At 40.4% G+C, this 144,179-nt stretch overlaps 2 protein-coding genes across 5 annotated transcripts in view; one reads left to right on the top strand and one right to left on the bottom strand.

Moving 5' to 3' along the window:
* The first annotated feature begins 73,977 nt into the window (after positions 1-73,977).
* Positions 73,978-128,058, top strand: GALNT5 (polypeptide N-acetylgalactosaminyltransferase 5). Of its 3 annotated transcripts, XM_060177908.1 has the most exons (10): positions 73,982-75,789; positions 105,218-105,384; positions 107,476-107,595; positions 113,240-113,375; positions 114,348-114,467; positions 116,702-116,819; positions 117,556-117,879; positions 121,733-121,813; positions 125,384-125,545; positions 127,862-128,058. In XM_060177908.1, exons 1-10 carry the CDS (start codon positions 74,435-74,437, stop codon positions 128,000-128,002), a joined length of 2,724 nt encoding a protein of 907 aa, XP_060033891.1. In that variant the 5' UTR covers positions 73,982-74,434; the 3' UTR covers positions 128,003-128,058. The 3 variants fall into 3 exon arrangements, with proteins under 3 accessions (XP_060033892.1, XP_060033893.1, XP_060033891.1); XM_060177909.1 differs by lacking the exon at positions 121,733-121,813 and having other exon boundaries at positions 73,978-75,789; XM_060177910.1 differs by lacking the exon at positions 116,702-116,819 and having other exon boundaries at positions 73,979-75,789; positions 117,645-117,879.
* Positions 128,059-140,555: 12,497 nt separating this feature from the next.
* Positions 140,556-144,179, bottom strand: part of ERMN (ermin) — a 7,511-nt gene continuing 3,887 nt past the window's right edge. The window contains exon 3 of one of the 2 annotated variants that reach the window (XM_060177911.1): positions 140,556-141,553. In XM_060177911.1, the coding sequence (XP_060033894.1) occupies positions 141,036-141,553 (518 nt within the window). In that variant the 3' untranslated portion in view covers positions 140,556-141,035. The remainder of the gene's footprint in view (positions 141,554-144,179) is intronic. The other variant, XM_007524300.3, reaches the window with a different exon arrangement.

Below are 144,179 nucleotides of genomic sequence, written 5' to 3'. Positions count from 1 at the left end.
AACCAATGCAATGATTGCCACCTCAACATGCTTAACCTCAGACTGTGTCCAGAGACTTCACGTGTGGAATGACAACCCTTCAGCTTCATTACTCGGGTGAGACCTTTCCTTTTATAGTACACTCTAATTTCATCTCAGGTGGTTCACCTTCTAACAAAGTCCCATAACCTAGATATATACCAGTTTCTGTGAGAGAGAGCTTATGTTCACACGTATCCATAAACTACTGCAAAATATATACCTGAAAGCAGAAGTACACTAGAGTTTGCAGTGAGTACCTCCCTAACACTTCCTCTCCACTATTCCAAGCTTTGGGCCCATGATTGCTCAACAGTTTTTTTGGCCTCGTATGTTAACTCTCTTTTCAATCACCAGGTTCCAGATCCCACCAGGATGCTGGCCAAGCTTCCCTGGATTGAAGACCCCACCAATATGTCCTGGAGCTCAGCTTCCCCAGAGACACACCCTACTACGGAAAGAGAGAGGCAGCCTGGGAGTATGGACCAACCAGTCAACGCCCATGTTCAGCGGGGAAGCAATTACAGAAGCCAGACCTTCTACCTCCTGCAACCCTCAATGACCTTGGGTCCATGCTCCGAGAGGGATAGAGAATGGGAAAGCTATCAGGGGAGGGGGTGGTTATGGAGATTGGGTGTTGGGAATTGTGTGGAGTTGTACCCCTCCTACCTTATTGTTTTGTTAATTAATCCTTTCTTAAATAAAAAAAAAAAAAAGAAGAAGGTAATGCTCCCTCCGCAGACCCAGTGGAGGGCAGGGCCCCTCAGTCCCCCCCCCCCAACACAGATCTCCATAGAGGGAGACAGATCAGACACGGAAAGTGAACCTGTAAATAGTCTTGAAACAGCTGTTCAATAATTAAAAGAATAGATTGCTCTTTTAGCTCAATCTCAGACTTGTTCCCTGCCTGAAAAGGCAGAATCTACAAAACCTGCTCTTTCCTCCATCAGGCGCTTGGCCACTCAAAGCCCTCCCTCCCTAAGGAAAGTGTTAAATCAGACTCTGAAACAGCGAAAATTTAAAAGGATCAAGTCACTAATTTTACCTCTCCCCCCCCCCCCACATCTCCCTGGGGCTGCGAGGGTGATTTAGCTTCCCTAAAATTCCTTTAACCTACCTGTAGAAAATGTCCTGTTCATCCAGGCATTGAGGTTTTTTCCATTGCTTAAAATCCATGCCTTAGACAATATCTATCCTTCATGGCATGGCACAAGATTTAAAAACACCCTAAGACTAAAGAAACTTGTTAGAAACTGCACAGCCAGCTTGTTGTGTTGCAACATTCCAGTCCTGAATTGGTGAAAAACAACCTGCCTCTAGCTTCAGAACAAGTTAAACAAGATTGAGTCAAATAGATCTTATCTCACTAGCAACCTATTCTTTAAAGAAAGAAATCAATAAAACAGGACACTCCCTCTAACTTAAAGCTATTAATCACAGAACTAGCACACACTTTTTCTAGTAATTTAATGTTTTGCTCCTTACAGAGTTTCTTTAAAAATCTAAAGTTACCTTAGCCCAGAACAAAGTTCCAAAAATCTTTCTCCATGCCAGCAGCAGCCTCGCTTCCCCTTCTGTCCCACTCAGCTAATAACGTCACAGAGCTTCTGCTCCAGAGATTGGAGAAGACTTCATTCAATCATTCCCCTGGACACTCCCCCTCCTTGGGCAGGGGGAGCTGCTGTGAGCCAGGAATTCAAGCCATTTTTCAAAGGCTAAAGTTTTCTTTTACCAAGACTGTGTGTTTTAAGCTAAATTTGCTTTAAAGATCCTGACTCACAGAGATGGCACAACTTTACCTGACCTTGACAAAGATTTACACTAGACATGGGGCATCCCTCAGCCCTGCTCTCAAGGGGGAGCTGAGCAGATTGCTCATTTGACAAGGCACCTTCTTTACGTAAACGAAGGCCCAGCCTGGGAACCAATTCGCCACCCCACCCTCCACTCCATGTAGAATGGAGTGAACAGGAGGGGGAGCGCTCAGTGTATGGGAACTCCCAATGTAAAGGCAGCTGGCTAGGACAAGTGGAAGGTGCAGATTCAGAGCCTGAAATTTTGTGGACTACCCCTGTTATAGAACGAGGTCACCCAGTTTTGACTATATGGAATGAAAAATGCCATTTAAGTGTTTGATTGATACTGGAACAGACAGAATCATTTTGAGACAGAGGTTCTTCAGTGCCGGGAACTTCTTCCAGGATCATGCCTTCATGGCGTGCAAGGTCTGACAGAAGACTTCTTAACATGAAATTCCTTTGTGTGGGAAGATCCAGACAGGACTACTGGACGCTTTCGTCTTTTGATAACTGATATCAGCACCAACTTATTAGGTAGAGATTTTCTGGAATCTCTAGAGGTGGTAATATGCTCAGACACCTCTGCAGGGCATCACTCTCACTCCCGTGAGACTTTTAAATCTGACTAGCACCCCAAATAGTAACTGCCACTCTTTGTAACAAAACTCACTGCTTGGACTGGCTTTCTAATGAACCAGTCTGGGTAGAGCAGTGGCCCTTGCCAGGGAAAAATTAAACATGGTGTTCCTTGGCCTGATAAAAGATTTAATGTTTGGCAATTCTTGATTTAACAAAATTATTCAGTCTAATATTATTATTTCAAAGAGATGTAAAAGTAAAAGATTATGGGGGTGGGGCAGTGACGCAGTGTGTTAAGTGCATGTGGCGCAGAGCACAAGGACAGGCATAAGGATCCTGGTTCGAGCCCCTGGCTCCCCACCTGCAGGGGAGTCACTTCACAGCCGGTGAAGCATGTCTCTCCCCCTCTCTGTTTTCCCCTCCTCTCTCCATTTCTCTCTGTCCTATCCAACAACAAACATCAAAAATGGCAATGATAATAACCGCAAGGAGGCTATAACAACAAGGGCAACAAAAGGAGGGAAAAATGGCCTCCAGGAGCGGTGGATTCATGGTGCAGGCACCGAGCCCAGCAATAACCCTGGAGGAAAAAAAAAAGTAAAAGATTATTTTAAACATTTAAGCTATAAGGTTTATCTTAGCCTTATAAGTTACATATCAAAATCAAAGTGTGAAATCTATTAATAAAATTTTGTACCCACCCTTGCTCTTAGCCACTCCAAGGGTGTGATAGCTTTGTGATAAGTAAATATCCTAAAAACAAACTAAGTTTTAATATTTTACTTAAATTTTTTAAGTGATTTTAGAATCATGCTAAAGAAATAGTAATCATTTTATCATGTCAACATATTAGGTATTGACTTTCTATAATATACTGGTATATTTTAATAAACAGGTATACCTCCTTGTTTATTAAAAAGAAAAGGCCTTCTAAAATCATATGAAGATACTTAAGCCAATTCTAACCATTGAGTCATCAATTCTAGTGAACTTCTAACTTTGTACAAGTTTTCTTCCTCATAAGTAAATGATTACAGATATAATCTTCACATGAATAACCAACTGCTCATTGGTAAGATTTTAAACTAAAAAAGCTTCCTTTTCATATATTTTATTCATGGGTGTGTGCTGACTCCTAAAATCACTCATATCCTTAATTTTATATACTTCCCTCCTCTTTTACAAGCCTTTTAATTTTTAACTCTTGCCCTGCCATAGTGAGAGCAATTTACTGGCTCCTCCTTTGCAGGTTTAATTAAGCTGTCTGCTATTCAGACTCTCTAGGTTAACCCCTGTGGCTTAAAATTCACCCACTTACTCAATTTTGTTAAAAAACTATATGTTTTTGTCTCAGTTAATACCTTTTCTAAATTCATGTAGACTACAGCTCATACTAAAGAGAGCTCAAAAACTTAAAAGCCAATACAGACTGCTCCTATTTTGCTGTAATAGACATACCTATTCAACATATTTTTGTTCCATTTAGAACATTACTCTCATTCAGTATTCACTGTGCATCAAAACTTTAGGCACAATTAAATAAATAAAAAAGAGGGGGAATCCCCCCAGTATTCAGTTGGCTAAAGTGTTAATGGAGTAACTACCTTATAATAAGTAAGTAACCTTCTTAATATTTACAAAAATTTGAATTGTCCACCTATTATATCTCACTGGCAAAGCCACCCACCCTTCCAGTCACAGAGAATTTTTTTTCAATGCTGGATGTCCATATGTCTGTTTTCCTTTTGATAATTCAGGCAGTTGCCTCACAGCCATTGATTATTATGGTGGATGCCATTACTGGTCTTACAAAATCCACAGAGTCCCTTCTTCTTCTTGTAGTGTTTGCCCACGGAGTCCCTACTATCTGGCATTACAAAAAGGACTCCACACTGATATATAACCCTACCTGAGAATATTTTTCTGGCAAAAGATTTCTCATATTTATCATCCATGACCCCTGGCACCCCAGGAGGGCCACTGGGGTCACTGGAAAATTTTACTATAGTGCTGCTTCTAACTCTCCATCTGCTGTTATTTTCATTTCTCGACAGTCCTTGCCTCTAGAGAAATTCAAATTCAGAATGTGATAACCAAACAAGAACAAGCCCTCTCTAAAGCTCTTGCCTCTCATTCCAGCTATGATATCTCATGGCCTGATTATCTTCAATATGCTGTTTCTCTTGTACACCAATCCGCTGCTTTTCCAAATGCCTCCAATTGCTTATTATGTGCTTCTCTTAATAGACCTCTTCTAGCTGCTACACAGAAGCCATTGTCTCTGACTTCATCCTTACATGTCTATTGACCTCTTCCTTTTCTCCCAATATTCCTCGATGTTCAAGGAACTTTACCTTGAGTTCTAATGTGTATGCACCTCCTTAGTTTGTGTTCTGGTGCAATACCACCCTATATTTTCATGTCAATTCTTCTCTTCCTGGTCCTTGCCTCCTAGTTTCACTTGTTCCACAGATAACCCTCTATGAAGAAGAAGAATTCCATTGGCTGACATCTCACCCGAGGACCAGACATGCGGTGTTTCTCTCCCCGGTCATCGGCATCCAATAAGTCAGTACTTATTGCTTTCCATAGGGATTGGAGCAATTGTCATTTCCACAGACAGTATAACGGTTTTCCTTTTCTTCATGCCCTGGCCAGCAGTTTCTGTTTCTGTCGCAAACATCAACAAGGCACTTGATGTCTTGTGAACTTTTATTCAGATTCTATAATTCAAATTCTTCATTTTGGTGCACCTGTTTTTATTAAAATATGTTAAAATACCAGCTGGGCCAGTCAACTGCAGCAGAACTGAGGCACAATACTTATTTATTTTCATCTTCTGATAAACTTAGGAGAGAAGAGTCAGCTGGACTTGGGTCAGTCCATGACTGCTATGAAAGTGTGACAACTCTTTTAAGTCTTTCTTTTTTCATCTGCTTGTAATTTTCATTATTACGGCTATGCCCTAAACAACTCAGAGAAACTTCCTTACTGAAAAAGAATGTAGATAATAATTTAATAAAGGACAAGATTCTTTGACATCAACCCCTATCTCTTTGGAGATGTGAACTTTTGCAATTTGTGCTTCCCTAAAAAGAGTCACATCAATGTTCCTCGAATAAACAAGTACCAGTTTCTCAGTTGAGGGGTCAAAAACACAAAGGCAACAGTGTCTTCTGTAACACTGGCACAGAAGCTTTAGGCTTGAAAAGAAACTCCTACTTCTTGATCCTCCTCTCCACATCTCTGCCAAGCTCTCTGGAAGTCTGAGTCTTGACCCCCTGCCCACACATTACCTCATGCATATGCTGGTTCTGGAGGAAGGCTTTTTTCAAGCTCTTTCCTTCATTCTGAATGATGCATGTGCTCAGATTTGAACTCACTGAGAGAATGACCCAATGGCTCAGAAACACGGTATGGTGTCAAGGAACTGTGCTTTTTCAGGGATATGCTTCCAAAGCTGGCTGTTCATGCCCCTAAATCAGATCCCACTATTGAGCAAGTGCAGGGTATGGTGGAAGCCCCTCACTGAGGCCTTTGCTCAGATCCACACTCACGATAAGCTCATCAGCTCTCAGGCCAAAACAAGGGAATAGAGTTTTGCTGACAGCAGTATATTGAGTCTATATTAGAAAAGGTAGTGGAAAGTTGTTTTATTATTTTTTAAGTAAAAAATGCTGAAGGAAAGCATAGGAATTTTGTTGCTATCATTTAAGGTTTCATCTCCCTGAATTGACTTTTTGTAGCTAGTAAGAGAGAGCAACAGGGAAACAGATAGGAAGAGACAGCACAGCACCTAAACTCTCCACAGTGTCATAGCAACTCCAAAGATTGTGCCTGGGGTTCAACTGGAGTCAAGCACATAAAAGAGCAGATGCACTAACCATAGGAAGTTATTTTAATTATTCTCCTGCAAGACCTGGTGTATTGTACCAAAGAAAAGACTCTGGGGAGAGAGGGAGAGCACAGGGTGAAACGGACTGGACATGGGTTATTGCACCAAGGCAAAGGACTCTGGAAATGGAGGGAGAGCACAAGGTGAAACATGGACTGGACATGGGTTATTGCACCAAAGGAGAGGGAGGCAGGAGGAAGAAGGAAGAAAACTTTGGGGACCTATTGCATAACATTGTATGCACATGCTAATGACTTCACTGTTAAGCATTAAAACCCTCAATTATAAAAGAAAAAAGTAAGTCATATTGGGAAACCAGTTTCACAGGCCATAACAGGGTTCAAATTAAATTCCTACAGGAAATAGTTGATAGTGGAAACAAACAAGAGAAGAGTGCCCATGGGGATGGGCAGGCATTGGTGTGCCTCCATTCAGGGAAGGCTGATCCAACTCAGCTGCAGTGAGTTCTGTGTGAGCATATGAAATCACAGATGCCACAACTCCCTTCAATGGAAACCTACAATCTTAGGGTGAATAGTTACACTTTCCATTGTTGGCACCTAGTTCAGACAAATGAAAATTCTATAAAACACATCCATACTAGAAATGGCCTGCACTGCAGAGTTTTCAACCTTTGATCTACATCTTTGTTTTTCATTATTTCACTTGAAAGTGATTTGGACAGGGGAGACAGCATAGTGGTTATGCAAAGAGACTTTGATGCCTGAGGTACCAATGGTCTGAGGTTCAATCCCCAGCACCACCAGAAGCTGGAGTTTTACAGTGCTCTGGTAAAGGATAAAATAACATAGAATAACAATAAAAAATAACTGGGGGTGGTGAAATAGTTCATTCAGATAGTGTGCTGCTTTACCAGATGTGCAGCCCAGGCTGGAGTATGGTCCCCACCGCACTAAGGAAGCTTTGGCGTTGTGTTCTAACCTTTTCCAGTTTAGAAATAAAGAAATCAAATAAATAGAAATAAACCTTCAAACTATTACAGAAAAATAAAATGGGGTTCAGATTCTACAAAATGTCAGTAAAACTCTATCAAAACTCTACCATTTGAGGAAGATGGGCCCTGCAATGAGTGCTGCCTAGAATGTTCCTGCTATGACCACAGAATATGAGCTCAGACCAGAGGGGTGCAGAAGTTACACAGGATTCTGTGCTGACTATGGGCCCCAGATCCGATTGATGAGTTTTGCAGTTAATGATATTGATATAGTTTTCCCTTATTTGGGAACTACTTTCTGCCCAGATACCAATTTCTAGTCCTTTTTCAAACTCTAACACCATCTCCTGCATGTTAGCTGTTGGGCTCAGGCAAAAATTAGTAAAGTCATGGGCCTCTTGGAATGTGCCTAAAAGAGACTTCCAACATGAAGACCTCAAATCTCATCTGTTATAGTCTTACCTTTAGAGTACTGATTATTAAATGATTTGTCCTGCTTTATATCTTAATGTTTTTTCAACCACCAAGTTGCAGATGCTACCATGACATCAAACTGACTTCCCTGGGCAGACAACCTCACCAATATGTCCTGGAGCCTCACCTTCCCAGAGCCCTGCCCCACTAGGGAAAGATAGAAACAGGCTGGGGGTGTGGATCCACCTGCCAACACATGTCCAGCAGAGAAGCAATTACAGAAGCCAGAACTCCCACTTTCTGCATCCCATAATGATCTTGGTCCATGCTCCCAGAGCTATAATGAATAGGGGAGTGTCCAATGGAGGCGATGGGATGCAGAACTCTGGTGGTGGTAATTGTGTTGAATTGTACCACTCTTATCTCTGTCTTGTCGATTATTATTAGATCAATTTAAACAAAGCCAACCAAAGGACAAAAATAAATTTATATTATGGAACAGGGAATGAGTATAAACTTTTAAAATCAGATATTTAGGAGTTAAATTTTTTAGTTCATCTACTAGTTATGAGAAATAGGATATTGCCAATAATCTCCAGATTTTAGTTCATAAATTGGTGATAGCAATATTTACCTCATGTATTTTTGGTAAGAAACTCATGTACAAGTCACATGATTTACATCACCTTTTAGTTCTCAGATCACTGTGAAGTATTCCTATTAGTCCAGCTTTCATGATTATTTCAATAATAAACCTATACAGGAGATTAAGAAAACCAATATTAGCTAAGATGTGTTGAGCCCTTTCCTAATAACAAACACAGTTCTCGGTCTAATAATTTTTATCATCAAGGCAAAATAGCTTCTATTTTTAACTCCATGTTGCAAATAAGAAAAAAGATTGATGGCTGATGAACATATTCAAGACCATACCACCAATAAAGGGTCAGGTGGGGGCCAGGCAGCCCTGGAGCAGTCTTCCTTCCTGCAGCGTCTGAAGTCTTCCCCTTCTGCACTAAAGTCAAAAGTCCACTGTATTCAAATCAATCTTTGGATTGTCTCCAAGTTATAAAGGTCTTGGAACTGGAAAAGACATTTCAAGAAAGAGAAAATGTACTTCCTATGACCTTAAAGGGACACCCCCCAAAATTCAGTTTAATGTTTTGTTTTTCAACTAAAAAGGAAAATTCAGATTTATTCTCTAAAGTATATGACAAGCTCTGGTAGCCTCTGGAAGTCGAATGCTTGTTGTTGTTGTAGGGACAGAAATGTAGAGGAAGATGAGTATTGGGTTCTGAACTCCAACTCCATAAGGACCAGAAAAGAGAAGAGGAAAAGATGAAGGACATTCAGAAGTAGTAAAGGCTGTAGGTGCGACTTAGAAAGGAAAAGAAGGCAGGAACATAGGGAAAAATGGGCAGATATGTATAAATATAGATAGATAGTTGTAGCAGTAGAACTACTGGGAGAACTACAGCAGCTTCCAACGGAGGGAATGGGGGACACAGAACTCTGGTGGCAGGAACAGTGCAGAGTTACATCCCTACTACTTTATAATCTTGTAAATCAATGTTACACCAGTAATTAAAAATTATATATTAAAAAGGGAGATACCAGAGCACCAAAGCTTCCTTGATGCAGTGGCACCAGGCTCAAATCTGTGTTTCATACATGGCAAAGCAGTACACTACCCAAGTGAGCTATCTCACTGCCCATCTCTTCTTTCTCTGTTAGTATTTTCTTTTCTTTTTTTTTTTTAATTTTTATTTATAAAAAGGAAACACTGACAAAAACCATAGGATAAGAGGGGTACAAATCCACACAGTTCCTACTACCAGAACTCCATATCTCATCCCCTCCTCTGATAGCTTTCCTATTCTTTATTCTTCTGGGAGTATGGAACCAGGGTCATTATGGGGTACAGAAAGTGGAAGGTCTGGCTTCTGTAATTGCTTCCCTGCTGAACATGGGTGTGGACAGGTTGATCCATACTCCCAGTCTGCCTCTCTCTTTCCCTAGTGGGGGAGGGCTCTGGGGAAGCGGGGCTCCAGGACACATTGGTGGGTTTATCTGTCCAGGAAAGTCTGGTTGGCATCATGGTAGCATCTGGAACCTGGTGGCTAAAAAAAGAGTTACCATATAAATCCAAAAAAATTGTTAAATAATCATGAACCTAAAGGCTGGAATAGTGCATATGAAGATTTTGGGTCTCCATTTTGAAGATAGTTAGTAGGCCTATTTTATATTTATATTCTGAAGCGCCTGTGACGATACTAGGGTTTTTTTCCCCTGACCCTGAAATATGATATGCAGGTGGATCCAAGTTATTGTTTGGGGATATGATTTCATGGCTGCAAAAAGTACCAGAAAGCTGGATCAGGGAAGAGAGTAGCTCCCAAATATGGGAAATGTGTAAAAATATCGTTCATTGACTGTAAACCCCATTGATTTGATGTGATCTGGGGCCCATAGTCAGCATAGGGGCCTATGTGACTTCTGCATCCCTGTTTTGCCTCTGACTGCTGTTGACTGGAAATAAGGCTGTTGGGGTCAGCTGACACAGAGAACCAGGTTCCCTTGTAACTGCAAGGAAAGCCAGGCTCCAGCTAAGACTGACACGTGAGACAGCAGAACAAGTCAAAGACAATGAGGGGTTTTCATGACATTTTTGAAGCCTTTAAATGCTATTGAATTGCTTGCTGTTTAGGTTTGGGTTAATATACATTGTGATAGGTGATTTTTTTTTTTTACTATAGTGAAAAACTATTCTGATAAGCTATCATTTTCTCATGCTATATGACTCACAAACATGCACATGTTTTAAATGATGCACTGTATTTGTCCTTTCTATGAATTCTGCTTGTGAGATCCCATTCCTATAGTTCAGTTATCACCTACTTTCTTTTTTTTTTTTTTGGTTTTTCACATTTCTTCTATTTATTTACTTATTTAATTTTGTCTTATTAGTGATTGAATAATGATTGACAAGGTTGTGAGATGAGAGGGGTACAATTCCATACAGTTCCCACCAGCAGAGCTCTGTATCTCACTTCCTCTACTGGAAACTTCCCTGTTCTCTATCCTTCTGGGAGCACACCACCTACTCCCTGTGGTCATTTGCAGCTGATGTATTTATAAGGAGACCACATAACCTTCTACAAAGATAAGCTACTATATTTTTCAGCCTTAGCAATTGAGTTTCTCTGCTTTCACATGGATATGCCTAGAATTTTCACTGATACCCTCCATTTTCTACAAGTGAAAAATATTTATGATAATTCACAAGTTTATAAGATCAGAAACCCTATTTGTAAATATTTGTCAAAAGCCATTAACATTTTCTTTCATTCCATGGCAATCAGAAACCAGGTATAATTTCTTAGTCATATGCAAAGTAAAATAAAGAGATTATAAATCAGGCATTGTAATAAAAACTATCTTAAATATTTAGTGGTTCTAGTATGAGTAGAACAAATGAATTATCTGTGGAGTTTTCTTTTTTTTTCAATTGTTGTTGTTGTTGCTGTTGTTGTTGGATAGGAAGAGAGAAATAGAGAGAGGAGGGGAAGACAGACACTTGCAGACCTGCTTCAGCACTTATAAAGCAACCCCCCTGCAAGTGGGGAACTGGGGGCTCAAACTGGAATCCATGTGCCAGTCCTAGCACTTTGTACTATGTGTGCTAAACCCACTGCACTACTGCCCACCTACCCCTGACTTTTCTTTAAATGACCTTTCAGCAGTGATTCCATATATCACATTCTGTATCTATTTTCTAGAATCCTCAAAGATTTCTTGGCATAATTAAGTCACTTCCAAACAATTAGCTATATCATTTAAAATACCAGCTGGCAATGATTCACTGTAAAGCATTAACCTCCTCAATGAAAAAGGAAGAAGGAAGGAAGGAAAGAAGGAAGGAAGGAAGGAAGGAAGGGAGGGAGGGAGGGAGGGAGGAAGGAAGGAAGGAAAGGAAGGAAGGAAGGAAGGAAGGAAGGAAGGAAGGAAGGAAGGAAGGAAGGAAGGAAAAAAGAAAGGAAAACTTTAAACATCAAACTTCTCCCCCCAATCTTGGAAAGCATAGAAGAAACCTAGAGCACATTTCTTGAACATTTCCCTGTCTGTGTGAGTCATTAACAGAAGCACCCTGTTTGTATCACTAATAAGAAGTCATAGAGACACTATCTCTGTGATCCCAGGACTCAAGAGAAGTCAGGTGCAGATTGACCCTATAGACCATCTCCTCCAGTATTCCAGAATCTTGGCGGCTGGTGTCTAAGAACATACAATACAGGTGAAACCACAAATACGTTTAATACAAACTAATGGATTGTACTGATTTTTGACACTCAAATATGAGTCCCACCCAGTCAGAGTGTTTAATCTTTCATTTCCTGACATACTTTCTTTCACCCACTGAGAGTGTTAGGTCTGATTATAAATAAAAGGCAACAAAGTACCTTGAAGCTGGAGAAACAGAATATCTGACTTTCTTGCCTGAGATTCCCAGTTTGATACTACGCACTGCATGTACATAGAATCATGCTCTCAACTCTCTCTCTCTCTCTCTTCCCTTCACTCTGCCTCATTGAAGTTCTTTTTCATATCTCATAAACAGAATAAATTTTTTAAAAATGTTAATAATTTTGATGGTGCCAAGTTGGCACGAATTTGGGTTACTTACCCTTAAGCTTTGCTCTCTATCTGCCAGGCTTCCTACATAGCATTGCACTACATCAATACTTTTAATACACACCTCAGAAAGAAACCTTTTTACACAAATGATTACATCCATTTTTCATAAAAGTTTATAACATTTATTTCTTCAAAATATATAACATGCAGGTGGACTATCAAAGAGTATGACAAAGTTGCCGAAGTCCCTTCCATAGTGAAATAAACCCTACCCAAGTAGACATGAATAATCACTAATACTGACATTTGTCAATTTATGAAACACCATACATCTCTCCACAACACCCAGGAAATAGATGTCAGAGTAATGACATCACTTCCCCAAATCTCAGCTCTTATGCAGGGAGTGAAGATCCTCATGTCTGTGGCCCCCACGGTCACTTCATCTTAAGCTCCCAAGGAACTCTACAACAGCTCCTCTCTCAGCACCTTATAAAGCATCACACATTTGCATTTTCCTCCTTATAGGTGTTGCTCCAGCAAAAGTAGAAATTGCAGCTCCTGGTCATGACTTTTCATGAAGGGGACAGGTTTTAGCAGGAGCCTTACAGAATGCAGAGATGGGGCGGCCATCTCTAAACCTAGCAGGGTGCTGGTGATCCCTACACATTCCCTCTTTCTCCTCATTTTCACCACATCACCAGAGATCAGATTTTGAGCACTAATGTGTAGGCATTCTACATTACAACTGTGTAGTTCTCTTGTTCTTCTATGGTGGGAGTTGTGCAAGGTTGTGCCCCTCTTGTGTTATGGTTTTGTCAGTGTTTCCTTTTTTTTAAGTTTTTTTTAAATATTTATTTTATTTATTTATTCCCTTTTGTTGCCCTTGTTGTTTTATTGTTGTAGTTATTATTGTTGTTGTCGTCGTTGTTGGATAGGACAGAGAGAAACGGAGAGAGGAGGGGAAGACAGAGAGGAGGAGAGAAAGATAGACACCTGCAGACCTGCTTCACCGCCTGTGAAGCGACTCCCCTGCAGGTGGGGAGCCGGGGTTCGAACCGGGATCCTTATGCCGGTCCTTGTGCTTTGCGCCACCTGCGCTTAACCCGCTGCGCTACAGCCCGACTCCCCAGTGTTTCCTTTTTATAAATAAAAAAATTTTTAAAAAGGCAACAGGAATCTTCCTTTTCCTCTATAGAGCCTACATTTCTCCCAATCCTGAAACCTCTGGGGTGGGGCTCACTGCCCTGTATGCTCACTGCCCTGACTCTCTCAAGTCATACCAAATGATATTGCATCCACCGATTCCAACTTAATCAATGCAAGGAGTACCATCTCAGCATGCGTCACCTCAGACTGTGTACAGAGACATCAGGCATGGAATGTCAACCCTTCACCCTCATTACTCAGGTGAGACCTTTCCTTTCATGGTATTCTCTAATTCCATTCCAGGAGGTTCACTTCCTAAAAGTCCCAAAACCTACATATAGGCCAGTTCCCGTTAAATAGAGCATATGTTCGCATGTATCCATAAATTAGGGCAAAATATATACCTGAAAGCAAAAATACACAATAGTCTGTAGAGAGTCAGTATAAAGTTCATAATGAAATAATGTCCACTTAGATACCCTCCTCACCTACTTCCGATTACAGTTCTCTCACTTACTCCAAAGCTAGCCTTATCAAAGCAAGGACTGCAAAAGCTAATAAGGGCAAGAGACTGGCATACTTTAAGGATCACTCTTTAGTCACTATCAGGCCATTCTATCAGCTGGGCCCTAATCAGGGAATCCTGAGACTTAATGGGCCTAGAACTCGAATAAATCCCTCTCTCCATTGTTACCAGTCATCTCTATCAGGAACAACAAAATAGACCTCTTTGTGGGCCCCCATAGGAACTTGCCCTCAACTTGGATCAATAATGGTAGAGAATGTTCCATCCTCCAAAGAGAGGATGGACAACATATGCTATGCTACAACTTAGGAAGATGGGTCAATACTGGGGCAGTTTGGAATGTTCCTACTCAGGACCACAGAATGTGAGCTCAGATCTATAGGAATGCAGAAGTCACACAGGCTCCTAAGCTAATTATGGGCTCCAGATCACATCAAATTGATGGGGTTTACAGTCAACAATATTTATACCCCTTTCCCATATTAGGGAGCTACTCTTTTCCCTGATCCAGCTTTCTGGTCCTTTTTCTAACCATGATATCATCTCCCCAGACAATAACTTGGATCCACCGGCATATCAGATTTCTGGCTCAGGAAAAAACAAAATAAAAACAAAACACTAGTATAGTTCAGGCCCTTTTAAATATAACTAAAATATGCCTACTAGCTGTCTACAAAATGGAAGACCCCTCCCCCAACACTTCATCTGCAGTATTCCAGCCTTTAGGTTCATGATTGTTCAATAATTTCTTTGGCTGTATGTTAACTCTCTTTTCAGCCACTAGGTTCCAGATGCTAGCAGGATGCGACCAGACTTCCCTGGACAGACAACCTCACCAATGTGCCTTGGAGTTCCACTTCCCCGGAGCCCTTCCCCACTATGGAAAGAGAGGTGCTGGGAGTATGGATCAACCTGTCAACACCCATGTTCAGCAGAGGAGAAATTATAGAAACCAGAGCTTCAACCTTCTGCATCCCACAATGATCTTGGGTCCTTTTTACTCCCAGAGGGTTAAAGAATAGGAAAGCTATCAGGGGATGGGATGGGATATGGCGGTCTGGTGGTGGGAATTGTGCAAAATTTTACCCCTCTTATCCTATGGTTTTGTCAATGTTTCCTTTTAATAAATAAAAAAATTAAAAAATCAATAAGGGCAACAAAAGGGAAAATAAATAAATATAAAAAATTAAAAGGTTGGTGTTTATAAATAAATATATTAAATTCCATTTTCATTTCCAGACATAGCTGTACAGTTTGTGCAAAAGTGAAGCCTGCAATCACAATAATATGTAGTTCTTCGTATATTGCCTGGCTCAAACTTCTGATGACTGTCCCTTCACTCACTGAGTCTCATATCGGGATGGTTAGGCAAGCTTTTATCCAGCTACAGGTTGCCATAGAACTGAAGTTGGCTACCACTGCAGAGCTCACAGGTATCACAGAAGCTATGAGTGATAACACTAGCAGAGAATCCACGTCAGAAGCACTGTTTGTTCACCACAGTGGAGTGTTCCAACTCACCTGGGCAGCTTGGGCAAAATGCTGGTTTTAAGTCACACCCCCCTTAGCCTGATTCCTGATCTGGGGTAGGGCCAGCTCCATCTCCATGATTCTATGAAGAGCAGGACTTCAGGGAGGCCATCTGCTTGGCAGAGGAAGCTGAGGGCTTTGCCATGAGGCTATGTTTGCAAAGCAATCTCTCTCTTTTTAACTTGGTGTGTATGTGACAGAGCAAGATCGATATTAAAGCTTCCTAAAAATATACTTCTTCACACTTTATGTAGGAATGGCTATATCAGAAAGATATGTATTTTCAAACGGGGCAGCTGATGTAGACCAGGGTCCTTTTTCACTAAGGCTGATGCAGCCCAGACAGCAGCTATTAAGGGACACACTGAGGAGCCTTGTTTGTTCTCTTCCACCCCCTCCATAGCCACTGAGTGGGGAAGCCAGTCCTGGCATCTTTCTTATCAGGTACTTTGGAAAAAATAATGATACTATAGTTGTTTTCAGGGAGTTCTTCTCATGGGATTTTTTTATTAGTCAGGAAAAGCAGGCAGTAACAAACAGATACTTGAGGATCTAAGAGATAGGTCAGCTGTGGGCACGTGAGTGAGGCTGCTGTTGGAGTCCCAGCACCACAAGGGTGCAATGACTCTGGGGAAAATTCCACAGACAGCACTGTGGAAATTCCACAGAGCATCTGCCTCTGTCTCTGTCTCTCTCTCTCTATCTCTTTCTCCCTAGTACAAACCAAACATAAATAGAAATATAAAGTACAATAAAAGATTTTTTTTTATACTTAAGTAGCATGATCATAGGAAGCCACATTCCTTAGTGGGTCAGCTCTTTAATGTGTGTGTTTGTGAGAGAGATACATATTTTTCTTAGGTCATAGCCCTAAGAGTTCAAATTACTAGAGCTAGAGACAAACTATATATACCACCTTAAACTTCAAAATGTCAAACGCTAACGTTGTGAGTGTTTTGAGGAAAATATGTGTGTATGTGTGTATGTGTGTGTGTGTGTGTGTGTGTACACATACAAGTATAAGTGTAAATAAATTGTGGATAACTATCAAATCTAATATGTATCTCTTTTTCCTCTGAAACCAGCATCCTTTGCAGCATAAGAAGCCAAGGTCCCAAGAAATTAAACAAATTGTTTAGAATGTATGGATGCTTGCAAACTGAAGCAGCCCCATTTCTAGATGTTTATACAGCCAACAAGTATATAAATACATGTCAGTACATGCATTATGGCTTTTGATATTTACACAGCCAACAAACATACAAATACCTGTCAGTACATGTATGGTGACTTTTTCTACATAAGAAGATGCACTATTCATTTAGATAGCTGAGAAGAGATAAAACGACTTGATACTAATGCCAGGACAACGTCATTGAAAGCCCTGTAGTGATTTTTAAACAAATGGTTCCTGTAGCAGAAACAATAGTTGAACTAACAGGACTAAAATTAATTTAATTTCTTTGGAATTGAAATATTAAATGAGCGTATTCTTTCCCATTTGCTTTCCAAATCGTGTTATAAAATACCCAAGGACCTCACAGCAAATATCTCCCTGGACCCCTAAGTGTGCTCATCAATCGAGGGGAATTAATCATATGTGAATCTAGTCTTTATTAAGATCTATTTAATATCTAGGAAAGGGCCTGTTATCACTGGGTGTCTCTCCACAACCTTCCTTTGTGCAAACTCAGACTCAGTTTATCAACACTAGAAATTCACTTAATATGGTTGTGTATTCTATATATATTTTTCCAAAGTTGATGTGAGTCATTATAGCATATCTCCTTAACCATATGTGCTAGTGCTAAGGACAGACAGTTATTTTAATATTCCTGGCCTAGAGTCCTTCCCACAACAAACACATTTGATGCTCATACATGGTCTCCTTCTTGTCGACAGTCACGCCTTTCAGAATGGCACGGTGCCCACTCAACATATGGACTGCAAGCTTTTCTCACTGGGGCACAGTTGCCAAAGAAAGATGGGTTAAGCTGGGCACCCTGTGTGGCAATGCAGGTGACAGCTCTCCTGTCCTCCATCAAATCCCTGTACCTCCTCCAGCCTCATGCAACTAGCTACCCTTTCCTCTTCAGTAAGAGGAGAGCACAAAGGTCTGTAACTGTGTCCCTTCAGACTTCACACAGCTTCTGCTTAGTGCCTTAGATCCTGCTACCTTTATTCAAAGTGCATAAATCTATCCTCTGCCAAAAAACACACTAAAACTTAAAAATCATTTGGAAGCCTGAGGTTGTAAGAAGAGTTGATTGCCAGCAAAAAGCACTACATCTCTGTGTTTATGCATGTACACATGCATGCAGACATGAGGGAAGGAGAGGAAGGAGGACAGGGTGGGTGGGGAGGGGAGAGAGATTGGAAAAGAGGGAAAGGGAAGAGGGAGAAGGAAGGAGGAGGATAGGGAGGGGAGAGAGGGAGAAGAGAGAATAAGAGAAAAAGGGAAGGAGAGAGAAAAGGGAGGGAGAGGTAGAGAGGGAGAACAAAAAGAGGGAGAGAGAAAGAAGGTGAGAGAGGGAAGAAGGAGAGGGTAAGGGAGAAGGAGGAGAGGGAGATGGGATGGGTGGTTGTGCACCTGGTTGAGATCACATGTTATAGTGTAAAAGGACATAGGTCTGTCCCCCCTAGTCCACACCTGCAGGAGGAAAGCTTTGTAAGAAGTGAAGCAGTGTTGCAGGTGTCTCTCTCTTTCAGTCTCTATCACCCCCTTTCCTCTCAATTTCTGGATGTCTCTGTCAAATAACTAAAAAATAAAGTGTTGGGACCATGTGTAAGCCTGATGGAGCTTAGGGAGAACCACCCCCATCCTTGCATGGAGGTCTGAGAAGATAACCTCTTGGTAAGTCTCTCTCAACCAAGGTGAGCATAAGGGGGGAAGCTCAGACTTGGTTCTTTCCTTCTTGACTCTCAAGCCCACAGTAACTCCAGTACTTCCCTCCATTAACTGCAGGCCACATGGCCACAGATTCACTTATTCAAAGTCACCTTCTTATCACAGAAGAACACACCTTATCACACACTTCATCACACACCTCAGACCTCAGACAAGAGAAATTCCAAACTATATGGCCTTTTGATATCCATCTTCTTTCTGTCTCACCCTACAGGTTTAACCCCTATGCTTCTCTCAAAAACCTTTGGATAATTAAGTTGCTTGTGTCATGGAGAATAACTGTCTTGTATCTCATCAATTCCTGTCATACCAGCCCCCTACCTTAGGGGCATGCTGACAGTTAAGAGCCCTGTAATTTCTGTCATATCTCAACAACAATTAACTTCATTGCTTTTCTATTTAATTCATGTCCACTTTGCTAATAAACGGACTCTAGGATTCTGGGATTCTAGGACTCAGATTCTAGGCATGCTAAGAGTCCCCTGGTGTCTTTTACTTCGTGTCACCCCTGTCGTGAGCGAGAAAGAACCAGCCCGTTACCTTTCCCCTGGAGACCACCCCACCGGAGAGGGAGAGAAATACCCCAAAAATAAAGATAATAAAAAACATTTTTAAAGAGGGGCAGGGAGAGGGAGACACACACACACACACACACACAGAGAGAGAGAGAGAGAGAGATACAGAGAGAGAGGGGCAATTCTCATTTTGCACATAGAATAGAACATAACTGGGCTGCCAAAGCAGCACTAGGCACTGAAGAAAGAACTGAGTATATTGTTCAAAGATTGAGCAGACAGAGCTATCATCCATCCAGTGAGTTACTTCTTCCTTAGCCACACTGCATCTTGTTTGGCTCTAGCTTTTATTTTAAAATTTCAAAATCAATTTTTATGTGTCCAAATGAGTTTGTTTTGGCAAAGATGGAAAAGTCTCAAGTTTCTCCCAAACTGAAACTTTCCCTTCATGCCTTGTGATTTCTGTCACTGTACAGGAAGCCCAAATAAAGAAAGGGATTTCAGCAGACTTCTGAGTCCAGAGTCCACAAGCCTTTCTCTCTCTCTCTCTCTCTCTCTCTCTCTCTCTCTCTCTTCTTGTCACATCATTTTGCCAAACAGGTCCATCTGAACTTCAAGGCAATAGAATTGAATCTGGTTTCATGAATTATGGAATTATTAATTCCTGCTCTGTACCATGTAATTTCCCCCCTACCAGGGCTTCACCACTATGGGCAGAGTTTTTCAGGTAGAAAGTAGCTCACTTAGATCGTGAGATATTTTCTAGGAGTATGGCCCAAGTTCCAAGCAAGACTCTACCTCACTGAAAGAAGTCTTGTGCTGTGTGCCTTTCATTCTCTCTGTCTTTCTGTTTCTAGCTAAGAGTCCAAGGGAAAGGAGTTGGCACAGAAGAAAAGAGAGGAAGATGCCTCAGCACTGAGGCTTCCTCTACTGTGGTAAGAATCAGCCTGGAGACTGGGCAGGGAACATGACAAAGAAGCCAAAGCAGGTGGGAGACCTTGCCAGCCCACCATGCCACCCACTACCTTGGCAGCCCACCCGACAACTCAAGAATTCTTCTACAGCCAGGCCACACTCTTAGCACTCATCATTATCCCCGTTTCTTCAGAGATGTGTCCAATCAGATCCCTAATTTCTGTAGAGCAGTTAACAATGTTATAATAACAATAATAATAATATCTCTAACACTGATGAAACTGTTACTGTGCACTATTCAAAAATCTTATCCATGTTGGGTCAGCTACGGTGTCACAAGCTAGTCCCTGTCATAAAGCATAGTTTATAAATGAGATGAAGAGAACACTAAGAAGTTCACTGATTTATCCAAGGTCACAACTAGTAATCTCTGATGCCAGAGTTCAGAGGAAGGTAATACTGCTCTGGAATTATCACTGTTCACTACTGCTTTGAATGTTGTAAGTGATTCCAATAGACAGGCTTAAGCGACTATTTAGTCTTCTGACATGTTTATATATATAAACATGTCATATCTTCTGACATATATATATATGTATATATATATATATATATATATATATATATATATATATATATATATAATAGAGACAGAGAGAAATTGAGAGGAAAAGGGGAAGATAGAGGGGGACAGAGAGATGCCTTCAGCCCTGCTTCACCACTCATGCTTTCCTCTTGCAGGTGGGGACCAGGGGATTGAACCCAGGTCCTTGTGCACTGTAATGTGTGCGTTTAACCAGGTACTCCACAGCCTGGCCCTTAAAGCCAGGCTTTTACATTGCTCTTCCTCTCATCATAGTCTCCTTCAAGTTTGTATTTACAAAAAATAAAGTCTAGAATATCATCTGAATCTTCAATAGATTCCAAGTGTATCCTGACCTCTGTTGAGCCCTTCAAAGGAAAATTTCAATTTAGCCACATATGTTCACATATGTTTACTGTTTCACATGGTTACTATCACATGCTGCATTGTTTCCCAGAACTCAAAGTCTTGTCCCTGCTATTTTTTTTTTTTTTTGCCCTTGCAAAGTCCACCCTTCAAGTCCTCTGGCTTCACTGCTATGTTAATAACTCCTCTGATCACTTCAGCCCAAATGAAGAGCTCTTCATCCAAATGATGAAGTATTTTCCAAAGTACCACTTGCCCATAGTACTCAGCCTTATCATTCCCACACAGGTAGTCTATATTGGTGAACACAGACCAGATGCTCCATCAAGCTTCCCAATTCACTTGACTTAGGAGATGATGTTGCAGCATGTTGTATTAGAGATCAGATGGATTTTTTTTTTTTTTGCCTCCAGGGTTATTGCTGGGACTCAGTGCCTGCATTACAAATCCACTGCTCCTAGAGGCCATTTTTCCCATGTTGTTGCCATTGTTCTTACCCATGTTGTTGTCATTATTATTATTATCGTCATTGCCATTATTGTTGCTGTATAGGACAGAGAGAAATCGAGAGAAGAGGGGAAGACAGAAGGGGAAAGACAGACGGACACCTGAAGACCTGCTTCACCATCTGTGAAGAGACTCTATTGCAGGTGGGGAGCTGGGGACTTGAAACGGAATCCTTATGCTGGTCCTTGCACTTTGTGCCATGTGCACTTAATCTGCTGTGCTACTGCCCGATGCCCAAGATGGATTTTGTTTTATATATTCATGGAATATACAATAGTTTATTTGTTAAGTAGTCTCTTTTCAACGAGTCTTCAATAATTTACTATTATTATTATTATTATTATTATTATTGATGGTGCTGGTGGTGGTAGTATTATGTTTTTGTCATTACTGGGGCTTCACCACTCCAAACTGACTTTTTCAGATAAAGACAGAGAGAGAGCAGGAGTTTGGGAGAGATCCCCACAGCTGCACATTGTTCCTCCATGTGCTGGGGGCCAAATCGAAGCTGGGTCACAGGTAAGGCAGACCAGTGCATTTCAAGGGAAGCTGTCCTGTGAGCCCCAAGAATTTCTTTAAAAATTCTTCTTTGCTAATATTGTCTTCTGTATCTCCTGTGCATGAGACTTCAAGAGTGGAGACTGCATACTGCCCGAATTACAGTGTTTTCCATGATTACCTTACACAAAGGTCGCCTTCCAGACAGTAGCAACTATTTGCATCACTGAAAGGTCAGTGTCAGTGTGAAGATAAAGAATTCCATCTCAATAATAGACCTCTCAAAGATGAATTCCTCCCAAACACCATGGCTTACAAAAGAAGAAGAGTTGTTTCAATTGCTCAGTAGTTTGGTGACTTGTGCCAGAAAATGGAAGTTGATTATTGAATTCATCTCCTCTTTAACATTATCTAGAAGCTACCATTTACATGGACAAAGACATTACCCAAAATGTACACTGACATTGTCTTTAGATGTCAGGATTGTGTGTGATAAATTTGGTTTTTAACAGTCAGATAAATAAACCTAGCAGTTTATTTAATCTTACAAGAACAAATCTAAGTTAGTGGGATCAGCTGACTGGCTATTTTGCAGTCTTAACAGGAGTTCAGAAAGTGAACTAGGTAAATGCACATTTCTCTCTCAGCCCTTGGATTCAGTTAACCAGGATGCCTCACTCTATCTGCCTCTGGTGATGGCAGCTACTTTGTTCTCATCCTCCCTCCCAGAGCCTGGATCATTTCCAAGTATAAAATGGGATAACATATGCAGCCTGCAAGAAGGGCATAAGAAACACCAGAAGGATGCACTCAAGCAAACTTCAAGCTGTGTGATGCTGGGAAACAATCGCAGGCGACACACCAACTTGGCATAATACCATCAGAGAAAGAGGTGGCTCTTCCTGACAAAAGCCCAGCACTGGCAAAGAGGTAAAGAAGGCCATCAAGAGAGAAGCAGTGCAGTCAGCAGCCCCTGCTGCCAGAGAAGCCTAGTCTCTAGAGACACCAGTGAGAGGGCTAACAATTCTCCTTTCTATTTATCTGCACTCAGGTGTCTGAAATACTGTCCCAACACAGACTCTTTGATGGCAACCCCATATTCATTCTAACTAAAAGGATCCATTTATACCTTTTTTTAAATTGATTTAATAATGATTGAGAAGACCATAGGATAAGAGTGGTATAGTTCCACACAGTTCCCACCACCAGAGTTCCTGTTCCCTGTCATTGGAAGTTTTCCTGTTCTTTATCCCTCTGGGAGTATGGACCCAGGATCATTATGCAGAGCAGAAGGTGGAAGGTCTATCTTCTGTAATTACTTCTTCACTAGATATGGGCATTGACAGGTGGATCCCTCACCCAAACCTGTTTCTATCTTTCCCTAGTGGGGCAGGGCTCTGGAGAGGTGGGGTTCCAGGACACATTGGTGAGGTCGTCTGCCCAGGGAAGTCAGGTTGGTGTCATAGCAACATCTGCAACTTGGTGGCTGAAAAGCATTAATATATAATTCAGAAAAAAATGTTTAATAATCAGGAACCTAAAGGTAAGACTATAACAGATGAGATTTGAAGTAGTCATGTTGTAAAAAGTTAGGAATTCTATGTTAGGTATATTCCAAGTGGCCCATGGCTTTAGAAATTTTTGCCTGAGCCCAGCAGCTAACATGCAGGTGGGCTAAAGGTATTGTCTGGGGAGATGTCGTCAGATTTGAGAACAGGACTAGAAAGCTGGATCAGGGCAGAACAGCAGAGGCAAGGACTATAAGGTAAGAGGAACTGGAGACAGTGTCAGTGACCCAGTAGATGATGGTGGAGGAAGACTTCAGCTGGTGGTGGCAGTGGTGTGCAGACACTTATCATGAGATAAGAAATTGTATCTAGGGGTGGCAGTGGTGTACTGGGTTAAGTGCACATAGTACTAAGCGCAAGGACCCCAGCAAGGATCCGGGTTCCAGTCCCTAGTCCCCAATTGCAGGTTGTCACGTCACAAGTGGTGAAGCAGGTCTGCAGGTATCTGTCTTTCTCTCCCCCCTCTAAATTTCTCTCATTCCTATCCAAAAAATTGAAAAAAAATAGCTACAGCAGCAGGGGATTCATAGTGTAGGCACCGAGCCTCATCAAAAACCCTGGAGGCAAAAAAAAAAAAGAAAGAAAGAAAGAAAGAAAGACAGAAAGAGAGAGAAAGGAAGAAACTGTATCCATGTGACAGCAATATTATAAATATTTATTACTCTAATAAAATTATTTGGAAAAAGAAATGCTACTCAAAGATGAATTTTTAAAATTTCTTTTAACTTTATTTGTTTATTTATTTATTTAATAGAGACAGAGAGAAATGAAGAGGGAAGGGTGAAAAAATGGGAGAGAGACAGAGAGACACCTGCGGCCCTGCTTCAACACTCGTGAAGCTTTCCCCCTGCAGGTGGGAACCAGGGGTTTGAACCTGGGTCCTTGTGCACGGTCATGTGATCATTTAACCAAGTGCATCACCACCTGGCCCCCTCAAAGATGAATTTGTTCCAAAGAAATTCACCCCATCGACAATTCCTGCTTACCTAGGGAGAGTTTCTGGCTCTGTCTCATGCTTGTCACTACTTCATGATCTATGGGCCACCATGTTATATTATACATAATAAGGCATTGTATTCCCAGGTATGTAGTAGACTTCTTCAGAGTGGAGACAATGTTTTTCTTCACTTTTGTATCCAAATGACCATTATGGTGATCCCTGTGAAGAAGATACTGCAGAAGTTTTGCTGGATAAAAAAATGGAATTTCTAGGAATACAGAAGGCTCTGCTTGTAGCCAGGACCACCCACTCCAGTGCCTCTGAACCACTTATGAAGCACCAGCTAACAGCACAGCACGGTCTGATCAGTCTTAAGGGGAAGGAGCTACAGAAGACCACAGAACCTCCAGAGTTTAGGTCTAGCCTCTTAACTTTTTTACTGGACTTCCCACCCCATCTCCCCTCCCCCTTTGGGGGGGGTGTGAGGGAGTGTATTATTTCCTATGTCAATGTATCATTAGCCCTTTTTTCTAATGAATTTTCTTGACACATGAATGATACCTGTACTCACTGACTATTCTTATGTTTGATTACTTTCTTCCTAATACAATAAAAACATGGAAGACCAAAATGGGTTGTAAATTATCTGATAAGAACATTACTTCATTTTCTCACTATCCATTTAAGAAATCTTTACTATGCCCCTCCTATCCCAGACACATAAGAAATAGTGAATTAGAAACACATGATATTCCATTATAGAGGTGATATTTTAGGAGGATACAGAAAATAATAGGAAAACTTAGAAATTATTTATAATAACGAGTACAATAAAGGAAGTTAAATTGGAATCTTATGAGAAGATTTTGATTTACAATATGACAATCCAAGTGGCCTTGCTGAAAATACCTTAGTTAAATGAAAACCTATGGAGTGAAGAAGAAGGCATTAAAAAAAATGAAATGAAATGAAATAAAAGCAGGCCAAGTCACATTACAGAGAAAGCACATATGCAAAAGTCTTGAGGCAGGGAAGAATTTGACATACTTTTGGTCTGTACACAGTTCTCAGCATATGGAAAAATAATAAATAAACTAACAATGATTCAATTGAAAAGACTCAATAAAAGGAAAATTTACTAATTTATAATGCTCAATGAACTGAGAAATTATTTGTGTATTTGAGATAATTCCCAAATTTTCTTCTTCTTCTTTTTTTTTTTTTTTCCTAAACCAGAACACTGTTCAGCTCTGGCTCATGGTGATGCAGGGGATTGAACCTGGGACTTTGAAGCCTCAGTCATGAGAGTCTTTTTCATAACCATCATGCTATCTACCCCCACTCCCAAACTTTCTTTATTATAAGAAGTAAAATTTAAAAATTTCATTTTCAAAGTAATCAAGTACCAGAAAAAGACACATGTTATCTTAATGTTTCATGTCCCCCGGGGAACCTAAGCCAGAGTTTGTGTTCAGCAAACTTTCACAAGGAGCTTATCTTACAAGGAAAAACAAACAAACAAAAAACGGTCTCCCCTGCCCCTTACCTGCCCATTTTCTCCTCAGACTGACAGGAGATACAGATGCCATCTGATAGAAGTTGGGTAACTAAAGAATGATAAAATGTACATTAAAATGTTGTTTTTCAGAAGTTGGGCAGTAGCACAGTGGGTTAAGAGCAGGTGGCTCAAAGCGCAGTGACCTGCGTAAGCACCCCGGTTCCAGCCCCTGGCTCCCTACCTGCACAGGAGTCGCTTCACAGGCTGTGAAGCAGGTCTGCAGGTGACTATCTTTCACTCCCCCTCCCTGTCTTCTCCTCCTCTCTCCATTTCTCTCTGTCCTATCCAACAAATACAACACCAATAATAACAACAATAATAACTACAATAATAAAACAACAATGGCAACAAAAGGGAATAAATAAGTAAATAAAACATATATTAAAAAATGTTGTTTTTCTATTGCTAGACATTGAGACTAGATTGTAACTCCAGAAATCACAGCCAGAGGAGAAACAGGAGGAAGGATGCTGTGTTAGGGCACAGGGTGTGTTTATCTCAGGTTGGTCTCTGGCCTGATTCTGCAGAATTGAATAAATGTCTCACCGTTCACCTTTCTTCAAGTTTCTTGAGCCTGTTCTTGGGGTGGACAGGTTAATTTATTTATAACATTATCAACTCAATAAAATCTAAATGTTGAGTTGCCCAGGTAAATGCTACAGCCAATGTCAGAATTAATATATTTGCTTAGAAGTGAGAATTCCTCCAGGCTCAGTCAGACCAAGGGAAAGTACAGCTTTTTCTTTCCAAAAGGACCAACTTCTGAACCACTTCTCAGCATGGCTCAACACATGATACTCATTCCAGCTGGTGAGCTTTTCCATATTCCCAAAGAGCTCCCTTCCCTCTTTCTCAATTCTATTAACCCCATGCTCTTCTTTCAATGCCTCTATTTGAGATCTTAAGTCATAAATCTATAGCCCGCCATTCCTTTTTTATATCCAGGGCAAATGTTCTCTGTAGATTTACAGGGAGGTCAGAGTCTGACAGTTTCGACTTTGCCTATCTGATGCCCAAATTATAGCAGAGGAACTTTGTCACTCCTTTCCTATCCCTTCTGTTCTTTTAAGGTCTTGTCTCTGAATTCCACATGCATAGTTCAGGAAAACAATAAACTTTATCTTGTAAATATTTTAATAAAACTTTCTTTTTCCTATGAAAAGTGGAATAGAAAAGAGAAAGATTAGGGGCCAGGTGGTGGTGCACCTGGTTAAGTGCACACATTATAGTGCACAAGAACCCAGGTTCAAGACCCTGGTCCCCACCTACAGGGGGAAAGCTTCACGAGTGGTGAAGCAGGGCTGCAGGTCACTCTCCTTCTCTATCTCCCCCTCACCTCTCAATTTTTCTGTCTCTATCCAGTAATAAATAATAAAAATATTTTTTAAAAGAGAAAGATTAAAGACTACTAAGAAGAAAATAACTTAGCATCATCTTGTAAATAAGTGTGCTTTCTCTGGGGGAAAGTATAACCATTTTCATCAAATTCAGATGAATTGCCTATATTTGCAAATCTTAAAAACCAATATGTACATATAAAAATAGCTTTTTACATAACTGTTTGCAATGAGTTTGCGAATTACATATGGGCATATAAGTGCCCAAGATATACTAGGCAGTGTTAAGAAAGAGTTGGTCATTCAGCATTTGCTTACATGTCAGTATATTTTGTGTCAATTAAAATATCCAGATGTACCAACTAGAAAACCAGACATGCATCCCCTTTCTTCATTGTATATTTTTTAAAGAAAGGCTATTTAGAGAAAAATACTTTTGGATATATGTGATTTACATCAAAGACTATAATAACTCTGACACATATCAAGATTATTAATTTATTTTAGAATGACATGTGTACATGATTTTTAAAGTATTTTCATATGCAGAAATGTAAGTTGATCCTTCACTTGAGGAATTATAAATACCACAAGCTCTAAAGTAATTTTCAGAGGACTGAGACTTGTGGGCCTTTTCGCTGTTGTTACATTTGTCATGGGTTTGCTCCCTGAGTCATAGGGAGATGACTTACTTCTTAAAGTCTCATTCTTCCCAGTCATCATAGTTAACCCACTGTACCATATTACTTTTAGTTCTCCTCAGAGATGATTTTAATGTGAGGTCAGTTTTCTATTACTACCCAAGAATTCTACTGACGATAAGTTCCTTATCAAGAGATACAAACTGTCTTCATCATTGTCTTAAGAATTTATAAATAGAATCTGAGTAAATTGTCAAATCATGCCATGTATATTTTATGGACATACCCATGGTGTAGCAGCAATTCCATTGATATTCTCTGTTAAAATAAGGTGCCACTTTGACAAAGGTTAGGCAAGAATCCCCGAGTATTTTACAAGATAACAAATTCAGTTTAGAAGGAAAATCTTTTTTTTCATATTTATAGTTGCCCTCCTGCACTATTTGTTTCCTAGATTTTGTATACATGGCACAAAACAAAGTTAACTATACTACTACTTGATAGTATACTCAGTACTAGTTTGGACTAGCATTTTATTTTCAACAACCACAGTTTTACAGAATGACTACTACTTCATAAACCATGTTTATAGTGTGTGATGATCTGCGTAGTATAGCTGTATGTCCATGTAAACTACAAGCTCACCAGATCATCAGTTCACTATAATGCCTAGGACTAACATCAGTCTGGAGGTCAATAGTACTGTCACGTGATGTTTAAATACTCATTAAGCACATCAGTAAAGACTGAAGTGTAGGGCTGGTGGTGGTGAACCTGGTTGAGCACATTTTATAATGAGCAAGGACTTGAGTTCAAGCCCCAGGTCTCCACCTGTGGGGGGAAACTTCACGAGTGGTGAAGCAGGGCTGCAGGTGTCTCTGTCTCTCCATCTCTTTCTCTCCCCATTCCCCTTAATTTATGGCTATCTCCATTCAATAGAAAAATAAAGATAAAAATAAAATAAAAAGACCTAAGTGTAGAAAAGCTCACTGGGTAAGGATAATGTCTACTGCAGTCACTGTTGGCACACATGAAGTAGAATTATAACGTCAAGCTGTAGGGTCAGTAACAGAGAGGATAATGGGTAAAAGACAATCTCTTTAAAGAGCACAAGGTATATTTAAACCTTTGCAGACAAAAAAGGGAAGGTACCAAGGATACATGCACAAACACCTTATTGAACCTGCCTCTTAGGAGCCACAGATTTCCAGTGAATACCTTAATGTGGATTTTGATGAGGAATGAGAAAGCAAGGCAAATAGCCAATAGCTAGGGGCTGGGTGGTGGTGCACCTGACTGAGTGCCCCTGTTACAATGCACAAGGACCTTGGTCCCCGCCTGCAGGGCGAGAGCTTCCTGAGTGGTGCTGCAGGGCTGCTGGTGCCTCTCTGTCTCTCTTTTCTATCTTCCCCTTTCTCTCAATTTCTCTGTGTCCTATCCAATAAATTAAAAAAGAAAGAAAGAAAAAGGAGAGAGATGATAAGTATGGAGGAGAGTTGCTTGGGTTACAAGGCCTGTAGTTACTCAGGATGAGGGAGGAAAACTTACACTGGCACCGTGGCGGGGGTATGAGAACCATTTGTCACAAGCTGACCATGGGTATTAAGAACTGAAAGGCCCTGTAAATTGATCCCATTTTAGATCTTTTGAGTAAATAAATTGAGCAGTGGTAAAAATACTTATTGATTAAGCTACAAATGTGATATTAAGTAGTTCTGAAGCTGCACTGAAATGAAAATTTCAGGACTAGGAAGAACAGAAAAGTTTTAGAAGTTGCAGAAGACAAGCTATCTTTTGATGCACAAGATATTTAGGAAATGACGTAGGAGTGAGGGTTGATGGGGTGGGGCTGGCAGCATTACTGCTTAAGCACACATGCTGCCATGTGCAAGGACCTGGATTTAAGCCCCTAGTCAACACCCATAGGAAGGGGAAAAGCTCCACAAGTGGTGAAGCATGGCTGCAACTCTCTCACTCTCTCTCTCTGTCTCTCTCTCTCTCTCTCTCTCTCTGTGTGTGTGTGTGTGTGTGTGTGTGTGTGTGTCTCCCTATCTCCTCCTCCCTTCTCAATTTTTTTTCTATCTTATCAAATAAAAACAGAACTCAAGGGAAGCTTTGTGAAATAGCTCACTTGGACAGTGCAATGCTTTGTGATGTGTGGTTCAGGTTTGAATCTCCATTGCACTGGGGAGGTTTGGGTGTTGTCTCTTTTATTCTTCCTCTGTCTTTCTATCTCTCTGTTTTGAAAGATCAAGAGAGGTTGGAAGAGAGAGAGAGAGAGAGGAAGAGAGAGAGAGAGACGGAAAGAGTGAAGGGAGGAAAAAAGGAAGAAAGGGAGAAAGGAGAGAAGAAGGGATGGATGGAAGGAGGGAGGAAGGGAAAAAAAAGACCATCAGAAGAGATGAAGTCCTAGTGTAGACACTGAACCCCAGCAACAACTCTACTGGTAATAAAAGATAAAATTTTAAATTTAAAACAGGAGACAACCTAATAACTAAATATTTTCTGCCAGCCTAGATTCTACACAGGCTTTGGAGTTCTGTGGCCAATAAGCCCTGCTTGAAACTATCTTACCCACGTTCCTGTTATCTGAGTATTATGATAAATATCAGAGTATTTGAAAAGGAGATAGAAATAACAATGTCAAAAATCTAAAATGGGTCAGTGGGTGGGATGGGACACAGTATTTTGGTGGTGGGAATAGTGTTTATGTACACTCCTAGTAAAGTATAATCATATAAATCACTAGTTAATTAATATGAGGGGGAAATTAATTGTATGTCTCAAAGTTTTTAAAACACAGAGTCTTTTTAATATTTAGGCTGTGTATTTGATATGCAGACTCTCTCAAAAGACTAGACCAAGTAGATCAGAAGCAACCAGTGGCACAACTATGTACAAGATATTGGATACTATACAGAAAACCCTAACATAACGACTTTTCAAAGTTAACCCAATTACCAAATAATGTGATGGTAACATTAACTATCCATTGTCTTTTTGAACCCTAAGACAGCAGAAATCTCACATCTCCACTATAGAACCTGTATTTCCCCCAGTCCTGGAACCTTAGGATAGGGCCCACTTTCCTGCATGCCTCTCCTAATCCATATCAAATAATATCACATCTGCCAATCACAACCTAATCAACTCAACGATTGCCACGTCAACATGCTTCAGCTCAGTGTTCAGAGACTTCAGGTGTGGAATGAAAAGCCTTCAGCTTCATTACTCAGGTGAAACCTTTCCTTTCATAGTATTCTCTAATTCCATCCCAGGTGGATCACTGTCTTTTTTTTTTTTTACTTTTTTTTTTAATTGGGGAATTAATGTTTTACATTCAACACTAAGTACAATAGTTTGTACATGCATAACATTCCCCAGTTTCCCATATAACAATATAACCCACACTAGGTCCTCTAAATCCTTCTAGGACCTGTATTCTCCCCACCCACCCACCCCACAGTCTTTTACTTTGGTGTGATATGCCAATTCCATTTCAGGTTCTACTTCTGTTTTCTTTTCTGATCTTGTTTTTCAACTCTGCCTGAGAGTGAGATCATCCCATATTCATCCTTCTGTTTCTGACTTATTTCGCTCAACACGATTTTTTCAAGGTCCATCCAAGATCGGCTGAAAATGGTGAAGTCACCATTTTTCACAGCTGAGTAGTATTCCATTTTGTATATAGACCACAGCTTGCTCAGCCACTCATCTGTTGTTGGACACCTGGGTTGCTTCCAGGTTTCAGCTATTACAAATTGTGCTGTCAAGAACATATGTGTTCACAGATCTTTTTGGATGGATATGTTGGGTTCCTTAGGATATATCTCCAGGAGAGGAATTGCAGGATCATAGGATAGGTCCATTTCTAGCCTTCTGAGAGCTCCAGACTGTTCTCCACAGAAGTTGGACAATGTACATTGCCACCAGCAGTGTAGGAGGGTTCCTTTGACCCCACACCCTCTCCAGCATTAGCTGCTATTACCTTTTCTGATGTATGACATTCTCACAGGTGTGAAGTGGTATCTCGTTTGGTCTTGAATTGCATTTCTCTGACAATCAGAGACTTGGAGCATTTTTTCATGTGTTTCTTGGCCTTTTGGATCTCTTCTGTTTTCGGGTCTCTCTGGTTGGGGTGATCTCCAGGGGAAAGTTAACAGACTGTTTCTTTCTTGCTCACGACAGGGGTGACATGAAGTAAAAGACACCAGGGAGCTCCTCAGCGTGTAACTCAGAACTCAGAACTCATTTATTAGCAAGGTGGACATGAGTTAAATAGAAAAACAATGAAGGGAATTATTGTTGAAATATGTCAGAAATTACAGGCTTCTTAATGGTCGGCATGCCCCTAAGGTAGGGGGCTGATATGACAGGAATTGATGAGATACAAGACAGTTATTCTCCATGACACAAGCAACTTAATTATCCAAAGGTATCTGAGATAAGCATAGGGGTTAAACCCATAGGGTGAGACAGAGAGAAGATGGATATCAAAAAGCCATATAGTTTGGAATTTCTTTTGTCTGGGGTCTGAGGTGTGTGATGAAGTGTGTGATAAGGTGTGTTCTTCTGTGATAAGAAGGTGACTTTGAATAAGTGAATCTGTGGCCATGTGGCCTGCAATTAATGGAGGGAAGTACTGGGGTTTCTGTGGGCCTGAGAGTCAAGAAGGAAAGAACCAAGTCTGAGTTTCGCCCCTTATGCTCACCTTGGTTGAGAGAGACTTACCAAGAGATTATCTTCTCAGACCTCCATGCAAGGATGGGGGTGGTTCTCCCTAAGCTCTATCAGACTTATACATAGTCCCAACATTATGTGGTGAATATTCTGTCCATGTCCTCGCCCCATTTTTGGATGGGGTTGTTTGTCGTTTTGTTGTTGAGTTTGGTAAGCGCTTTATATATGTTGGTTATTAAACTCTTGTCTGATGTATGGCATGTAAAGATCTTCTGCCATTCTGTGAGGGGTCTCTGGTTTGGGTAGTGGTTTCTTTTGCTGTGAAGAAGCTTTTTAATTTGATGTAGTCCCATAGGTTTATACTTGCCTTAGTCTTCTTTGTAATTGGATTAGTTTCATTGAAGATGTCTTTAAAATTTATGCGGAAAAGAATTCTGCCAATATTTCCTTCTAAGTATCTGATAGTTTGTGGTCTAACATCCAAGTCCTTGATCCACTTGGAATTTACTTTTGTATTTGGTGAAATACAGTGGTTCAGTTTCATTCTTCTGCATGTTTCAACCCATTGTTTCCAACACCATTTGTTGAAGAGACACTGCTTTCCCCATTTAATAGTCTGAGAGCTCCTTTGTCAAAGATTAGATGTCCATAGGTGTGGGGGCTCACTTCTGGGCTCTCAATTCTATTCCACTGGTCAGTGTGTCTATTCATGTTCCAGTACCAAGCAGTTTTAATGACAATGGCCCTATAACACAGTTTGAGATCTGGGAGTGTAATGCCTCCGGTTCTGTTCTTTTATTCTCAAGATTGTTTTGGCAATTCTAGGTCTTTTCTGGTTCCAGATAAACATTTGTAGCATTTTTTCTATTCTCCTAAAAAATGTGCTTGGGATCTTGATGGGGATAGCATTAAATTTGTAGATGGCTCTGGGTAGTATATTCATTTTGATGATGTTAATTCTACCAACCCATGAACATGGAATATCTTTCCACTTCTTTGTGTCTTTTTCCATTTCCTTGAGTAGTGACTCATAATTTTCAGTATACAAGTCTTTCATTTCTTTGGGTAGGTTTACTCCTAGATATTGTATTGTTTTAGTTGCTATAGTAAAAGGAATTGATTTCTGGATTTCAATTTCTTCTAGCTTAGTGTTTGCATAGAGGAATGCCACTGACTTTTGAATGTTAATTTTGTAGCCTGACACCTTACTGTATTGCCTAATGATTTCCAAAAGCTTCTTGCTGGATTCCTTAGGTTTTTCCATGTATACTATCATGTCATCTGCAAATAAGGAGAGTTTGACTTCTTCTCTTCCAATCTGTATCCCTTTAATTCCTTGGTCCTGCCTGATTGCTATGGCAAGAACTTCCAACACTATGTTGAATAGTAATGGTGAGAGTGGGCATCCTTGTCTAGTACCTCTTCTGAGTGGAAATGCTTCCAGTTTTTCACCATTGAGTATGATGTTGGCTGTAGGTTTGCTATATATATTCTCCACTATCTTCAGGAATTTTCTATCTATTCCCATTATTTGTAGTGTTTTGATCATAAAGGGATGTTGTATTTGTCAAAGGCTTTCTCTGCATCTATTGATATGACCATGTGGTTTTTGGTCTTGCTTTTGTTGATTTGGTGGATCACATTGATTGATTTACATATATTAAACCAACCTTGCATGCCTTGGATAAGCCCCACTTGGTCATGATGAGCAATCTTTTTAATATATTGCTGTATCTGGTTGGCTAGAATTTTGTTCAGTATTTTCGCATCTATGTTCACCAGAGATATTGGTCTGTAGTTTTCTTTTTTGGTTGCATCCCTGTCTGCTTTTGGTATCAGAGTGATGTTAGCTTCATAGAAGCTGGCAGGGAGTATTCCAGTGTCTTCAATATTCTGGAAGACTTTTAAAAGTAGAGGTATTAATCTTCTTTGAAGGTTTTGTAGAATTCATTTGTAAAACCATCTGGTTCAGGACTTTTATTTTGGGGGAGATTTTTGATAACTGTTTCAATTTCATTGGCTTTCATAGGCCTGTTCATGTTATCCACTTCCTCTTTACTTAGTTTTGTAAGTTGGTAGGTATCTAGGAAATCGTCCATTTCTTCCAGGTTCTCTAGCTTGGTGGCATATGGTTGTTCATAGAAGCCTCGCATGATATGTTGAATTTCTGCGGTGTCTGTTGTGATATCTCTTCTTTCATTTACTATCCAATTTATTTGGGTCTTTTACCTTTTTTGTTTTGTGAGTCTGGCTAAAAGTTTGTCGATTTTGTTCACTCTTTCAAAGAACCAACATTTATTTTCGGTGAACTTTTTTATGGTTTTTCTTATTCTCAATGTTATTGATTTCTGCCCTAACTTTAGTGATTTCTGTCCTTCTGGTTGCTTTAGGGTTCCTTTGTTCTTCTTCTTCTAGGTCTTTAAGATGTGCAATCAGGCTGTTTATTTGTGCTTTTTCTTGTTTCCTTATGTGTGCTTGTATTGCTATGAACTTCCCTCTCAGTACTGCCTTAGCTGTGTCCCAAATATTTTGATAGCTTGTGTCTTCATTTTCATTGAAGTCTAGAAACATTTTGATTTCTTCCTTGATTTCCTCTTTGATCCAGAGGTTGTTAAGAAGTGTACTGTTGAGCTTCCACATTTTGGGACTATTATCAATCTTTTGTTGATTGTTAATTGTTAGTTTAATTCCATTGTGGTCTGAGAAGATGCGTGGGATGATTTCAATGCTCTTGAATTTGCTGATGCTGTCTTTGTGGCCTAATATATGGTCTATCCTTGAGAATGACCCATGTGGATTTGAGTAAAATGTGTATTCCAGTTTCTTGAGATAAATGACTCTGAAAATGTTCAATAGTTCTAGTATATCTATCTCTTCATTTAGCTCCCTTAGGTCTTTATTGGTTTTCTGCCTGATCTGTCAAGTTGAGAGAGTGGGGTGTTGAAGTCCCCTACTATGACTGTGTTGGTGTTAATATATTGCTGTAGCTCTTTCAGTAGACGTTTGATGTATTTAGATGGCTTCTCATTGGGTGCATAGATGTTAATAATTGTTAAGTCCTCTTGATTGTCTGATCCTCTGAGCATTAAGTAATGTCCATGCCTATCTTTTTTAATCTTATCTATTTTAAATTCTATCGTGTCAGATATGAGAATAGATGTTCCTGCCCTTTTTTGTGGGCCATTGGCTTGTATGATAGTTTTCCATCCTTTCACTTTAAGTCTGTGTTTGTCTTGTTGAGTTAGGTGGGTTTCCTGTAGAAAGCGTATTGTTGGGTTGCATTTTCTGATCCATCTTCCTGCTCTTTGTCTTTTAATGGGTGAATTCAGGCCATTAACATTTATTGATATCAAAGGTTGAAGATATTTTAATGCCATTCTGTAGAGTTTTAGAGTGTTCTGATATATGTCCTATTTATGATGGTCTGACTGTTTATAGAAGACCTTTCAGAACTTCTTTCAGGGTAGGCTTGGTGATAGTTGATTCCTGCAACTGTTGCTTGTCTGAGAAGGCTTTTATGCCTCCATCTAATCTGAATGACATTCTAGCAGGATATAGTATTTTTGGTTGAAAGCCTTTCTCATTGAGCAGTCCATAGATATCTTTCCATTCTCTTCTGCCCTGTAGTGTTTGTGTGGAGAAGTCTGCTGCTAATCTTATGGGTTTTCCTTTGTAGGTGACTCTTTGTTTTTCTCTTGCAGCCTTCAGGATCCTTTCTTTATCCTTATTCCTTTCCATTCTAAGTATGATATGTCTTGTTGTCTTTAGGTCTGGGTTAATTCTGTTTGGGACCCTCTGGGCTTCTTGAATCTTTATGTCTTTGATGTTGTCTAGACTAGAGAAGTTTTCAGCTATTATGGCCTGAAGAATGCTTTCTTGCTCTCCCTCTCTTTCTTCCTCTGGTAAGCCAATAATCTGTATATTGTTTCTTTTGAAGTCATCCCATAGGTCTCTGTTGTTGTTTTCAGCATCTCTTAATCTCTTTTTCAGATCTCTTAATTCTTTTTTAGTTGTCTCTAATTCGTCCTCGATCTTGCTAATTCTGTCTTCAGCCTCATTTATTCTATTCTCTCTGCCTTCTACTGTTTTCTGGAGTTCATGTATTTTGTTTCCCTGTTCTGATACTGTTATAGCTTGTTCAGCTAGTTGTGTTCTTAGCTCAGCTATTTCAGCTTTCAGCTCTCTAATAACTCTGAGATAGTGATTTCTTCCAGAGTTTCATTTGTTTTCCTGTATTTCTTATTACAATTCTTTCAAACTCTTTACTCACTCCTGTGATTATTTCCTTAGCTAATATTTGGATGTTGAATTCGTTATTTTGTGCTTCACCCTTTGGGGGTCTTTTAGCTGTACTGTTGTCCTGGTTAGTTTCTCCAATATTTCTTCTTGTTGGTTTACCCATTTTATATATTATGTTATGAGTTCTCTCTCTTAGTACTTTTGAAATTACTGATCACTATTTCCTGGATTGACTTATGTCTAAGTAAGGTAAAGGGTTCACAGTGGTGGAAGTTAACAGTTGTTGTAATAGTATTTTAATCCCTGAGTTGGAGCTCAGTGATTTACAATCCTCTTTTTTAATTTTTTCCCTTCTCTGTAGGCTATGAGAGCCTGAGGGTTTCTAACTATAAGTAGGCTTCTTAACTTAATCACTGAGTCCTGACCAAGAGATAAGGCAGGGTGTGAGAGAGATAGTCCGGTGGTTAAGCAAAGAGACTTTCACAGCCCCACAGCTATGCCACTGAGGTATAGGTCTTCTCCTGAATTTCCTGGTTAGATCTCTGTCCCCAGGTATTCCCTCCCTGCCTCTGCTGTATATTCTGAGGGCAGTAGCAATGGAGACTCAGGGTTGCACTTGGTGAGTCTCTGGGGAGTCCTCTCCTCCCTTCAGCTGTCCCCTTGTTGGTGGAACAGACTGGAGGTGGTGTCTCAATTGATAGACCCTCGGACTTTTACCACTTAATCTCTCCCTAGGCTCCTCTCTGTCATCAGCCACGTGTGTTTGCACTCACCAGTGATTTGATGGGTTCCTGTAGTCATTCTAGTCCTGTCTTGTTTCAGTCCCAGGTGGTCTCCTTTGGTATTCCTAGTTCAGTGGATCACTTTATAACAAAGCCCCAAAACCTATATATAGACCATGTTCTGTGAGATAGAGCATATGTTCACATGTACCCATAAACTAGTGCAAAATATATACCTGAAAGCAGAAGTACACTAGAGTTTGCAGTGAGTACCCCCCCAACACTTCCTCTCCACTATTCCAACCTTTGCGTCATGATTGCTCAGCAATTTGTTTAGCTTTGTATGTTAACTCTCTTTTCAGCCACCAGGTTCCAGATGCCATCAGGATGCTGGCCAGGCTTCCCTGGACTGAAGACCCCACCAATATGTCCTGGAGCTCCGCTTCCCCAGAGACCCACCCTACTAGGGAAAGAGAGAGGCAGACTGGAAGTATGGACTGACCAGTCAAAGTCCATGTTCAGCAGGGAAGCAATTACAGAAGCCAGACCTTCTACCTTCTGCAACCCACAAGGACCCTGGGTCCATGCTCCCAGAGGGATAGAGAATGGGAAAGCTATCAGGGGAGGGGATGGGATATGGAGATTGGGTGGTGAGAATTGTGTGGAGTTGTACTCCTCCTACCCTATGGTTTTGTTAATTTATCCCTTCTTAAATAAAAAATAAATTTAAAAAAATCTAAAACGTGAATGTGGTTCAGTTTTTAGAAAACAGCAGATGTGAAATTTATTATTTCTTTAGCTTTCTCCAAGTTGCTAAGGTTTTGTTTCCTTATTTGTTTATCTTTGTCAGTCTTTCTCTCTCAGTACCCCTCCACTCCCTCCCAGAGGATTTATGGTTTCCAGTACAGTTGTTGGCACATGAGTACAGCTGAAATTTCTTAAACTTGGAGGGGTTATGGGTGAGTCAGTCCACACATTTCTTCTCCTGCCCTGCCCCAACCCCCAACTCCCAACCCCCACCCACACACACACACACACCCCTGCCTTTGCTTTACTGAGTTTACCTATGAGCACTGACACCCCAGAAGACATTTGCTGTGAGCCCTGGTGTTTTACATCTCCTTCAGCTGTCGTTCCAGCTCAGTTTATCATCATCATCAATAAAGCCTTGAGGCAGCTTGCCTGCTGTAAGTACTTATCTGATCACAGAGGAAAAGAGACTTTTGGAACATGACTAGGTGGCCTGTCTTGTCTTCTATTTGCCTGGGGAACTGTGAGAATTTGTGATCCCCATTGCTAGAGATTTCTGGTCTTTCTGAAGCACAATTAAAATGATCAGCAAGCTTCAAATTCAGCAATGAAATACATGATTCTCTTAATGACAAAGCCAACTTAATTGGGTGTGGACTGAAATGAAATACTGCTCAGAGCTTCCATCCCTCACTATAGTTGAACCCCAAAAAGTGTAAGTTATTATTTTTTTATCTTTTAGTGCAGTGCACAGGCAGGGAGACAGAATGCTATTACTTCAGCTCTGGATTTCCTAGCAGAGATTACTTGAAAACATAACCAACAATCTTTACCAGTCAAACATTCTTGTTTAGTCCTGTACTTGTATGCAAATCAGATGCACATTATTTCATACTCATGTTTAAAAAAAAAGGATTTACTTTAAAATATGGTGGTGTCCTACTTTCAATTTAGTCAGATCCTGCTTTTAGTTTCCTTTTCTGATCATCTCTCTCAACTTCTGTTGATAAGTGGGATCATCCCATACTCATCTTTATCTTTCTGACTTAGCTCACTTAACATAATTCCTTCTAGCTCTGACCAAGATGAAAGTAGGGCACCAAAGTAAAAACCCTGTGGTGAGGGGGAGGGTGGACATGCAGTTTCCTGGGCTGGCGAGGGGGGGGTGGGGGGTGGGGGTGGGGGTGGTTGGGTGGGATGGGACACAATCTTTTGGTGATGGGAATGGTGTTTATGTACACACCTATTAAATTGTAGTCATATAAATCACTAAATAAAATAAAATATGGTGGTGTTGTATTTACCATTTCTTTTTTCATTTTTACTAAGGCATTTTAAGCTTGCAGTTCTTTTGTTTCTTTTTTTTCTTTAGCATTTTTCCTTTATTGAGGGATTAATGTTTTACAGTCACCAGTAAATACAATAGTTTGTACACGCATAACATTTCTCAGTCTTCTACAGAATAATGCAACCCCCACTAGGTCCTCTGTCATCAGTTCTTTTATTTCATTCCATGTGACCTTCCCTGGAAAGGACCACAAATATTTCTTAAGTCTAGTCATTGGGTTTACATTAACAATATTAAATATTAATATGTCACCAGATTCTAGGTCCAGTCTGCACATTTCATACTAACTTAAAGATTTCACTACATTTGTATCTAATTCTGATTATGTTCCAGTGTTCACTGGGCTAGAACATTTTCTTAACTGCCTGATGTAAAACCAAATGCTCACCCAGCCTTTTTCTAAAAGTTATTAAAACCTAGCACAGCAGAAGCCTTGTTCCCTTGACCTCAGGGAAACTGAATTGAGGAGCTGTTGCTACTGTGTATTGAAGGTGTAGACTCACTGCAGTAGGTGCAGCGCCAAGCTCTGTCGTGACAGCCCTCTGTATCCCTGCAGAGCAAGGATGGCAAGTATCCCACCGGAGAATTAATCAGCAGACCCTCCGGACGCATCAGAATAGTAAGTTATTATTCACTGACAAACTTTACCAGTTGTTACAAGAAATTGTTGTGCCAATGGTCAAAATTCAACGTATTAAAGTTCCCTGTATATAACATTGTATATTGGACTTGAAAGATGACCCAGTCAGGTGGCAAACAGTCTAGGTCATGATTTTCTACCTGTAGGCAGCTCCAGAACACAAGATCAAGAGTCAGGTGGATGTTCACCCTGTAGAATGAACATGTTACCTTGGGCAAGGGTCCCAGTTCAAATCCCAGCCTCCACCTACAGAGAAGAAGCTTCACTATAGGTGAAATGGAGCAGAGCTGCAGGGTCTCTTCTCTATCTCATCCCCTCCATCTCTCTCTGTCTCTTGCCCTTCCTCAAAAAAAAAAAAAGAATTAACATGGAAGATCAACTTCTTATCATTTAGTCACATCCTCAACAAAATAAGCAATTTCTCAAGTTACCTGTCCTTTTGACATTGAGCAAAAATATATACCTTATATATTGGATTATAACCTCCTTTAGAACTAAAGGGTTGATAATTGGTTGATTTATCCAAGGTAGATATATTTGGGAAGTGCTGCCTGAAAAATTTTCTTTCTCTGTGTCTTAAATTTGATAATGAATACAATTAGACCTTCTTATGCAGTAGACCCTTATGGGTTATGAAAACACAAAGTAATATGCCTGGCTGAAAGAGGAAAGAAAAATAAATTACAATTATAATATAGACTTTTATTTTAGAAAAATATATTAAAGTACAATTAAGTCTGGTGTCTCGTAGCCCAGAATCACCCTCGAGTCTCGGGGATATTAGACACTATATCAGATGTAAGTCACTTTCATTTGTTTTTTTTTTGTTTGTTTGTTTGTTCTTAAAGAGTGTGTTTTCTCTGTTTGGAGTATCAGTTCAACAAATTGTGCCAGTAGTCAGGGCTTATTAATCAGCAGTCAGAATCACTACTATGCTCTCCCACTTCCATATCAGATCACCTAGGAGTCCTAGTCTCTTGATCAAGAAGGCTCAGTATACTCCATTGAATTTTTCATGGTGCTTTGAGTGAAAGATACATAGATGCTCATTTATAATAATGTACACCTGAAATTTATATAATGTTTTAACATAACGTGACTGAAATTAAAGGAGAAGAAATTATAATGTAGTACACACCACAAAATAGCAGAGATGTCTTTCATTTTGACAAGATGTGAAATGGTTCTGAAAGACTTGGAAGGAAAAAAAAGCATGTGAGTCTGGATTGTCTTTACCCTGTAATGTATGTCAAATAATCTTTTGTTCCCTCAGGTAACTGGGCTTGGATGTGCCTATGGGTTACTAATAGATCAGTAAATTAGTAGTCTATATACTTCTAAATCTTACATGTATGCTCTTTCTCTCCTGTTCCTTCCTTCCTTTCTCTCTCTCTCTCTCTCTCTCTCTTTCTCTCTCTCTCTTTCTTTTCTTTCTTTCTTCAGAGCCATGTTCAGCTCTGTCCTGTGGTGGTGCTGAGGACTGGCCTGGGACTTTGGAGCCTCAGGCATAGATTGTTTTGCAGTTATGCAAGCCCAAGTCCCTTTGTCACAGACTGCAGTACTCTGCTCTGCTCAACCATCCCATAAGAATAAATAATAAGAAATAATGTATCAAGAGCTTGATAGTCACAAGGAAGAATAAAATACTTAGGTCAAATTTGTAGCTATGTTTTCTCTCCAAATTGAGTCACAAGTGAAATTCTTGTGCTACATGGTAACCACATGATTTGACACAACTTTAATAAAGAGCAACTAAAAATTTTATCTCAACTTTCTTTCCTTTGGAGCCGGGAAATCGTTTTGGGGGTAATTAGCATAATGGTTCTGCAAAGATTCTGATTGATGCCTGAGGCTCCAAAATCCATGGTTCAAGCACCTCCCAATACCATGAGCTACTTAGTAGTAGTGGCTGAAAGGTGACAAAAGGTCAGCCAAGATAGTTCTGGAGACTTGGAGATTTCAACTAGCTGCTTAGGACAGGAACCTACTTACAGCTGAGTCCTGCCTGAGTGACACTTTGCTGACTCCCATGTGAATGAGCCAATTCAGATCCTCCTGTATCTGTCCTTGGTTTCATTCCAGTTCAGCCATGGGCTCACTCACAAGCAATGACTGAAAGAAATTGAGGGTTGTTAAGAAGTTATCATTTCAGTAAAAAAAAAAAAAATTCTTATTTAATATGCATAAAAGAAGGGCCAGGTAGTGGTGCTCAGTTGAGTACACTTGTTGCCAATGACCCGGGTTCAAGTTTCTGGTTCCCACCTGCAGGGGAGAAGCTTCACTAATGGTGAAGCAAGGCTGCGGGCCTCTCTCTCTCCCCCCCCCCCCCAGAGCATTGATTACCTCTCATGAGATGGTGCAGAACATTGAATCTGGGACTTCAGAACCTCACGCTTGAGAGTCTCTTCGCATAACCATTATGCTATTTGCACCCCACCCCACAGGTGTCTCCCTTTCTCTCTCCCTCTCTACACTCTGCTTCCTTCTCAATTAAAAAGTATCTTATCAAATAAAAGAATGAAAAATGAAAGTAATTGTATCGAAAATAAGTCTTTAAAAAAAACATATAAAAGAATGACTTAACTATTGTGAGTAAGCACTGCATTTCCAGAGACAGGATGTATGTTGATTATTGGAGTGATTTTTCTCATTTATGAACCCAAATAGCAAATGTATTTTGAGATACACAGCCCTGCCAAAAATGACTTATCTCTACAGATTAAAAACACCTTTTCATTTTCACCTTCCTATTAATATTTCCTGCTCAAGGGGGTAGTGAGTATTTTTTTGTTTATTTATTTCTTTTTTTAATCATAACAAGTGCTTTGAAGCCTAATAATTCTTATAAAAATCGAAGTCTTTGGTCAAGCATTTTAAAGTAAATTTTGCTTTCTTGGTTGTCATACAGAGTGCAAAAGCACCATCTTGTGGCTATTTGGGAAAAGTGCCTCAGCTCCCATCTGAATCACAAAAACTCTCACACACTCTTAATGAAACATTTGTTACTTTGATTTTGAGCCCTTGGAAACTTTCTCTGAGGCAGATGGTTCACTGACTTAATACAATGTAGAACAGAATATGACTTTAATATCCTCGTTTACAGATCGGGTTCAATATTATAATTCCAGGACATAGTAACCATACAATACAAATTTTCATTGGTCAGTTTTGAAACAAAAGTAGATTTAGCCTTAGTAGACTACATAACATTTCATCTTTGTGTTTCGTTAATGAAATTTTGCCTAAGGATCATTTTAAAATAGAAGTGTAGATGGTTGTTTATTGACGCTGAGGAATTATTCTGATGCAGTCTCCACCCCCAGGTTTTACCACGCCCCGCAAAATCCTAGCAGTGCCCCCTTCAACCAATCCTGGCCCCACACATCACCCCTGGTTGTCACCCAATAAAAGCCCCCTCACCCCCCCCCCCCCCCGCTCTCTCTGGGCTCTCGGCTCCTCCTCTCTCTCTCTCATCTCCTTCGGCTCTCTCTCAGATCTCTCTCCCTTCTCTCGCCCCGTGGTCAGGTAGCGGGGACGGCCATTGTGGGCTGACTCCACGTGGCTTGAGCCACCCCCCAATCCTATAATAAAGATTTGTGTACCCCACTTGCTCTGGACTTCCTCTCTCTTCTCCACTGTGCAGCCCGACACCTGACCACTACAACATCTGGTGCCCATCATTCGGCACCCATGCCCCTCTGGGTGGCCTGGCCTCAGGTCCCCGAAAGCCACCCAGACACAGGTAAGTGGCATCTGCCTACCTCTGTGGCCCCGCATTTCCCTCCACCATGGGAAATTTTTCGTTTTATGAGGAGGTGTCCCAGTCATTATCTCCTCCTCTCCTGGGACAGATTCGCGCTCTCAGAGATGGTTTAATTTTCGCTACACCGTGGGTTCTCATAGCTATAATTGCGACTTACAAGATATGTACAACGTGGTCTGCCTTGAGGATACGCGACCTTGAGGCGGAGATACATGAGTTAAATCATATGTGCTTAAGATTTAAACGCCCTAAGCGATCAGCAGTTATACCCAAAGCTCCTGTTCCCACCGATACACACCCCTGTTCGGAGGCTCCTCCTTTGACCCCACCCCCAGCTGATCCTGTTGGCCAGGTTCTGGTATCCGGCTCTCTAAGCCCACCTTCTGTCTGCCTGGTTCTGGTATCCGGCTCTCTAAGCCCGCCTTCTGTTGACCCCGTGGTTCCAGTCCCTGCTTCCCTAAATCCTCCCCCTGCTGATACGCCATCATTAAGAGACCTACTGGCTGAGATACGAGAGTTAAAGGATATTTTTTCAGCATTTAAGGACCTTAAACTATGTGCAGTCTGCCCCGAGAGCTCTGTCTCTGTAGATACGTGTTCAGTTTCCCCTGAGGCCACTATAGCAGTTTCCACAGCACCTTCCACTTCTGTAGCTCCCTCTCCTGCGCCATCAAACCAAATCCACACCTTTATGGTAAACGTGGCCCCCTCTAAACAAAACCCTCAGCTGTGGCAGCCATACACCTCTAAAGAGGTCGGACAACTCAGACAAGTGGTCAGGGAGGACAGATTCACGCGCCATGGACTAAGTCCATTTTAAGGAGTTTTTACCAACACCTTAACACCCCCCAGGACTGGAAAGACCTGGCTTGTGCTGCACTCCCAGACTCCCTCTACCTACAGTGGACAGCATGCTTCCGCGATGAATGCTCTAGACAATTGCAGGAAAATAGTAACAAACAGGTAGAATGGAATTTTGATGCTTTGTTTGGAGCAGGAGCTTATGAATCTGGAGCTCAGCAGGCAGAAGCCAGGTTTCCAACCGGTTATTTTGAACAGGTACGCATCTGCGCAACACAAGAATGGGAAAGGGTGACCCCACCCAATGTAGATTCGTCAGTTCCCATTAACTCTCTTCACCAAGGCACTGATGAATCACTAGCGAGCTTCATCTCAAGGGTGAAGACAAGCTTAGAGAGAAAGGTTTATAATCCTGACGTCCACTTACTACTCCTGCACTCTATTGTCTGTATAATGAAAAACTTTAAGGCCCTTATGAATATATGGGACAAGGCAGATTTAACAGCCTCCTGAAAAATTGTAGGACTATTGGCCATACCCTGGGGTAGCACCACCCATTCAAATCTATCAGCAGGGCTGGCGTTATTAATAGACAGAACAGAGAAGGCAAAATGTTTACAATCTTGCGGATGCAAGGGAATAGAGAAAAAACTATCTTGTATATCAATAGCTATGATTGGAATTCCTGTGGGAATTGCAGAAGCAAGAGGCAAACCCCTTTGGGGGCAGCCACAGACCTGCATGGTTTTATTTACCACACGGAGATATTGAAGGAGGCGCCATTTTCCCGAGCGCTTTTTAATCACAAAGACAGGAGTATTCCATGGGCTTCGAGAATGACGAATGTGTCCCAAGGACAATTGCTCTCGGATGAGCTCTTTTAAAATTTCTAGCTTATCCCTAGGTAAAGGCCACTGTTCCACCCAGACAGGCTCATTAGAAAGCCAGCTTAAGTGGGGTGTTTGGCTACGAACAGTGGCATTTAGTATTGGGGGTACTGATTAGATCTGGTCTCTCTCCTACCCTTTCCCTGAATGTCTTCTGTTATAACTGGCCAGTTGTGTTTTGTGAGTGAGCGTGTTGAATGACAAAAAAAATTTTTTTTGCATGACCCATCTGTTCGGAGTACTTTAAAAGGTAATTGGCTTTATATAAAAATGCTGGACGCAGCCAAAGTTTCTGGAGACATCCAGAAACATTCCAAAATTTTTGTTTTTCTTCCTCTTTTGAATTTTATATATACTTTTTGGTATATATGTAAGTGTTTAGTCTTAAACTGTGTGACTAATGACAGATATAAATTTGTTTTTAAAATGTTTTTATAACAAAAGTTCTTTTTCCTCCAGTGTGTTATAACTAATGTTTATGGGCATGTCTCAAGTTTGGTAACACTCAAAAGTGTAACCCTACAGCTACATTAATACCAGACAAGGTAAAAATTAATTTGCCAAGGTAACTAACTATTTAAGGTAAAAGTCTAAATGTTTAACGTGACTATACATTCCCAAAACTAAAATATATAAATTTTATATACAGGACACATGTGGAGGGCCCCCAAAGGTGCCCTGTAAACTATCTTGTGGAAATTAATCCACAACAGATCTGGCATCAATCTGGCACTGTAAACGTTAAAATCCTTGTCACGAAAATGCGTTAACTCTCTAAGCAACTTGAGTCTGTTTAAATTACATATTTTAGCTAAAATTGGTCTCAAGATCCTGCAGTAGAGACTGCTACAGGAGGTCACATTAGAAGACCTTTAAATAAAATCATAAAGAGATTTAAACCAATTATAATCGAGGTATCAACTATAACAAACCTATAACTTGTTACAAGTTCAAATTAACCACAAGAAGCAGATTGTTTGTGTTTCTTTCACAGGAATCCCGGAAAAACCATCTGAACCCCTGCATACCCAGACGTCACCCACTAGATGGCACGACTACAGTGGCACACCTCCCGAAACCCTAGATGTCACTTAACGCGATCTGAAGAACCTGATACACAGACTCCAAGGACAGAACTTTCTTAATGCCTGCTTGCCGTTCCTGCTTCTGATTTGCCTGTCACGTGTTGGCCGTTCCAGCTGGCTATCTACAGAAAAGCAGAATTCCAGCGGCTGACCTCCCTCATGCAGCATCTCATCCCCTGCCAATTCTTCCCCTAGCCATCTACTTTGGACTGAGACTTGTATCGGACTTTCTGGCATACCCTATAGACATTTTACACAATTTTAAAGCAGCTTATTTCCTTTCACACTGCTGGTTTTTCATAGACTGATCCTGAGTAGTTCATAGACTTTACAGACTGTTGCCTTGAGGACTATACAATTCCAAATAGCCCCTCTGTTTGGTGGGTCATGCCCTCCCGCCTCCCCCTCATTATGTACCCTTGCCCCTCCCCCCCAAGCAGAGAACGTTCCTTTACACACCAATCCTTCCCTTCACTTCACACTGGCTTTTACTACTCCCATACTTGTCCCTTCCTGTTTTGTTATATCATTTAGGTTTATGCCCAAAAGGTTTCTGCTCCATGATAGTCTTTTACAGACTTTGAACCATCTTATGCTATTACTAGATAGAAAGATAGAAAAGATGTAGAGATATTGTGAAGAAATGTTTGAGCCGGCTGTGCTTAAACCTATGAAATGAGTCCCTCCAGGTAAGTCACTCTCTCTAAAGAGGGGTTGAGCACAGGAGGACACATAAATCTCACAAGGTTGGCAGCCATTTAAGCCTTCCCTCCTCCACAGAAAGTCCTACATCTTCCCACCTGAGCACAGCACTCTTTAATAACATTTAAGCCTGCTCCATTCCATTTTTCTTTACTATGTCCATTTAGATATAAAGGGAAAGGAGGAGATGATGCTGAGGAATTATTCTGATGCTGTCTCAACCCCCAGGTTTTACCACGCCCCGCGAAATCCTAGCAGTGCCCCCTTCAACCAATCCTGGCCCCACACGTCACCCCTGGTTGTCACCCAATAAAAGCACCCTCACCCCCCTCGCTCTCTCTGGGCTCTTGGCTCTCCCCCCCCTCTCGGCTTCTTTGGCTCTCTCTCAGATCTCTCTCCCTTCTCTCGCCCCGTGGTCATGTAGTGGGGATGGCCATTGTCGCCTGACTCCACGTGGCCTGAGCCACCCCCCCATCCTATAATAAAGATTTGTGTACCCCACTCTTCTCTCTTGTCCACTGTGCAGCCCGACACCTGACCACAACAACAACAGTTTATACAGCAGGAGGTAGCAATTTTTCTCAAAGAATTAATAAAATGATATATTTAGAGCTATACCATTTGCATTTGAACGTTTTCATTCATGGGGTAATAGGCAAGAAGATGAATAAGAATGACTCAGACATCAGTAGACAAACTGAAAAAGTGGAATCCACAGTACTTAGCCACTATGTAGCTTGCTTTCTTTCTTTCCCCCCCCACATAACGGCTCAACTTCCTCTAGGTGCTCTGCAATCATGTTCCAGGAACTGAGCACTCTCTTCTACCCCAGAGTCCTTTACTTTGGTACATTACACCAAACCCAGTCCAAGTTCTGCTTCATGTTTTCTTATTTTTCAATTTCTTCTTTTTTTATTTTTTAATGGTGGTTTGATAGTGATTGACAAACTTGTGTCATAAGAAGAGTACAATTCATACAATTCCCACCACCAACACGACTTATCCCATCCCCTCCATTGGAAGGTTTCTTATTCTTTATCCCTCTGGGTGTATGAACCAAAGATCTTTATGGGGTGCAGAAGGTGGGAGTTCTGGCTTCTGTAATTGCTTCTCCACTGGACATGGGTGTTGGCAGGTGGATCCATACTCCCAACATGTTTCTCTCTTTTCCTAATGAGACAGGGCTCTAGGGAGGTGGGGTTCTAGGACACATTGTTGAGGTCTTCTGCCCAGGGAAGTCAGGTTGGCTTTATGGCAGTATTTTTTAACTTCTGTATATGAGTGAGATCATCCTATATTCATACTTCTGTTTCTGACTTATCTCATTTCACATGATTTCTTCAAGCTCCATCCAAGATAAGGTGAAGAAGGTGAATTCACTGTTTTTGATAGTTGAATTGTATTTCATTGTATATATAGTCCACAAATTACTCTGTTGTTGGACACATGGGTTGCTTACAGATTTTGTCTATTACAAATTGTGTTGCTATGAAGAATACTTTCTATGTGTGACATTCTCACAGGAGTGAAGTGGTATCTCATTGTTGTCTTTATTTGCATTTCTTTGACAATCAATGACTACGATCATTTTTTCATATGTTTTTTTGCCTTTTGGATATCTTCTGTGGTGAATATTCTGTTCATATTCTCTCCCCGTTTTTGGATGGAGTCATTTGTTTTCTCATTGCTAAGTTTGGTGAACTTTGTATATTTTGGCTATTTGCCTCTTGTCTGATATACAGCATGTAAAGATCTCCCTCCCATTCTGTAAGGGGTCTTTGGGTGGTGGTTTCTTTTGCTGTGCAGAAGCTTTTTGATTTGGTGTAGTCACATTGTTTTATTTTTGTTTTAGTCTTTCTTGTAATTGGATTTGTATCATTGAAAATGCCTTTAAAATTTAGATGTAAAATATCCTGCCAATAGTTTCCTCAAAGTATATGATAGTTTCTGATCAAACATCCTAGCCCTTGATTCATTTGGAGGCTACTCTTCTGTTTGGGGTGGAATATAGTGGTTCAGTTTCATTCTTCTGCAAGTTTCAACCCAATTTTTCCAACACTATTTCTTGAAAGACTCTCCTTCCCCGATTTAATAGTCTGGGCACCTTTGTCAAAGATTAAATGACCATAGGTGTGAGGTACTATGTAGCTTTCTCACAGCAGCACTGAATACTATCTGTGTCTTTATATCAGTGCATTTCTGCTTGTGGATTCTTAACTAAACTTAGCATTGTCTTTATTTTATTTATTTATTTTTTAATTTAATTTAATTTAATTTTTGCCTCCAGGGTTATTACTGGGGCTTGGTGCCGGCACTATGAATCCACTACTCCTGGCAGCCACTTTTTTCCATTTTATTGGATAGAACAGAGACATTGAGAGATAGAGAAGGGGACAGAGAGACATCTGCAGACCTACTTCAGGGCAATAAATCAATAAAGTGAACCTGAAGTGGAAAAAAGAAACATTTACAAAAGTAAAAAAAAAAAACTTCAGGTTTTTTTTCAAGTTTGTTTTTCATTAGTCAAGTAAATGCCATTAATCTAGAGCTCCAGTGCTTGAATTTTCATCATCTGAAATCAGATTATTATTTTGAGTTTTGTTTTGGTAAGCAAATCAGTGCAACTGGGGCTGTAGACTTGTATTGTCTCTGTTTTCTTTTCTTGGGGTGAAGCTGACTTCCTGGACTGTGTGCTTAGCCTCACACATGCATTTGTTTCCTATGTGCCACTGCATGGCGTGCCCAGCACTGTGCTGTCCACTCCCTGCTCCCTCAGCCAGTCTTCCAGTCTTGGCACTAAATCAGAATCTTGGTATTTGTTTGGTTTTGTTTGACTTTTCTTCCTTATTTTGTCTCTATTCCTGATATCAGTGAGACCATTTGGGTTGGCCCTCCTCTTTCTGATTGGTTTCTCTTGGCACAAACACCTGTAGATCTGTTCCATGTTGGAACAGATGTTGAGTTCCCAGCTGGAGATTTGCATGTGAAAAATCTAAGGTGCAGGGGCCAGACAGTGGTACACCCAGTTAAACAGACATAGTACTACATGCAAGGACCCAAGCAAGGATCTAGGTTTGAGCCCCTGCCTCCCCACCAGCAGGGGGAAGCTACAGAATCAGTGAAGTAGGTCTGCTGGTGTTTATCTTTCTCTCTCCCTCTCTACCTCCCCCTCCTCTTTCTATTTCTCTCTGTCCTATCCAATAAAATGGAAAGTGCGTTTCCAGGAGCTGTGGATTCACAATGCTAGCACTAAGCCCCAGAGATAACACTGGCAGCAAAACAAACACACAAATAAAAACAATCTCCATGCATTCATCTGCTCTAGCTGTGATCCTTCTCAACTTACTGTATCACAGCAATGAAAACAGCTACGCACAGAGATGCTTAAATTAGTGGTTTTGTGTTTTTCAAACAGATATATCCAAAGAGGTATTAAAATAGTTATCCTTCTAAAAGTATTAGCATATAAATTAGTAATTAATTTCAGCACCATAAACTTCATAGGCACTCCAAGTACGACAAGTCATCAATAAAATAAAAATATCAGGCATAATGTACCCAATATAGCTTGTTATTCTTTCCTACAGTTACTATAATCAAACATCAGTTATAAAATATGCTTCAAAGGGGGCCAAGCAGTGGTGCACTTGGTTAAGCTCACACGTTGCAGTGTGCAAGGACCTGGGTTCAAGCCCCTGGTCCCCACCTGCAGGGGGAAAACTTGATGAATGGTAAAGCAGGGCTGCAGGTGTCTCTCTGTCTCTCTCCCTTTCTATCTACCCCTCCCCTCTCAAATTTTATCTGTCTCTTTCCAGTAATAATAAATTAAAAAGATGCTAGAAAATACTAGAAAAAAACTGCTGCTAATAAGAGTGGTTCTTTTCACCTACCTAATCACAGAGCTGTTACCACAAAAGTTTCCCAGCATTCCCCAGTATCCAATTTCATGGGACTCCTGCATATGTGATAATGTCTGCACTCTAGTGCATATGTGCTTTCAGCTGCTAAAGTTGGTCAGGGTACTGGTTGAGTACACATGTCACAGTGCACAAGGACCCAGGTTCAAGACACTGATCCCCACCTGCATGGGTAAAACTTCACAGGTGATGAAGTAGGGCTGCAAGTGTCTCTTTGACTTTCCTTCGCTATCTCCCCCTTCCCTCTCAATTTTTGGCTGTCTCAGCCAATAAATACATAAAGATAATGAATTTGTTTAAATCCTCATCAGCCATTTTTTCATAATTAATAATCCTTTTAAATTAAATTAAATTTATTTACTATTGGATAGAGACAGAGAGAAATTGACAGGGGAGATAGAGAGGGAGACAGACAGAGATACACCTGCAGCCCTGCTCTACCATTTATGAAGCTTCCTTCCTGCAGGTGGGAATCGAGGGTTTGAATCTGGGTCCTTGCACACTGTGATGCTAAGCTTCCCTTATAAAAAAAAAAGTCATCAACACTGAAAATTCATCTACAAAGCAACCCAGTTAACATCAAATTTCATATGACAGGTGAAAAGCTTTTCCCTAAAAATAAACAGCCAGGTCAATATGTCTTTCATCACTCCTTAAAATAATGTTTCAATTTATATACAATTAGTCAAGCAAAATAAGTCCATTTTGGAAATAAGTAAATGTATTTTTTTTTCTTTATTACTATGGGCTAGGTAAATAGGTCATAGCTATGGCATTGGTTGCATGTAAGATAGAATTAATGTTAGGCTTCTCAAGGTACTGGTGAGAAATTCAAATGTTCCTAGAATCAAATAAAAAGGAAAACACTAGCTATCTAAATATTTGGGACACTGCTAAAGCTGTCCTTAGAGGGAAACTCATCAAGCACACATTAGACAAGAAAAAGCTCAAGTAAACAACCTGACTGCATGCCTTAAAAACAAGGGCAACAAAAGGGAATAAGTAAATATTTTTAAAAAGGATAAACTATTATGGGGGTGGGCAGTGGTGCCCCTGGTTAAGCTTACAAAGTGTACAGGTTGGAGCCACTTTCCCCACATGTGGAGGGGACTCTTCATGAGCAGTGGAGCAGGTCTGCAGGTGTCTGTCTTTCTCTCTTCCTGTCTCCCTCTCCCCTCTCAATCTCTCTCTGTCTTATCAAATAAAAATTAGGGAAAAAATGGCCATCAGGAACAGTGGATTCTCAGTGCTGGCACTGAGCCTCAGTGATCACCAGGTGTCAGAGAAAAAAGAGAGAGAGAAACATATTAATTTTAATTGTCAATAACTGGTTCCATTTATCTATCTACCTATCTATATGTATATATAGATGTATATATGTATATGTATATATATATATATATTTTTAAATCAGAGCACTGCTCAGCTCTTGCTTATTGGTGGTTGGTGGTGTAGGGAAATGAACCCGGGACTTTGGATCCTCAGGCATGAGAGTCTCTTTGCATAACCATTATGCTATCTACCTCTGGTTCCATCATTATAAAACAACTTTTAAGTAAAAGAAATCCTCTATAACCTTGGAAAGTTCAAAGGTCATTGACACAATGTTTATAAAGGTAGTATCAATAAAACATTATCTTTCCTCTCTTATTTTTCCAAGTCCAAGGATGGTAATGAAATCTGAGATGAGAACTTCAAGTCACTGATATCAGCTGTTCTGTACTCCTAGATCAAATAGTTTACAAACTAGCCTGAGCAGGATATGTAACAATCTCATACTAAGTCTTCACAGGGAAACAGTAGCTAAGTCATTGATAGACAGTACAAATTTTGTTCCCATTCAGACTTTTGGGAGTCTATACATGATGATCAAAATTATTTTAATATGTTGAAAAAGTATATGAGCATTTTTAGGGAGACAATTTACACACCGTATGAACAGCCTACTCATTCACTTCTGCTGTAAAGTACAAAAACATATCTTGAAAAAAAACATTACTAAGAGACGTGATAGATAATAAATCATTCCAAACCTATCATCAACCTCAGCCTCAGTACCTGTAAATTATGTAACTGCCTCCCTGAATTTGAAAATGTCTATCAAAGTATCCAGGACACCGCGTCTTACCCAATATAAAAACTGTATTCAAGTCTCTTTCTATTGAGCTTGGCTGTTTATGAAAGCTCTGGGTGCTGATGTCAAGTGCAAATCTATGACTGACCAAAGATAAAAAACTGAAAAATTGATTTTCCTCTACTCTTATGACCAGGATGAAAGGATATTTCTTGAGTAAATGTGCGCCCAAAAAAAAAAAAGTGGCTTTGAAAAACAAGTAAGCGAATCTTCCTCAATAGCATGATAATCTTCTAATTTTTATGCAAATAAAAGCACTTGATTTTTGCAAATGATTTCAGAACAATTTTCATGGGAACTGAGGAAAAGCAATATGGAAAATATATCACTGCCTCTTCAATTTCTAGGTTCATAACACCCAAAATACTAAAAAAAAAATGTCTGTTGAATTACTACTATAGTCTAAATATGACCTAGCAGGCTCTCCTCAGTTGTTTCAAAGCTGCACTCTCTTCAGAGACCAAGGCTTCCCACCCACAGTTAATTTGGTGTCACAACAAAAGCATCCTCAGGTATCATGACATAGCCAAGACATCTCATGTAGCTGCAGTAGATGTAGCCAGCAGAACTATCAGTAAGTATACCACACTCCTTATAAAGGGGGGAAAGATGCACCTGACTGTTGAGATGCATAGATCTATTCAGAAATGTTCAAAATCTGTTTTTTATTTCATAGTGAATGGTAAGAGGGAAATGATTTATGTAATAAAATGCTGTTTTAATTTGAATTGAGTAAAAAAGTGGTTGAGGATCTTAATAAATCACAAATGGGTATATTATAATATCGCTATTCTACACTAAAATGTGTCCTCTGACTCAGTCATCTCAAGACTTACCATGAGGGAAGAACTTAACGACTACTCTTACTAAAAGTCTGTTTCCAAGTAGGATATATGGGGCCTTTTTAGAGAAGCCTTTTGCATAACCATTAGGCTGTCTTTCCAGCCCCAAGAAAGCCTACAAAAGAAGAAAGACACAGCCCTAAACTCATTGAAGGTGAGGCTGCAGAAATGGGAATCCAACCTTCAGGTCATCTCTAGCTTAGTGCACTGAAAGTGTTTTATGTCGTTTATTCCACAAGGAGAGTGAAGGTTTGTTTATTTATTTGATTTGCTTTTAGACTGACAGACAGACACACACACACACACACACACAGCATGACACGGGGAGAGAGAGAGAGAGAGAGAAAGAGAGAGAGAGAGAGAGAGAACAATGGAGGAGATCATAGTGCCCAACCTTCCTTTATTGTGGTGAGCAGAGCTCTGGTTGAATGAATATGCCAAAGCAGCACTTGATTTCACAGCCCAAAGACACAGAAGAATCACTGAGAAGGCATCGCAAAAGTCAAATCATAGGCATTACCTCACATTATGTCTTGACTGGAGACTCAGCTAGTCTTGTTTGTTTCCAGCTCACTTATTCCTACTCCTCATTCAATGTGTAGAGTTTTACTTGTCCTTCCCTGTCTAAAACAGTTAAATCAAAAATATTAAGCACAGCTCAAAGATGCATCTAGTATTGTTTTTTCAGGTATTTCTTCAACTTACTATCTTATTTATTATTTTTATTTTCCCTTTTGATGTCCTTGTTGTTTATCATTGTTGTTATTATTGGTGTCATTGTTGGATAGGACAGAGAGAAATGGAGAGAGGAGGATAAGACAGAGAGGGGGAGAGAAAAATAGACACCTGCTGACCTGCTTCACCGCCTGTGAAGCGACTCCCTTGCAGGTGGGGAGCTGGGGACTCGAACTGGGATCCTTGAGCCGGTCCTTGTGCTTTGCGCCATCTGTACTTAAACCGCTGTGCTACGCCTGACTTCCCGACTTACTATTTTTTATAAAGATAAATATATATTGATAAAGTCAAGCTTGGAGTAAGGATTCAAGGGATATAGAAAGAAACCTAAATAGCACAGAAAAATAATATAAAAAATTGGAAATGATGTGAATACACACACACACAGACATAGACATGACATGCTCCACACATGAACATGATACACTCACATATGAACATGGACACAACCACATACAAGAACATGGACACATAGGCTTATACACTGACCTTCAAGGAAGAGAGACATACATCACACAGTGAGTAAGGTTACCCACAGGGGCTGCATGTTGGAGTCTTTCCCACAGACAGAACATTCCGGGACACAGCCCCAAACCTGATCGGGCTCCTCTTATTGGTGTTTCGTACTCTTACCAAAGAGGAAGCAAAAGTTCAGAGCAGGTTAGCCAGGTGTGAAGAACTCAGCTGTCTATAGGCTCTACCTAACTCCTCTCACAACTGGACCTCATTGCACAGTATTACATCGTCAGTCCTACATACTTGTCCACCTAGCTAGCATGGTCATAGATCAGCAAGGCATGGTTATCACCGGACGGTGTGGTGGGTGTATTGCACCAAGGTAAAAGATGCTGGGGCAAAGGGGAGGGTTCAGGTCCTGGAACATGATGGTGGAGGGGTTAAATTGTTATATGTAAAACTGAGAAATGTTGTGAGTGAGGCAGTAATGCATCGGGTTAAGCGCAGGTGGCTCAAAGCGCAAGGACTGGAGAAAAGACACCGGTTCCAATCTCTGGCTCCCCACCTGCAGGGAGGTCGCTTCACAGGCAGTGAAGCAGGTCTGCAGGTGTCTATCTTTCTCTCCCCGTTTCTGTCTTCCCCTCCTCTCTTCATTTTTCTCTATCCTATCCAACAAGAGCAACAAAAGGAAATAAATAGATATTAATTTTTTTAATTGAGAAATGTTATGCATGTACGAACTACTATATTTTAGTGTCGACTATAAGTCATAAATCCCCCCAATAAAGAGAGAAAAAAGAAATAATCCCCCTCCCCAATAAAAAAATGCATGATCAGACTCTTGTCTGTGAGGCTATTTTCTGTACTCTCTTTTCTGTGACAAAGAACCTGCACTGACTTGCTCCAGGCCACAGTGATGAGGGCGGGCTTTACCTGTCATGTCCTTCCAACTGCACATGCAGCTGCAGGTGCAAAGCCTTTATCTGCATAATGATTTTTGTTCCCTCTTTTCTTGTTCCCAACAGTTAAGCTGCAAATGATTCTGTAAATCAGTCTGTCTTCCCTTGAATATACTTATTTTTCTGTGCTTAAATACCATCTACCGTGCAATGAGTATTCTATGATTTACTACATTTGTCCAGTTTGAATATCCCCTAATTCAAAAATACAATAAATACTGAGAAATAATATTTCTTCAAATAAAAGTAGAAAAATTCCACTTCAGTCTAGGATTCACTGAAATTCACTTGTTGAGTAAATGACTTCATTAACTGTATTCACATTGTTTTTCCTTTTTTAAGTAAAAAAATTAAAGTCATCATTTATTTATATCCTATATTTTACCTTAAGAAACTGTTGTTCTTCTCTATGTGTGTTTCTTTCTTTCCTTGCTTTTTTCTTTTATTTTTTAATAGAAACGAGAAAGTGAGGGGTATATAAAGGGGGAGAGAAAAAGACATACCACCAGCACATCTTCACCACTAGGACTTTCCTCCTAGCAGATGGGACCAAGGACTTGAATCTGGGTCCTTGCACAAGACCACATATGCACTCTGTAGGGCATTATTACCAGCTGGCCCTGCAATATTCAATGTTAAATCAAATAACTACAATATGATTTCACTTTATATAGTTTAATTAACAACCAAAATAACCTTGAGATTATCATTAAGTCAGGTAAAATAATTTTCTTTTTAATATTTTATCTTTTATTTGGATGAGAGAGAGAGAGAGAAAGAGAGAGAGAGAGATACAAACAGAAAGACACAGAGATAGAGAGACCAGAGCCCTGCTAAGCTCTGCATAATGATGGTGCTGGGGATTGAACCTGACACTTCAGAGCCTCAGACACGAAAACATTTTGCAGAACCATTATGCTGTCTCCCCAGCCCTGAGATAATTTTCTTAATTGGATAGTTTTCAAAAGTAGTACTGTTAGAAGGACTTACTTCAGTTATGTCGGAAAAATACACACTGAACAGTTGGTTTTCCTAATTCTAAGTTTATCAGATTTTGCCATTTGTATTCAAGATGATACACTTGGATATTTAAAGACTGTTGAAAAATGACAATTCCTTACAAATTCCTCACGAACAAAATGTTGAATGTGGATGTTCTCTACCTCATTCTCACAAGTGAGTATTTTTGAATTGGTGGCCTCAGGAAAAGATCCTAGCCTGCAGAGCTTGATTCTTGACATATGAAGCCTTAAAGAACAAACCAGCTATGCAGGACACCCTCTTCAAAACTGTTCCAGGTATGTTTCCTTATTTTCATGAAAATCTCTCCCCCTTCCTCTAAAGTAAGCTGTTATTTTGTATGGTTGTCAATATGTTCTAGTTTCTCTTCTGCTCAGTACTTCTTCTTCTTCTTTTTTTTTTTTTAGTGATTTAATAATGATTAACAAGATTGTGGGATAATAGGCATACAGTGTACACTTCCACACAGTTCCCACCACCAGAGTTCTGTGTCCCATCCCCTCCATTGGAAGCTTCCCTATTCATTTCCCTCTGGAATTATGGACAAAAACTCTTTAGAAGGTGGGAGTTCTGGCTTCTGTGATCGTTTCCTTGATGAACATGGGTGTTGCCAGATGGATCCATACTCCCAGCCTGTTTTTATCTTTCTTAGGTGAGGCAAGGCTCTAGAAAGGTGAAGTAAGGTCTTAACAGTGTGCCAGTCTCTCTTCAGGAGTAACCCAGGTCATATTTTATTTGCAGGGGTTTATAATGTACTCCTGGGTTCACAACTTTATTTCTGATGAAGTCCCAAAGTCTACTCTCTGGACACATTGAGGTTTACTCTATTGTATAGTATTTTGGCTATTAGCCTTTTATCTGATGTGTGGCATGTAAAGATCTTCTCCCAATCTGTAAATAATTTTTAGTTTGGGTAGAAGTTCCTTTTGCCTTGTAGAAGCTTTTCAGTTTGATATAGTCCCATGGGTTTATTTTATGTGTTTATTTTCCTTCTGATTGGACTGGAATCATTGATGATGCCCAGAAAATTTAGATGGAAAAAAGTCCTGCCAATATTTTCTTCTAAATATTTGATGGTTTCTGATCAAATATCCAAGTCCTTGATTTATTTGGAGGTTATTTTTATCTGTGGTGACATGTAGTGGTTTAGTTTCATTCTTCTGCATGTTTCAACCCAACTTTCTCTTCATTATTTGTTGAAGAGATATTTTACCTTTCTCCATTTAATAGTTTGGGCCCTTTCATGTCAGAAATTAGATGTCCATAGGTGTGGGGGCTTATTTCTAGGCTCTCAGTTCCATTCCACTGGTCAGTGTGTCTCTTTTTGTTCCAGTACCAGGCAGTTTTGATTACAGTGGCCCTATAATGTACTTTGAAATCAGAAAGCATGCTGCCTCCAATTTTGTTCTTTCTTTTTTTTTTTAAGATAGTCTTGGAAATTTAGGTATATCCTGGCTCCAGAAATACTTTTGTAGCCTTTTCTTTTTAAATTATTTTTAAATTGGTGGGATCATGAGGGCAATTTCATTAAATAATGCTCTGTGTAGAATAGTCATTGTGACTATGTTAATTCTCCCAAACCATGAACATGGGATATCCTCTCTCTCTCTCTCTCTCTCTCTCTCTCTCTCACTATATATATATATATATATATATAATTTTTCTATTGCCTTGAACACTGACTCATAATTTTCAGTATATGAGTCTTTAATTTCCTTTGTTAGGTTTATTTCATGATATTTTATTGTTTTTGCTGCTATAGTATGTGGGATTGATTTCTGGATTTCTTCTTCTTACTTAGTGTTTGCATAGAGGAATGTCACTGACTTTTGTATATTAACCTTATAGCCTGACATCTTACTATATTGCCTGATAATTTCCAAAAACTTCCTGCTAGATTGTTTTAGGTTTTTCTATGTATACTGTCATATCATCTGCAAATAGGGAGAGTTTGACTTCTCTTCCAATCTGTATGCCTATAATTCTTTGCTCCTGCCTGATTGCTATGGCAAGAACTTCCAACACTATGTTGAATAGTAATGGTGATAGTGGGCAGCCCTCTCTAGTACCTGATCTAAGGGGTAATTATTCCAGTTTTTCACCATTGAGTATGATGTTGGCTGTAGGCTTCCTATATATAGACTCAACTAGATTTACGAATTTTCCATTTATTTCCATTTTTATAGTGTTTTTTTTTTATGAAAGGATGTAGGATTTTGTCAAAAGCTTTCTATGCATCTATTGATATAATCATGTGTTTTTTTATTGATGTGGTGGATCACATTTATTGATTTATGTATATTAAACTAACACTCAACAATGAACAGAAAATTAGAAAAAGCACCAAAATATGGAAACTCAACAGTGTACTTTTGACAGCTACTAGGTCAAAGAGGAAATTAAAGAAGAAATTAAAATGTCCCTAAAATAAAATGAAAATGAATACAGAAGCTATCAAATATCTGAGACACAAAAGAAGGAAATTCATAGTCATACAAGCAGCCATTAGAAAAAAAATGGGGCCTGGTGATGGTGCACCTGGTTGAGCACTATGTTAAAATGCACAAGGACCCATGTTTGAGCCTCTGGTCTCCAACTGGGGTGGGGGAGCTTTGCAAGTGGTGAAGCAGGGCTTCAGGTGTCTCTCTTTCTTTCTTTCTTTCTATTTCCTTCTCACCTCTCCATTTGTGACTATCTCTGTCCAATAAATAAACAAAGATTAGAAAAAAATTTAAAAAACACAAACAAATACATAGGCTTACGGGCTTCAAAGAGCAAATAAAATTTAACACAAGCAAGATGAATGAAATTATTAAAATTAGGAAAGAAATAAATAACATCAGAAAAAGTTTGATGTGCTTAAGTTCTGCTTCTTTGAAAGGGTAAACAAAATTGACATATCCTTGACCAGAAGTGTACACACACACCTCAAATAAATAGGATTAAAAATGAAAGAGGAGATAATATAACAGACACCACAGAAATCCAAAGTATCATGTGAGGCTTCTCTGAACAGTAATTTGCCACTAGCTAGAGGAGCTGGAAGATATGAAAAACCTCTTTGAATCATATAACCATTCAAAATTGAACCAAGAGGAACAAGAAAATATGAACAGGTCAATCACAGTCAAAGAAATTGACTTTTATAATATCTTTTATTTTAATTTTACTTATTTATTACTGTAAAGAGATAGCCAGATTGAGATGGAAGGGGGTGGAGAGAGAGAGAGAGAGAGAGAGAGAGAGAGAGAAGCCCTGCTTCACCACTTGCAAATCTTTCCCTGCAGGTGGGGACTGGGTGCTTGAACCCTGCCAGGTCCTTGAGCAATGAGACATGTATGTTCAACCAGGTGTGCCACTACCAGACCCCAAGAGATTTTTTTTTTCTTAAAGAATATCTCCTGTAGTTATATTCTTGTATTTACCATCTGTCTACTGAACTTATAGTAGTTTATCAGACAATTAAAATGTACTTTTTTTCCCCCCTGAGTTTCTAGAAGTCAGCTTTGAAAATGTTTCAAAGTCAATGGAAAATAATTCCTACCAAAACTGACCATTAATGGAAGTTAACGGTGTGCTGTGTTTACTAGTCACCTCTTTTCTTGCTGCCCTTTTCAGTAATTATGTTGGCATGGGGTGAGGGGGTGAGTGCAGCCCTGCTATAGACTTTGAAGGAAGCTTGAATGGGCTGGAGTCAACTGTGGCATGGATGCCCTCTGACAATGTCTGGCAGGATACGTGGGGCAAAAAAATAACTTATCAATAGTCCTCTCTCAATCTGAGTCTTTTGTAAATAAATAACTATATATTACAAAGGAAAATGAAAAACAAGAATGTTTGCATCTGTTAAGAACCACCTACATCTTTTACCTCCCCTACTGCTCTAGGTGACGCAGATTGAGAATAACTTGCATATGTCAGTGGGCAGCGGGGGTTGGAGTTGGGTTCATAGCACGAATCCCTTTGGCAAGGAGGCATTTTAGTGGGTTGAATTACAGCCTTCTGATAAACAACATTTGGGCTCACTGCAGGGAGGGTTTGGAAAGAGAAACTGTTCAAGAGGCGATGCAGACACTTGGGAAAGATGCAGTGAAAAAAAAGACATTGCAAAACAAAATCCCGTTTACCTGTGGATGACTTGCAAGCATGACATTTGAGCTACCTTAGAAGAGGTTACATAGATATTGTATCCATGTTAAAAAAGAACAACAACAACAAACAAAAAAAAGCCCTCTTCCTGCAAATAATTTAGTTAATTAATTTATTTATTTAGACTGCTACTCAAATGGTTCTCACTATGCTTGCAGGATTCTGCTTTGAAAAGGCTACAAAACACAGAATTCAGAGAAAATTGAAATCATTTCAAAAAACTGAAATCATTTCACTGCCAATTAGGCACCAGGTTGAGCACACACATTACGAAGTGCAAAGACCTAGTTTTAAGGCCACTGTCCTTGCCTGCAGTGGAAAGCTTCACTAGTGGTGTAGGTGTCCTTCTCTCTCCCTCTCTCTCTCCCCTTTTCTTTCTCATTTTTTTTGACCTATCAGATAAAAAGAAAGGAAAAATTTGCCATCAGGAGTGGGTGGATTTCATATTCAAGCACCAAATCTCAGCAACAACCCTGGTGGCAACAAATAAACACATAAAGATATGGTCTTACAGATTTTACCAAATTATAGCTAATTCCCCCTCAGCATCTGTCTTTAAAACATAGGTAAATTAAAACATATCTTTGAATTTTATTTCAGCAACACAGTGTGTAGCATACATGCTTCTGTTTTCAAATGACTTCTTACTTAGTAGCATTCTTAAGATTTCTAATAGCTTATTTATTGATATCTCTGAATGTTTTGTGTTTGTAATTGTACAATAATGACAATTCTACTTCTTCCTTTTCTAATTCATATAATTCTTTTTTCTTGACTTACTTCCTTGATCAAAATAATGTTGAAAAAACAACTTTGTAAAGAAGTGGTGGTTATTTTCTCTTCCTTGTATCTAAAGAAAAACTTTGACATTCTCCACTAAGAACCCCATTTCTGTATTTTTGTAGATACCTTTTACCAAATTAATTTAATTCTGCCCATAAATTTATGTGACTTTTTATCATAGATAAGAATTTATTTTTGTTTGCTTGTTTTATTTTCCAGAGCCCTACTCATCTTTGGCTGATGGTGGTGCTGGGGACTGAACCTGGGACCTTGGAGCCTAAAGCTTGAAAGTTCTTTCACAGAACCATTGTGCTGTCTCCCCAGCACAAGGTTTCATTCTGTCACGTGAGCATTTACTGCATCATTTGAAATGGTCTTCTGATTGTTCTCTTCTTGCTAATTTGTGAAATGCAGTGGTATTTAAATAACAAAACGATTTTTATTTTATTTTGTAAAATAAAGCTAATTTGATTTTTTTTTATTACACTAAAGTTAATCCTGGGACAAGATACCTACACAATTAATCCACTGCTCCTGTTAGTGGGGAGAGAGGGAGAGAGGTAGAGAGACTCCTATAGCACTGCTCAGGAAGTTTCCTCCCTCAGGTAGGGCCAGGGGCTTGAACACAGTTTCTTGTGCCTTGTAACACAATGCTTTATCAAGTGTGCCACCGCCCAGTCTCTAGTCTGGTCTTTAATCTATGCCTTAGTAAAACCAACCTAGGAAAGGTCTGAAGTGTTATTATCAAGGTTATACTTGTGCATACAAGAAGGTTAATTGTTCCTCTTATTATTTGGTAGAATTGTTCCTCTTATTATCTGGTAAAAGTTGATATACATTTTAAAATTTAAAACTGATAAACTTTATCAAAGATGGCAGGTGGGTTGGAGTAATCTTTGTGGCAGATGGGGTTTGGTTGCTTGTTGGAATTTATCTTTTTAATTCAGTATTCACTGTTTTTAATAGTCAAAGATGATTCATAAGTTTTCACGGCCATTCTGGGAAGCTTTATATTTTTTAGGTCCTATCAATATTCAAATGTATGACTAAGTGGTTAGTTATCAAATCCATTTTTGATATTGTTAAATCTGAAGGTCTGGGAGCCTGAGAGCCCTGGTGTAGGATGATGAGAAAAGGCTTAAATTAGGGTTAAGAGTTTTGCAGACACTTGTCATGGGTGGTAAGAAACTGAACCTGTGTCAACACCTTCTGCCCAGTGAAGTGATACAAATTTCACATTATGAAAATAAAAATTGGGGGTGGGCAGTCATGGTGCACCTTGTCGAGCATACAATACATTCTACAATGCACAAAGACCCAGGTTCAAGCTCTGGTCCCCATCTGCAGGGGGGAAGCATTGCAAATCGTGAAGCAGGGCGACAGATATCTCTCTGTCTCTCTCCCTTTCTACCTCCCCCTTTCTCTCAATTTCTGGTTGTCTCTATCCAATACATACATAAAGATAATACAAATAAAAATTAAAACAAAGAAAAGAAAAATTAAATGTTATTATTTTCACTAATATATTGGCTGTGAATTCTTAAATTTTTCTGGATCATTTTTTCCAAACACTTACCTATTTTATTAGTGTTTATAAAAGCTAACTTTTAACTTTGTTGATCTCTATTTTGTGCTTATATTTTGTATATTATTTCCTGCTTTCATTTTATTATTTGCAGACTTTTACTGTCATTACTCCAAAAAGGAATAACTTAAGATCTTTTCATATTTCAGTCACTACCAGATTACTAAAATGACTTGAAAGGAAAAAAAAATAGCTGGGGAGATGGCTTGGTGGGGAGAACACAGCCTGTGGCAATAAACCTCCTGAGATAAATATTTTCCTCCTATCATAGTTTCTCAACAAAAAAATGACTCCCTCTGCATGCCTTGGATCTAGTAAGCATGGAGGGAAAATGAAAAAAAAAAGGTACAAAGAAGTAAAGGTAATGTAAACAAATGGAGGTGGGAGGTCAGGCGGTAGCGCAGCAAGTTAAGTGCACATGGCACAAAGCTCAAGGGTCAGTGTAAAGATCCTGGTTCATGCCCCTGGCTCCCCACCTGCAGGGGAGTCACTCCACAGGTGGTAGAGCTGGTCTGCAGGTCTCTATCTTTCCCTCCCCCCTCCTCTCTCAATTTCTCTCTGTCCTATCCAACAATAACATCAGTGGCAACAATAGCAACAGCAAGGGCAACAAAAAATGGAAAAAAATGGCCTCCAGGAGCAGTGGATTGGAGTGCAGGTACCCAGCCCCAGTGATAACCCTAGAGGCAAAAAAAAAAAAAAAAAAACCCAAGTGGAGGTGGGCAGGCAGCACCAAAACAGTTGAGTTAGCACACTGCTTTGCCATGCTCCAGGCCCAGCTTTGAACCTGACACCAGCTCTATTGAAGGAAACTTCCATGCTGTGGCTGGTCTCTCTCCCTCTCCCTCTCCCTCTCCCTCTCCCTCTCCCTCTCCCTCTCCCTCTCTCTTTCTCTCTCTACTCCTCCTCCTCCTTTCCTTCTGTCTCTCTGTGTCTATCAAGACAGAAAGAAGAGAAAAAGAGAGAAAGAAGGAAGAAAGGAAGGGAGGAAGAAAGGATAAAAGATGAAACATAAAACAGAAACTTGTTATCTGTTATGCTCAGGACCTGTTGAAAAAAAAGCTAGCTGCTAATAAGTTATTGAATACATAAAAATGTTTAGGAATTAAAAACAATTATGTGACATGACTTGTCCTAATCTTTGATTCTATATTTGAGTAAACAAATTGCCTTCCAGGCTGTGGTGTACACCCTCAGCAAAGAGCAGAATGCCCTGCACTCTGGTAACAGATGGCTCTGCAGCCTCTCTGCCACATGGCTTTGTCAAGAGCAAGCAAATCATTATCTACTTTTAGAAGGCATCCATGTGTCTTTTGTATAGTACTAATTGTTAGAAAGTTGTTCTCATTTAGAACAGAAATATGCTACACCTCGGCCTCCTTTCTACCCCCTGGAACCATATGGAATGAGTTAAATCATTCTTCCATGTGATATCCCTCCAAAATTCTAAAGCAGTTATATTACTTCCTAGTTTTCCACTCAATATAAACATAGGCAGAACTTATTATATGCCCCCCTTAAACAGCAGGGTCCCTGAAAGGTTGATCAACATATTCCCCAGTCCTGGGTCAAACCTTCCTCCTGGGGCTCCAAGTCAACACATCTGGTGTCTACTTATTTTCCTGCACTCTGTGAACTCTGTATGTACATATGCACATGGATATGCACACACAAACACAAGCCACACATGTGGTTTGCGTGTTTGTGTATAAACATACAGACACACATGTGTGCACATGTAGAAGATACACAGTGCATATCTTTCTCTTTCAAATGTTCTCTTTCTCATATGGCCTCACTCAAGTCCCGAAATGTGGGAAATGTCTGGCTGCTTTCAGCTTTACTTCATTCCTCAGAACCGCATCTTAGCACAGTCAAGAGTAAATGCTTAGACTCACCCATCTCCTGTGTGTGTGGTCTTGTTAGTGATTTAATCATCAACTCACAAAGCTAAGAAAGTGACCCAGACCCTGTAAGTTCAAAGATTTAAGTAACTCTTATAATGTCTGATAAGGAAAACAGGGCTCTGATTCTATCAACCAGCAAGTTTGGTTCACTTCTTTTTTCTCTCTTAATTTAGTTTCCAGTTGGATATTGCTTCTACCATTTTTATTCCCCAATTCATCACTTGGTATTTTTTTCTTCTTTTTTTTTTTTTTTAGAGAATAGAGGGGGGTAAATCTTCTTTGATATCCAGAGAAATGTCCAAAGGGCTCTGAGTTCAAATTTCTTTCATTTCTCTCATTGTGATTTGAATTTCACAGTTCAGCACTTCTGCAAGACCCATGTGGAAGGGTCGTTTTCAGGTTATGATAACATAATTGAATCCAAAATCATTGCCGTCATTTCATCCCACACAAGGTTGTTTTGAACTTTCTCCTGGGGGCAGAAACTGAGATGGAGGTGTTGGGGTGAGGGATATTTGAAACAGCATCATCTATGTCTTTATGGAAGGCTTTGATCTCATCCTTCCCAGCACATGAGAAGTGCCCTCATGTGCCATGCCTTTCTTAGAGCTTGCAGTCTGCCTGTTCCCAAACATGCCTTGATAATCTCTCCTCTTCCTCTTCTCTTTGCTAACATGCTGATCACAAAGGGAACAGCATGCTTCACAGGAAGGGAAGAGGTGGAGGAGAGAGGTGGAGGAGATGCTTCAGCACATGGAATGTTCAAGAGGCAACAGCTGGAAGTTGGACAAGCAGAGCTTTTGGGGACTGGGGCAGAGGACTTGGGTACTAAGCAATCATATCACTTCACCTAACAATCTTTCTCTGGTCTAGCCACCCCCCCCCCCCAGAGAATACCCCAGGTTTCTGCTCTCCTAACCAAGGTTTTACATGAGTCATTGAAAAATAAGTGAGTGACATCAGACAGCAGCTGAAGTCATCTCCTTACTGATGAGGCAACAAAGGAAGGGGATTCTATATTATCAATAGTAACAGAATTATAAGCAGTAAAGTCACCAACACACCTGTAAAGTCAACCTTACACACACCTCTTTCTACTAGTATTATTTATAAAAGCCCCAGTACTAACTTCCAGCTCTAACCTGTCAAATGACAAAGAGAAAGAGAGACCAGAGCACTGTACCACACTTTAAGGCCCAGTCATTTGGTTTTTACAGGAAATATTCCATGACATCTGGATTACTTTTAAATATCTCTAGATGCCATCTTTCTGCATGTGAAAAAAGACAATCAATATTATATATTTGTACACAATATATTGCCAAATACAATAAAATCAAACACAGTTGTAATGAAGCCTACTTCCTCATATGTGAGATAAAGAACAATAAACCTGCTTTAGAATTATGCTGTTGAGTTTATTATATTTTTACTTCTTTTATTAACATAGAAAACATCAAGAAACTATCTCATGTATTTGTACTATCAGTTGTCCTGTAGTAGTACATTCTTTTTAAAATAAATTTTATAATTCTAATGAACATATCTGATTTTTCTAACCAAAATAGATCAATTTGTAGAATACTTTAAGGTAACTGGGTTATCAGTACAAGATTTGATTTTTAAAAACCTAGAAGATAAAAAAGCAACAATGAATATTTATTACTCAGCGTTATCTTCCAAATTATAGCAGAAACATTTATAAATATTTTCTTGGTATACCTGATTAGATGTGATTGCCAATAAACAATTGCCAATAAACAATTAATCACCAGAACTAACATTTGCATTCAGTACAGATTCACACACACTATATTAAGATCTTTTTACTTAATTACCCATTTTAAATGTAAGCAAAAGAGATAGATAGATGATAGGTAGATGATAGATAGATAGACAGATAGATAGTTGATAGGTAAGTATATAGATGACAGATAGATGATAGATACATAGATAGATGTTAGATAGATGAGAGAGAGAGAGAGAGAGAGAGAGAGAGAGAAAGAGAAATGAGAATACCATGTTACTGCTTAAGGTAGAACCTGGCCACATGTACCCTGTAATCTAACAGTGAGCTCTTTCCTCTAGTCTGAACACTATTTTATTTCCATATTTCTTTCTTTGTTTTATTGTAATTAAGGATTCACTGCTTTGAGTTTTTTTTTATGGGGGGGCATCAAGCTTCCCCCAGTTCTGTGGGAATCGGGGGTTCAGACCTGATTTGCTTCCACTGCAAAGCATGCATCTCACTGGCCCTCTGAACATTATTGCAAAATACTTTTTGCAGTGCATTAATGCTTTCATAGATACAGACCTAAAATATGGTCAATACAGTCTGCTTTGTGAGCTAAGGAAATGCAAGAGTTCAGCAGGCAGACTGGTGATGCTATGACAGATTCTGAAGCTTCTGAGCAGGTGGGCCTGAGTTCACTCCCAGTCCTGCGTGTTCAGGCTGCTGCTCTGGACCTTAGAGCTCTGCTTTATCTCCTGGTCTCATGAATGAAATCAAATGAAGCTGTGATGAAATGACAGAAGAAGGCCTGGGTGGTGTTGCATCCAGTTGAATTCACATGCTACAATATTCAAGGACGCAGATTCAAGCCCCTACTCCCCACATGCAGAGGGGAAGGCTTCAGGAGAGGTGAAGCAGAGTTGCAGGCCTAACTCTCTCTCTCTCTCTCTCTCTCTCTCTCTCTCTCTCTATCTTTCCACACCCTACCACCCTTCCCCCAAGTCTATCTCTACCTCTATTCAATCAACAATTTAAAATAAATATTTAAAATGCATTTAAATCTTAATAAGTAAGATAAATTTTAAAACTATTTTTAAAAAAGGATGGTTCTCCACCCTGTTCTACACATATTTTGTCTGTGGTCTTAACATCACATGTGTCTGGAGAAGAAAGGGAAAAGACGAGAGGAGGATAAGAACCCCCAAACTCTTCCTGTAGATTTGAGCTGACAGTGTTGCTTGTAACTAACTTGTCATCCCCCTGGAGTCTGATACACTTATCCAGGATGGAGTCAAGGAAAAAGGTAAAAGGTACAGTTTAGAGGAGCTCTTTCTTGTGTGATATCAACATGCATGTCTATCATCATCATCATTGTTATTATTTTTATTATTATTATTATGTCTATTAATGGTCAGCTCCATGTTTAATCTGGGTCCACTTCTCCTTATATAGGTGACATAGGCATTGTTCCCACCCCTCTCTTCTGTACGCTTCATGTCTTACTCTAAATTATCCAGCAGGTAGAAGACTAATCCTTAGGACCAGAAGACTAAACTGGAAGTAACAAGTACCTTTACCTTGGCAAGGAAAATCAGAACTCTTCAGTTTTTGTAACATCTTTCTCTCTGTTTGTGACTAATTTGTATTTTTGATTAGTAATGGCAAGCCCAAAGGAAAGAAGTAAATCATTGTTCTTGACCAAATGAACATGAATGTTCAAGGTGACTTTTAGCACTTTAGAATATGTGAAGTATAAAGACAGAACAAATGCTGACTTCTCTAGCAAGAGTTTGAGGAACTCCAGTTCCCATTTATGGTGAGAATGAAGTTAGACAAGACTTAAATCTTATAAGTAAAGTGTTTTCCAAGCCTTCTGTGTTTATGTTTAAAGCAATGTTATAAGGAAAGCTATCTCTGATACTAAAAAAAAAAAAAAAAAAGAAAAAAAGGGAAAGAAAAGAAAAGAGAAGAAAAGAAAAAGGAGAGGAATGTTGCTCATACTTTATTTCAGAATGTGGACTCAAAATAGTTTCCTTCTTTTATGTTGCTAGTTTGTTCAGTGGAGTTTTAAAACCATTAGGGGCAAAAACAATGTTGCCTTCTGTGTGTCTGGGGCAGATTCATCTCTTAGTGAAGAACTGATTATTGACTGTAGTACTAATAAAATTAATAAGAGCAATAACAACAAACCTCTGATCCAATTGATTAAAATCATTTTAGCTATCCATCTTTCATTTGACTTTGGAGAACTGCTATGCTGTCTCCCTCATGAGCTATATAGCCTATCAGAATAAGATAGGCAACAATCCTAAGCACAGTGATTATGATTTATAGGAAAGAGTCAACAGGATAGAATGTTATGCCATTGTCTCTAACCTTCACACAGACCTGATGAGACATATTTGCATTTTCCAGTGAACACACCAGGCTAACTAGCTTGCAAGGTCACACAGACAGGGAGCTGAGTCAGTGCCTACCCTGAAATGCAGGGTGTGGTTTCTCCTCTACCTTGGTTTGCCTTGTATATGTGCCTGCCTGTCTGTGTCTGCCAATAGAATACAATTCACAAAGACCAGAACTGTATTCTTTTTGTTTGCTCCACTGCTCTAGGTCAGTTTTCAAGTCTAAAGTGAGGGAGAGATATCATAGTCCTGAAATCCCCTCCAGTGCTATAGCGTCCCCGAGCTGAACACCAAGGTCTCTTCCCTGGGTTAAGCACTGGACAAAGCCAGCAGATTCCCAGGTTAGTTATCTGGACAGTTCCAAGGATTGTGTCCTTTTATTTAACTTAAAATACCTCAGTATGAAACACAAAGAAGCCATGAAATATATTCAACAAACACGGGAAGAATGAAAGAGTCAAGGCAGGGAGAAGTGGAGAAAATGGATGAAATACTGAAGCAAACATTAATGCAAATATCGCAAATCAGAGAGTAAGCAGACACTGAGTAGAAAAGAATCTGAGAGGCAGGAGAAACATTATCATAGCTCTGTTTGTCTGGGCTTTCTTCCTTGTGTCAAAGCAAACTGGAAGTGCAAGTGCTCCAGAAGGCCGAGCCTGAATGTGAGGAATTCATGGTGTCTCCTTCCTCCTTTCCAATGTCTTCGATAGCCTAAGTTTATCTCAGAGCAGAGACACCAATTCTCTCAATCTTTCTCTCTCTTTAAGAAATTTTTATTATTTGTTATTAGATAGAGACAAAGAGACCTGCAGCCCTGCTTCACCACTCATGAAGCTTTCCCCTGCAGTTGGTAACTGGGGGCTTGAACCTGGGTCCTTGTGCACTGTAATGAGTGCACTTAGCCAGGTGCGCCACAACCCGGCCCTCCAACACACCTGCTCTCTAGCACTAAAGTCCTAGGTGTTGTCATGGTATGTAGATCACTCTGAGAACAGTGTTCCTAAAAAGAGGTTCTCATACTTCATCAACAATGTTTACAACAAATGATATTAAAAATAGAGTTTGTTTCATTTTTTTCTAGGAATATGCAGTTTTTTTAGACTTTGTTCTGTCTAGGAAGGAATTTCACAAAAAATATAGGCAGTGTGAGAATACAAAAATGTGAAGGGTTTTGTTCTCAGCCATGACAAGGCATTTGAGATGCCTAGGGTATATTCTTTTTATTAGAGATTTCATAACTTTTGCCTGAGCCCAATAGCTAACATGGAGGTGGGCTAAAGGTTTTTTCAGGGAAGATGGTATCAGAGTTGGCCTAGGCTACTTCTTAAGAACATAAGCTCATGTCAAACAGAATTTTAGGATAACAGGGGTACAAATCCACATAGTTCCACATCCTCCATCAGAAACTTCCCTAATATATATATATATATACATATATATGTATATATATATATATCACCATAAGGCAAAACCATAGAGTAAGAGGGGTACAACTCCACACAGTTCCCACCACCAGAACTCTGTATCCCATCCCATCTACTGATAGCTTTCCTGTTCTTTAACCCTATGAGAGTATGGACCCAGGGTCATTATGGGATGCAGAAGGTGGAGGGTCTGACTTCTGTAATTGCTTCCCCACTGAACATGGGCATTGACAGGTCTATCCATATTCCCAGCCTGACTCTCTCTTTTCCTAGTGGGGCATGGTTCTGGGGAATCAGAGCTCCAGGATACATTGGTGGAGTTGTCTGTCCAGGGACAGACAGTCTAGTTGGCATCATGCTAACATCTGGAACCTGGTGGCTGAAAAGAAAGTTAACATACAAAGCCAAACAAATTGTTGACCAATAATGAACCTAAAGGATGGAATAGTGCAGATGAAGAGTTGAAGGGAGTCTCTGTTTTGTAAATAGCTAGTAGGCATATTTTAGTTATATTCCAAATGGCCTGTTGCTATACGAGTTTTTTTTTTCTTTCTTTCTTTCTCTCTTTTTTTTTCTTCCCCTGAGCCTGAAATCTGATATGCAGGTGGATCCAATTTATTGTCTGGGTAGATGATGTTATGGCTGGAAAAAGGACCAGAAAGCTGGATCAGGGAAGAGAGTAGCTCCCAAATATGGGACTGTAAACCCCATCGATTTGATGTGATCTGGGGCCCATAATCAGCTTAGGAGCCTATGTGACCTCTACATCCCTTTAGATCTGAGCTCACATTCTGTGGTCATGAGTAGGAACATTCCAGGCTGCCACAATATCAGGACCCATCTTCCTCAGGAGTAGCATAGAGTATGTTATCCAGCCTCCTTTCAGAGGATGGGATATTCTCTATCATTGTTGATCCAAGTTGAGGACAAGATCTTATGGGAGCCCACAAAGGAGTCTATTCTGTTGTTCCTGATAGAGATGACCAGTAACAATGGAGAGAGGGATTTATTCGAGGTCTAGGTTCAGGATTCCCTGAGTAGGGCCCCAGCTGATGGGGTGGCCTGATAGTGACTAAAGAGTCAGCCTTAAAGTATGTCAGTCTCTTGCCCTTATTCAGCTTTTGATAAGGTTAGCTTTGGAGTGAGTGAGGGAAGTGTAATAGGAAGTAGGTGAGGAAGGTATCTAAGTCTAAGTAGACACTATTTCACTATGAACTTTATACTGACTCACAGCACATTATTGTGTACTTATGCTTTTAGGTATATATTTTTCAGGTATATATTTTGCCTTAGTTTATGGATACATGTGAACATAAGCTCTGTCTCATGGGACCTGGTCTATATCTAGGTTTTGGGACTTTGTTAAGAAGTGAACCACCTGGAATCGAATTAGAGCTATTCATTATCCCTCTGGGATTATGGACCCACATTCTTTGTGAGGTGCAGAAGGTGCGAGGGCTGGTGTCTGTAATTGCTTCTCTGTGGGACATGGGCATTGCCAAGTGGACCCATCCCCTCAGCCTGTTTCTATCTTTTTCTAGTGGGGCAGGCCTCTGGGGAAGGAAGGGGAGGTTCCAGGACACATTGGTGAGGTCGTCTGCCCATGGAAGTCAGGATAGTGTCATGGTAGGATCTGCAACTTTGTGGCTGAAAGGTGGTAAGATATAAAACAGAACAAATTGTCTAATAATCAGAAACCTAGAGGTAGGAATAAAGCAGATGGAACTAAGGGTCTCTGTGTGGGAAGAGGCTAAGAAGTCTATTTGAGGTATGTCCCAAGGAGCCCATGACTTTAGTAATTTTTGCCTGAGCCCAAGAGTTAACATACATGCTAACATGCTGGTGGGCTAAAAGTTTTGTCTGGGAAGTTGGTGCCGGAGCTTAAAGTCATGATCTCATGCCAAAGTTCCCATCTCTACTATGCCGTCTCCCTCATCGTGGCCCAGGGACTTGGAGGGAAGCCTTCAGAGTGAGCACTGATACCCTGGTCTATCAGTGTCATACAGGGTCTCACCCAAGTCCCCACATAATATTCACAGCACTATTGTTTAGAATTCAGCTCTAACACTGAGAGAAGTGGTAAGAACTTTTTTTATGGCTGTATGAAAAATCAGTCAGTGTTTTTTGAAAGGAATAAATCTGAGGATATTACATGAAAAAGAGAGAGAAAGAATCAACTTCTGAAGAACTCCTTTTAAGGAAGCTTCTGAGCCATTCAACAGCATTGGTGTTGAGATGAAGCCAGAGGTGGTCTTGAAACTGTGCCCCTCTGAAAGGGGAAACCTTCAGGTCAGCTCCATGCAGATCATCCAGAGACCTGGAAAGCATAGGGTTAAAGAGCAGGAGTGAGGTAGGTGGGGTCACAGACCAGGAAAAAAATGTCCTCTGAGTGAGGTAGCTTTCTTTCCTTCTAATTGCCTTTAAAACACACATGCTCTGGCCCAATGCAGAAGGTGGGAGCTGATGAAGTTCTCTGGGTAACAACTTGCAAATGTTTTCCTTATGAGGTGCGGTGTTGAGTTACAGCCCGGAGCAGAGAACTGGGAGGAGAAGAGAAGCCACAAGCCCAGCCTGCCCACCCCACTCCCCCACAGACACCTTGTGTGGGCTTCTAGAAGGTGAATTTGGGCTCAGAGGGATCGGTGGAGCTGGGGGTGGGGCTGGACCACTGCCCCCAGGGTGGGTGACAGGAGTCCAGCACACAGCAGGATTAAGCCGGCTGGAGGAGAAGGCACTGATGCTCCTGAAATGCCACGCAGGCAGAGGCTGACAGGCAGCTGGAGCTGAGCTCCCCTTGACTGCTATTTCCTGTTGTGTCGAACAGGCTGGGTGCTCTCTGGCAAAGTTGACTCTGCCCTTCCTGATACTTCAGCCCCTCTATTCTAAAGGTAAGCAAGCTTGGATGCAGGGCAGACTGCGAGGAAGCCCTCTGTACCATGAACAAGATCCGAAAGTTTTTCCGAGGAAGTGGGCGCTTCCTGATGTTTATATTTGTAGCTTCTGTCATCTGGCTGCTCTTTGACATGGCAGCTCTCCGCCTCTCATTCAGAGATATCAACAAGGAGGACATCTTAAGGAGGGGATGGAAGGGACTCAGAGCTGGGCCAGACCACAGCATCAAGGACATGAAACCCCCCATGAAGAGATCCGGGAAGGTCCTGTGGGCCCAGGAGAACTGGAGAAAGACTGAAGGTGCTGATTTGGACAAATTCCAGAAGAAGAATAAAATCCACAAGATCCCAGAAAGGGGCAAGGCTGCACATCTGCAGGATTCTGCACCTCAGCAGATCCCCCCCATGACTCTTATTAGGGAAGAGAAAGAAGGACGACACATGGGAACTGAGCCCTCCTCTCACACCATGACACCAAGGCACAGGCCAGCCCTGCAGATTCAGGAAACTCTGTCTGTAGCAACAAGAGGGATGCCATTTGTCAAAATCCCCGCATCCACTGGATCTAGAGCTATACGTCAGGAAGGCCTAAAGAGTCCCGGTCTCAACAGGGATACTTCAAAACAGGCATTGGGAAGGGACCTGGATGAAGCCACTAGTTTTCCTGCTGACAAGCCTACCAGACCACTGGTGTCAGCATCTAGAGAAGCCTTAAATGATACTGAGAGCCAGAGCAAAATGTTGAATGCAAAGGAAAATGAAGTCCATAGGAACCTTCCCTTCTCCCAGGTCATAGGAAATTCAGTTCAGGTAAAGAAGCAGTCTGATGGCACCCCACTGGAAGACTTTCCAGCGAAGGAGCAGGGAACCCAAGTAGGTGGTGGGCAGGAACTCAGTTTCTCTGACAGTCATGTTGTTGTTATAACCAAAGAAGAGGAAAAGACAAGCACCAAAGAAGTCCCTGCTACTGAAAGCAAAGCTTTGTTTTCTCTAGTGCTGGATGAAGATCAAAGAAAACAGATTCCCAGGAACAGGAATGATACTCATTTCTCTCTTCTTGCTCTGCAGAGAGCAGCAGTGTCTCAGATCAACCAGACCCTCTCTGGGGCACCAGAGCCAGCCAGAGCCAAGTTAACTGCCAAGTTCCAGTCTGTACAACACAGCCAACATAAAGTAAAAATCCCTCAGCCAGAAGACCCTGGGATGCACCGTGTGCTACAAATTGATGTGACAGTTTCTCCAAGGGACCCCAAAGCTCCTGGCCAGTTTGGACGCCCTGTTGTTGTTCCCCTTGGAAAAGAGAAGGAGGCAGAAAGGAGATGGAAAGAAGGCAACTTCAATGTCTACCTTAGTGACTTGATCCCCGTGGACAGGGCCATTGAAGACACAAGACCTGCTGGGTAAGTCATTTCTCTTTATTTTCTCCAACCCCAACCCCCATATTTTCACTCCTACACAGAGATTTATTTATAGGTCATTTTTGCCAACTAGAGAAATTAAAAAAAAAATTGAATCACTAGACACAGTCCAAATATTCTACCATCCAGATAGAAAAGAAAGAATGGTATCAGCACAACACTCTGGCATCATTATGTGTTTTTTCTCCCCTAAGAAATACTTGACCCTCATCTCTGTCCACCCACATTCCTCTTCCTTCACTTTAGTGACAGTCCATTAAAATGATTAGATGAATGTGACTCATAATAAGGACATTATAAATGGTAGAGTCAAGGTGTAATTCCATTAAAACAGTGACAAACTGAATCTCCAATGTTGGGACTTTGCATTACTAGTGAGTTTGCCAGGAATATATTTGGTAAGGGACCTCAGAAATGGAACATCCTATGCCTCCCAGGAGCCATATCTCAGCTAGCAGAATTCCACCTAATCAGGAGTAATGACACCATAATAGCAAGTCAAGAACTGGCTTTAATCTCTAAACCCTAATGTTCTTTATAGGTAGAGAAGGAAGATATTTCAGAAGATCTATTAAGCAGAAATATCATTGAAAAAGTCTATTAACTAACAAACACCTGTACATATAAGAGGCTAGGGCCACTTATATTTTTTAAAGTTCATAATTCAAAAAACGCCAACATATACAGCCCACATAGGTAAACTTCATGAGGAAAGGAAAGCAGACAGATACCGGGAAGGAAACAGCAGGTATTCTGGGTTCAGGTCTCAGGTCAACAGATGGAGGTGTGCAGAAGTAGTGTTATTCCCCCAAGGCAGTGTAGCTTAAAGTTGTCCGATGACCATTAACAAATCAGTCTTCAAAAATGTTAAGTCTCTCCCCAGTGGTTACCATGGGTGGGGTGGGGGGCCACAAGACTTTGGTGGTTGGGGTGGTGTGCAGTTATAACCCTATTACTTTATAACCTTGTGAATAACTGATGAAAATTAAAACAAAGAAAAGAATTAAATCCCTTCAATTGCATCACTAGATGGTGAATTAGACCACAAATGTTTGTTCTAATTCAAATACAGCTGTGGAAGCAGTGCAAATAGCTCCACTGCAAGAAAGCAGAATTAAAAAAAAATTATTTATAAAAAGGAAACATTGACTAAAACATAGGATAAGAGGGATACAACTCCACACAATTCCCACCACCAGAACTCTGTATACCTTCCCCTCCCCTGATAACTTACCTATTCTTTAACCCTCTGGGAGTATGGACCCAACGTCATTGTGGGATGTAGAAGGTAGAAGGTCTGGCTTCTGTAATTGCTTCCCCTCTGAACATGGGTGTTGACAGGTCGATGCATACTCCCAGCCTGTCTCTCTCTTTCTCTAGTGGGGAAGGGCTCTGGGGAATCAGAGCTTCAGGACACATTGGTGGGGTTGTCTGTCCAAGGAAGTATGGTCAGCATCATGCTAGCATCTGGAACCTGGTGGCTGAAAGAGTTAATATATAAAGCCAAACAAATTGTTGACCAATCATGAACCTAAATGCTGGAATAGTGCAGATGAAAAGTTGGAGGGTTCTCCAACTTTGTATATAGCTAGTAGGCATATTTGAGTTATATTCAAAGGGCCTGTGGCTATAAGAGTTTTTTTTTTCTTTTTTTCCCCCTGAGCCTGAAATCTGATATACCAGTGGATCTAAGTTATTGGGGAGATGATGTCATGGTTAGAAAAAGGGATGTGGAGATCGGGTTATGGGAATTGTGCAGAAATCTACCCCTCTTATTCTATGGTTTTGTTAATGTCTTCTTACTTAAATAAATTTTTAAAAAGTAAATAAAATTAAATAAATAAATAAAATATTCAAACACTACTGACAAAGAAAATAAGCCAAGATCAGTTAAAACTTTATACTAGACTCCATTAGTGTGCCATGACCCCCAAATTCAACATAGGATCAAGTTATCAGTTAAATGTAGGGACAAAGGAGGAACTCTTAAGTGTGCAAGAACTCCTGCAGGGGAACTCCTTCACAAGTGGTGAAACAGCATTGCAGGTCTCTCTATATATTTCTCTATCTCTATCTCCCCCTTATCTCAATTTCTGGCTGTCTCTATCCAATAAATAAAGATAATTAACAAAAAAAAAAAAGAGAGAGAGAGAGAGAAGAAAAAGAAAAAGGATCAGAAAGCTAGATCAGGGAAGAGAGTATCTCCCTAATATGGGAAAGGGGTATAAACATTGTAGACTATAAACCCCATCAATTTGATGTGATCTGGGACCCATAATCAGCTTAATAGGCTATATGACTTCTGTATCCCTCTAGATCTAAGCTCACATTCTGTGGTCATGAGTAGGAACATTTCAGGCTGCTCCAATATCAGGACCCATTTTCCTAAGGTGTGGCATGGAATATGTTATCCATCCTCCAAAGGGAGGATGGAACATTCTCTACCATTGCTGATCCAAGTTGAGGGCAAGTTCCTATGGGCCCCACAAAGGGGTCTATTGTGTTGTCCCTGATAGAAGTGACCAGTAACAATGGAGAGAGGGATTTATTCGAGGTCTAGGCCCATCGTGTCTGTTTGGGAATCTCAGGATTATTCCATGACTAGGGCCTCAGGGTGTCCTGATAGTGACTGAAGAGTCAGCCTTAAATTATACCAGTCTCTTGCCCTTATTTAGTTTTTGCAGTCCTTCCTTTGATAAGGTTAACTTTGGAGTGAGTGAGGGAAGCATAATAGGAAGCAGGTGAGGAAGGTATCTAAGTCTAAGTAGGCACTATTTCATTATGAACTTTATACTGACTCACTATAGACTATTGTGTATTTTTGCTTTCAGGTATATATTTTGCCCTAGTTTATGGATACATGTGAACATATGCTCTGTCTCATGGGACCTGGTCTATATCTAAGTTTTGGAACTAACTTTGTTATTAAGTGAACCTCCTGGGATGGAATTAGAGAATACTATGAAAGGAAAGTTCTCGACTGAGTAATGAGGCTGAAGTGTTTACATTCCATGCCTGATATCTCTGGACACAGTCTGAAATGAAGCACGCTGAGATGGTACTTGTTGAGTTGATTAGGTTGGAATCAGCAGATGCAATATCATTTGGTATGAACTGAGTGAAGCTTGCAGGAAAGTGAGCCCCACCCTAGACGTTCCAGGACTGGGGGAAATATAGGCTTTAAAAAGGAAGCGGGAGGTTTCTGCTGTCTTAGCGTTTAAGAAGTCAATAGATAGTTATTGCTATAATCACATTATTTTATTTAGCAATTGTGTTAACTTTGAAATATTCCTTTGTTAGGACTTGCATACACAACATCACCATAGTTTATGTCCTTTGAGATTATTTGTACTTAGCTGTGCCATGGAAAGCAGAATTTTTATGCCTGAGACTCAGGGTTCAGTTCTCATTGCTGCATTTATTGAGTGGTACTCTAGAGATTTATGTGGAACTGTCTTTATCTAATATAAACTAAATAAATTAAATCTTTTATTTAAAAAAAGTACTTCAGATATAGTTGGGTACCATGATAAGTGAGCACATACTGTAGCTATGTGTTTCCTCTTCTTTGATCTAACTGCTCCATTTCTGTCTCTATGTTATTTTTTTAAATATTTATTTATTTTCAATTGAACAGAGACAGAGAGAAATTGAGAGGTCAGGAGGTGATAGAGAAAGAGACAGAGAGATGCCCTGCTTTACCACTCATGAAGCTTCCCCACTGCAGGTGGGGACCAGGGACTTGAACCCAGGTCTTGTGTGCTGTAGTGCATGCACTTATCCAGGTACACCATGTCCTGGCCCCCATTTATGTCTTTATATTCAATTCCTGAGCCAATAAGTCTTGGTCCGGAACTTGAACTTAGGTGATTCCAGATTCAGACTCAGTACAAATAATAGCTAAACAATGGCTTTGTTTGGAATCATAGGGCTGAGTCATAGGGCATGTGGCCAGGTGGCCTCCCTCTTATCTCACAGCCCACCTTGGCTAAATAAAGGAGCTTTCTCTTCAGGGCTTTACCAACAGATGGAGAGGAGAGTTTACAGCCCTTTTCAGCTACTCTTCCATGAAAGAAGGTTGGTGTTTGTCTTTTTTTTTTTTTAGCTAAACATGCTTTCTTTTCTTTGATTATAAATATGTGAAGCCTCCCATATTCATATCAAAGAAGGCTGTGAGAAATGACAAATGAAAAAAAAAATTTGAATCATCAATCTGCCATGATTTGGCGTGAAGTTTCCTTACTTTGATTTTATTTATTTTCAGCCTTGCTCAAAAATATAGATGACATAAGAATAGTATACAGCAAGACCTTTTAGGAAGCAAATTTGAAAAGTCAGAATAAGGAGACATTGTTAGAGACTACAAGAGCTACAAGAGGAAAGCATCTGAAGTGTGCATGAGAGAAGGGGCAAGGGAAGGAAGATAAAGGAAGATGGGAGGGAGGAACTGACCTTAAAATTAACTACATTAACAACTTAAAAGTAACTACATTAACAACTCACTAGAATCTTTACATCTTAATGGCTCTAGGAATTGTCTCTTTGTTTATTTTCCCCAAGTCCACTATTATAGAATAACACATTAAATGGCAGCCATTTAATACAGAATGAACAAGAAAACAGAGATGAAGGTCTTAGATCTGCCAATGTGTTCATTCAAATTCAGTTAAGTTCTATAAAGAGAATGACTGGCTCCCAGTTGATTAGTATCTTCTGGGTGGTTTGACTGCTCTCCCAATAGGTGACTGGCACTGAGAGGAAAGGAACAAGTGTCCCAGCATGGCTGTATTGACTCCAGTGTGCACATCCGAATCTCTTTGTCCGGGCTGCTCTTAGCTGTTTCCTACTGAGTCCTAAAGAATCATTTCTTAGAGATGGAGACACAGTCATGCCCTTCCTGTCTTCAGAGTCTATCTCAGGCCTTCTCAGTACCTCCTCTTATAAAATTAAATTCTGTGTAGCTTTGACTTTCTGCCTGTGACATCCACACTCTCAGTGTAGATGCTCAGAGTAAGAAAAGGCAGCTTTATCACATGCTTCATTCTACTCTTTCTGCCACTCTGCCTCTCTCTCTCTCTCTCTCTCTCTCTCTCTCTCCCTCCCTCCCTCTCTCCTTCCCTCCCTCCCTCCCTTTCACTTTCTTCACCTCATCTTGGATGGAGCTTGAAGGAATCATAGATCAGCCCAAAAGAGAAGGATGAATATGGGATGATCCCACTTATAGACAGAAGTTGAAAAATAAGAACAGAAGGGAAAATACAAAACATAACTTGGACTGGAGTTGGTAGTTTGCACCAAAGTAAAGAGCTCTGGGGTGGGGTGGGGATATGGGGGGCAGTGTTCAGAGCATGGAACATGATGACAGAGTAGGACCTGGGTGGGGGTGAGAGTGTTATGTGGAAAACTGAGAAATGTTACACATGTACCAACTACTGTATTTTATGTTGACTATAATCCATTAATCCCCCTCCCAATAAAGAAAAAAAGTTATCTTCATTACATAGTTAATATTTAAGTATTTATTTTGAGTCAAGACCTTATGTCTTATGTAGGCATGATTTCACCAATTGTGCGTGTGTGTGTGTGTGTGCGTGTGCGTGTGCGTGTGTGTGTGTGTGTGTATCATATTCATATAACAAGGCAGAGAAAGAGACACCACAGCACCAGAATGTCCCATAGTACCATAGTTTTCCCATGTGAACCCATTAACAACTCACTAGAATGTTCTTTTGAAAAGAAGTCGTGTGCATGGCAAAGAAAGCACCATAATCAGTGAGCTATGTCTTTGTTTCCTCACTACACTCTCTAAACATGTTCATTCACACTTACTGGTGTTTTTATTTATTGATTTATTTTCCTCATTTTCCACATCCTCCTCCTCCTCCTTCTTCAATAGGACAGAGAGGAATTGAGAGAAGAATCATCCCCAGGGCAGCTGGGGAGTGGGGGCTCCAACCCCGGTCCTTGCGGCAGGTAATATGTGCATTTAGATATTGATTTATACTTAGAGCTCCCCATCATTGCCTCCTTGCTGGATCCTTACCTGTGTTTCCCTCATATCTTGACCTAACTTCACTCCAACTCCAGCTGTGTCTTGCCTCCATGCATTCTAAAATGGAACTGTGAACATGGCCTCTCAAACCTGATGATCCTTAAGGCCTCTTTGTGTCTGGAACTCCCCTTATGCACGTTTCACTAACTAGAATCCCAAGGATCTGTTTTATCCTCTCAAATTATAGGCTTCTGAAAGAAAGAAAAAGTCTGTCTTTAAGCTGATGCTCGCATTTATCGTAGCCCTGAGCACAGTGCTGGAGACTGCGGAGATTCCAGTGAGCACAGTGTGGTTTCAAAACTATGTTTCTTAGAAACATTTTTTTAAATTGATCCCATTTTTAAAAATAGATGAAAATGGCTCTTCACATGAAGCTTTCAGTGAGTTGTTTTTCTTTTTGTTAAATAAAGTAACGGTGATCTCTTGGTAGTTTTCTTTTTGAATATGTGTAATATGTGAGCACTCTGTTAAAGGTCAAGGCACCCTGTACTAACACTGTGATCTATTGGTTCATTCCTGTTTATCATTTTGTTCTCTCTTTTGACTATCATTTTATATTTCCCTGTTTGATACTTTCTTTATAAAAACCAATCTTGCACTTCTTGCTCTTAACGAAAATTTGTTTCATTCAGCAATAATCAATGCATACCTATCTAGGTTTTGCTCAGACTTGACCCTAAGTACTAAAAATGCCAGATAGTTCTTAGATAATCATCTTTTTTTCAGAAAATATACCTAAAATAAAGTTCAAAAAATGAGATTACTTTAAGAATGAACATCCTGAATCAACATTTAGGTAAACAAGTAACCAAAAGAGGTTTCGCTGAAACACTGAATTTTTAAGTCAAATAGGGATTGGCACACGGTTTATGCTGTGTCAACATGATGCCACTTTATTGCTGACTTTTGTATTTTGCTTTACCTATGGGACATTGAAAAGTCCCTCCATAAATCAGTGAAAACACCTCTTTATTTTCTTAGCCTGAGCTAGGACTGCCAACCGGTGATGTTTTTTTCTCCCTGCAAAGTCCTGTAAAGGGACTTTTCTTGGGCACTTGTGGAAAGCAAAGACAGCACCAGGCATTTGCCACAAGTTGGTCTAAGTTACTGAGGGTAACAGAAACCTCTCCAGGGCCTTCATACCCAAGACCCCAAAGCCTCTAGTGAGGGCACAGCCTTTAACTGATGAATTACCAGGAAGAGAAGGAGCAGCAACAGATAAGAGGGAGAAAATAAACTAACCACATATTCTTCCAAGTACATCAGAATAAGAGGAAAGAAAAGCCTTAAGTGAGATAAATATATTTTAAAATATTTTTATATAGAATAAACATTCTAGCTGTGACTGCTCTTTAGATTAGAGATAATTAGAGAGTACTGCCTAGAATTGACTGGAGAAGACAGAGACCTCAGGAGAACATAGGTGTGTAGTGGGGTTAAAAATATCCTGAGAGGGGGCCAGGCCATAATGCAGTGGGTTAAGCACAAAGCTCAAGGAGTGGCGTAAGGATCCTGGTTCAAGCCCCCAGCTCCCCACCTGCAGGGAGGTCGTTTCACAGGCAGTGAAGCAAGTCTTCAGGTGTCTATCTTTCTCTCCCCTTCTCTGTCTTTCCCTTCTTTCTCTGTTTCTCTGTCCTATCCAACAACAACAGCAATAACAACAACAATAACAACAATAGTGATAAACAAGGTCAACAAAAGAGGGAAAATGGCCTCCAGGATCAGTGGATTTGTACTGCAGGCACTAAGTCCCAGAAATAATCCTGGAGGCTCTACTGTCCCTCCTTGATCAACCTCTCAGTAGAGAGAGAGACTAACAGGATTGACACACCTCTCAGGCTCAAACCCTTCCAAGCTCAACCACATCCTCACAATTTCCCAACATCTCCCTCTTACTTAATGGCCATATATAAATGAGTCAATGTCTGTAAAAGGCTCCATCTCTATCAGGGGAATAGCAGTGTAGGGGTGAACAGAAACCTGTTGGGAAGAAACCTGAATGATAGCGTGTAAGTGTCTTCATAAAGAACTAGCACAAGACAGGGAGGGCTAATTAAGAGTAGCAAGGGACAGAGTGAGATTGAAGAGAGGTCTGGTAGGCAGAGAGGAGGGCTGCCTGATGGGTGGAGGAGTGGGGGCCTGATAAGCCGAGGGGTGAGAGGGGTGATCTGGCATTGCAAAGTCCTGAGACAGCTGGCAGAAAGGTCCGTGGACTGCTACACTCAGTCCTCAAGAAGTCCAGTAGTGTAAAGGGAGTGTCCAAAGGTGTACCAGCAAGTCTGATAGAAGCGTCAGTCCAATGTCAATGACCAGGGAAAAAATGCCACACATCTATCTTGATGGGGAGGGCAGCCACTGGAACTTTTCTTCTCTGTAGAGAGTGAGTTGGAACCGCCAAAATATGACAGGCGAAGCAGAAGCAGGAAGAGCAGACAGCAATGGGTGAGAGAAAGGCAGTAGAAAAGTCTTGTCCTTTGGAGCTCATGAATCAGGTTCTCCAGATCATGTCAAGTCACATCATGGGTTTCAGGGGGGTAGCTGTAGTTGTGGGCGATGTCAAAGGACAGGGGTCCAAGATGGATTTCTGGGGATTCCATATGAGCAGATGCTTCATCATATGAAGGCTTGCCATAGCTGTAGTCAATTACTTGTAAAGAAAAAACTTGTAACAAATTAGAAGTTTACTATAATTGATAACTCAATGATTATAACTGGTTTAGGTATCTTTATAATTTTGTTTAAATGTCATCTTATGTGACCTCATGTAGCAGTTTCTGTACAGCAGAATTTTCAGACCAAATTTAGGTAAAATATATATAGATTTTTAACTATTTTTTACATTGGACTTTTAAACAAACTCAGGTTACTTAGAGAGTTAACACATGTTAGTGACAATGTTTTTATTTTTTTTGAACATTTACAATGTCAGATTGATGCCAGATTTGCTGTGCATTAATTTCCACAAGATTAGTTTACAGGGCATTTTGGGTGGCCCTCCAAAAATGTCCTGTATACAGAATTTGTATTTTAACTTTGGAGATGATGAATTGTCACATTGAATATTTAGACTTTTACCTTAAATACTCAGTTACTTTAGTGAATTGATTTTATCTTTCCTGGTAAGAATGTAGCTTCAAAGTTACACTTTTAACCATTAAGTTAATGTTTATCAAACTTGAAACACACACATAAAACATGTAGTTTATAACACACAGGAGGAGAAAAATTTTTGTTATGAAGACATATCATTTCAAACATGAATTTAGATCTTTACTGTTTAGTTGAACCATCTTTACTCACACAGTTTAAGACTAAACGTTTCATATTTATATCAAGACTAAAAAGAAATCAATAAGAGGAAAAAACAATTTTTAGACTGTTTCTGGATGTCTCCAGAAACCATGGCTGTATCCATCATTTTTATATAAAGTCAATTAAGTTTCAGAGTACTCTGAGCAAAATGGGTCCTACAAATATTTTTGGTCACTCAACTCACTCAATTTTTTTTTTCAACTCACTCACTCACAAAACACAACTGGCCATAAGACATAGCATAAGACATTGGGGGGGGGGGGGGCTCTGTTAATCAGATTTTTCAGATTCTGCCATGTCATATTATGGATCCTGGGATGCGTCCTGCAGCCAGTCCTCTTGCAGTGTTTCTTGTTCCTCAGGGATATCAACGCCATCATGTGGGTATTGCTGGACATGGTGGGCAGGAACCCAGACAGGTTTGGAGTAATTCTGTGGAAAAACACATGCGAACCCCCTCCCCATGGTCAATAGGGGGTCAGGCCCTTTCCAAATTTTGTTGAGTGGGTCTTTCCATTTGACCTTAATAGCTGGGAGGGTGGGTGGTGTTTGCCAATGAAGAATAATAGGAGGTTGGTCTGAGTTTTTGTAAATATTAAAGAGATTTAATGTAGTTAAGGCTTTTGCCAGCTGGATATCGGAGGAGTACGTTTTCCCCTTTTTCTTTATTTAATTGAGCCTTAAGGGTTTGATGAGCCCTCTCTACAATGCCTTGTCCCTGTGGATTATAGGGAATGCCTGTAGTATGAGTAATGTTCCAGAGGGAACAAAAATCTTTAAATTGCTTGCTGGTAAAAGCAGTCTCATTGTCAGTTTTAAGTTGAAAAGGTACATCCATTACAACAAAACAGGAGAGCATATGGCTTATAAGCTTTTTTGAGCTTTCTCCCGTCTGAGCTGTAGCCCACATAAACTTAGAGAGGTATCAATTGAGACAAACACATATTTTTGTTTGCCAAAGTTGGGTATGTGGGTGACATCAATTTTCCAAAGAGCCTTTTAAGCCTCGGGGGTTAACCCCAAGAGTTTGAATAGCAGATGTTTTGATTAGACTTGGACAGGAGGAAAGTGTAGCAAGAATACGTTTTAACTGTGCCAGAGGAATATCAGGAAATCTAGCTTGAAGTCCTTTAAGATTAACATGGGTTAGGGAATAAAAGTCAGCAGGATTAGAGACAGAGGCTAGGAGAATTCCTGTGGAGGCGAGGAGGTCAGCCCCAAACCTACATGGCTTTATTAACCTCATAGAGATCTTGGAGGAGGCGCACCTTTCCTGAGCGCTTTTTAATCACAAAGACAGGAATATTCCATGGGCTCTGGGAATGATGAATGTGTCCCAAGGACAACTGCTCTCAGATGAGCTCTTTTAAAATTTCTAGCTTATCCCTTGGCAAAGGCCACTGTTCCACCCAGACAGGCTCCTTAGAAAGTCAGTCTAAGCAGGGAGTTCTGTTACCAACAGTGGCAGTTAGCATTGGAGGTGCTGGTCAGGTCTAGTAGTCTCACAGGAGTGAGTGTGGTGCCCTGCAGATTCCAGCAAGTCTCTTGCCCAGTAAATTGGTACTTATATCAGCTATTAAAGGACGAAAGCATCTGGTAGTCCCTTCTGGATCTTCCTACACAAGCGAATCTCGTGAGAAATGCTTGAGTCAACCCTCCAACATGATGTAAATGTGGCCCTGGGAGGAGTTCCCAACTCTGGGGAACCTCTGCTTGTCTTAAGATTGTCTTGTCTGCCCCTGTGTCAATCAAACACTTAAAGGGAATATTACCAATCCTTACCATCATAGTTGGTAAGGATAGACCCCTTTCTAAAAGAGGGGTGGTCCACAAAATCTCAGGCTCTGAATCTGAGCCATTCACTTGCTCCAGCTGGTTATTACTATGCTGGAAGTTCCCACATGCCATGCACTCCTCCTTCCACTTACCCTCTGCTATTGTTACTGGTGGGCGGAGCAATGGGTTGGGTCCCAAGCTGGGCTTTTGTTTATGGAATAAGGGCGTGGCACCAAGCGAGCGATCTGCTTCACTCCCTCTTGAAGGTGGGGCTAAGTGATGCCCCACACCTAGTTTAAATCCCTGTTTACATTTGGCAGCGGCATGCCATTCCTATGGAACCTTGACCAACAATCTCTCCTCCAGTGAACCACTTTCTGGCATCTTGGACAAGGCATTCGGGGTCTCTCATCCCTGAATGGAGGCGGGGTTGCAGTTTATTTTCTGGACATCGGTTACGCCAATGTCCTTGGTGACTGTGCTGAAAGCAAGCCCCTTTTCACTTATGTAGGGTAGCTGCATAGGCCTGCATAATAGGTGCCCGACAGGAGCTTGATCTAAGATACTGTGTAGCTAAAATACAGCTATCTGGGTGTTCGTTTTTAAGACTGAGACATGCCTGTTGGAAATCCGGAAGTATACCATCCTAGACATTGGATTGCAGGAGGAGAAAATGGGTGTCAGGATTATAAATCTTTCTTTCCAAACTCGACTGAACCCTGGCAATGAATTTAGCCAGGGATTCATCCGGTTCTTGGTGAAGAGAGAGAATGGGGGCTGAGGCCACTCCCATGGGTGGTGTTAACCTCTCCCATGCTTGTAATGCTCAGAGGCAAACCTGATCAAAATACCCGGGTGGAAACTTGGCCTCTGCCTGTTGAATTCCTATTTCCAAATGACCCATTCCAAAAAATGCATCAAAATTCCCCTCTGGCTGATTTTGACTATTTTTCCATGATTGCTGTAAACATTCATCATGAAAAAATGCCTCCCATTGCAGAAAGAAGGGGCCTGGGAGTGTAGCATGAGTTATGTCCCTCCAATCTTGCAGGATATTAAGGTTCTGGAGCAGGCCTTGTAAAATGGACCTGGTCCATGAAGCATGAAGTACATCCTCCATAATAGCCTGACAAAGTTATATGAGCTCTGTGGATATCAGACCTGAGGTTTTTGTCTATTGGGGGCAATATTGACCAGGAATGTGTGGAGTTGCTCTGTTAGCTGTGTAGCAGCGGGGGGGGGGGGGGGGGGAGGAGTCACAGAAGTGGAAGCCGCTGGATAAGTGGTGGTTGAAGAAGCAGCTGTGGAGGCTGCAGGAGAATCCGGACATATGTCTGCCAAAATGAGAGCCTCAGGGCAAGATTCAGAGGGCTTAGTGTGGGTCAGGATCAGGACAGGCTTTGCTTCCTCTTGTAAGCATTTATGGTGCTGGGTAAGTGCTATGACCATTTCCTTTAATTCTTGGACCTCAGCCTCAAGGTCCCTTAGCCTTTTCGGAGGTTACCCTATATATCCCCTAAAAGCTGTGACCATGGTGAAAAGGATCCAAGGTGTGGCCCTGAGAAAAATGTCCCAGAGATATAAAAACTGTATAAATAAAAAAGAGTAAAGGATTTGGAAAAGATTGCCCATGGCAGAGAGGTTTCAGGAAAATAATAAGAAAGAAAAGAGAAAAAAAAAAGAATCACAGTGCCTTAACATGAGGTTGCAGATAGCCAAGCACATATACATATCTGGGGCGTCTTCTCGTAAGTCTGTTGGTTTTGTGTGAAGCTGAGGGGTTCAGGTCCCTGTTCAGGTGCCAGATGCTGGGATAGCCTGAAGGTACTTCTTCCAAAGCAAGTGCTCTCTGGGTTGGAGAGAACTAGACTGGAGCCAACCTAGGCTGCTGCATGGGAGAGGCATCAGGAACATGTGCCAGGTTAGTGTCACAGGAGAGAGACTTTGGGACTCTCGGAGCCAGGAAGGCAATCCAATGTTTAATCAGAAGAGCATCTGTATTTATACTCACCAAGAAGGAAATAGTAGGGTGGAAAACAGGATGTGACATAGAGAGGGTGGAGCTAAAAGAGAGTGCAAACTAGTGGTGGAAAATAGTGTGTGATTAGGAGAGGGGCCGGAGCAAAAAGAGAGTTCAAACCAGTGGGATTAAACCAGTGCCCTGCAGGCAGGGTGGTTCTCAGGTAAAACAGTGATTATGTAAATAGACCACAGCGTTAAGCAGGGTGAGCTGGCATACTGCCCAACAGCCGTTCTCTCCACCATAGTTCTGTGTCCTCACTCTCTGTGTTGAAACTGCAGTAGTTCTCCCAAGGTCACAGGTAAGGCTAGTTCTATAACTCTCTACCTCTGTCTATATCTGTATGTCTGTATCTCTATATATTTCTTCCCCCACCCACGGTGTTTTCAATGTTTTTGCCTTTACTTCCTTTCTAAGTCACCCTTATACTTATTACTACTTCCCAGTGTCTTCTTTCTCAGATAAGTGAAATTGTGTCTGGCTTTCTCTAGTGTTTTCCAGATTCAGTTCCCTTTCTGTAATGATATAAAAACAAGATTCCTGGTGACAAAGGCTTTGGGTCTTGATGAAATTGAGCTGCAGAGCCCTCTGGTCATCTTTTCTACCATTACTCCTCTGGGAGTATGGGCCAAAATTCTTCATGGAGAGCAGAAGGTGAAAGTTCTGGCTTCTGTAATTGCTTCTCCACTGGACACGGGTGTTGGCAAGTGGATCTACACCCCCAACCTGTTTCTGTCTTGCCCTAGTGGGGCAAGACTCTGAGGAGGGGAGGGTCCAGAACACAGGTTGTCTGAGGTTGTCTGCCCAGGGAAGTCAGGATGGAACCATAGAGGTATCTGTAATTGGTGGATAAAATGCAGTAAGATAGGAAACAGAATAAATGTTTAATAAATAGGAATTGTAAAGTAGGAGTATAGCAGATGAAAGTAGTGAACTTAGGGTGGAAGGAGCCTAATAAGTCTATTCAGGGAATATTCCTAGGAGCCCATGTCTTAATAATCTTTACTTGACTTGATAACTAACATAGGAGTGGACTAGAAATATTATCTGGAAAGATGGTATCAGAGTTGAGATTAGAACTAGGAAGCAGAATTAGGGCAGAGAGTTGCTCAAAAGTTTGAGGAAGATATACAAATGCAATTAACTGATAGCCACAATAATCTAACCCAGAGCCCATATCTATTCATATTTAGCAGAGGAGCCTGTACAGCCTCTGAGTCCCTGTCAATCTGAGCTCACAGTCCATGATCACAGCTGGGAACATTCTAGGCTGCACTCATTTCAGGACCTGTCTTCCTCAAGTGGCAGAGCAGGCTGACCCAGCCTCCCTTCAGAGAGTGGGGCCAACCCTCCCATTGCTGCTCTACAGTGAGGGCAAGGTCCTGGAGAGGCCCACAGGAGGGTTATGATGATGTTCCTGATGGAAGTGACCAGAGATGGTGGAGAGAGGTATCTGTTAGAGGTATAGCTCCATAATATCTCTGTGGGAGTCCAAGGATTTCCTGACTAGGATCCCAGACATTAGGTGTCCTGGTAGTGACCCAAAAGGCCATTGTTAAGTGAGCCAGTCTCTTCAGGCAGACTTTTTCAGATAGAATTAGAAAGACAAAGAGAGAGAAGAAACATCCCACAGCGTCACTGCAGCTTGCTCCAGTGTTTTGAGCCCACCTGAAACCTGGGTGATGCACATGGTAAGGCAAACACACTATCCAGGTGAGCTACTTACTGACCTTTCAGTAAAGCCTGTGAATTGTGTGTGTACGTGTATGTAGATGTGTGTGCATGTGTGTTTACATGTGTGCATGTGTTTACATGTGTAGGCTCACTTGCATTCATATACATTCATTGTGTCATTGTGTGTTAGGACACATTGTGTACTTTCACTAAAAAGTTGATAAAAAGCAGGAAACAAAAACCAAAAATTTGTCTAAAAGTTTAAAGTGGGATCATAATAAAGAAAAAAGATGATCACAGAAGTTTTGGAGACTTTTACTTATGACATCCACCCACAAACAGGAGAATAGTGAGGAGGAATATGACCATAGGGCCAAAAACACAAAAGATATTATGGCAACAAGAGAAACTCTAAGAGAAAACTAGCTAGACACTGTCTAGTTACCTAGTTAATCTACAACTGAGAAATGTTAATGCCAAGCAGAGACTTTTTCTAATACATAATAGTAGAGGCCTAGAGATACTTCTGAGAGAGATTAGTGAGTGCAGAAATGTAATGTTTTTCTACCTCCTTTTTCTTTCCTTAAATGCATTTATTTTCTTTTTTTTCTTTTTAATGTTAAATATGTATTTATTTCTTGGATACAGACAGAGAAATTGAGAAGGGAAGAGGAGACAGAGAGGGAGAGATAGAGACAGATAGATAGATAGAGATAAGAGAGAGAGAGAAAGAGAGAGAGAGACCTGCATTCCTGCTTCACCACTTGCAAAACCTTCCTTCTGCAGGTGGGGACCAGGGTCTTGAACCTGGGTCCTTGTTCCTTATAACATTTGAGCTGAGCCAGGTGTGCCACTGTCTGGCTTCTGTTTCCTTTTTCAAATATCCAGTCTGGGGCCTATATTAACTTTCAGTCTAACTTATCCAATTATTATTTATTTGTTTTTATGTAGAGGCAGAGATACACAGAAACAGAGATAGAGAGTAAAAAAGACCATAGCAATGGGGGCTGGGTTCCAGCCTGGGACAGTGCATGGCACTGCACCATCCAAGTGAACTATTTTATCAGCCTATTACTGTATCAAATTCCTGCCAAAATAATTCCAGGATACCCTTGTCCCAGAAAATAACTTCCTGTTGGAATAGTCTAAGCTGTCCCACTTAGAACAAAGCCTTTTGAAAAGGAAACATTTTCAGTAAGGATCAGAAAAGTTGGAGAAAATAGCAATATTTTACTTTTTTAAATATTATTTACTTATATTTAGTTTAATGAAAGACAAATACAGAAAGACCAGAGCTCAGCTTTGGCTAGTGGTGGTGCTGGAGATTGAATCTGGGAGCTTGAAGTCTCAGGTATAAAAATCTTTTGCAGAACCATTATGCTGTCTCCCCAACCTAAAAACAGCAATGTTTTCAAACTCTTTTTTATATACTTTCAAAATTAAGGGAACTGTTTAGAATCTCCTCTATATTAAAAAAGTGATTTTGGGTCGGGGACAAAGAACAATGGTCATACAGAAGACTTCCAAGTCTGATACTCACTCCAGGGTGGCCACGTGAGCTCCCAGTTAGTTATCCTGCCCATTTTAGATTTCTCTGTAAAGTCGTGGAAGGGCCAGTGTGAAAGCCTACACAATTAAGCCACAGAGAGTACAGTTTAGTCTGATGTTTCTTAGGGGTTTTCTGACCTAGAGGAAAGGAGTTGTGGTGGACAGGTAGGATAAAACTGCATAGTTACCAGATGAAGTCTTGAAAAGTAGTCTAGTCCATTCCCTTATGTGGCAGAAAATCCTTGAGTATAAAAGTGACACCCTCAAAGTTCCACCATATAGGAGAGACAAATATCCACCCAAGATGCCCTAGCATAACCCAGAACTATTTCTGCCACTTCATACCACCTCCTGTTCTTCCCCCTCCATCCCACTATCATTATGACAGCTGCCTGCTCAAAATAGACTACAGTTGAGGTGGTGAATATTGCTGCTGGGAGTTTCTATTTCTAAGCCTGCATCCAAGAGCTTTAGATGGATATATGGTTGCCTCTAGCTGGCCAAGCCCTGTGGAATAGAGAGTATGACTGGCCTAAATTAGTAAGCAGGTGATTCTGACTGAATTTCAGGGATAGTCTACCAAAGAAAAAACAACCCATAAAAGCAGAAATTTCAGCAGGTACAGTCTCTCATCAGTGAAAAGTGAGAAGTGCCAATAATTCTAAGATCTCAGAGAAAAGAATTTCCCTTCAGACAGAACTCTGCAGCTAGATGCTCAATTCTTCTTCTGATCTTCCTGAAGATATCAGTGATAGGGGTACAGGAAGCCCCTACAGGCCTACTCAAAGACCTTAGCTGAACTGCAAATAGACCTTAAGAGGAATATTCTGCTCAAAACCAAGAAAACCGAGACTTGACCCATGTAGTCCATTTTGACTGTCTTGGAATAAAATGAAAAATTCATAAACATGAAAGAATGTTATCATTCTCCTAGTCTTCTGAGTTGACACTTCCTTTCATTGATGGGCTCCATTCAAATCAGCTTAGTGGCTGAGCTTCCAGCTCATACAGCAAAGGTGAAACACTACTTACCGAGTCTCTTGATAAATGAGGAGCCTTGATAGACTTGAACTAACGCACTGCCTGGGAAAAGGGCAGAGTGTCCTTTTGCACTAATCCAAGGTGTGAACTTTTTTTTAACAGTGAATCCTACAAAATAATTTTATATTAATTAGCTTATCAGATCATACTCTGTTATGATGATACTGTAATCCTCATATTTGAAATGAAGACATTAAAGTCCCAGAAAATTATATTATTTACTCATGGATATACACATCATTAAGAGACAAAATGATTTAAAAAGGAAATGACTTGTCACCCTTCTCACACCCCGAGTCTTTCCTGACATAGAAGTGGATAATTCCTGTGGGTGTGGGAAGCCCCAAGTATGGGTCTGCATCTGATTTTAGTACTTGGATTGCCCACAATAATCGAGTCTAGATCTCTCAAACAAGATAGTTTTGCTGGTGATGTTTTGCCAACAAGGTTATCAATGGGACTTAGTGCCTGTGTGACAGCAAGAGTCCAAGAGATATGGGGATTAAGAGAAAAGAGACAATTTCAGCATTATTTTCTCACTCATGGAGTTTACTCTCTGCAATTGGGGCTTGGGAACTGGAACCCAGGTTCTCAAGGGTGACATTCTACTGAGAATGTCACTGCTTGCTCCCCCATTGGTCTATAACATTCTAAATATATAATTTTTGTAATAAAAAGATATAGACAGATTAAAATATGACTGTTTAACCTTGAAGACATCATAAAACCAGGGCTAGAAGGCAGTTTACCTGGTATAGCCCTTGCCTCTCTGTGCACAAGGCCCACTGAGAGCACCGTGGATAGTACCAGCAGAATTCCATTCACAGGGGAGTACAGCATCTCCCTGGTATCTCTCTTCTTGGTGTCTGTTCCTCCTTTTTGCATCTTTCTCTCTCCCTTTCTCTTCCTCTACCCCAAAGAAATTAATACTAAAGTATGTTCCCAAGAGGCCTTTTAGCAGAGGTAGTATGCACTATATATGCATGAGATCCTGAAGCTGTATAAACTGTATTACAGGGGCCAGGCAGTGGGGCAGTTGGTAAAACACACAAGTTAACATGTGCAAGGATGCAAGTTCAAGCCCTCAGTCTCCACTTGCAAGAGGGGTGGGGGTTCACAAGCAATGGAGTGAGCTTCAGGTGATTCTCCCTCTCTCTTACATCTTACCTTGCTTCTCTATACCTCTGTTATAATTAAAAATAAAAATACATAATTTTTTTCAGATATATATATATATATATATCTTTCATTTAAATTAAATTTGACTTTGCTTGTAACAGCAGGAAACAATATTCACAAAGGGCAAAGCAGAAGAGAGGAGATTTGTTTCTGTTGAGTCAGTATAACACAAATTGAACTACTTTTTACAACCTATAGAAACTATCAGTACATAAGAAAGGGGAAGAATGATGGTAAAAACCTAGTTAATCTGATCCACTGTAAGTGAATATAGCAAGCACACTGTTTTTCTAGACACTGGAAACATGTCTAACCTGTTTAGTGAGAAAGCACACCAGGTTCTGACTAGAATTCAGGCTAGAATGAATTAAGCTCCTAGTCACCCAAGAAAACAATTCTGAAAGTTTGTCTGAAGCTTCTACCTGTGCTTCCTCGCCACTCCTCAGCATCCTTTAATGATGTCAGTATATTCTGTAAAAGATGATTTTCCCTACCTGCAGGGGAAAGGGGGCACAGAAGATCACAGGAGAGCAGTAAAGCCATAAGAGCAGTAAAGCCATACTTCAGAGGGTTCTCATCAATAACAGCACCATCAGCACCCTTATCCACACCAGCACCCTCAACACCCTCATCTATACCAGCACCCTCTACACACCACTCACTTTCTATGTATTTGCTCTGAGGGTTCCAGTACTTTGTAGCCTGCAACACCCAGCCTTTCAGACACTTGAAGAGAACATAATACTTAAATTTAGACCAAAATGTTGACATTTTAAAATTTAGCAAAGTACCTGATGTCCCTCAGAAACCTTCCTCTGCCAGCCGACTAGTACTTACCCATTGTGATAGTGTTTCCTCTGTCAATCTATCACTCTTTCCAATTTCTCGAAAGACTTTTTGCAGAGTGAGCTATGAGTTCTTTCAGCTTCTCATCCACATGTATATAAACTCATCTATTCACATTTATTACTCTTTTCTATGTCAAAGGCAAATGCAGGATGTAAACTTTTGAACCAAGAATTATTGCATTTTATTTGACTCATCCATTTAATAAATTTGTTTTGATGGAGCATGTATAATTTTGTTGCCTTTGGGTTATTTTTGGAGGGGGGGGTAGAGAAAGAGAGAGAGAGAGAGAGACAGAGAGAGAGAGACCACAATACCATAGCATCCACCATTACCATGTCACATGCCATGTGGTTCTAGGGTTCCCAGCTAGCTGCAGGCATGGCCAGGCATACACAGACATAGTGAACTCTCTGGCTCCCATTTAAAACATTTTTTATTATATGCAATCATACTGAAAGTTGTGACACTGTAGTATTCAAAGTAGATTTGTCCTACTCTCTGGAAATACTGGGTCTGGAAGATAAGAGAATCACATCAAATTCATGCAATAACTTAAGCACAGATGACTGTGCTTATTATTATTTTTTGGGTTAACTCAATTTTAGCAGAGTAGTCAAAGAAGACTTTTCTGTAGAAGCAATACTTTAGCTAAGATTGAAATGAACAGAAAAATCCAGTCAAAAGCTACTTAAGAAGACCGTGTGTCAGTGCTAAGCCACCTCAAGCTTGATTAATTCATGGACAGAGACCTTGTTGCTCCACCAGATACTCTAAGAATCATATATCATTTCAAGTTTCAACTCTTTTGTACCTTACTTGAGATCCATAAATATGATTCTTTCCATTCTTATTCAAAAGAGAGAAAGAGGAAACTGGAAGGACATTTGCCCCGGTGGAGTAGTGACAGTACAGGAAGTTAAAGGAACAAAAGTGGAAGGAGTCTAATATTTTCCAGGGAATTAAAAGGCAAATGCTGTCCTTAAAGATCTAGTCAGAATGTGTGAAGTGATAAAAGGAACCTGCGAGGTGCTAAAAAGATGGGAAGGGGTCAAAGCATACTGGATCCTTAAATGTTATAAGGTAAAAAAAAAAAAAAGTGCTTTGCTTTGCTTTGTTTTGATGTATGAGAATCTCACAAATAATTTGAAACAGAAAGGTAGGTTTGGTGAAGAGTAGAAACAGAAAGTCCAAATCAGGATGCTCTAACAATCCCAGGAACATGATTCTGAGGCTAAGGACTAGGAAGGATGACTGAGTAGGCACATTGAAGTTGGTGCTAAATACATTTTGGTAATAAATTGGATAGTATTTGAGATCGTTTTTTATTGGTGGTCATGGAGGAGGTAGATAAACCTAGGTTAATGTCAATGTTTTCTTCAGTGAGCTAGGTAATGATGCCATTGATTGAGAGGGACTGGTTGAGTCAGAAGGAGTAAAGTCAAGATTCTTACCGTATATAGTTGTGTTGAAGCTACCTGACACAAGCATACAGGTGTGGTGAAGCTACCTGACACAGGCATACAGGTGTGTTGAAGCTACCTGACACAGGCACACAGGTGTGTTGAAGCTACCTGACACAGACATACAGGTATGTTAAAGCTACCTGAGAGCAGATCGCTTTCTCTCCTCTCCTCTCCCGGATCAACTAGGAATACCAAAGGAGACCACCTGGGACCGAAACAAGACAGAACTAGAATGACCACAGGAATCCACTAAATCACTGGTGAGTACAATCAAGTGTGGCTGGTGACAGAGAGGAGTGTAAGGATAGATTAAGTGACTGGTAACAGTCCAGCAGTTTATCAGTTGAGACACCTCCAGTCTCCTCCACCAACAAGGGGACAGCTGAAGGGAGGAGAGGACTCCCCAGAGACTCACCAAGTGCAACTCTGAGTCTCCATTGCTACTACCCTCAGAATCTGGAGCAGCAACAGGGAGGCACACCAGGGGACAGAGATCTAACCAGGAAACTCAGGAGAAGACATAGCTGGCATAGCTGAGGGGCTGTGAAAGTCTCTTTGCATAACCACTGGATTATCTCTGCCACACCCTGCTTTGTCTCTTGGTCAGGAGTCAGTGATTAAGCTGAACCCTATTGATAGTTTAAAAGCCCTCAGGCTCCCATAGCCTACAGGGAAGGGAAAAAAAGAGGCTTTTAAACCACTGAGCTCCAACTCAGGGATTAAAATACTATTGAAACAACTCTTAACTTCCACCACTGTAAACCCTTTAATTAACTTACTTAGACACAAGTCTATACAGGCAATAGCAATCAGTAATTTGAAAAGACTGATAAAGGGAACTCATAACATAATATATAAAATGGTTAAAGCAACAAGAAGAAATATTGGAGAATCGAACCAGGACAAGATTCCAACTAAAAGTCCTCCAGAGGGTGAAGCACAAAATAACGAGTTCAACATCCAAACATTAGGTAAGGAAATAATAACAGGAGTGAGTAAAGAATTTGAAAAAATTACAATCAGAAATACAGGAACAACAAATGAGACTATGGAAGAAAATACAAATTATCTCATGGTTATTAGAGTGCTGAAAGCTGAAATCACTGAGCTAAGAATGCAACTAGCTGAGCAAGCTAAAACAGTATCAGAACAAGGAAACAAAATACATGAACTCCAGAAAACAGTAGAGGGCAGAGAGAATAGAATCAATGAGGCTGAAGACAAAATTAGCAAGGTTGAGGATTAATCAGAGACAACTATAAAAGAATTAAGAGATCTCAAAAAGAGATTAATAGATGCTGAAAACAACAACAGAATCCTATGGGATGACTTCAAAAGAAACAATATATGCATTATTGGCATACCAGAGGAAGAAAGAGAAGGAGAGGAGAAAGCATTTTCCAGGCCATAATAGCTGAAAACTTCTCTAGTCTAGACAACATCAAAGACATAAAGATTCAAGAAGCCCAGAGGGTCCCAAACAGAATTAACCCAGACCTAAAGACAACAAGACATATCATACTTAGAATGGAAAGGAATAAGGATAATGAAAGGATCCTGAAGGCTGCAAGAGAAAAACAAAGAGTCACCTACAAAGGAAAACCCATAAGATTAGCAGCAGACTTCTGCATACAAACACTACAGGCCAGAAAAGAATGGCAAGATATCTATCGAGTGCTCAATGAGAAAGGCTTTCAACCAAGAACACTATATCCTGCCAGACTGTCATTCAGACTAGATGGAGGCATCAAAACCTTCTCAGACAAGCAACAGGTGAAGGAATCAACTATCACCAAGCCTGCCCTGAAAGAAGTTCTGAAAGGTCTCCTATAAACAATTAGACCACCACAAATAGGATATATATCAAGACACTCTAAAACTTTACAAGAATGGCGTTAAAATATCTTTAATCTTTGACATCATTAAATGTCAATGGCCTGAATTCACCTATTAAAAGACACAGAGTAGGTAGATGGATCAGGAAACACAACCCAACAATATGCTGTCTACAGGAAACCCACCTGACTCAACAAGACAAACACAGACTTAAATTGAAAGGATGGAAAACTATCATACAAGCCAATGGCCCACAAAAAAGGGCAAGAATAGCTATTCACATATCTGACACGATAGACTTTAAAATAGATAAGATTAAAAAATATAGGAATGGACACTACTTAACGCTCAGAGGATAAGTCGATCAAGAGGACTTACCAATTATTAACATCTATGCACCCAATGAGAAGCCATCAAAATACATCAAACATCTACTGAAAGAGCTACAGCAATATATTAACAGCAACACAGTCATAGGAGGGGACTTCAACACCCCACTCTTTCAACTTGACAGATCATCCAGGCAGAAAATCAATAAAGACATAAGGGAGCTAAGTGAAGAGATAGATAAACTATAACTATTGGACATTTTCAGAGTGATTCATCCTAAGAAACTGGAATACACATTTTACTCAAATCCACATGGGTCATTCTCAAGGATAGACCATTTATTAGGCCACAAAGACAGCATCAGCCAACTCAAGAGCATTGAAACCATCCCAAGCATCTTCTCAGACCACAGTGGAATTAAACTAACACTTAACAATCAACAAAAGAATAGTAACAGTCCCGGGAGTCGGGCTGTAGCGCAGCTGGTTCAGCACAGGTGGCGCAAAGCACAAGGACCGGCATAAGGATCCCGGTTCGAATCCCGGCTCCCCACCTGCAGGGAAGTCGCTTCACAGGCGATGAAGCAGGTCTGCATGTGTCTATCTTTCTCTCCTCCTCTCTGTCTTCCCCTCCCTCTCTCCATTTCTCTCTGTCCTATCCAACAACGACAACAACATTAATAACTACAACAATAAAACAACAAGGACAACAAAAGGGAATAAATAAATAAAATAAATATTAGAAAAAAAAGAATAGTAACAGTCCCAAAATGTGGAAGCTCAACAGTACACTTCTTAAGAACTTCTGGGTCAAAGAGGAAATCAAGGAAGAAATCAAAATGTTTCAAGACTTCAATGAAAATGAAGACACAAGCGATCAAAATATTTGGGACACAGCTGAAGCAGTCCTAAGAGGGAAGTTCATAGCTATACAAGCACACATTAGGAAACAAGAAAAAGCACAGATAAACAGCCTGATTGCACATCTTAAAGACCTAGAAGAAGAAGAACAAAGGAACCCTAAAGCAACCAGAAGGACAGAAATCACTAAAGTTAGGGCAGAAATCAATAACATTGAGAATAAGAAAACCATACAAAAGATCAACGAAAGTAAATGTTGGTTCTTTGAAAGAGTGAACAAAATAGACAAACTTTTAGCCAGACTCACAAAACAAAAAAGGGAGAAGACCCAAATAAATAGGATAGTAAATGAAAGAGGAGATATCACAACAGACACCGCAGAAATTCAACATATCATGCGAGGTTTCTTTGAACAACTATATGCCACCAAGCTAGAGAACCTGGAAGGAATGGACAATTTCCTAGATACCTACCAACTTCCAAGACTAAGTAAAGAGGAAGTGGATAACATGAACAGGCCCATCACAGCTAATGAAATTAAAACAGTTATCAAAAATCTTCCCCAAAATAAAAGTCCTGGACCAGATGGTTTTAGAAATGAATTCTACAAAACTTTCAAAGAGGAACTAATACCTCTACTTTTAAAAGTCTTCCAGAATATTGAAGACACTGGAATACTCCCTGCCAGCTTCTATGAAGCCAACATCACTCTTATACCAAAAGCAGACAGGGACACAACCAAAAAAGAAAACTACAGACCAATATCTCTGATGAACATAGATGCCAAAATATTGAACAAAATTCTAGCCAACCGGATACAGCAGTATATCAAAAAGATTGTTCATCATGACCAAGTGGGGTTTATCCCAGGCATGCAAGGTTGGTTTAATAAACATAAATCAATCAACATGATCCATCACATCAATAAAAGCAAGACCAAAAAACCACATGGTCATATCAATAGATGCAGAGAAAGCCTTTGACAAAATACAACATCCCTTTATGATCAAAACACTAAAAAAAATGGGAATAGATGGAAAATTCCTGAAGATAGTGGAGTCTATATATAGCAAACCTACAGCCAACATCATACTCAATGTTGAAAAACTGGAAGCATTTCCACTCAGATGAGGTACTAGACAGTGATGCCCACTATCACCATTACTATTCAACATAGTGTTGGAAGTTCTTGCCATAGCAATCAGGCAGGACCAAGGAATTAAAGGGATACAGATTGGAAGAGAAGAAGTCAAACTCTCCCTATTTGCAGATGACATGATAGTATACATGGAAAAACCTAAGGAATCCAGCAAGAAGCTTTTGGAAATCATTAGGCAATACAGTAAGGTGTCAGGCTACAAAATTAACATTCAAAAGTCAGTGGCATTCCTCTATGCAAACACTAAGTTAGAAGAAATTGAAATTCAGAAATCAATTCTTTTTACTATAGCAACTAAAACAATACAATATCTAGGCGTAAATCTAACCAAAGAAGTGAAAAACTTGTATACTGAAAATTATGAGTCACTACTCAAAGAAATTGAAAAAGACACAACGAAGTGGAAAGATATTCCATGTTCATGGGTTGGAAGAATTAACATCATCAAAATGAATATATTACCCAGAGCCATCTACAAAGTTAATGCTATCCCCATCAAGATCCCAAGCACATGTTTTAGGAGAATAGAAAAAATGCTACAAATGTTTATCTGGAACCAGAAAAGACCTAGAATTGCCAAAACAATCTTGAGAAAAAAGAACAGAACCAGAGGCATCACATTCCCAGATTTCAAACTTTATTATAGGGCCATTGTCATCAAAACTGCTTGTTACTGGAACATGAATAGACACACTGACCAGTGGAATAGAATTGAGAGCCCAGAAATGAGGCCCCACACCTATGGACACCTAATCTTTGACAAAGGTGCCCAGACTATTAAATGGGGAAAACAGAGTCTCTTCAACAAATGGTGTTGGAAACAATGGGTTGAAACATGCAGAAGAATGAAACTGAATCACTGTATTTCACCAAATACAAAAGTAAATTCCAGGTGGATCAAGGATTTGGATGTTACACCAGAAACTATCAGATACTTAGAGGAAAATATTGGCAGAATTCTTTTCTGCATAAATTTTAAAGACATTTTCAATGAAACAAATCCAATTACAAAGAAGACTAAGGCAAGTATAAACCTATGGGACTACATCAAATTAAAAAGCTTCTTCACAGAAAAAGAAACCACTACCCAAACCAAGAGACCCCTCACAGATTGGGAGAAGATCTTTACATGCTATACATCAGATAAGAGTTTAATAACCAACATATATAAAGAGCTTGCCAGATTCAACAACAAGACAACAAATAACCCCATCCAAAAATGGGAGGAGGACTTGGACAGAATATTCACCACAGAAGAGATTCAAAAGGCCGAGAAACACATGAAAAAATGCTCCAAGTCTCTGATTGTCAGAGAAATGCAAATAAAGACAACAATGAGATATCACTTCACTCCTGTGAGAATGTCATACATCAGAAAAGGTAACAGTAGCAAATGCTGGAGAGGGTGTAGGGTCAAAGGAACCCTCCTACAATGCTGGTGGGAATGTCAATTGGTCCAACCTCTGTGGAGAACAGTCTGGAGAACTCTCAGAAGGCTAGAAATGGACCTACCCTATGACCCTGCAATTCCTCTCCTGGGGATATATCCTAAGGAACCGAACACATCTATCCAAAAAGATCTGTGTACACATATGTTCTTGACAGCACAATTTGTAATAGCCAAAACCTGGAAGCAACCCAGGTGTCCAACAACAGATGAGTGGCTGAGCAAGTTGTGGTCTATATACAAAATGGAATACTACTCAGCTGTGAAAAATAGTGACTTCACCATTTTCAGCCGATCTTGGAAGGACCTTGAAAAATTCATGTTATGTGACATAAGTCAGAAAAAGAAGTAAAAGACTCTGGGGTGGGAGTGGGTGGGTGGGGAGAATACAGGTCCATGAAGGATGATAAATGACATAGTTGGGGTTGTACTGTTAAATGGGAAACTGGGGAATGTTATGCATGTACAAACTATTGTATTTACTGTTGAATGTAAAACATTAATTCCCCAATAAAGAAATTAAAAAAACAATCTCAAAGTTGTTGTTCTCAAAGAATCTGCAAAATAAAATTTGGTATAATACCAAAAAAAAAAAAAAATTCTAAAGGCAGAAAATAGTTTCCCATTGTAATTTTGAAGTCCATTTTTTATAATAAAGTTTAAGATTTGTTCATCAGAAAAAAAAAAGCTACCTGACACAGGCATACAGGAATGTTGAAGCTACCTGACACAGGCATACAGGTATATTGAAGCTACCTGACTCAGGCATAAAGGTATGCTGAAACTAACTGAAACAGACATACAGGTGTGTTGAAGCTACCTGACACAGGCACACAATGTGTTGAAGCTCCCTGAGACAGACAGAGAAGACATTAAGCGGTTAGTTAGTTAGTTAGTTAGTTAGTTAGTTAGTTAGTTAGTTAGATGAACCTGGTATTTATATCCAGAAGAAATATCTTACCTGGTTATAACTTGAAAATATGTCATATTTAATGTTGAGGGCATGAGTTAGATTATAGTGACATAGTTCATAGAAGATAACAAAGACCAGAACTCAAACCTGAGATTCATCTACTTAAAGATCAAGAAATAGCAAATACCAGGAGACATAAGTTGTAAAATCAGTGAACGATGCATTAGAACCAGGAGAGTGCAGCATTTTATGAGAAGAAATGTGTGTGTGTGTGTGTGTGTATGTGTGTGTGAATAATAATATAACGAGGCATCATTAAAAGAGGAAAGAAATATATGTCAGCTGAGTCAACAGCCTTAGAAAGATTAATCAGAGCAAGGAGAGAAAATTTTCTCCCCAGCAATTCTCTCATGATTTCTATCAGCTCTGAACTCTTATTATACTTTCCCAGAAGTTATTGAATATGATTCTACCCCTTCCAACTCGAGAGAGCAAACTGAGATGAGAAATTTTCCCTGTATTCCACCTACCCAATGATGTCTTTCTTTTCCAGATTTCTTCTTTAAAAGTCTACCAAATATGTTTCAGTACCCAAATAACCTTTTATTCTAGATTTTCCATACTCTGTCCTCTCTGGGAAATTTCAATATCATCCCTTTGTTGGTAACCCACAGCTATAAGAGTGAATCAATCCTCACACAAGAGATTTTTTTGCCATCTGAAAAGAATTCTAGAGTTTAAGCTTGTTTGGTAACACAATTGTCCTTCGATTGTTGGTAATGGTGCACTCAACAACTGGGATCTGTGACTTGGTGTTTAAACTGAAATTCTGCAGAGTGGATGCTGCATTTATTTATGATTATCATGATTTAGTTGTTACATTCCTAACACTAGTAGAGTTGGAAGGATGGCAAATAATCTTTGTGAGGTCCTCGTGGGAAATATGCAGTGAAGGCTGACACAGGAAATGGAGGACTCTCACCTTCAACACAAACACACTGGATGCCATAGACCACCACCACCAAGAACAGTGACAACCCACCTGGACACCAAGTCCCACTGGAGCTTGTTCTCAGTGCTGGGCCTGGAAATTATTTCATTGCACTACTCTGTAGCAAAATCTCCACAGGAAAGCCCTAGACATACAAGTTCAAGAGCTTAATTATTGGGTGTAGATGATGTCTTCATCTATCCACATGCAGAGTGGGACAGAGGATGTTTCCTTTGGAGTTTGGCAGCTCTGTTGGGAGGAGGAACACAAACTGCTCAGTGATGGGGAATTCATTAGAATGTTTTCTGGTGGCATGTGATCTAATCAGTGATCGCCACCTATGAGTAAATTTCTGTGCCAGACATGCCATGTGCATCCTCACTAAGCAGTAAATTTCTGCTCAGTCAAACAGAACATGACACCCTGATTTCATTTCTTAGATGAGGAACTAGAGGCACAGAGAAACTGGGCCCATAATCAATGGGGGAATACATGAGAAATATTGGTGGTGGGAAGCAAACAGCATCTAGCTGCCTACTGCCAAGCCCACCACCTTTCCACTACAGAATGATGACTCAAGGAAGTTGTCATGTTTGGATGACCATTCCTTTCATAGCAGTTATTGCTGCTGATACTCTGCTTGGATTGCATTTATACCTTTCCTGAAGAAATAGATGAAAAATGAATAAATAAATAAAAATTAAAAAAGAAATCATAGATGATCATATGTTATTATGTACATATTGATTATATCATGTGCAATCACATATATAGATTATACTATATATATAATCCTATGTGGAGACAGAGAGTCTCAGACATTGCAGACTGAAGATGGATGAATGGGGAGGCAGCTACCTAGGCTGTGTGAGTCGACTCCTGTGTGCAGAGTCATATATCATGGCTATATGAGCTATGGGTCTCACTGCGTCCTCTGAGCTCTGCTGTGTCCCTGTGCAGGTGTGAGGAGCAACTGGTTCATGATAGCCTCCCGACCACCAGTGTCATCATGTGCTTTGTGGATGAGGTGTGGTCCACTCTGCTGAGGTCTGTGCACAGTGTCCTCAACCGCTCTCCTCCAAACCTCATCAAAGAGATCCTTCTGGTAGATGACTTCAGTACCAAAGGTGAGAATCCTATTCCTGGTGAATCCAGCTTGCTGTGAGGCAACAGCAGTTTAGACGCCTAACAAAATACAAGATACTTTGTGCGATAGAAATAGTTAGCAATGTCAGATCACTGTTTGATGTGGTGCCTTGAAAGTACAACTCTGAACATCTCTGGATATAAAATGTTATATCTGGGAGGCAGATGGTGGTGCATCTGGTTGAGGTTACAATGGGCAAGGACCTGGGTTCGAGGCCCCAGTTTCCACCTATAAGAGGAAAGCTTTGAGGGTGGTGAAGTAGGGCTGCAGCTCTCTTTCTGCCTCTGTCTCTCTCTGTCTCTCTCTCTCTCTCTCTCTCAATTTGTGGTTGCCTCTACCCAATCAATAAATACAGATAATAAAAAATAAAATGTTATATCTATCATTCAGGATTCTATTCAGTTAGCTGCCTCACCTGGACATCTTTGCATGGAAATGTGACCATCTAACTGCAGGTCCCTGGGACTGGCATCTTGAAGTCACAGAGACTAGAGGATATTTTCTACAATTACACAAATACCTTTTTATATAATCTAATAAGCAAATACCCTAGAGCTTATATAATACCTCTCCTACTAGTAATAACCAGAAATGGAGTGAGAATCTGTGAGAGAAACAGAAGTGTCTGGCTTCTTCAAGAGCATATGTGTCAGTTAAGCGCAAAGATGAATGAGGTTGCAGCCCAAGTCAGAATCAGACTCCAGCAGGGCCTTTACATGTGTTCTTCCTTTGCTTAGGAACTGCTCTCCTTTTGCTGCTAAAGGTCTCATGTGTGAGGGGTCTGATGTGCACTAGAGGCCTCAAGGGATGGAGACCAGGATTCAGTTGAACCATGTGGAAAATGATGGCAAAGAGCTGAGGATGAAAACACACATCAGACAAACATCCCTGAGGACGTGAAGTCATTTCCTCAGCACCAGCATGCACACTGAAGTCCAGAAGGCCAATCTAATGAAAACTTTTAGCAAGTCTATGAAAGAAAACATACACAGAGACTAGACCTAGTTGATTAGCATGGGGGCAATTCTTCATGAATAGCAGAGCTAGATTTTATGGAGCCCGACTCTTATATGGTTTTCAGGTTATTATTAAGAAAAAGGACACAAAAGTTAGTTGAAAAGTGAGCAGCAGGAATAACTCTAGAACCCACTCCTATTTAGGATACCTATCGATAATGTCTTCTCTTCTTTTTCTTTTTTATGAATTTATTTATAATTATATAGAGACAGAGAGAAATTAAGAGGGGAAGGAGAAGGAGAGAGAGACAGAGAGACACCTGCAGCCCTGTTTCACCACTCTTGAAAATTTCACCTGGCAGGGGCTTGAACCTGGGTTCCTGCACACTGTTACCTGAGTGCTTAATCAGGTTCACCACCACTTGGCCCCTTCATTCCTTTTCTGATAGTGATGGTAGAGGAAAGGGAGACAACTGCAGTCCAGCTCTATTGCTCACGGAATGGAAGGTGGGGCAGTCCAGCTCTGTTGCTCATGGAAAGGAAAGTAGGGCCAAGCACTTGAACCCAGGTGCTATCACCTGGTAAGGTGTGCTCTCTACCATGTGAACCACCACAGAGGCCCCCTACCTGTAGTTCAATCACAAATAAATGATCAGCAAAACAAATAAGTATAGCCCTTAGCCCTTGGCTCCCACAAACTCTATACTCTTCCTACAGCTGGATCCTAAAGACCACCCAATAAGGGGGAAGGTAGTGGAACTGGATGGAATCAGTTTGTATCTTCACTGACTTGGATTTGCAATTTTTTCTCTTTGCACACAATGACAGATGCCTCCCCCCATCTTAACTGTGTTCCTTATGGGAGGAGGAAGGTTTCACAGCAACCTGAGTGTTGGTACTTCCAAAGTCAGTTTGTCCCTCCTGATAGCTGGGAGTATGGAACCCATATACTCAAATATCCATTCATGAAAATGGTGTCAGAAAAACAATCATGGTAAAAGTAATAAAATTGTAGATGTCATAGTTCATGAAATGTTCAGTTGGGTGGTACTGGTTCTGTCATTATCTGGAGCCAAGGAATTTAAGCTTTCTTGTGTGTCCCTGCTCTGATACAGACTACTTAAAAGATAAACTGGACAAATACATGGCTCAGTTCCCCAAAGTTCGGATTCTCCGCCTCAGAGAGAGACACGGCTTAATAAGAGCCAGGCTGGCAGGAGCAGAGCAAGCAACAGGTAAGGAGTGACTTTTCTTTGTTTTTTGTGATCACATTTCTGGTCTATTATAATTTTTCAAGTCTATATAGAGAAGGCATACACATATATATTCCTAGTTAGTCCCATAATTTTGAAGCCATCTGCAACAAATTTTTCATGACAGACACATATTTATTGGTGCACATTTCTCTTGCCTAAGTCTTTTAAAAGCAATTCATGGATAATTTTGATGACCACAGCAGGCATCTCTGAAGAAGATATCCTCTCTTCAATGAGCATGTTCACGTCTAAATGGTATCTAATATTTTCTCTTTTCCAATGACCTAATTACTCCTAAAATTTTTGTACAGCTGCTCACTTCCTTTTAAGTGAGATATAACTAAACTGGGTTTGGTTTTCTGGCCTCCTTGGCCTCTCAGCTTAGATTAGTCAACTCCATATGCTTTGATTACATATAACTGGTTCTTTAAAAAGGCTGAGCCATTTGTTTTGTAAATGGAGAGTGTTCTGCAAATGGAGTAATGACACTCATGCCTGAGAGTATTCCTTTGCACTCAAACAAAACATGTCATTCCATGCTATTAGCAGCCCTTTTTCAGGAGCATCTGGCAACAGGTAGGCTAGAACCTTAGTTGGGGCTGGGGCCAAGTGAAAGGGAAATGCAGATATGGGGCCCTATCTTGCTGCTGCTAAGAAATGAGGAAATTGGCTCAGACCTGGTTGGTTTTCTTGTAAGTCTAGAAGGGAACATAGGGCCTTCTCAACACTTTTCCTTAACCACTGGGAGAATGGGGAAGGATGAAGAGTGGTGAAAGGAGATATTCTCTCTCTCTTAGTTTTTTAAATTTTTTACTAGTGATTTAATTAGGATTAATTATATATATATATATTTAATTTTTTATTTAAGAAAGGATTAATGAACAAAAACATAAGGTAGGAGGGGTACAACTCCACACAATTCCCAACACCCAATCCCCATAACCCACCCCCTCCCATGATAGCTTTTCCATTCTCTAGCCCTCTGGGAGCATGGACCCAGGGTTGTTGAGGGTTGCAGAAGGTAGAAGGTCTGGTTTCTGTAATTGCTTCCCCGCTGAACATGGGCATTGACTGGTCGGTCCATACTCCCAGTCTGCCTCTCTCTTTCCCTAGTAAGGTGTGTCTCTGGGGAAGCTGAGCTCCAGGACACATTGGTGGGGTCTTCAATCCAGGGAAGCCTGGCCAGCATCCTGGTGGCATCTGGAACCTGGTGATTGAAAAGAGAGTTAACATATGAAGCCAAACAATTTGTTGAGCAATCATGGATCCCAAGCTTGGAATAGTGGAGAGGAAGTGTTAGGGAGGTACTCACTGCAAACTCTAGTGTACTTCTGCTTTCAGGTATATATTTTGCAGTAGTTTATTGATACGTGTGCACATAAGCTCTCTCTCACAGAAACTGGTGTATATCTAGGTTATGGGACTTTGTTAGAAAGTGAACTACCTGAGATGAAATTAGAGTGTACTATAAAAGGAAAGGTCTCACCCGAGTAATGAAGCTGAAGGGTTGTCATTCCACTCGTGAAGTCTCTGGATACAGTCTGAGGTGAAGCATGTTGAGGTGGCAATCGTTGCGTTGGTTAGGTTGTGATCGGCGGATGCAATATTATTTGGTTTGGATTGGGAGATGCATACGGGAAAGTGGGCCCTATCCAAAGGTTCCAGGACTAGGGGAAGTAGGGGCTCTATAGTGGAGATGTGAGGTTCCTGCTGTCTTAGGGTTCAAAAAGACAATCGATAGTTAATATTATCATCACATTATTTGTTAATTGGGTTAACTTTGAAAAGTCCCTTTGTTATGGTTTTCTGTACAGTATCCAGTATCTTGTATATAGCTGTGCTATTGGATGCGGATTAATTATATTTTAAGATAACAGAGTTACAACTCCACACAGTTTTCACCACCAGAGTTCCGTGTCTCATCCCTCCATTGGATGCTTCCCCATTTTTATCCCTCTGGGAGTATGGACCCAGGGTCATTATGGTTTGCAATGGGTGGGAGTTCTGGCTTTCGTAATTGCTTCTCCACTGGACATGGGTGTTGGCAAGTGGATCCACACCCTCAGCCTGTTTCTATCTTTCCCTAGTAGGGCAGGGCTCTGGCAAGGTGAAGTTCCAGGACACATTGGTGAAGTCATCTGCCCAGGAAAGTAAGGGCTTCATCATGGTAGCATCTGCAGCTTGGTAGTTAAAAGGGAATAAGATACAAAACCGGACAAATTGTTCAACAAACAGGAAGACAAAGGCAGGATTGGAGCAGATGAAATTAGGGGTCTTTGGATGGAAGAAGCCACAAAGTCTATTTTAGGTATGTTCCAAGGGGACCATGATTTTACTAATTTTTGCCTGAGTCTCACAGCTAACATGCAGGTGTACTAAAAGTATTGTCTAGGAAGATGGTGTTAGAGTTGAGAATAGGCCTAGAATGCTGGATTAGGGCAGAGAAAATATCCCAAACATGAAGAAAGTATATAAATACCATTGACCCTTAACAGAAAAGAGACTCTTGCATACTCCACACTACTTGCAACACAGGATATTGCATGGGCCATGCTTATGAACTCTACATACCTAGAGGACTCCTGTAAGCTTTCCCTTAATAGGTAGGAGGACTGTTATAGGAACAGCTTTAAGAGATAATGACCTTGCATTCTCAAGCAAAGGATAGTCCCCTACAAATTTGAACCCCAGCATGGTCAGGGGGTCTGAGCTATCTACAAGAGTAGAGGATTGGACTGAGAAAGGAGATGAGGGGGTATTCAGGTAAGGGACTTCTTGTCTAATGTAGCCTGGTTTTGTCTAAGGAGACTGCCCCAGAGAAGTCCTCACCAAGCTCTTGGCAAAGGTTGGTCTGTTTACCTTCAAGCAAAAATGCCATGGTTGACCAGGAAATCAGCATATAGTGAACTGACCTTAATTTAAAGGTAGTTAATAATTTTTAATAGGTAGAAAGCTATCATTTAGCTATTTGTTTCTATTTTGTTCTTTACCTGTGACTATCATCTTTTATTTAAATCTTTCCATATTCAAAGCTCTGTCTCTACCTGACTTTTTTTAAGATAACACAGACAAGTGAATGAACTATTATCAAATACTGTGCTATTGCATAGCTATGAAACTTTGGAATACACTACCTAAATCCCTTATTCTTCGCTTTTCTTATCTCTTAAATGAGAAACAAAATCAGACCCCTGCTTCAGGTTTGTTGAAAGGATGAATGACACAACCATGTAGAATGCTTAGAACACAATCTTCCATAGAGTGAGGTCTTAGTGGATGATAGCTGATATTATCATTGTAGGTTTGTAAAGAGCTTCAGGAGCTGTTGGGTACTGGAGTGACCATTAAAGTAGTAAGCCAAGATGAAAGCAGCAGGTAATCTTTAACTATTTACAGCAGTAGAAAACTTAAGAAACGGAGCAGACCCAGGTGCTGGCTTCTTCATTGTGGTTCCTCCCTCCCCTCCCCAATGGAATATTACTGGGCTGGTGGCTCAGAGTGCTTGTAAGGACCTCTCATTGGATAAGGAGCCCAGAATAAAAGATTCTTCCTCTTTCATGATAAAGAGGTCAAGGTGGAAAAGAAGATAGTGACTAATGGGGGAAACACTATAAAACTTACCCCCCTCACTCAAAAGGAGGCCATATTCTTGGCCTTCAAAGACCTCCTAGTGCAGGACTCTGGGGTAGGAAGACCACTGAGGGTATGAGCAGACTCTGTGGAGAGGGGCACAGGGTCTGAGTCCTGGACATATATTCCCTTCAGAAACAGTAGTGCTGGCTGAGCATGGCCCTGAGTGGGAAGCTAACTTTCTCTCTACAGGCTAAAGCCATTGTGTTTTCCTGTGGTCAGACATGAGGAAGAATAGGTAGCATTTGGGTCAGGGACCAATGCGTTCACATGATGATTAGCTGCTCACATGCATGTGCTTGTGTGCACAGGAAGGCATTCATGCATAATCAACTTTGTATGAAGTCACCTGGTGCAGTGTAGCTGCTACTGAGCTGTTCACTGGGGATGCAGTGCTATTTCATAGACATGACAGAAAGAGGGCGAGGGAGATAGCATAATGGGAGATAGCATAATAATCCCTTAGCATACTAAGGGATTCTCCTGCCTGAGGTTCCAGAGTCCCAGGTTCAATCCCTGGCAACACCATAAGCCGAAGCTGAGCAGTGCTCTGGTAAACAAAAAAAATAAATAAATAAAAAAGGCATTCTGAATAAAACATTCTGACCTCTAAATTTATCTTTTTATTCCCTATAACCATCTTTCTTCTGGTCTGGTAGAATCCGCAAAACATAATGTTTACCATTTAGTCGTACAGTTCTGTTAGTGTGAATCATATTCATATCATAGTGAAACCAATCTCCAGAACTTCCTCACCTTAGGAAACTCAAATCCAAGACCCACTAATCAACTCCCCATGCCCCTGCCTCTGCTGTAACCCTTTCAACACCATCCCTGTACTTCTGGCTCCTATACTTCAGTTCTTCCTACTTCTATAATGTGTGGTATTTTTCCTAAAGCAAATGTTGTCCTGTTAAATTCCTCCAGGTCTCCAGTACAACACAGTTCCAGGCCTTCACTTCCAGAGCTGATGAGATCCACCTTTGTTTTGTAACCAAAGAAAAGGACTCTGAGGTCGGGGTGGGGGGTTCAGGTCCTAGAGCATCATGGTTGGGCAGGACCTAGGCTAGGGGTGAGAGTGTTTTGCAGAAAACTGAGAAATTTTACACATGTACCAAAAACTGTATTTATAGGGCCGGTTGGTGTCACACCTGGTTGAGTGCACATGATACAGTGCACAAGGACCCTAGTTCAAGCCCCCAGTCCCCACTTGCAGGGGGAAAGTTTTGCCAGTGGTGGTTTTGCCAGATGTCTCTCTGTCTCTTTATTACCACTTCCTTCTTGATCTATGACTGTCTCTATCCAATAAATAAATAATCAAAAAAATTATTAACTGTAAAATATTAATTCCCTAATCAAAAAAGTGACATAAGCAACTATCTTTTTTTTATTATTGTTTTAACAATGACTGACAAGTCCACTGAATAAGAGGGTACAATTCCCACCATCAGAGCTCCATGTCCCACCCCTCCATTGGAAGCTTCCCTATTCTTTATCCCTCTGGGAGTATGGACCAAAATTCTGGGAGTATGGGGAACAGAAGGTGGAAGTTCTGGCTTCTGTAATTGCTTCTCTCTGCTGGACATGGGTGTTGGCAGGTGGATCTACATCCACAGCCTGTCTCTATCTTTCCCTGTACAGGCAGGGCTCTGGGGAGGGGAGTTTCCAGGACATATTGGTAAGATCGGCTGCTCAGGGAAGTCAGGATGGTGTCATGGTAGCAATACCAATTCTTTTAGAGTTTGGTTATACGTTCTGACTGAATTTCCAAGCATGGATTAATTTTGCTCCAAAGAACTAGAAACAAAATTTCTTTTAGTGTAAACTAAGATTACAGAGAAAAGAAAAAGAGTGAGGGAAGGTTGCTGCCTCTCAAACCACCTCTCTGAAGGAATCCTGAGGCCCCTCCACTTGAAGCATACACAGTCAGCATGCCCCTTTGTCAGTGTTCTTATTTTTCTCTTTGCTCTCTGTTGACTTTTGTTCTCTCTAGGTGACGTGCTGACCTTCTTAGACTCTCATGTGGAATGCAACATCGGTTGGTTGGAACCTCTTTTGGAAAGAGTTTATTTAAGTAAAAATAAAGTGGCCTGCCCAGTAATCGAAGTCATCAGTGACAAGGACATGAGGTAAAGTTGTCATATTACACAATGACACATCTAAAGTAATTATTGAACCATTATCAGCAAAAAAAAAATACTGATGATGTTTTTTAATTTTTTTTATTTATTTTCCCTTTTGTTGCCCTTGTTGTCTTTTTATTGTTGTTGCAGTTATTATTGTTGTTGTTATTGATGTCATCATTGTTAGATAGGACAGAGAGAAATGGAGAGAGGGGAAGACAGAGAAGGGGAGAGAAAGATAGACACCTGCAGAACTGCTTCACTGCCTGTGAAGCTACTCCCCTGCAGGTGGGGAGCCGGGGGCTCGAACAGGGATCCTTACTCTGGTCCTTGTGCTTGCTTTGTGCCACATGCACTTAACCTGCTGCACTACCGCCCAACTCCCACTGATGATGTTTTTTTGTTTGTTTTTTTCAAATTTAGTAAACATAGTAGTCCAATAGTCGATTCACTGAAATAAATGGAAAATATGCCTGGGACCTGGGGATCAGAACAGATCAATTTAATGAGTCTTTTTTTTTTTTTTTTTTTTTTTTGCCATCACAAATCCTAAACCCTTGATACTGGGAAGTCTGAATAGTTGGTGTGAAATTATTTGCTCTTTATGTTGGGCTAAGCCTGCAAACATTTAATCTTCATTGTGTTGAGTTCTGTCTTGGAAGAAATTCATATATTTCCAATGACTTTTCCTTAAAAGTTATGAAGACATTGCATATGCTCCTATATGGTTTCTTCTTTAAAAAAAAAAAAAAAACTACCTGAACATTATTAAACAAAAATTATATGCTAGCGCAAGCAAGCTGGTCCATTACTCACTGAGAGTTTTTCTTGGAATGTCATTTGTATCTTTCTGATATTCCAAAAACATCTGACTAAGCCCCTGTTTCATTCATATGAATAAGTCATGGCCTTCAGTGGGGAAGTGCAGAGACTTGTGCACAATCTCAGACAGGACTTCTGCTTCTCTCCCTGGATTAGCTACATGACTGTGGACAACTTTCAAAGAGGCATCTTTGTATGGCCCATGAACTTCGCTTGGAGAACAATTCCTCCAGATGTTGTTGCCAAGAATAGAATTAAAGAAACTGATATAATAAGGTAAGTGTGAAGTAGGAGACGAGGAAGTAACCTTTCTGTTTTGTTTTGTTTTGTTTTGCTTTGTTTTATTGGGAGGATTAATGGTTTACAGCAAATACAGCTGTTGGCATGTGTGCACAACTTGCCAGTTTTCTGCAAAGCACTGTCCCACCCTCAGCCCAGGTCCTCCTCCACCATCAGGCACCAGGTATTGAAAACACCCTGCCCCCCCACCCCCTTTACTTGATGTAGTGCACCAAACCCAGCCGGAGTTCCGCATTGTTTTTGGAAAGTACTTCCACAAATAAGTCTGCTTTTTCATCAAACAGCACACTGAGAGGTGTCTAGATACACCAAGTGGGCTGAGTGTGCCTGAGAAATTCATGGCCCAACGGCAAAGCTCACATTCTGAATGGTCAGTTCTGAGCACAGAGAAATCCGCCAACACACCCTCTTCTCTGGGCTTTGCAACCTAAAAGGTGGCCCCATGTGTGTCAGTTTTGTGCCCTTTGAGTTTTTTTGAGAATTAAGTTATCCCCCCCCCAAATTCACAGCTAGTGGAACATGGAGTTAAGATTTAAATTCAGATCTGCCTGAATTGAATATTTTTTTCCTAATACTACACCTGAAGAGACACTTGGCTTTTTTACAGATTTTTATTGTGAAGTTTAACCTAGTGATTGAGCTCAGACTGTATTTGACATAATGTTATGGAGAAGAGGACTGATTTGGAGCCTTCTGGAAAGGGTGTCTGGGACACAGGCAGAATGTGCATGTGCAGAATTTGGAATTTCTGGAAATTGTGTGGTGCACAGTGGGGAGAGGTGTGTGGAGTCTTTTACCCTGACCTTGTTGCATAGTCCACACAAGGAGGCTTTCCACACAAGCTATTTCTGGGAGGTTTCCTGAGGACCCCCGTAGAACATGCTCACTGCCTGTCTAGATGCTAGCACAGAGTTTCTCTAATCCACAGTCGACAGAAGTGTGGACTCCTGCATCAGACTTGGTGTTTAAGTAGCAACCTCTTAACCTGCTTTCATAATCAGACCAGGTGATCAGTAGACAGGGCTTTCAGCAGAGTCTGTGCTTTAGGAAGCTGCCAGGCGGCTGTATCTGCAGTTGCAGCTGCCCAGCAGAGTAGAAGAACATAGACTCATACTGGATGCCTGGCATGGACCCTGTATACCAGATGGCAGGTAGTTCATTACCTTGTGTGCCTTGTGGATTCTTCTTTCTTTCCTCTCCTTCCCTCCCTGAACTTCCTTTTGAAAAATTTTTTATCATAGTTATTTATTGGATAGAAACAGAAATCCAGAGGAAAGGGGGAGATAGAGAGGAGATACCTGAAACCCTGCTCCACCACTTATGAAGCTTTCCCCCTGCAGGTGGGATCAGGGGCTTGAACCCAGGTCCTTGTGCACCATAGTATGTGTGCTCAACAAGGTGCACCACTACCCAGTCCTTCCTCCCTTCTTCCTCCCTTCCTTCCTCCTTTTCTTCTTCCCCTTTTTAAAAACTTATTTTCATAAAGAATAAGAATAATAAAGGGAGAGAGGGAAAGGAGTCACAGCAACTGATGCAGTGGAGGTCAGCCTTGAACCCAGGTTACACTCGTGGCAAAGAAATGCCGGTGTGAATGATTTTGCCAAGGTGCACCTTCTTAAACATATGCAATGACAGGACTTTGGTGAGATCTGATATACACACTGCACATTCTGCTGACAACATTGCCTGATATACCCTTAGCACAAAGTAAGTGGTATCAAAGAAAGACTCGAAAGTAAAAGACAAAAGAAGCTTTCTGTATCCCATCTTTGCTGACCTTGAATATGTCATCAGGTGGCTGGCAGGATAGCTCACCTGGAGAACCCACCTGCTCTGCCATGGACAAAACCCCAAGCCTAGCTTTGATCCCAGCCTCCACCACCCTGGAGGTAGCTCAGTGCTGTGGTGTCTTTCTCCCTTGCACTGTTTCTCCATCTCTGTCATTCTCTTTCAATCTGAAAAAGCTGGTCAGAGTAGTAAAGCACTGTGATGACAAAAGAAAGAAAAAAATCCTGCTGAGATGAGCTAATGAATCATCACCTAAGTGCTATCTGTCTCTGCCTCCTTGTCCAGACCTGCCCACCTTGGGCAGACGTGTCTGAGATACCCACCAAACCATTGCAGTTGTGCAAGGGGGTCACTCTCAACATCAAACTCGCATGAAGCACAGGTAGTTGCTCTTTTAAAATAAAATATCTGCTTCCCTCTAGATGTCCTGTAATGGCGGGTGGATTGTTTTCTATAGACAAAAATTACTTTTTTGAACTTGGAACATATGACCATGGGCTTGACGTTTGGGGCGGAGAAAACATGGAACTCTCATTCAAGGTATAACCAAGTGTTTCTCCTATTCTCTGTACAGTTAAGATTTTGTTATCTTTCAATGCCTTTAACTTGCCAGTGGTAAATCAATAAAACTACTATCTAATAAATAACCCTGGTAACAATATAAAAACAAAGAAAATAAAGAAAAAAATTAAAAGAAAGGAGAGGAGAGGAGAGGGGAGGGGAGGGGAGGGGAGGGGAGGGGAGGGGAGGGGAGGGGAGGGGAGGGGAGGGGAGGGGAGGGGAGGGAGAAGATGCTTGAGAAGCCTCAGCTCTCTGGGTGGGGAATGGGGGCTTGAACCTGGCCCGTGAGCATGGAGACATGCTAGCTCAGCCATGTGTGCCACAGACTGCTGAGACTTTTTAATTTTTTTTTAATTTTCCCTTTTGTTCCCTTGTTGCTTTATTGTTGGTGTAGTTGTTGTTGTTGATGTTGTCGTTGTTGGATAGGACAGAGAGAAATGGAGAGAGGAGGGAAAGACAGAGGGGGGAGAGAAAGACAGCCACCTACAGACCTGCTTCACAACTTGTGAAGCGACCCCCCTGCATGTGGCGAACCAGGGCTCCAACTGGGATCCTTATGCCCGCCCTTGTGCTTCTTGCCACCTGCACTTTATGAGCTGCACTACCGCCTGACCCCAAGACTTCTAAAGGGGGAAGAGACTGCCACCAGGTGGCTTCCTGGTGTTCGCTCAGGATGGCTGGGTGGTGATTCCTGCTTGCTACCCTTCTGCTCCAGGTGTGGATGTGCGGTGGTGAGATTGAAATCATCCCCTGCTCCCGCGTGGGCCACATCTTCAGGAACGACAATCCCTACTCCTTCCCCAGAGATCGGATGAGGACGGTGGAACGGAACTTGGTGCGGGTTGCGGAGGTCTGGCTGGACGAGTACAAGGACTTGTTTTATGGCCACGGTGACCACCTCATGGACCAGGAGCTGCAGGTGGGGGACCTCAGCCAGCAGCGGGAGCTGAGGAAGAAGCTAAGGTGCAAAAGCTTCAAGTGGTATTTGGAGCACGTCTTCCCAGACCTGAAGGCACCTGCCGTGAGAGCCACTGGTGTGGTAAGCTGGGCAACCTGGCTCTAGGGGCGGGTGGTGGCACACCTGGATGAATGCATACCTGGCTGAATGCACACCTTACCATGGCAAGGATCCAAGTTCCAGACCCAACCAGCTCCCCAACTGCAGGGAGATACTTCACAAGCTGCCAGAGAGCTGAGGCAGGGTCTCTCTCTCTCCCTCTCCCTCTCCCTCTCCCTCTCCCTCTCCCTCTCCCTCTCCCTCTCCCTCTCCCTCTCCCTCTCCCTCTCCCTCTCCCTCTCCATCTCTGCCTAAATTGCTTTTGTTTGTTGCTTGCTTCCCCTCCCCTTTCTTCTGATAGTCTCTGTCCTATCAAATAAAATAGGAAGCAGTGACACAGAAAGAGAGGGAAATAAGACATGATTTTCCTTATGAAGAAAAAACACTTGTAAATCAATGTTGAAAAACACACAGACAGGGAAGACAGCACAGTGGTTATGCAAAACAGACTTTTGTGCCTAAGGCTCCAAGGTCCCAGGTTCAGTCCCCCACAACACCATGAGCTGTGCTCTGGTCTATCTTTCTATATTTCTCTCAGTAAATGAGAGAAAAAACATTTAAATGAGTTAAATGTTTTACAAAAAGAATATTTGTGGAGGAAATTATATGATGTTAAGAATTTGTTGTAAAATAATATTAATATAAAAAGAAAGTCAAAGAAACATAGTTTTTAAAAATCTGACTATGCATGAATAATTTAAGTATCTCAGATTTACTACATTATTTCCTCTACTGTCATATATGTTGGAAACTTCTTAAAACAAAAACTTTGGGGAACTAAGAGAAACTGAAGGAAGGATCATATGCAAATAAAATATAAATGTGAAAATAATAATGTACCTATAAAATAAATTTGTTTTAGAATAGTTTTTTTTTAATTTTTTTATTATTTATTTTATTGGCTAGAAATTGAGAGTTGCAGGGGAGATAGAGAGACAGAGACATCAGCATCCCTGCTTCACCACTTGAGCTTCACTGCCTCCAGATGGAGACTGGGAGCTTGAACCCAAGTCCTTGTGCACTGTAATTTGTGCGCTCAACCAAGTACGCTACAGCCTGAACCCCCCTTAAAAGATTTTTTTTTCTTCTGACACCAACTTCAATGGTGCATTACCTAGTGTTCGCCACTAGAGAGAACTAGAAACCCACCATTGCTCTTTGCTGAGGCAGCTCCCATGGAATCTTTACACAACTCTAAGCAGTTTTCCTGGTGTCTGAATTATAACATGTTAATATACAGAAAATGTTTTTGAAAATGACTAACAGACATTATTCTGCTCCCCTCACCATCTACTTTTCCTCTACGTTAAACAAGTATGAATAAGCACAGAATTTCTTCCAAAGGCAACATTGTAAGCATTAAAAAAATTAGAACCCTCTTTTTCCTTTTATTTTTTTAATTTTTATTTATAAAAAGTAAACACTGACAAAAACTATAGGATTAAAAGGGTAAAACTTCACACAATTCCCACCACCAGAACTCCGTATCCCTGATAGTTTTCCTATTCTTTATCCCTCTAGGAGCATGGACCCAGGGTCATTATGGGGTGCAGAAGGTGGAAGGCCTGGCTTCTGTAATTGCTTCCCTGCTGAACATGGGAGTTGACAGGTCTATCCATACTCCCAGACTGTCTCTCTCTTTCTTTCCCTAGTGGGGTGGGGCTCTGGGGAAGCTGGGCTCTAGGACACCTTGGTGGGGTTGTCTGCCAAGGGAAGTCCAATTGGCATCATGCTAGCATCTGGAACCTGGTGGCTGAAAAAAGAATTAACATATAAAGCTAAACAAATTGTTGACTAATCAAGAACCTAAAGGCTGGAATAGTTCAGATGAAGAGTTGGGGTTTCCATTTTGTAGATAGTTAGTAGGCCTATTTTAGTTATATTCCAAAGGGCCCATGACTATGCTAGTTTTAAATTTGAACCTCTCTTCAGAAAACTCAGAGTAAGACTAACTAGGTCGTGATTTTGGCTAGACAATCTGGAAAATTTCAAAGGAAATAATCTACCTAAATTGCTTTTGCTTGTTGCTTGTTTCCCCTCCACAACCCCATTTCATTCCATTTCAATCTAAGCAAAAGAATTTTAATCCAGTGAAAAATCTTGCTTTGTTTTGCTTTTGTAATAACAGCAAATTGGGTGTGGAAGATATACATACAAAGATGGATGTCAGCTAAACCAGAGATTCCCAAACACTACCGTGGGCAGTTATTCTGTGTGAGAAAGAAAGGAAATGGGGGGGAGGCCAGGCAATGGCACACCTGGTTAAGCACACACATTGCAGTGCACAAAGATCCAGGTTCAAGCCCCTGGTCTCCACCTGCAGGGGGAAACCTTCACGATGGTGAAGCAGGGCTGCAGGTGTCTCTCCGTCTGTCTCCCTCTCTCTATCCCCCTATATTTATCTCTGTCTCTATCCAATAATAAATAAACATAATTATTTTTAATAAAGTTTTTCACAGATATATAGGACAGCCAGAGCCTCACTTTATCACATGCAATTCCATAGACTGAACTCAGGACCTCATAGTTGAGAGGCCAATACTTTATATGCTGTGCCTCTCCCTGGCCTTTAGGGTCTCTGATAGAAAGTTCAGACCTCCAGAGCTATGTCAGAGCTGACACCACAGAGGGAGCTGGCCAGGTAGTATTTGTATGTTTACACTTTCAAAATTAACTCCTACAGATTATTTTCATAATTTACTATCTATGTGTGTGAACCTAGAGCACTACACCTCCATTTTTTATATTTCTTGATATGTGATGCTAGGATTGAACTCAGGCCTTCTGTCAAGCAAGGCACACCCTCCACCATTCCGCTATCCCTTCCCTGGTTCTTTCTCTGTCATGGGAATCTGTGTTAATTCCTTACTCAAAGCAAATCACACAGATGCTCATCTCAAGCCCAGAGGAAGGTCAGTGTTGGAGCTCAGACTCCCGAGGGGAAGTTCTTTCTTTCCCTGAGTCATGGGCTGCAGACCAGGGAAGGCCCAGTTATTACGTCTGAGTGCCCTGTGAGCTACACCATCTGTGACACCCAGCACCCTGAGTTAGAGTTTGGTTTTAAGTCCCAAGACCCAGGAAAGGACACAGTTTGTGTTTCAGGTAATGAAGATGTCACTGCCTCCCAGTCCAGGAGGTTTACCTAGATGTAGACAGGACTCTTCCAGGTTTAGAATTCTCCTAGAATTCTAAACTGTATTATGTTGGGAACTCAGCATCTCCTGAGCCTTGTCCAAGATGCAAGGAGGGCAAGAGAGACAACATCTGTTCTGCATTAAATGGCGACTTGTAGAAAGCTGTTTCCACTTTTGACCTTGTAAATCCATTAAGGTGCCTCTCTGCCTTCACTTTGGTGACTGGCCATGTTGAGTGGGAGCTTGCCTGAGTCAATAGGAAGGGAGTCAGTGCATCCAGGATTCAGTGCCCATACCATGGAACAACTGAGAGGGTTCGTTCAGTCAGCTGAAATTACAGGTGTGTGCTTTGACTTTTAAAATATGCGTCTGACAGACTGGAAATACGGGCACAACTTATTTACATTCCACCCTTGCTTCTCTTCTGTTCAGCCTGCCAGGCAAGGAAGGGTTAATTAAAAGCTTCTACTGGTTGGCTGTGCGTGGAATTGACAGACTGGAGCAGAGCTTTAGCAGGATCACCTTGTGTCTCTGTCAGAGAAAGCAACCAGCAAGGTCCTGTGGCGCTCAGCAGTAGCAAACTCTCAGCTCTTCTGTTAGCCTTAATCCAGCTGTTTTTTTTTTTTCCAGATGTGTCTTGGTGTGTTGTTAATCTTGGACATGTATTTCTCTGAACACATGTTTTGTCTCTTGCCTCCTAGCTTATTAATGTGGAGCTGGGTAAATGCATCTCTATTGAAAACGCCACAGCAGCTCTGGAAGAATGTGATAGAAGCAAGCAGGTAGGCTGAGCTGGCATTTTCTCTCTCTGCAGGAGTTGAGCTCCTGCTGAGAGGCGATTCTGACAAATCTTGTTTTGCTCAGTTAATGATCCATTTAGAAGCAAAACTCAACTTCCAAATCTGCCCTTAAGGTTGGTGCTAGAAGGTCCACTGTCAAATGTAAGCTTGGTGGGAGAGGCCATCAAGATGTGAGTATTCATGTCAGCCACCAGACTCAGTGTCTCCTGCAGACACAAGCTAACATCACAAGGGATGAAATCCCAGGGACAAAGCAGACAACAGTGCCTGCCACACAGCTTCCAGGAGAATTAAATGAGGCCTTGCATGTGGAGCAACAGTATCTGAGAGTGGCCCATGAACAGTCACAGAAGAATAAGAAAAATGGCCTCTTCTAGGTAAATATAGAATCAAGATCACAGGGAGGTTTACTCTGATTCCATCTGCTACACTCAGCCTGCATTTTAAGAGTGAGGCCATTCTCACAATCTGTGGTCCATGTGACAATCTCTGCAGCAGAACTGACCAACTCTGACAAATTCAGCTGCCAGGGGAGAAAGTTCAACCAACAGGGACAGAACAGGCACAGTTTGGAGGTGGGTGTGGAGCAGAAGGTGGGAGGTCTGGCTTCTATAACTGCTTCTTTTCCTTCTTCTTTGATTTATTAATTTTTTTTTCTAAAATCAAAATTTTATTTGAAAAAAAAAAGGAAGACATACCTAGGCAGGCAGAGGTGATAAGATAATTTTTTTTTTAATTTCTGTACTGGGGGATTGATGTTTTACAACTGAAAATAAATACAATAGTTTATACATGCATAACATTTCCCAGTTTTCCAGACAACAATACAACCCCCACTATGTCTTCTGCCATCATGTTCCAGGACCTGAACCCTCCCCACAACTCCAGAGTCTTTTACTTTGGTGCAATACACCAACTCCAGTTCAGGTTCAACTTGTGTTTTCTCTTCTGATGTTATTTTTTAACTTCTGCCTGTGAATGAGATCATCCCATATTCATCCTTCTGTTTCTGACATATCTCACCTAACATAATTTCTTCAAGCTCCATCCAAGATGGGCTGAAAACAGTAAAATCACCATTTTTAACAACCGAGTAGTATTCCATTATGTATATAGACCACAACTCACTCAGCCACTCATCTGCTGTTAGACACCTGGGTTACTTCTAGGTTTTGGCTATTACAAATTGTGTTGCTAAGAACGTGGGTGTACACATATCTTTTTGGATGCGTGTGTTGGGTTCCTTAGGATATATCCCCAGGAGAGGAATTGCAGGATCATAGGGTAGGTCCATTTATAGCCTTCTGAGAGTTCCCCAGACTGCTATCCACTGGGATTGGACCCATTGACATTCCCACCAGCAGTGCAGGAGGGTTCCTTTGTCCCCACAACTTCTCCAGCATTTGTTGCTGCTACCTTTTCTGAAGTATGACATTCTCACAGGCGTGAAGTGGTATCTCATTGTTGTCTTTATTTGCATTTCTCTAACAATCCAAGACTTGGAGCATTTTTTCATGTGTTTCTCGGGCTTTTGGATCTCTTCTGTGGTGAATATTCTGTCTATCTCTTCTCTCCGTTTTTGGATGGGGTTATTTGTTTTCTTGTTATTGATTTTGGCAACCTCTTTATATATTTTGGTTATTAGCCTCTTTTCTGATGTATAGCATGTAAAGATCTTCTCCCATTCTGTGAGGGGTCTCTTGGTTTGGGTAGTGGTTTCTTTTGCTGTGCAGAAGCTTTTTAATTTCATGTAGTCCCATGGGTTTATACTTGCCTTTGTCTTCTTTGTAACTGGATTCGTTTCATTGAAGATCTCTTTAAAATTTATGCAGAAAAGAGTTCTGCCAATATTTTCCTTGAAGTATCTGATAGTTTCTAATCTAACATCCAAGTCCTTGATCCACTTGGAGTTTACTTTTGTGTTTGGTGAAATATAGTGGTTCAGTTTCATTCTTCTGCATGTTTCAACCCATTTTTTGCAAAACCATTTTTTGAAGAGACTCTGCTTTCCCCATTTAATAGTCTGGATACCTTTTTAAGAGATTAGATGTCCATAGGTTTGGGGGCTTACTTCTGGGCTCTCAATTCTATTCTTTTGGTCAGTGTGTCTATTAATGTTCCAGTGCCAAGCAGTTTTGATGACAATGGCTCTATAATACAATTTGAGATCTGGGATTGTGATGCCTCCAGTTCTGTTCTTTCTTCTCAAGATTGTTTTGGCAATTCTAGGTCTTTTATGGTACCAGATAAACTTTTGTAGCATTTGTTCTATTCTCCTAAAAAATATGGTTGGGTTCTTGATGGGAATAGCATTAAATTTGTATATGGCTCTGGGTAATATATTCATTTGGTGATGTTAATTCTTCCAACCCATGAAGATGTTATATCTTTCTACTTCTTTGTGTCTTTTTTAATTTCTTTTAGTAGTGACTCACAATTTTCAGTATGCAAGTCTTTTACTTCTTTGGTTAGGTTTATTCCTAGATATTTTATTGTTTTTGTTGCTATTATAAAAGGAATTGATTTCTGGATTTCATCTTCTTTGAACTTAGTGTTTGCATACAGGAATGCCACTGACTTTTGTATGTTAATTTTGTAGCCTGACACCTTACTATATTGCCTGATGATTTCTAAAAGCTTCTTGCTGGATTCTCTAGGTTTTTCTATGTATACTATCATGTCATCTGCAAATAAGGAGAGTTTGACTTCTTCTCTTCCAATCTGTATCCCTTTAATTCCTTGCTCCTGCCTGATTGCTATGGCAAGAACTTCCAACATTATGTTGAATAGTAATGGTGATAGTGGGCAGTGATTTTTTTTTTCAATTTTCATTTTTTGCATCTTGGATTATCACTCGGGCTTGGTGCCTGTACTAGTAGTCCACTGCTCCTATGGCCATTTTATTTATTTGTTTGTTTGTTTGGAAAAGACAGTGAGATATTGAGAGAGGATGGGAGATAGAGTGGGGAGAGAAAGACACCTGTTTCACCACTTGTGAAGCCACCCACCTGCATGTGGGGAGCTGGGACTCAAAAGGGAATCCTTGTACCTCGTCTTACACTTCATACCATGTGCACTACCATGCCCGGCCCCTCTGTAATTACTTCCCCACTGGACATGGGTGTTGGCCGGTGGATCCATACTCCAAGCCTGTTTCTATCTTTCCCTAGTGGGGCAGGGCTCTGGAGAAAGGAGGCTCTAGGACACATTGGTGAGGTTGTCTGCCCAGGGAGGTCAGGATGGCATCTGCAAGTTGGTGGCTGAAAGGCAGTAAGATATAAAGAAGGACAATAAGAGATCTTACTGTCTGCTAAGTGCTTAACAGTCATTATTTCAATCCTCTGAGGTAGGCTTGCTATTCAGTTATCAAAAGCAGAAAACAAGGTGAAGCAGGATAGCAGGCTCATACTGTCAACTAAAGTGGAAGAACCAGGGTCTGACTATACCAGAATGGCTAGATTCAGAACCACTGCTTTTTGAAAACCATTAACAATTTCCTTCCTTTTGTCTGCTGCCCTGAATTGACCTTCTACTTATTTATTTCTCCCACAGCTTCAACAGTTTAATTACACCTGGTTAAGACTTATTAAACACAGAGAAAGCTGCTTAGCTCCCATACCTGATAATGGGACCCTGGAGCTGCACCCCTGTGATAACAGAAACAAAGGGATAAAATGGCTACATAAGTCAACATCTGTCTTCCATCCAGAGCTGGTAAACAAAACATTTGTACCACACTGTAACTGTGAGTCCAGATTTCAGTTAACTGGGATGTGAAGCCCTCATTGTCTCCATTCCCCAGCAGAAGCTGTAAATGTATTTGTGGCCAGAGAGGCTGTCAATTCTTATACAAGAGCAAAACTGATTTTTTTCAAGTATTAATTTCTTTTACCTTTTTTTTTTTTTTTTGCTTTTTAAAAATTTCATTTCTTTAGTTAACAGAAGTGTATATTAACACCATTCCCATCACTAAAGGCCTGTGCCCCTACCCCCAGTTTCCTATAGTGAAGCTGAGCATCCACCCTTCAACCAGAGATTTTTACTTTGGTGCCCTATTCCAAACTCAGTCAGATCTTGCTTTGAGTTTCTCTTTCAATTCTTCTTTCTCAACTTCTGTTTATGAGTAGGATCATCCCATACTTGTCTCTGTCTTTCTGGCTTAGCTCACTTAACATAATTCCTTATAGCTCCCTCCAAGAAAGGGTCAGAGAAGGTGGGTTCATTGTTCCTAATAGTTGCGTAGTATTCCACTGAGTATATAGATCACAGCTTTCTCAGCCAATTCATGTTGTTAGGCACCTGGTTGCTTTTATTTATTTTATTTATTTTTAATCTTTTATTGGATTTATTTCAAATAAATTATTTTAAATAGAATTACCAGGTGTTTCTGTGATAGTGCTCTCAGTCTTTGCTACTAAGAGCCGTTTACTTCAGCCAGTTACTAATGTCAAGAGTCAGGTTTGTAGAGACCTGGTTCTCATATGTTCCCAGAAATATTTAATTTTTAATAAATATTTTATTAAAATAAATAAATAAATATCTTTTTAGAACTCAGGAGAGAAAGCAAGAGCAGTGTGCAGTTAGCATCAGTTGAGTAGTTTGCTCTGCTTCCTCTTCACACATCTAGCTTTTCTTCCTGCCCCCTGGCTCCAGGACACTGGAGTCTTAAGTGGTGTTGGAGCCAGATCCCACCCATTAGCAGATAATCGTACTCAGTTTGTGTGAACTTCATGTCAAGTGATACCACATCCGTAGATAGACACCATACTATCTGTAAGTGTTGGGACTATGTGATAGCTTGGTAGAGCATAGAGGAGCTCTCCCATCCTTGGATGGAGGTCTGGATAGACACCCCACTGGTAAGTCTCTCTCATCATAGAGGTAAGCCAAGAGGGAAAAAGTCTCCTAGACTAAGCTTGCCTTGTTAGTCTCTCAAGCCTACAGAAACCCCAATACTTCTCCCCATTAATTGCAGGCCACATGGCTGCCTACTTACTCAAAAAAAAGATTCACTTACTCAAAGTCACTTTCTGATCACAGAAGAACACACCTTATCACACATTCCATCACACACCTCAGACCCCAGACAAGAGAAATTCCAAACTATATGGCTTTTTGATATTCATCTTCTCTCTGTCTCACCCTACTGGTTTAACCCCTATGCTTCTCTCAATTACCTTTGGATAATTAAGTTGCTTGCATCATGAAGAATAACTGTCTTGTATCTCATCAATTCCTGTCATACCAGCCCCCTACCATAAGGGCAAGCTGATCTTTAAGAAACCTGTCATTTCTGACATATTTCAATAATTCCCTTTGTTTGGTTTTTTATTTAACTCATGTCCACCTGCTAATAAACGAGTTCTGAGCACGTGGCAGGTCTCCCCAGTGTCTTTACTCTAGAAAGAACTGGTCTGTTACCTTTCCCCTGGAGATCACCCCTCCAGAGACTCCTACATATAAGGAGTTTCTAGTTGCTAATTTCTACCAAAACACCCTTTTCCTACCCAATCCACTTTCCAACTTGCTTCACTTTCTCCTAGTCCTACTTTAGCAGGGTACAAAGAATAAACTTTGATATAAGATCTTGATCATAAGAATAACTTCTGACCAGCTTCAGACTGTCTGGAACCTCCTTCCACATAGCACATCCACTGAGTACACTGGGGATGTGAAAATGGGCTCTTCACTCTGGCCTGGCCCCCATGATGTAGCGTGCCTCCATTCTTCTCAGGGCTGTGATCAGTGGCTATCCCTGTCACAACACTTCTGCACTGTCAAAATCAGTACCTGCATATAACATTCTCTAATCCTTCACTCCTTTGGTCTTCTGTTATGTTTCAAATCTTTCTGGACTATTTCTTTTTCCGTCTTTAGTGCTAATTAATTGAGTTACCCAGGAACATTAGAGATAAATGGTGTGTAAGGTTGCATATGTTGCATGGATTTGGGGGATCCAGATATCTATGAATAAAATCTATTTTACCTCCTTCTTCTTGTTCTTCATCCCCACATCCCTGTTCTCCCCAGGTAAATCACATTGTTTTTGAAAACTATCATCAGTTGTTATGCTTGGAAGGAAATCTTTCTCAGAAGATCCTGAAAGTTGTTGCTTGTGACCCAATGAAATCTAATCAAAAATGGAGATTTGAAAACTATTATGAAGCCTGAAAAGGAGATTGTGTTTGCATTTAATAACCCATTAAATGCCATGAGACTGGCCATGAGATTGGTGGGTATACTTCTCTGTGGAAGTTTAAGGTTTTAAAATTAATAACATTTGAATGAAAGCCTTTTTTAATTACCATATTTATGATACCAAACCCTAACTCAGGGAGCTAGTCCAGTGCTGGGTTGGACTCTTTACTAACATCCTTTGAGAAGCATGTTTCCTGCCCTGCATTGAGACTGCGCTTGCAAATGTCCTCAAGTAAGCAGACACAGAGACAAGAAAGAAACACAGTGAGATGCACAATGACTATATTTGATATTAAACAATGTTTTGGACCCACCAGTAGGAACAGGAAATGCATCTTCTCCTTGAATTGCTACTGAGCATTAAGGTAAGGACATACTGAGTTGTGTGACTAAGTAACCTCAGGAGCACAGTTATTGCCTTGGAGAGCTCCCTAAGAACTGCACTCATATTTACCTGACAGTCTTACCTGGTCTGACATCTGGGTTTTGATCTAGACCCCTGAATGACATTTTTTTTTTTTTATTCTGAATTAGTGGAAAATCTTTTATGTAAGTTAAACACTTAAGGGCTTTTAGGTATGGAAAGCATTCCAGCTTATTTTGTACTTTTAAAAATTACACTTAAAAGTTGCTATACTGTCAACTTTATAGGCTTACATGGATAACTAAAAGAGAAAGAAAAATGATAAAACAGAGATTGGGTCACAACCTGTCCTAACCAAAAATGCATGTAATTGTTAACCGCACTCTAATGCCAAATAAAACCAAATGAGAGAAGCTGAAACTAAAAGAAAAGATAAAGGATAGAATAGAGTAAATGGATATTCTTGGAGATGGCAACATTCACAGGGACAGAGTACACCACAATAGGTTCCAGAGTATTTCAAACTGGGAATTAAGTGAATGAAACAAAGAAGGAAAGAGGATGTAGTAAGTGACTCCCAGAAAGAGAGCTAATGAAAAATTATCCTGGATTTGGTCAGGAATGAAAAGGAAAATCTACTTGCTTAGTCCTTTGGTATGGAGCAGATAGGGGCTGGGGTCTTGGCTTTGCAGATCCAAATTCCTCCCCTGACTCTTTTATTCATTGATCTAGGATTTTTAGGCTATGTGTCATCAGGGTAGCAATTCTCTTGCTAAACTGAATGCACTGGATTTCAATAATTTCTCTCTTCTGCTCTGCAAAAGTATCAGAATCTCCCCACACAGATGACAATGATTTTTCATTCCTGACCAAATCTAGAATAATTTTTTTTATGAGCTTTCTTTCTAGGAGTCATTTACTACATATTCTTCCCTTCTTTGTTTCATTCATTTAATTCCCAGTTTGAAATATTTTTGTTAATGTTTAATTTAATAGTAATATTTGATAATAGCTTTTGATAATATTACATGGAACTTATTTTATCTAAAAGCAACATCAGATGGCATGAATTCCTATATGCCTTGAAGTTTACGCAACTTCTTTCTCTACTCTCCCCTACTATTCTCAAGGACAGCACTGCTGTTGTTGGTAGGTAGAGTTGTGTTTTATAACCAACTCTAAATTTTCTTGGTTTTTCTGACTGACAGTCAGTTAGCTGTCATTCATAGGGTCAAAACCAGCACATACAACAGTTACAATTGCATGCTAATTTTAAATATTCTCTTGGATATTAAAACACATTTCTTTTTTATAAATTTCTTTATTGGAAAATTAATGTTTTATTTACATTATTCCACAGTAAATGCAATAGTTCGTACATGCATAACATTTCCCAGTTTTCCCCTACTAGGTCCTCTGTCATCCTTTTTGGACCTGTATTCTCCACCCCCACCCCCACCCACCCCAAAGTCTTTTACTTTGGTGCAATATGCCGATTCCAGTTCAGGTTCTACTTGAAAACACATTTCTTTTTATATCACCTTAGGACTTTTAGAAGGACAAAGATAGCAATGGCAGTGTACAGGAATCTAATTTCCTCAAGAAACTTTGACTTCATGAATGATTTAGAATCATTTTCAAATAACTGCTGTGCTATTTATTGGCTTTGGGGTCCACCAAGTAGCTGGTGCTTTTAACTTTCACACTCTAACACCAGAAAGAAGTTTTTACTTGGGTCAAACTTTCCAAAAGAAAATTACTAAAAACAAAAAGAAAGGCAGAGAGGGTATGTGTGATCTAGGTTTGAGAGCCGGATCCACATGAGAGGTGCTATTTCTCTCTCTTTGTCTCTCTATCTGAATGAAGAAAGTGACTTAGAGTGAAGTCCCACAGGTATGTCCTGCCCCAGTAGCATCTAAAGGGAGAATGGGGTTAGAACTCATTATCTTTGAGGGCCACATACCTACTAGGCTTTGTCTGTTTCTTGTCTCACTGTGTTGCCACACCTAGTGGATCTCATTCTCAGAGTGCAGATAAGGTAGGTGGCAGAATGGGCTTGCGTTTTGTCAACCCATTAGAAAGAGATAAAACTAGCCTAGGGTAGATAGTATAATGCCTGAGAATCCAAAGTCTCAGGTTCAATCCCTGGCAACACCATGAACCAAAGTTGATCAGTGCTGGGGTAGATAGCTTAATGGTTATGCAAAGAAACGCTCCTGCCTGAGGCTCCAAAGTCTCAGGTTCAGTCCCCCACACCACTATGAGCCAAAGTTGATCAGTGCTTTGATTTAAAAAAATAAGTGAACAAAATAATAGTAATAAATCCTAGTTTCCATTCTATGTGACTAAAGAATAGTATCTTTCACTGTACCATACTATTGTGACTGTGTTTGCTTATTTTTGTTAAGTAGGGTGGTCAATTCAGGGAGATTCAGTTGATAACTCTGGGTTGTGGAGTCATACTTCTTTAGTTTTCTGCTGTAGACAGGAAGTACAATCTGAACATTACACTAAATGGCTGAAGTATAGACTCTCACACATGGTGACCCCACACACACATGCTTTGTATTTCACAGACCAGGCATGAGACAAGTAGACAGACAGAGATTATGTCTCTGTGAGTTATATTACCAACTCTTTCTTCTACCAGTAATTAAACAAAATTGACAGTATGCTCAATTATTACAGAGGTGAGAAGTGAAATTTTAATGGAATTTCAAAATTGAAGAAGTAAATTTAAATTACTGACCAAAAATTGTAACTTTCTCTTCGTTGAGAAAGACTTGTAACTTTCTCTTCATTTTTTAAACTACTCTAGAACCCAGGGGGGCAGCACACCTGGTAGAGAATACATATCACCACAATCAAGGATCCAGGTTCTAACCCCTAGTCCCCATCTGCAATGGGAGAAGTTTCATGACCAGTGAAGCAGTGCTGCAGATGTCTCACTTTCTCTCTCCTTCTCTCTCTTTCCCCCTTCCCTCTTTATTTCTCTCTGTCTAGCTAATAAAATGAAAGAAAATTGTCACCTTTGTTACTACAGGCCAAAAATGCCTTGACATGAGAATATCAAAGAATATCACAGCTTATGTACAATTCATACATACTTCCCAGCAGTCATTCCATTAGCAATTTGCATAAGGCACATAAAAGATTGTATCTTGATTAGGTTTAATGGTGGTATTTCAAGTGTTAACTGTAACTGTATTTAAAGGAGGGAAATCAATAGTATCAGACCAGGATTTAATGTCTCTGCAGTAAACTGAGTGTCTAGTAATTAATAGTTGATACTTCAATTAGGATCTCTTTGCATTAATATGCAAAATTTTGCTTGCAGAAACAACTATGTAAACATTTCAGCAAATAGAAATTCTAATATGCTGAGCTAATAAGCATGACATTTACCATCAAATAAGCAAAAAATAATTTATTTCCACATCAAATAAGCAAAAAATAATTTATGTGGAAATAGCTTTCCATTTTATTGTTTGATAGATATCTACTAGTTCAGGATATTCTTAAGTATCTATATAAGCAAAGACTTTATATTTCCTCTTGAAACTAAACATTTTGATGTCCAAGATGACCTTTATTTTGACCATTCAAAAATAAATTATTCTCTTAATATATATGCATGCTCTCAGATTTTAAAAAAATGTAAGAGAATTTTTGGATGGTTTTAACTCTCCTTTAAGGGCATAGCTTACACAGGACTTTTCCCCTTTGTTGTCACCAGGGCTTCAGTGCTTGAAGTCAGCCTTATCAGATAGAAGGCAAGAGACAGAGACAGAGGGAGAAAATTAAGGACAATGTGGGGTTGGGCTCAAAGAAGGGATGCAGGCATGAAAAAGCAGGTGCATTATCCAAGTGAGCTATCTTGCCGATTCACGTCTGGCCTTTTCAGACACAAGCATCTCAGATGGGCTTTCGACCCTGGGTATAGTTTTCTGAACATACATGGAAACTAGAATATTAGGATACTTGTTATTTTCTTTAGAACATTAACATGGCTTTAATTCTCCCCCTTCAAGTAACATGTATAAGTTTGACTATGTATTTGCTAGAAAAGGTGCACATAAAAAGAAAGACAAAAATCAAAGTAATGAATTTTGTCATTGGTTACCTACAAAGATCTTTCAGTGGAAGACTGAATGAAATCTAGGGTGTAGGTTGGAACTTAGGGTTAATTTGAACATAAGCACCCAACTTTTCTGCCATAACTAAAATGATTATAAATATAGTATATTTTTGTTTCTAAGACAGAGCTCAAATTAATTTTCAAAGTTCTCCTGAGCTGGCAGTTGGTGGTTATAGGACCACATGATTCTGTGATTATCCAGGGTGATTTCTGCTTCTCTTTATGCCAGATTAATTTTCTTGTGTCGATTGCTGGTTGAATGTCCTTCATAAATTATAGAGATATTCTGGGACTCATACTTATTATGATACTGTTGGATATTTTAATTGGCAATGTTTGCTATTAACTGTTAACATTACTTTTTATAGCCCACTTGTTTTTATAGAGCAATGAAAGTTCAGATTTTGAACAAGTAGTTACCTTTCTCATATACTCAGACACATTTGTGTTTTTTTTTTAAGATTTTATTTATTTATTAATGAGAAAGATAGGAGGAGAGGGAAAGAACCAGACATCACTCTGGCACATTTGCTTCCAGGAATCAAACTCAGGACCTCATGCTTGAGAGTCCAAAGCTTTATCACTGTGCCACCTCCCTGACAACGACACATTTGTTTTTATGATAGGGTGTTGCTTTCTATCTGTAATTTTCTATTATTACTTAATTTCAAATGGCTTCTCATTACGTTGAAATATTGGAATGTCCATTCTTTATTTGAAAATGTGCCACAAGTAGTATTCCATGTAAATACGCAGAAACAACCACAGTAAAGCCTTTAGAAGAGCCTAAATGCATGAGCTTGATGACTACAAGAAGATATGTATACATATTTTTGAACTACTGAAATTAAAATGCATATGGGGGGCAGGTGGTGGCACACCTAGTTAAGATTTCACATTACAGTGTGCAAAGACCTAGATTCAAACCCCTGGTCCCCACCTGCAGAGGGAGAAGCTTCAAGAGTGGTGAAGCAGGGCTGTAGGTGTCTCTCTCCCTCTCTATCTCCGCTTCCATTCTCAATTTCTGTCTCTATCCAATAATAAAAAAAGGTTAAAAAATGATTTATGATAAAACTGAATATTCTCCTTACTAAAATAAATTGACTTTGATTTCTAAAACAGTGCTAATCTGTTGTCCCTATACCTACTGATATTCAATATTTCTTCTAAATTTTTAAAAGCAACTATAACACATAGGCACACACATATATATCCCTAGTTAGTCCCATAATTTTGAAGCCATCTGCAACCAATTTTTTATGACAGACACATATTTATTGGTGCACATTTCTCTTGCCTAAGTCTTTTAAAAGCAATTCATGGATAATTTTGATGACCACAGCAGGCATCTCTGAAGAAGATATCCTCTCTTCAATGAGCATGTTCACGTCTAAATGGTATCTAATATTTTCTCTTTTCCAATGACCTAATTACTCCTAAAATTTTTGTACAGCTGCTCACTTCCTTTTAAGTGAGATATAACTAAACTGGGTTTGGTTTTCTGGCCTCCTTGGCCTCTCAGCTTAGATTAGTCTACTCCATATGCTTTGATTACATATAACTGGTTCTTTAAAAAGGCTGAGCCATTTGTTTTGTAAATGGAGAGTGTTCTGCAAATGGAGTAATGACACTCATGCCTGAGAGTATTCCTTTGCACTCAAACAAAACATGTCATTCCATGCTATTAGCAGCCCTTTTTCAGGAGCATCTGGCAACAGGTAGGCTAGAACCTTAGTTGGGGCTGGGGCCAAGTGAAAGGGAAATGCAGATATGGGGCCTTATCTTGCTGCTGCTAAGAAATGAGGAAATAGGCTCAGACCTGGTTGGTTTTCTTGTAAGTCTAGAAGGGAACATAGGGCCTTCTCAACACTTTTCCTTAACCACTGGGAGAATGGGGAAGGATGAAGAGTGGTGAAAGGAGATATTCTCTCTCTCTTAGTTTTTTTAATTTTTTACTAGTGATTTAATTAGGATTAATTATATATATATTTAATTTTTTATTTAAGAAAGGATTAATGAACAAAAACATAAGGTAGGAGGGGTACAACTCCACACAATTCCCAACACCCAATCCCCATAACCCACCCCCTCCCATGATAGCTTTTCCATTCTCTAGCCCTCTGGGAGCATGGACCCAGGGTCGTTGAGGGTTGCAGAAGGTAGAAAGTCTGGTTTCTGTAATTGCTTCCCCGCTGAACATGGGCATTGACTGGTCGGTCCATACTCCCAGTCTGCCTCTCTCTTTCCCTAGTAAAGTGTGTCTCTGGGCAAGCTGAGCTCCAGGACACATTGGTGGGGTCTTCAATCCAGGGAAGCCTGGTCAGCATCCTGGTGGCATCTGGAACCTGGTGATTGAAAAGAGAGTTAACATATGAAGCCAAACAATTTGTTGAGCAATCATGGATCCCAAGCTTGGAATAGTGGAGAGGAAGTGTTAGGGAGGTACTCACTGCAAACTCTAGTGTACTTCTGCTTTCAGGTATATATTTTGCAGTAGTTTATGGGTACGTGTGAACATAAGCTCTCACTCACAGAAACTGGTGTATATCTAGGTTATGGGACTTTGTTAGAAAGTGAACTACCTGAGATGAAATTAGAGTGTACTATAAAAGGAAAGGTCTCACCCGAGTAATGAAGCTGAAGGGTTGTCATTCCACACGTGAAGTCTCTGGATACAGTCTGAGGTGAAGCATGTTGAGGTGGCAATCGTTGCGTTGGTTAGGTTGTGATCGGCGGATGCAATATTATTTGGTTTGGATTGGGAGATGCATACGGGAAAGTGGGCCCTATCCAAAGGTTCCAGGACTAGGGGAAGTAGGGGCTCTATAGTGGAGATGTGAGGTTCCTGCTGTCTTAGGGTTCAAAAAGACAATCGATAGTTAATATTATCATCACATTATTTGTTAATTGGGTTAACTTTGAGAAGTCCCTTTGTTATGGTTTTCTGTACAGTATCCAGTATCTTGTATATAGCTGTGCTATTAGATGCGGATTAATTATATTTTAAGATAACAGAGTTACAACTCCACACAGTTCTCACCACCAGAGTTCCGTGTCTCATCCCTCCATTGGATGCTTCCCCGTTTTTATCCCTCTGGGAGTATGGACCCAGGGTCATTATGGTTTGCAATGGGTGGGAGTTCTGGCTTTCGTAATTGCTTCTCCACTGGACATGGGTGTTGGCAAGTGGATCCACACCCTCAGCCTGTTTCTATCTTTCCCTAGTAGGGCAGGGCTCTGGCAAGGTGAAGTTCCAGGACACATTGGTGAAGTCATCTGCCCAGGAAAGTAAGGGCTTCATCATGGTAGCATCTGCAGCTTGGTAGTTGAAAGGGAATAAGATACAAAACCGGACAAATTGTTCAACAAACAGGAAGACAAAGGCAGGATTGGAGCAGATGAAATTAGGGGTCTTTGGATGGAAGAAGCCACAAAGTCTATTTTAGGTATGTTCCAAGGGGACCATGATTTTACTAATTTTTGCCTGAGTCTCACAGCTAACATGCAGGTGTACTAAAAGTATTGTCTAGGAAGATGGTGTTAGAGTTGAGAATAGGCCTAGAATGCTGGATTAGGGCAGAGAAAATATCCCAAACATGAAGAAAGTATATAAATACCATTGACCCTTAACAGAAAAGAGACTCTTGCATACTCCACACTACTTGCAACACAGGATATTGCATGGGCCATGCTTATGAACTCTACATACCTAGAGGACTCCTGTAAGCTTTCCCTTAATAGGTAGGAGGACTGTTATAGGAACAGCTTTAAGAGATAATGACCTTGCATTCTCAAGCAAAGGATAGTCCCCTACAAATTTGAACCCCAGCATGGTCAGGGGGTCTGAGCTATCTACAAGAGTAGAGGATTGGACTGAGAAAGGAGATGAGGGGGTATTCAGGTAAGGGACTTCTTGTCTAATGTAGCCTGGTTTTGTCTAAGGAGACTGCCCCAGAGAAGTCCTCACCAAGCTCTTGGCAAAGGTTGGTCTGTTTACCTTCAAGCAAAAATGCCATGGTTGACCAGGAAATCAGCATATAGTGAACTGACCTTAATTTAAAGGTAGTTAATAATTTTTAATAGGTAGAAAGCTATCATTTAGCTATTTGTTTCTATTTTGTTCTTTACCTGTGACTATCATCTTTTATTTAAATCTTTCCATATTCAAAGCTCTGTCTCTACCTGACTTTTTTTAAGATAACACAGACAAGTGAATGAACTATTATCAAATACTGTGCTATTGCATAGCTATGAAACTTTGGAATACACTACCTAAATCCCTTATTCTTCGCTTTTCTTATCTCTTAAATGAGAAACAAAATCAGACCCCTGCTTCAGGTTTGTTGAAAGGATGAATGACACAACCATGTAGAATGCTTAGAACACAATCTTCCATAGAGTGAGGTCTTAGTGGATGATAGCTGATATTATCATTGTAGGTTTGTAAAGAGCTTCAGGAGCTGTTGGGTACTGGAGTGACCATTAAAGTAGTAAGCCAAGATGAAAGCAGCAGGTAATCTTTAACTATTTACAGCAGTAGAAAACTTAAGAAACGGAGCAGACCCAGGTGCTGGCTTCTTCATTGTGGTTCCTCCCTCCCCTCCCCAATGGAATATTACTGGGCTGGTGGCTCAGAGTGCTTGTAAGGACCTCTCAATGGATAAGGAGCCCAGAATAAAAGATTCTTCCTCTTTCATGATGAAGAGGTCAAGGTGGAAAAGAAGATAGTGACTAATGGGGGAAACACTATAAAACTCACCCCCCTCACTCAAAAGGAGCATACACATATAAAAGGAGCATAGGGTAACTCCCATCCTAAAGATGGAGGTCTGAAAAGACACCCCACCTGTCAGCCTCTCCCTTTCAGGGATTGAGCATGGAAGGAAAAGCTTTCCTGACTCAGTTTCTATGGTGACATTATATGCCCTGACACAGTGTCCGAAGGCTGACAGAGTATGCAGTGATCTGCGCAGGTACATGTTGGACTATAGATGAATCCAGACTGTGCTGGTGTGCAAAGTATGTGGGTAGGCTGAATAGACTTAAAAGCATATTAGCTGGAACTCTTGCCCTCTTTGGCTGCTGCTTCTTCTCCTGGTCAGAAGCTTCTTCTGGTCGGGTGTGCCATGGCTACTTCTGGGAACTGAACACGTGTAACTCTGCTAGCCGGTGAACTTTTAGACCCCTCTACAGCCATGAGCAACCTTTACCAGAGCTTATAACTGTTTATCTTATGGGACTAAATTTTTGATAACTATGCTTAGACTTTATGTACCTAGCATACTCTTAATCCTTGATGATAAGTGCTTATTTTGCCTTTTACCTGTTTCACCCTAATAAACCTTGTATTGCTTAAACCAGTTCCCAGCTCCCTGCTGTGAATCCTTCTCTGCACCACAAGCAGCAGCCCATACCCACAAACCTCTTCTTATGTTATTTTCCAACAAGTTTCCTCTTGTCAATCTCCCAGGCTTCACAAAGGCCTATACCCCCTAACACTTAAATCATTCCCTTGTTACAAACCAAATGGTTGCTTGCTTAGAAGTTCACATAAAGTTCACTATAAGTTCACCATCTTTCATCACATACAAACTATACTCCATCACCCTGCCTTGTTAGAAACATAATAGTAAGGGCCACATGCTTTTTCCTCATTCTTTGATCACTACTTCTTGCATCAATATTCTGCCTTTCTCTGTTTACCTAACCCTGCTGGTATAATTATCACTCTTGCCCCATAGTAACTAATCATGCTGAACTCTCCTCTACCCCTAACAATTCTCATTATTTCTTAGATCCTCCACCATGAGGGTACTAAACTTTTGGAAACCCATCATCATTGACATATGTGAAAAATGTTCTTTGTTACATTCTGCTATTTAAACTCTGCCTCTTGCTTAATAAAATGGATTGTTTGTAGCTGAATTTTCCCCTGGTTTTCCTCCTGTTTGTGTAGTCACTTGCACTAGCATGGAAAACCAGTTGGCTTACTCTGTTGTGAGGCTAGCCACATGAGTGCCAGCTGTTAGCCACTTAGAGTTCAAAGCTCAGCAGGGCAGAGCTACTTGGAGCTCCATAAGAAGTTGTTACAAGGGGTCAGGTGGTGGGGCACCTGGTTGAGTGCACAAAGAACTGCTCTCCCCACCTGTAGGGGGAAAGCTTCACGAGTGGTGAAGCAAGGCTGCAGGTGTCTCTCTGTCTCTCTCCTCCTCTTCTTCCCCCTCCTCTCTCAATTTCTCTCTGTTTTATACAATAATAAATGCAATACTATATATATTTTTTAAAAAAAGAAATAGTTGTCAGGCTTTGCCACATAATCATGGACCACCTACCTCACTCAAGTCCCACAGAAATGCTGGGTAATTCAAAATACACCCTGCTGGTGGTAGGTTAACAAAATGGTCCAGTCCCCTGAAAGATACACAAGAATATGTTTTCAAGTTAAGTAGAAAATTGTAGGGTCATAAGTAATCCAGAAAAGAGGTTAACCAGGTGAAAAGGGTTAGGGAATTAAATATAGTGAACTATATTTAATTCATCAATCTTTCCCCTGAATTTATGAATAAAAGCCCAATTTCTGACTTTTCTCTGAAAACTTGCAAAGAATGAAAGAACGTGACAGGACATTCCTGTGGTCAGGTTGTGACCTATCTGCTGGAAAGAGTAAAGGGGTATTTCAATTTCAACTCAATATTGAATCTGCTAAATAGTAGCACATAATACTATGGAAATATAAAACCAGGAAGAACTAGAGAAATTGCTATTAGAATTGTGAGATTTGCTACACATAAGTAAGCAATAATCTAAGGACTAACCAAGGATTTTTTTTTTTAAAGAGAAAGAAATAAACAAAGGGTTGAATAGTACAATGAAGACTGTATTACACTCAGACAATAAGGAATTGTCTTTTTATTTGCAGGGACAAAAATATCTTTATCTGTGATGACTGGAAATCCAGGGAGGTATAAATGGAAGCTTGAAATGAAAAAAAAAATGAAACTACCTAAAAATATAAATATACTCTCCCCTTCATAAATATTCAATAGATTATTTGACATATTTGTATAACTGAAACTCAACAAACACAATATTAATCATTGTGATTTGAGCTGAGGCTCAGTAAATTATGTATTTCCAGTGCTTTCTCAGTAAAAATGTATGCTCACACTCTACTTTGAAAATATTCTAGGATAATTATTTCCATTTTCATAGTAACTAGAACAGTTATGACTAAAGTTGTCTCAGGTTTCCAAGGAAAGAAAATTATTCTGAGATACTGATATTAAGAGAAAATGTGGTAAATAGAAAAGGAATATTTTCTTAAAATCATGCTAAAGCTGTCATTTTCCTTTTTAATGACTTTAATGGTGTGAGACATGATTTTATTTTCAGTCACAAAAATAAAAGTAGCCAGTAACACTTTTTGCTCCATTGCCCACAAATATTCCAGCCACCCCCCTCAGATTCAATGGATTTAATTCATCCTGATAACATAGTGTCAACCTTTAGTCTACTGAATTTTCCCAGTTGATAATTGCTTAGCTTTTCTAGTTTAAAAACAACAAGAAGTAACACCTAGGAGACTCACTGGAGACACAGAATTTCACTCTGTAGATTTTTTTTTAATTTTTTTTTATTTATTCATTTTCTCATTTTCTTTATTTTGTTGTTGTTGCCCTTGTTATTTTATTGTTGTTGTTATTGATGTCTTCGTTGTTGGATAGGACAGAGAGAAATGGAGAGAGGAGGGGGATACAGAGAATGGGAGAGAAAGATAGACACCTGCAAACCTGCTTCACTGCCTGTGAAGCAATTTCCCTGCAGGTGGGGAGCCGGAGGCTTGAACCGGGATCCTTATGCCGGTCCTTGTGCTTAGCGCCACCTGCGCTTAACCACTGTGCTACCGCCCAACTCCCTCTGTAGATGTTAAAGGACATGAATTATTAAACCATTTTTTGAAGCTAGGAGGACTGACAATAAACTTTCCAATGTACTCTATCTTTCTTCCTAGCTTCAAAAAACGGTTTAATAATTCATGTCCTTTAGCATCTACAGAGTGAAATTCTGTGTTTAAAAGTAAAAGATATCTGATGACTTTTTTTTTTCACTAACCTCAATGCACAGGCAAAAAGACTCCAATGGAAATATAAGAATTATACCAAATAACAGTCTCTCATTTGACAACTATAACTCTACTATTACTGTTTTTCGAAGTCACATGCCATATTCCCCAGGAATACTGGCTCCTTAGTACTTAGAGCGCTATATTAGTGAAGTTAAAATAAAACAAATGTATAAGAATAAATCTACAACTTTCTTTTTTTTTTTTTTTAAGGCTACCAGACTGAATTTTTGAATAGAGTTATTTCCTTACAGTGAGAAGTAGGATAAGCATCCTATCTTTACAGAAGATGACTGACTCCAGTTAGGCAAACAAAACTGCATCTTGGGAAAACAGAATTAGCTTAGCTTTAGTGGCCATGAAAAAGCTTGTTTCAGTAAACTCACAAATTCATCATAGACTCGAACTCATCAATTCTTTGTTTGGTATTTCCCTTCCTGATCTTGCGATAGGATATTGTGTTGTATCTTGAGTAAGCATTTCTGGAGATATCACTCTTTCTCCCAAAGGCTGGCAGCTCTTCGGGGATCACTGGCTGAGAACAGGGGATCCTGAGTGCAGAATCCTCACTCTCCTTGCCACCCTCTTTGAATTGAGAATACACTTTCATTTCTTTCTGAAGTTCCATCTCTCGGACTTCATCCTCCTCCTCATTGCAGTCATCTTCATCCTCACTGATGTCTTCAGCCCAAACCTCTTGCTCCCCGTGGTATTCAGAAGGCAACATATGGATCTGCTTAGGTTTCTCAAACCCCAGCCACTCAATTTCAGTTGTCTGCTGAGCTCTGTTCTCCTCAGCCTCTTCTTTTTCTTCTTGAGGGTACTCAGCAATCCTTTCTGCTGGTCGACTTGGTTCCTGGTGGCTTCCAGCAAGAGGAATGGTTCCCCATTGCTGCCCTGCTGAGAGAGAGAGATCTGTTGATAACTGAAATGTGCAAAAGTTCCAAAGTGCCAGCTGTCACCAAATTATTTTTCTGTGCAATCATTTCCAACACATATTTTTTTGGGGGGAGGTGGATTTATTCTGCAGGTCACTAATTAAACAAAATGACTTTGAAAAAAAAATTATTTAAAAACAGTTAAGAAAGAAAACAAGGGCAACAAAAGGGAAAATAAATATTAAAAAAAACAGTTAAGCAATCTTTTTTCAGAATTTATCCAAGCCATTCAAATGCTAATAAAGTTCTAAATCTCAAAGAAGTTGGCAAAGCAGCCTCATTTGACTATGAAGCTTTGCTTGTTTGTTTTAAACTGTTATATCTGGTAAGAGTGGTATTCCCTGAGACACTTTTAACACTCCTGTCTTGAATGATGGTGGAAGGGGGTTTGTTTTGACAGCTATCACAGGGAGATAGAAATCTTGCTTATGGGACCTGGGAGTGGTGTGTCTGGTGGAACTTATGTGCCCAAGGACCTGGACTCCCAGTCCAAACCCTCAGAGGAAAAGCTTCCTAAGTGGTTAAGCAGTTCTATCCATGCTTCTCTTCTTCTGTCCCATTTCTGTCTCCCCCTTCCTTCATCTCCATTCCTCTCTGTCTCTATCCCAAATAAATCAAATAAATACATGAATAAAATATTTTTAAAGAATTCTATTCATGTGACAAGTATAACAATAAAAAATTCTGTTCTGTCAGTTACTCAAGATCTTGTGAATCTGTGAGATAAGATGTTTGGACCTGTCCCTTACATACTCTCTTTCTCTCCTTCTCTCTCATCAAGAAAAAAAATAGAAAAACAAACAAACAAGGGAAAGAAGCCTCCCAGTAGTGAAACTGATGATTCTCAGTGTCTGCTCATGCTCAGAGTAGACAGCTGTGTTCCTCAGGGTTTTGCTGACATGCAAGGAGTATGAGGAGATGGGGTAGTCACGGCATGGATGGTCAGGATTCCTGGGCAGAGCTAAATGAGACATTAAGTGTATGCAACCCAGTTTAACATGGGCCAATAAAGAGAAATGATATTTTTAAATCATATTGAAGCTGTAGCTACACAGTGCTAGACTAATCATCTAGATATGACCCAAATGGCAAATAATTTACTCAAGTTGTTTAGGTTAAAAATGTAGGGATCTCTCTCTCTCTTTTTTTTTTTTATAGAGACACAAGGCAGTGAGACTGAAAGAGATGAAAGAGAGCTTTGCAGGAAAGTTTTCTTCAGTGTAGTAGGAGCTGGGCTTTCACATGCTAAAGCAAGGGACCATCCAAATAAACAACTTCACTGGTCTATGACTTTTAAATGCTATGATTCTTCTTATATTTCTCTCTTCAGAGTTGAAGTGTATCAGCATATCCTCAACAATATTTACTGATCATGCTAAAATGACTACAAGAAAACAGAGGCTGTTGTCTGGGTTTTTATACCTAAAAAACTTCTGTTGGAAGCTTCTTTTGTATGTCCATGACATGCAAATATTCTCTGTGGAATGTCCCTTATGAGGACAGGTTTATTGTCCATTTCAGGAAAAGGTGAAAGAACACTGCCAGATGGTTTCACTCATTTGGGAAATACAGATAATTAAAACACACGAACTTTCAATAAAGCAATGGGGGGGGTTTTGGCACACCTGGTGAAGTGCTCATAGTACACGGCACAAGGCCCTGGGTTCCAGACCCCAGTCCCCAGGAGGGGGAAAGCTTCACAAGTGGCGAAGTAGGGATGCAGATGTTTCTCTGTCTCTCCTCTCCTCCCCCTCTGTTCTATCAAATAAAATAAAGTGTAAAAAAAAGAAAATAAAAATAATTAAAAAGAAAAACGGAAAGCGGTTAGCCCAACTGACTAAGAACCATGGTGGATGAGGGAGGGAGGCACAGAAATTTGGTGGTGGAGGCAGTGTGAAATTATATTCCTATAATCTTATAATCCATTATTAAATCACTAATAAAATGCATTAAATAAATATGGTAAGTGTCAACATTGTTCTGCTTCCACATTTACTAATATGAAAAATGATTACAAGTTCATTTCCATTGAAGACTTTTATTCTATTTCAACTTATTTTCTACTCAACTTAAAGAAACAGTTGTAAACTTATGGAGAGAAGATAAATTATCACTGGCTACACAAAGTTTGTTTCTAAGGTTATTATTGTGTAGTCAATGTTTTATAAGTAAACACTAGAATGTTTACTATGATATTACATTTTCTTTTTTTCTATAGGAGGCAAAGATACAATTTTTTTACTCACATCAGTGATATAGATGAGTATTTGTCAGACATGAAACTGTTCCTCGATTTTGAACCATAGTATTTTTCTCTATCTTTTTAGCATCCCTGATTTTTCCACCATCATATATTCTGTCTGGATGATTTATACCTGCTTGACATTGTGAAAGTACCTGACTAATGTGAGTCTCTGTACCACAGTAAAAAAATAAACAAACTGTGCCCCACAAAGGATTCATTTGGGGAAAAAACAGCCTGAAAGAATTATTTGATCAATATAAATGACCTTAGAGGGAGCCAGGTGGTGGCTGGTTAAGCTCACACACTACAGTGCCCAACAACCCTGGTTCAAGCCCCTGGTCCC

Source organism: Erinaceus europaeus, chromosome 18, assembly GCF_950295315.1.
Source record: "Erinaceus europaeus chromosome 18, mEriEur2.1, whole genome shotgun sequence".
Lineage (NCBI taxonomy): Eukaryota > Metazoa > Chordata > Mammalia > Eulipotyphla > Erinaceidae > Erinaceus > Erinaceus europaeus.
This window is presented reverse-complemented; position numbering and strand designations above follow the sequence as displayed.

Excerpts from the sequence above, each read along its gene's own strand:
- GALNT5 (XM_060177908.1), top strand. The coding sequence starts at position 74,435 with ATGAACAAGATCCGAAAGTTTTTCCGAGGAAGTGGGCGCTTCCTGATG. Across the intron at positions 114,468-116,701 it reads AAAGAAACTGATATAATAAG|ATGTCCTGTAATGGCGGGTG; the intron begins GTAAGTGTGAAG and ends GCTTCCCTCTAG. Across the intron at positions 121,814-125,383 it reads AATGTGATAGAAGCAAGCAG|CTTCAACAGTTTAATTACAC; the intron begins GTAGGCTGAGCT and ends TTTCTCCCACAG.